Genomic DNA, 144,179 nt, shown 5'->3' with positions numbered 1-144,179 from the left:
GTCAGTGTCAGGTCATTCTCATATCCTAGATTTTCTTCCCCTTTCTAAGGCTACAAGTAAGCCCGCGATTCGCTAGCGAATCGGAAATCCAAGAATGGCAATCAGTTTCTGTTCCGTCCGATATCTGAATGGATGACATATCATGGAGGGTGGGTGCGTCTGGGGAAATGTCATTTAATTACATACGCATATCTGTAGTAAAGCGGTCTCGTTTTGTGGAGACGTGATTCCGTTGCCTTTGCTGACACCGACTGCTGGCAGAGTGGAGCACAGCAAGTTCATCCCTGCGCCCTGCGTCCATATCTGGTTTACGCCATGTAGTTTGGACGTCTGGGGATTCTGTACTGTAATACTGTAATGTGATTCACATATGCGCTGAATCCTCTCGTTTTTGTTTTCTCTGTGGCGGGCTCGTTGCAGTGCGGCAGTGTGCGTGCGCCTCGATGCACCCTGCGCCCAGCACCCATATCCGGTTTACAACCTTCGGTTAGTAATATGGATCATCCAAATGATTTGAAGGCTAAAATGGATGAGTGATTCTCAGTCCTTCACTTTTTTCTCTTCGCTTTCCTTCCAAGTATTTAATTGAACCCAATTGTGTATGATAAAACACACACAGGTGTAAATGGTACGAAGCTAAATGGAGAAATGCTGGTCTGTTTTGTCATTTGCATGTTATTGCAAATTAGGAGCCATAAAAAAACAAGAATACAGCTGTTTAAGACTAAAATAAAGCAATAAAGGTTCAAAATCTTAATGAACGAGACAACTAAAGTAAAGCACAAGTGTTACTTGAGCAATAAGGGCTTCTTATTAGCGCAGTTGGGTTGGAGCAAAAACCGGTGGCCACTGCGGCCCTCCAGGACTGTGATTGAGGACTCCTGGTCTAAAGGCACGCAGGTTTGGTGAACCGGTGATGCTAAAAATTGGCCCTAATGTGTGTTTGGTGTGTGTGTGTTCACCCTGCACTGGACTGGTCTGGGTTAAGCAGGTTAGAAAATGACCTGACATGACCTTTTGAGATGCTGTCGTAACTGATGATTAGACCTTTTAAGAGAAAACACAGCTACTGTAAAATCACCTTACTTAGTTGGTCATGTTAATTGAACTATTTATTATTTGTATATTAAATGCATTTATTTAGACAAATTACTAAATCAAATTATGTTATTACAGACCTGTGGCAGGATTTATTAAATATAAAATGTAATTTCTTGGAGTAGTCTGCATAAACAGTATATTAACATATATTTCCTTAAATATATTATTGATCTTGTAATAGTTTGACACATTATTTACATACATTTACCTTAACACTTGATGTTTTGCTTTAAACTGAACGCCTCCTGGTCCAGCTGGCTTGGATATTTTAGTTTTGTTGTAATTGTCAGAAGTTTCTCACACCACACAAGGCCACAACTGGCTTATTTGTTAAGGCGCTTGACAAACATTTTCTGCGTTCAAAATGTTGTAGATGCTCATTATTGTCCACTATTTCTATAATTTTATTGAATGCTACTTAACATTTTACCTACAGTATGCACATTTTAAAATTGAGTACTACTGTCTAAGCTATAAACAGAAAGGGAGCTACAATAAGTACTACAAGTTAGAAAATGCATGCATGACATAACACTCAGGTGTTAGAGAACTGAAGTCGAAAGTTGGTGCATTTTCCATTTTTTAGTTACTTAAAATGTATTATTATTATTAAGTTATAAATTTATATTTTAAGTTACATTTTTGTTTATTAAAATTTGGTAACAATAAATCATATTCCTATAATATATGCAATTACATGAAGTAACAGACTACATTAAATACATTCTTTTTAAGATATATTTAAAAATGTAGCCCAAACAGGCTTGTGGTGGCTCAATAGTTTTCATAGACAGCAGAGTCCAATTCAAGTGATTTGAAAATGACATCAATTGATGTGATATTATTAGTTGAGGAGGGTCTGCAACTAATTGCTATCCAAATTTCCTAAACATAAAATATTTAAAAGACGTGCCCAATAGAAAGGTAAAATCTCTGTTGAAGTCTCAAAATTGTCAGCTGCTTCAAAACCAGGGTGGAGAAGTAAGCAGGGTAGGAGCTTTGCTGATAAATTATTGTGTCAGAGAAACACATAATTACTACGTAATGTAAGATTTTTTATTTAAAAATATTGAAGTTTTTTTCAAGTAATGAATGAGATCTCAAAAAATAAAAGCCCCAATAATCACCTTGACAATATTTTGCGCAGTAAATACAATCCCCTCTTTCTCAAGTACAGTAACAACATTACACAACTCAGTTACCCATTAAAACACCAATGCATGTAGCAAAATAAAAGGAAATTACCAAAAGAAATAAAATTATAAGTGCTAATTGACCAATACTAGCATAAAATCACAATCAATATTATTCCATGAAAAGAGAAAAGCAACTGCACTAAGTTACCTGTCTAGCTATTAGTATTAGTTAAAACCAAAATAATGCTTTAAACTTATACTAATAACTAACTTAGTGTGGAACTGATGTACTGTATATCTAGAAGTGTTGCCTAGGTTGAAATATAAGCAATTAATGTAGACCGCAGCTTTAATGCTTGCAATGCACACTGTTAAAGTTTGTGATGTGTCAACTGTTGGAATGACAAATGCAATGCATATGCCTTTGTTATATACCATTTGGTATGAGATTTGTAAAAGCAATGTTGATGTTTGTGATGTGGCATTTGTTGGAATCACAAATTCAATGCACATGTCTCTTGTTATATGCCATTTAGTATAGGACTAGCAAAATACCCGCGCTTCGCAGCGGAAAAGTAGTGTGTTAAAGAAGTTATGAAAAATAAAAATAATGTAACATGATTGTCAATGTAATTATCGTAGGCTTATTTTAGTATTGAGAGTGAATTTGATGATTGTAAAGAGTTTAATTTATGATAGTAAATGCACATTTTTAGGATGTAAGGATCTCTTTGTAAACGACGTTTGCAGTTCTGCCCTTGGGCTGTAAAATGACCAAGCTGTCTGCTGAGCTTACAATGTACAGTTGGCCATGTGAGAAGCAATCTTGTGTCAAGTCAATGCCGACCTTTTTTTAGAGTCTGGCCCTGTGACTTATTTACGGCTTAATGGTGAGAACTGCCAAAAAGAAGACGTTATTTTCGAAAGTTCGTTACGGGGCATGGCGTGAAATGAAACATACATAACGTTGGTAAGTACAGTGTAAAAGATGAGCATGGGAAATTTGGGCTTCCTACGTATATTGGAAGTTACAGAAATAGTGAGGAGGGGTTTGTTTCCCCTATCAATATATACAGTTTGGAAGGTACACCCGTTTTCCCCCGTTGGGTGTTGCAATAGGACATGAAACATACCTAACATTTGTAAGTACACTGCAAGGAATGAGCACGCGAAATTTCAGCTTCCCACCTATATGGAAAGTGGGAGAATTAGTGAGGAGTCAGTGAGGGCTTTGCCTTTTATATGTAGAGATTCAGAAAAGCAGTGTTAATGTTAGTGATGCACCATCTGTTGGAATGACAAATGCAATTAATTTTATTACTAAAAATGTTTCTAATGTGCAATCCTTTGGAATGATAGAGACATAGCCACTGGACAAACATACAGACAGACACACAGACACTTATTCTTTTGTTAAGGTAGATGGGAATACCAAAAGTGTCACTAACCTTAAAGATTTAAATTTCTGTCTTAAAATAAACAGAAGCAAAAGTATCTCTTCAGGCACAGATAAACCGTTACCATAACTCAGTCTTTGTCACGTACTGTAATACTCTTTCGGCATAACAAAATCTTTAGTTCTGCTTGGTCCCTGCTATTTGTAGCATAATCAGCCTCTCTATGATTCTTAGAAACTGAACACCACAGCACAGTCCTTATTTCATGTCCTGCAGCTCTGATCTTCTGCCCACAGAAAACTGCCTTTTGAACCCATCCTGTGTTTGTATTAATTAGGGTGGCACAGTAGTGCACTTCCCGGGTTTGCTTCGTGGAGTTTGCATGTTCTCCCAGGGTCTCCATGGGTTTCCTCCAGGTGCTCCGGTTTCCTCCCACAGTCCAAAGACATGCAGGTTAGGTGCATTGGCGATCCTAAATTGTCCCTAGTGTGTGCTTGGTGTGTGTGTGTCTGTGGTGCGCTGGCACCCTGCCTAGGGTTTGTTTCCTGCCTTGTGCCCTGTGCTGGCTGGGATTGGATCCAGCAGACCCCCGTGACCCTGCATTTAGGATATAGTGGGTTGGATAATGGATGGATGGATGTAGTTAATTAGTTCAGACACCTTTTATCTGCAGGTTTATAGCGTTCGTTCTTTACAAGGATAATGTCCAGTTAATGCTTAAGTGTAATGTAAATACTGAATACAAATTTGTTCACTCGGTGCTTACTGAGTAACTCCTACATAATTCCTTTCCTGTTCCATTCACTTCCGGGCATCATTTAACTTACCTCAAGCAGCAGGAGATGTGAGCGGGTATATGAGGGGCTTTCTCATTTGTACCGAGGATCTGAGCAGCTTTCAAATGAGTAAAAGAAGAAAATATACAAGAAGAAGGTCCTGCTCTCAAGGTAAAATTCAGTAAATGAATCCATAATTGAAGTTGCACAGAATGTTTCTCTGTTTTAAGGCTGATGAGTCTGCAAATTCACCAATGGTTTTCATTGGGGGAATTTCAAAATTTCAAAACCTTTACACTGTGCAATCTAAAGATATCTCAATGAAAACTGAACTGTCCCAACTGTCCTGACAAATATCAACAAAACTGGTTCACTGAGAGACAAGTTGTTTCACGTAGACAGATAGAAACACATAGCCAGCCATGGCTATCGAAGCAAGTGATTTTTGCATCATTTGTAGAGAAAAGCCAAGCAAAATGACACCTTTTATTGGCTAACTAAAAAGATTACAATATGCAAGCTTTCGAGGCAACTCAGGCCCCTTCTTCAGGCAAGATGTAAAATTCAGGCTTACACAGCTTTCCAAAATGTCACTGCTGTTTTCCTCCTGACCTAAGGATGTTTCACAATAACACCAATGCTGTTCTTAAAATCTGCACTTCTTTCCCTCTATCTAGAGTGTGTATATAAACATAGGAAACTTCAGTTTCTGTATTACATCTTGCCTGAAGAAGGGGCCTGAGTTGCCTCGAAAGCTTGCATATTGTAATCTTTTTAGTTAGCCAATAAAAGGTGTCATTTTGCTTGGCTTTTCTCTACATTCATAATGGCTAACATGGTACAACACCCTTGCATTATTTGCAAACACATCTAACAAAGCAATTGATTTGAAAATAACTTGTTGCTTTAGGTTGTCTTTTTCCAGGAAGAGCATCTTAGACAGTTTGCAGTTAATTTCATAAAGCTGTATGTCTATTCTAACAATAATATACTGTAACCTCAAATGACCTGTGAGGTATTAAGGCTACTGGTGTAAATCCAAAAATATCTTACAGCGAAAGATGCCAAATGAATTATGATGCCAAAAAAAGGCTTGGTCATGTTAGGTTCATATAACCACATAAAAAGTCCCTTTCATCACACACAAACACAAACGGATTGTTGTACATACAATCATACAAATAAGCAGCAAAGAATGTGTGAATTGATCTTTTCAGAACCTAATAAAAGCAAGACTTCATTGCTGTGAGAATGTCTGTGGCTTTAAACACTAAGTTGTTAAATGCATTCATTTTGCCAGCTCAGTAATTCGATCCATTTTACACAGAAAGTTCATCCAGAGGATTTTCTGTAGAGGAAGTAAAGTACATCTTGAATAAAGGACACAAAACAATGCACATTTTATTAAAACTAACAATGTAAGCATTCATAGTGTAATATTTTTACAGTTTTTATTACAATTTTACTGTATACATTACCTGAAGGCTCTTAGTCAAAATATAGCAAACCAATATGAAATATACAGTATATCTAGTGTTCAAGTATAAATATTAAAATAAATATAATGCAACCTTTTTCTAAAGTTGTATCCTGGACAAGACCTTGCAGGGGTAGACATTGCCATGTACTAGGCACTAGTAAGGGAGCCGCTGAAAACGGGGTGCCTAAAACATACCATAAATCCACATCCATATTACTAACCGAGAATGGTAAACTGGATGGCATGGACGCAGGTACACGGCGATGGGACCATGAGACGTACTGCGCAGGCGTGTACAGCGCGCGTCTCATAAACCGCACGCGAAGTCATATCCACCGCGCACGAAGGAGTCACGGCCCAAAAACGAAAGAGCTCAACTGACGTGAATGAGAAATGAAGCAACAACGCGGCCATGGCTAACGACTACCGACACCGCCACACAGAAAAGAGAACTCTGTGCTGCAGCCCAGATTCAAACGGAAGAGGCTACGGAGACCCCACGGGTCCATAAAGTACGGAACGCGCAGGCGTCACCGCCATATTGTGAGTGGCACTACTGCGGAGTGAAGGCACAGGCGTCACCGCCATATTGTGAATGGCACTACTGCGGAGTGAAGTTAGGAATAATGTGCTGCTTGGGATTGTACAAACCGCTGAACGCTTTACACCGAATTCAAATACAATACAGCTCAACGATACAAACACGAGCCCACCTGGATAAGATCAATGAACGCAGGCGCCTACAACGCGCGTCTGAAGCTACGGAAGCACAGCAAGCACGGGTTCAAAACGAACGAGCTCAACTGACGGATATACAAATACGAGCCCGCCTGGATAAAATCAATGAACGCAGGCGCCTACAACGCGCGTCTGAAATGCCGCGGGCAAAGCGGGCACAGCTCCAAAACGAACAAGCTCGACTAATGTATTTCAGGATACCCAACGCCGGGGGTAGGCGAGCAAAGCGAGCAGAGGACGGAGCCCCCTTGTCAACATATAAAGGGAAGTGCTTTACACCTCAGTATTGCGTCAGACATTATCGTCATCCACAACATCTACCTCCATCTTTTAAAAGCAACGCCCCAAAAAAGAGACCGAAATCATATCATGTGTTGTGAGGCATCCTAACGTACCTGACATTTGCATGAAATCATACAATAGAGGTTTCGAGATAAGGCAGATTCACTTGCTAAGACTGGTGACATGTTGCATGATGATTAGCATGTGCAAGTAAGAACTTCATTTCACTCTATGGACTCTATAGTCCTATAATGCCTCTCTATTATATTAAAAAAATCTTGGGAAGAGAGACGAGATGTGACTTTCTCAGAGAGACACTTTCACGTCCTGCGGGACAAGATTTTGTGCCAAGAGATTTAACTACACCTGGGGCTGAAAATAAAGACAAAGAGTAGATGACAAAGTAGAACGTCACAAAGAATTCAAAAACGTTGGCGTGATACACATGCAGAGCAGGTTAGAGATAATGGAAGTACAAAAATTTGAAAGTTTCCAAAAAAATGATAGTAAAGATCACATTAGCGCAAAGAAAACGGAAATTATTACTTAGTGAAATAACGGAACAGCGCAAAGAGATCGTGTATATTGTTTGGATTTAAACTTTAAGTCGGAGACTTGTAGATCGCCTAATTTGTGTTGCCATCAGGGAAAAGTTGTGTTTCTTCACAATGAAAAGATGTATGTGCAAGAATTTAAAGATTTGTTGTTTGGTGAAAGTGAAATCCCACGAGAGAAAATTTGAAGCCCACGAGACAAGACTTTATGCAAAGAGATTTGGAAAAGTCCCACCCACAGCTAAAACATTTACAACTGCACCCACGGTTCAATCATTTCTCATTTGTGTGATTGCTATTGTCAGACAGAGTTTGTAATAGACAGAAAGAAACGATATTCACTCACGGGCAGTTATACGTTGCTTTTATTTATAGGGGCACTTTACATTAGCAGTAAATCTAAATACTTTTGTCACGATGTAATTGCAAATGGAATCAAAATTCAATGCGATATTTTGACGAAAAGGTAAAAGCGAAAAGAGATTGAATAAATGGACATAGGTGATATGACAAAAGTTTGTAGATATTGTTTGGCTTTAAACTTTAAGTCAGAGACTTGTAGATCGTCTAATTCATGTTGCCTTCAAGGAAAAGTAGTGTTTCTTCCCAATGAACAGGCATATCCGGGAGAATGAAAAGTTTTGTTATTTGGTGAAAGTGAAATCCACATAAGCGAGTGGCAGAGATGCGAAGTTGCTGGCATGTAGCGCAGGCAGGGGGTGTTGGCGAGCGAAGGGAACAGGGGTCAAAACCCCCTAGTCATCCAAAAATTAAAGATGACAGGACTTCCAGGCCCTCTTCCTACTTTAAGTCTGTTCAGTGGTCTCAACTAGAACACAAATCAATTGGGCAAATTTGGAGCTCTGCACTTGACTTGACTTTTGATCCCAACATTTGTTTCTTTAATCAAAAGAAGGATTCAAAAAATCAGAATACATCCCTTGCTTACTAGAAACATTGAGGTACTTTTGCCCCCACACCAATCAGTTTGCTATGTGTATACGTGTGTATGCATATGTAATGTAAATAGAAACAGAATTAAGACGTCAACCTATCATAATGCTTTAAATAAGCACCTTTCACATTTTAGTGTCCTGTCTGAATGTCTGTAAAAGTGGGACCTGCAATGGACCCTCACTCTATCTGGCGGGATTTCTTGCCTTTTGTGGGAGAGGCTCTGGCCCCCTGTGAAACTAAACAGGTTTGAAAAGGAGATGAGATTTTATTATGTCAGATTTTGAAGAGACTAAATTAGGACTACAAAGGTATTGAGGACCAGACTAATAGAAATCAGTGGGTAGCGCTGCTGCCTCGCAGTTGGAAGACCTGGGGACCTGGGTTCGCATCCCGGGTCCTCCCTGCATGGAGTTTGCATGTTCTCCCCGTGTCTGCGTGGGTTTCCTCCCACAGTCCAAAAACATGTAGGTTAGGTGGATTGGCGATTCTAAATTGGCTCTGGTGTGTGTTTGTGTGTGTCCTGCGGTGGGTTGACACCCTGCCCGGGATTGGTTCCTGCCTTGTGCCCTGTGTTGGCTGGGATTGGCTCCAGCAGACCCCCGTGACCCTGTGTTCGGATTCAGCGGGTTGGAAAATGGATGGATGGATGGATGGACTAATAGAAATGATCAAAAACCTTAAACAATTTACACAAAATGAAAAAGAAAACATCATCTGATTTAAAAAGTAATCTTTCCCTTTGTGATTGCAGACGTAATTTGCTGCCACAGAATATACTAGCTCAACCAATTACACAATTTGTTGATAAACTATTCCAGTGTGGGAAATTAGTTAAACTGTGAATATAAATCAAATGTAATGCCTCACAGAATGTAGCGTCAAATATGATTGCACAGAGAGCACCTTCAAGGCTCTAACAAAGTTAAGAACGACTCCTACCCAAGATGAGGTGACAAGGTCATTAACTCCTTCTCTACTTTGATCCATGGAACTGAGGAGGAGACACAAGAAAACATCTGACAACACTTCTGGGAGCAGCCCCTTCCTCCCCGACGGATCTGAACATTAAAATGAGAAGTTGGTTGTCACTTTTGCCAGATGCACCTTGAGCATGAATACATTCACCAGACACATAGCGTCCTTTCTTTGTTTAATTATTTTTTGGATGTTTTTTCCTTTTTTGCCTTGGTTATTAAACAGTGTACCAGGGTGGTTCCCAAATACTTTGTCTTGCCTCATACTTCTTTCTTAATGTAGATACATTGCTTTCACTTTACTTTTAGTCTTGAATAGAGAAGACTGCATTGCGACCTAATTCAGGTCATCAAAATCCTCAAAGGGATTGATGAAGTAGAATCCTGCTGAACTCGATCTCCATAGATCCATCTTTCTTCTTAAGGGTGAATCACATATGTGAGGATATTAAGGGAAATTAAGAGCAAGGGCATTTAGGACCGAAGCCAGGAAGCACGTCTTTATGCAAAGAGTTGTGGGAAATCTGAAACAAAGTTCCAAGACATGAAGTTGAAGCAGAAACCTTGACAACCTTTAAGAAGTACCTGGATGAGATATGGAGGTCACCTCGCTATCAGCTAAACAAAAGAGCATGATGGACTAAATAGCCTTCTCTTGTTTGTCGTGTTCTTAGGTTCTATGTACTTTCAAAGGAAAGTTTCAAGCTTAAGGCATGCATTCCACACAAATAAGGAATCTGATTGAAGACAATAACAGGTTTGATGAAAACTACAAAAACAGGTGAAAGGTGTTGAATATCCTTCTGAGCTTAGTGTAATGGATTGTGCAGAAGGAGAAAAATATGGAACTACCATTACATTGCTTAGGTCTGCCATGTCGCCCAACTTAGTTGCTAGCCAACAAGTCAGCTTCTTAGTTAAGCTTCTGCAAGACTAAGTTTGTGATCCTGAATGAAATACAGAAGTTGCAAATTTCCAAGGAATTCCACAAGGAGGCCTAACCGATTGGCTATTGTGGCAGAAAGTCACATGTTGTTGAAGGTGTTGGCCTGGACATTAAATGATTCATGTTGTACAAATCAAACATTGGAAAGCTGCCAGGTCAAACCATCCCAGTGTAAACTTTGATGGTAGTCACATCCTGTTATCAGAATATATTTTAGCAAGAGATAGATAGATATGAAAGGCACTATATGATAGATAGATAGATATGAAAGGCACTATATGATAGATAGATAGATAGATAGATAGATATGAAAGGCACTATATGATAGATAGATAGATAGATAGATAGATAGATAGATAGATAGATAGATAGATAGATAGATAGATAGATAGATACTTTATTAATCCCAAGGGGAAATTCACATACTCCAGCAGCAGCATACTGATAAAGACAATATTAAATTAAAAAGTGATAATAGAGAAAAAGGTAGACAAATAAAGTCATACACGGAGCTGCTGGAATGGCTGCCACTCACGATGGGCGCCTGAGTCATCTAGCACTTATGCCAGGATTTATCCAAAGAAAAATGGAGTACAAAACAAAGACTGTGTACAAATCTGCGTTGTTGTAACAGGTGTCACACACGTGCGATTAGGAGACAACTAAAGGGCCTGAATAATAGTAATTCCATGCCTGACCAGGGGGCGGCAAGGTGCAGTAATTGTCTCTCTAAATCCCTTATAGACCATTCTTGGGAAATCCCGACCGGTTCCGGTGCCACCAATGACATCACTTCCGGTTCTGTCGGTACCGATGACATCACTTCCTCCACTTGTCTTTAAAAGCTGCCATCTTAAGGCCGTTCTGTTTTGGACTTGCATGAGTAAAGAACTCTTAAAATGTACCTCTTTGCAGTCAGGATATAATATGCGGGTGGCTGCCCCAAACCCTTTCATGTCTCATCGTGCTTTTGTGACACAGGACATGAATTCAAAACCTTTCTCAGGGGAGGTAGAGCTTTAAGCATCTGGTGATACTGGGCACATTTTTGTAACTGAGGTCACTGAGGTGGTTTTAAAGCTAACAGAGGTGCACAAGGTCAATAGATTTATTGATGTGTGGAAAGTGGGCAGCAGGGCCTTAGGCTGATAGAGAGGCTTTGTAATGAAAACTGTGAATCATAACTTCTACATAAAGGCATCAAAATGCTAGGATTTGTGACTTTAAGATTAATGTCTTTTCAAAGCACTGTATCTGTGTGGTGCCACCTCTATACTGAAGAAGAATGTCATAGCTTCCCAGGCTAAAAGATATTCGTTTAGCTCAGCTGGCCAAGTCAATCATTTTTCTGTTCCTTTCAAGGGCTGGGAAGTGTGAGGTTCTAAGTTTGAGTCAGATGGGAGATCAAACAGCAGTGGGTGCAGTGCTAACCTATTATGGTGGTGTCAGAAGTAGACAGGCAGAGTGCAACAGAGCTATGGAGTGAAACTATTGCAGAGAGGGTGAAGTGACATCTCTAGGTATCCATTGAGGAAGAGTGAGAGTAGCTTACAAGGAAAAGACAATGCAGCTGTATTACTTGTTTATTAACAAATCTCTAAGTTTAACTCCGGATGAAGATCAGCTTATGGCAGTTGCGTCACAGATGTTCAAAAATACCTCACGTGCATATACATGCTTGTGGAGTGAAAACTGGCTGCAAGTTTAAATCACATTTTACATGGACACTCCAGCCCTTAGGAGCAACATATGATGACTGCTGCTCAGGTATTGCCTCCTGTGATTATAAATATTAACTCTGAGGGCTGAATATTTTTCCAAAAAACTCAGTTTTCTGAAAAGCACACAAAACAATGGTTTCACACATAAATCACCATAAAACGTCCGTTGCTACGTGCTGTGGCTGCTGTTGGCACATTTTCGGCAACTCTGGCGTCAGTGGCTGCGCAGAGGTACCTTGATGGCTAGCAGGAATGCATGGTGGGCTCGGCCTGCCTGGCTGTCTTCGCACAGCCGGTGGGCGGCAGTAGCAGTCGCAGTGTGACACAATATGGTTTGCACCTCTTGTCATCATAAGTGGTGGTCCTTCCAGGCGAACGCTGCTGTAGGTGTATCAGCTACACAAACATGTTCAATACCACGATCAACTGGGGACTAATCAGCTGATGCTGGTACCTCATTTTCATTTTCGATGATCTCCTGATCACTTGCATCAATTTCCAAGTCCGACAAGTCAGAGTCTGAATCAGCAATAATGTGTAAAATGTCCATGGAGTATTTATTTTTTCGCCAGATGTCGATGCCACTTTAGAGGTTCTTTGCTCTTCATAACACACGCAGGGAATCAAGGTTAAATCAACAAAGCTACTTAACTTTCTTTCTAGCAAAGAGAGTCAAACTTAAACATAAGGGAGAGTTTTGTCGCAGTTTACAGCTGATTACCGTCCTCTACCCCTGAATTTTGACAAAAGTCAACATCAGCCCTGAAAGAGTTAAATCTGCAGGTCAGAGAAGGTTTATGATGAGCAACTCCAGGGGCCTCTGTTGTGCACCATTCACTCCCAGTACTCCCATAGCATTTTTGGTGTTACGTCTAATGTATTTAAGACAGTTATAGGACTTCACAAAAGGTGTCCTTCCTGTTTCCAGTTTTACTGAAATGTGAAGGGGCAGCCAAATGCTGTAAGTAATTCTCTTTGAAATTCTGTGGTTGAATCACTAGAATCTGCAGGTGACTTTCTTTGGGCCTCATCTGAGATCCACAGCATAAGAATGAATGTACTTTGAATGTACGTGTGTAAGGGTAGAGCCATTAATTTATTTTTTTTTTTTGTCCATTCATGGACAAAAATGCAAGTGTGACATGTGTGAACAGCCTAATCATTGTAGTTCAGGACCAGGCACTCAGCACCAGCTACCACCAAGGGGACATCTTGAAGCAGCAGGTTGAAAGCAAATCAAAAATGTGCTGCAAGCCTAAGTAGACGATCAGCCATAACATTGCTGGGTGTACAATACTTTAACTTCTATCAAATACATTAATCAGCACAACAAGTTTGCTCGCTATCTGTACTGGTTCATCTGTGGTGGACAAATTCCTGAGAAGTGGTACCAGCTCATGCCAGAGACTGTCGTCAGCATTGGGCAAATTTCTAGCATGTGGGATATGGTAGTGCAAGTTGATCATCACATTTTATCTAACTGTCCTGATATGGTGGTCCAACACAAGAAGGAGAAGCAATGCTTACTGATTGGTATAGTATTTCTAGGTGACAACAACAATGAAAAGCAGATATTTAAAGATATGGAGATCAAGTTCAGCAGGATGTGGGGCACCAAGACAAGATTTGTGTCTGTGGTGGTCAGGGCTCTTGGTACAATCAAGAAAGGATTCAGCAAGAATCTACAGGAGCTGCCAAGACACCACACAACCCAAGAACTGATGAGGATTGCAATGATGGGAACTGCAAACAGTCCCTGGTTGCAACACAGACATCTCAGTAGCCACCGGCAAACTGCAGTGGCAAACAAATAATAAAAAAATAATAATAAAGGCACTGACAAGGTACATCAGTCAGAGATGAGTCACCTAAAGCACAGGCTCTTAAATCATGGGTCACAACCCTTTTTGGGGCATTTTAATGATTTTGGCTTATAATTGTAATCAATAGGAAAGGATTTCTCATGGTTTGAGGAGTGTCTTCTGATGGGTTGTCCCGGATTGTTTAAGAAAACATCATTGCATTGCTATAATATGTGTCAACGGTTCTGCAGTGGGGACTGCTGAAATTTGACTTTCCAAATTTTTCAACTCGAAAAAAACTAACCGTATTTGAGGCCTGAGCATTTTTGATCTGGATGCCCCCTTGAGCTTATATAGAAAACCATAGTAACTCTATTCTTTAGGTACTGGAGAAATGCATCTGTTACTCATTTAATTTACTATTAGGCAACAAGACCCTAAAAAACACTTGTTTGGGTCTTCATAACACTTATAAAGCATCAGTGAAGTGTTCATTCAACTCTGCAATGCGACCGACTAACAAAACGTCACTTTGGAGTGGTCTGAGATGACATAACGGACATGTTTCTCTTCATATTAGACATTTAGTATAAGACTTGTGAGTCCTTCATATTAACAAGTAAGTCATTTTACCATCATGTCAGTCAGCATGCAGCATAGCACAGAGATGAATAATCAAATACTTAGAAGCCTTTATTGAGGTCTTGTTACATAAGAGTAAATGAGAAATAGATGCATTTTTGCAGTAACTAAAGTGTCACCAAATAATTTATATTGATATTATTTTTCCTTTCTTTACGGTAACCTTTTTTAACTAGAAGGATAGTACAGTGTTATCAATGCAGCCACACTACACTATCTCATAAAATGCTGTTCTTTTATATCACTGACCATGATTTAGTTACCTTATTGTTAATGAGTGAGCTTTAAACTGAACTGTTCTTATTCATGTCATTAAAAACAAACCAAAAAAAAACTCTTGTACATACACATAATTATTTATTTTCAAATCTGACCTGAGAAATCTCCTAATAAGAGAACTGTTTAGTCAGTCAGTCGTTTGCTAACCTGCTTTGTCCTGAACAGGGTCACTGGGGGTCTGCTGGAGCCTATCCCAGCTAGTATAGGGAGCAAGGTAGGAACAAACCCTGGACAGGGGTGCCAGTCCATTGCACGTGGGATATGGTAGTGCAAGTTGATCATCACATTTTATCTAACTGTCCTGATATGGTGGTCCAACACAAGAAGGAGAAGCAATGCTTACTGATTGGTATAGTATTTCTAGGTGACAACAACAATGAAAAGCAGAGAAGATATTTAAAGATATGGAGATCAAGTTCAGCAGGATTTGGGGCACCAAGACAAGATTTGTGTCTGTGGTGGTCAGGGCTCTTGGTACAATCAAGAAAGGATTCAGCAAGAATCTACAGGAGCTGCCAAGACACCACACAACCCAAGAACTGATGAGGATTGCAATAATGGGAACTGCAAACAGTCTCTGGTTGCAACACAGACATCTCAGTAGCCACCGGCAAACTGCAGTGGCAAACAAATAATAAAAAAATAATAATAAAGGCACTGACAAGGTACATCAGTCAGAGATGAGTCACCTAAAGCACAGGCTCTTAAATCATGGGTCACAACCCTTTTTGGGGCATTTTAATGATTTTGGCTTATAATTGTAATCAATGGGAAAGGATTTCTCATGGTTTGAGGAGTGTCTTCTGATGGGTTGTCCCGGATTGTTTAAGAAAACATCATTGCATTGCTATAATATGTGTCAACAGTTCTGCAGTGGGGACTGCTGAAATTTGACTTTCCAAATTTTTCAACTCGAAAAAAACTAACCGTATTTGAGGCCTGAGCATTTTTGATCTGGATGCCCCCTTGAGCTTATATAGAAAAGCATAGTAACTCTATTCTTTAGGTACTGGAAAAATGCATCTGTTACTCATTTAATTTACGATTAGGCAACAAGACCCTAAATAACACTTGTTTGGGTCTTCATAACACTTATAAAGCATCAGTGAAGTGTTTATTCAACTCTGCAATGCGACCGACTAACAAAACGTCACTTTGGAGTGGTCTGAGGTGACATAACGGACACGTTTCTCTTCATATTAGATATTTAGTATAAGACTTGTGAGTCCTTCATATTAACAAGTAAGTCATTTTACCATCATGTCAGTCAGCATGCAGCATAGCACAGAGATGAATAATCGATTACTTAGAAGCCTTTATTGAGGTCTTTTTAAATAAGAGTAAATGAGAAATAGATGCATTTTTGCAGTAACTAAAGTGTCACCAAATAATTTATACTGATATTATTTTTCTTTTCCTTTCTTTACGGTAACTTTCTTTAACTATAAGGATAGTACAGTGTTATCAATGCAGCCACACTACACTATTTCATAAAATGCTTTTCTTTTATATCACTGACCATGATTTAGTTACCTTATTGTTAATGAGTGAGCTTTAAACTGAACTGTTCTTATTCATGTCATTAAAAACAAACCAAAAAAAAAAACTCTTGTACATACACATAATCATTTATTTTCAAATCTGACCTGAGAAATCTCCTAATAAGAGAAGTGTTTAGTCAGTCAGTCGTTTGCTAACCTGCTTTGTCCTGAACAGGGTCACTGGGGGTCTGCTGGAGCCTATCCCAGCTAGTATAGGGAGCAAGGTAGGAACAAACCCTGGACAGGGTGCCAGTCCATTGCACGTGGGATATGGTAGTGCAAGCTGATCCATCACATTTTATCTAACTGTCCTGATATGGTGGTCCAGCACAAGAAGGAGAAGCAAAGTTAACTGATTGGTATAGTGTTTCTAGGTGACAACAACAATGAAATGCAGAGAAGATATTTAAAGATATGGAGATCAAGTTCAGCAGGATTTGGGGCACCAAGACAAGATTTGCATCTGTGGTGGTCAGGGCTCTTGGTACAATCAAGAAAGGATTCAGCAAGAATCTACAGGAGCTGCCAAGACACCACACAAGCCAAGAACTGAGGAAGACTGCAATGATGGGAACTGCAAACAGTCCCTGGTTGCAACACAGACACCTCAGTAGCCACCGGCAAACAAATAATAAAAAAATAATAATAATAAAGGCACTGACAAGGTACATCAGTCAGAGATGAGTCACCTAAAGCACAGGCTCTTAAATCATGGGTCACAACCCTTTTTGGGGCATTTTAATGATTTTGGCTTATAATTGTAATCAATAGGAAAGGATTTCTCATTTATTTTCAAATCTGACCTGAGAAATCTCCTCATAAGAGAACTGTTTAGTCAGTCAGTCATTTGCTAACCTGCTTAGTCCTGAACAGGGTCACTGGGGGTCTGCTGGAGCCTATCCCAGCTAGTATAGGGAGCAAGGTGGGAACAAACCCTGGACAGGGCGCCAGTCCATCGCACACACACCAGGGCCAGTTTAGTACCACCAATCCACCTACCCTCCATGTCTTTGGACTGTGGAAGGAAACCGGAGCACCCGGAGAAAATCCATACAGATACGGAGAAAACATGCACAGTCCACGCTGGGAGGACTCAGGAGAACTGTTTAGCATAAGTTAAATAAATTCTTATTTATCTAATTCTTACTTACTTTTATTTTGATTTATCTATTTATTTTATGTACAGTATCATAACAACCTGGGGCCTTACGCTTTTGACATCCTTAATGCAAACAATGCTTTTAGATTGCCTTATTATTTCTTGTCAGTATGTGAATTTTCCATGACCACTTTTTCCTCTTCAGGGTTGAGATAAGCCAACTAGAATGGCTGGAGGGAAGCGTGTCCATGCAATCATTTATAGTAATGTTACAAATCAACCCAATGTATATCTTTAGACAGAAAAAGGAAGCTGAATGTCCCAGTGGAAACTCATATGAGTATGGAAAAACATGCAAATTCAACATCACATCTCCATGAGCTGGGTTCAAGCTCTGTGAGGCAGCAGGTTAACCTAACATACAACCTTATCCATATACATAAGGCCTACTGATTTTTTATTTTAAAAAGTCATTCAAATTCTAAGAGTGTGTGCCAAATACAGTGTTAAACTGATGTCACCCTAGTTACAGTAAACCTAATAAAAGCCATGCATATATTTCCTCAGGGCATTTCTTTGAAGGAACAAGTTTTCTACGTAATTGGCATAAATAATTGACAAATGTTCTGTAGTACACATTGTACGCATGCATATATAATGCATGCAAAAATCAAGCCATTCTCGTTTCCCAGTTTCAAACAATAATAACCATACTGATATCAAGATATGTTACTAAACTACAGGGTGAGTCAAAATTATGTTAACACTAATGGTACTTACTTCTATACAATTTTTGTGGACAATTTATGTGCTACTTGTGTTGAACATGATGGTGAACAGGTCGAGACATTCCTGTAAATCATCTTGCACATATGAAGTATGTTTTGTGAATAAATTATTTCTGCCATTCAAATGTTAACATAATTTTAACTCACCCTGTATTTATTTTATCCATCCATCCATTTTCCAACCTGCTGAATCTGAACACAGGGTCACGGGGGTCTGCTGGAGCCAATCCCAGCCAACACAATGCGCAAGTCAGGAACCAATCCCAGGCAGGGTGCCAACCCACTGCAAGACACACACACGGGCCAATTTAGAATCACCAATCCACCTAACCTAACTTAACCAGTCTTTGCATGGTGGGAGGAAACCGGAGTACCCGGAAGAAACCCACACAGACACGGGGAGAACATGCAAACTTCATGCAGGGAGGACCCGGGAAGCAAACCCAGGTCTCCTAACTGCGAGGCAGCAGCGCTACCACTGCGCCACCGTATTTATTTTATACACATTCTAATTTATATTTAAGTACTGCTGCAACAGCAACACTAACATTGACCATCATTCAGTTCAGGCCAGAAAAACACAGTATTTTCCAGGAGTCAGGCCAGAAAAATACAGACCATTAAAAATTGATTTATTACAAACAAATTAAGGACTCATAAACTTGAAGGTTCACAGAAAAGTCAGATTCCTCAATGACTCCTTTTCCACCTTGTCACACAGAACTTTGCCCATGGAGTGATTACAAGAATAATATGCCTCTTGTCCTACATGTTATTATGTATCTCAAAGCCAGTGCCTGGGGTAGCCTATGGTTGCAGATGTACAGGTCAGTTAGGGAATGGCAGAAACTCTAAATTAGCCATATCTATACAAAATAAGCCAATATCTGTCTGCCGAGCATTTACAATTAAAGGAAGCTTACTGCGGGCGGCACGGTGGCGCAGTGGGTAGCGCTGTTGCCTCGCAGTTGGGAGACCTGGGGACCTGGGTTCACTTCCCGGGTCCTCCCTGCGTGGAGTTTGCATGTTCTCCCCGTATCTGCGTGGGTTTCCTCCGGGCGCTCCGGTTTCCTCCCACAGTCCAAAGACATGCAGGTTAGGTGGATTGGCGATTCTAAATTGGCCCTAGTGTGTGCTTGGTGTGTTTGTGTGTGTCCTGCGGTGGGTTGGCACCCTGCCCAGGATTGTTTCCTGCCTTGTGCCCTGTGTTGGCTGAGATTGGCTCCAGCAGACCCCCGTGACCCTGTGTTCGGATTCAGCGGGTTGGAAAATGGATGGATGGATGGATGGAAGCTTACTGCAGGTAAAAAGAGTTTTCTTGAAATTCAAGCAAATTATCTTTCATATCACTGGTCTACAAAAAAATATTCTTTGTTTGCTTCTGAGAACTTCAGAGCAGCTCTTTATTAAGTTTTTTACACTGATTTCATATGTGAAATCGGAATTAAGCTAGCACGTCAGGTCTTTGAAATGCACATCATTGACGTTTGAATATCAATATAATATATCAACACGATATCTGGAGTTTGGACTCTGTCCCACCACAATTGTTCTGATGTGTTTATTCTGAAAACAAACCAGAAGACGATACCAGAGACACGTTAAAGTATATTTATGTCAATTTACTTCAATATAAAAGTGAGGTCAGCGTGGCCAAAAAAATGTTGGAGGCAGTCGCTTTTGCACTTGTACTGCACATCCATCTCCCTTTGCAAGAACCAGCAGTAGTCACCCATCATGCTCGGAGTGAATTTTTCCCTGATATCAGTTTTCCATCACCTTAATATCTTGATTCTCATCCCTGACATCGCTTAGATTTGGTAGAAATAAGTCGAGATGAGAATGTAAAAAATGCGTCTTCAGTGACATTCTGGCTCCCGTAAGCTGATATACTTTCAGCATATTCTCCACAAGCTCAGTATAATTCTCTTCTTTGTGACTGTCAAGAAAATTCTGGACAACCTGCACGAATGAGGGTGCTGATTCAGTTGGCTTCAGTTTCCTTTTGAGCTCATTGTCAGGCATCAGTTCACGGATTTCAGGGCCAACAGAAACACCTTCCTTAATTTTGGCTTCACTTTTCTCAAGACCAAATTTATTTCTTAAATGCTGAAATACATCGCCTTTACTGTCCAGTCACCCTAGTTGTCCAAGATCTGGAACATCATAACTAAAACATGGGATGTGCTGGACGAAAACGGTTTTCAGATTTGGAGTCAGCAAGTGAAATTTGTTAAAGTACAGATGAAAGAATCCAACCACACATCCATTTTCCAACCCGCTGAATCCAAACACAGGGTCACGGGGGTCTGCTGGAGCCAATCCCAGCCAACACAGGGCGCAAGGCAGGAACCAATTCTGGGTAGGGCACAAACGTACAGCAAGATGAAAGAATCAAAGTAGAAAAATGCTTGTTGACCAGTGTATTTGCACTTCATCAAATCATTGAGCATATTTAAGCAACCCAGGGCCGGTGGGTTAAGTAATGCCACCTGAAGCAAGGCATATTTTAACCGGAAACCCGCCATATTCTTACAAAGCATGAGGCACTTAATCCACATATAAAACATATTGCAATATGTCACAATAACAATACTTCTATGATACAGTGCATCCTCAGAACAATAGACAAATTAAACTTAGAATTCAACCCATCTTAGATTGGTAGCAGACCTAGTCGTTAAATACTCTTGACATTTTCCAGACTCTGTCCTGCAAGTGCAAAGACACCCACTCTTTTTAACTAAACACGAGTGGTGCAAACATTAAAGAATTTTCATAGATATTGCACATGGGACTGACACCTTAAGAACATTCTGGAAATTAACTCAATTTTACAAAATTATGTAATGAATATATACACCATGCATTATAAGAAAATCCGGAAAATGAACACCACTATCATGCACCATTTTGATTCTCAGAAGCTCTCTGATCAAACTGCTTACTGCAAAAACTTGAAACATTTAAAATAGACTTTTTTTACACAAATTTTAAGGTATCCGTCAATAAGGGCGCGCACATAAAGGCGACCTTCAAAAGGGCGACCTCAATTGGGCGCGGCGAATAAAAGCGCACATAAATAAAAGCGATCTTCAAAAGGGCGACCTCAATTGAGCGCCGAATAAAGGCGCGCACAAATAAAGGCGAGCTTCAAAAGGACGACCTCAATTGAGCGCCGAATAAATGCGCGCGCAAATAAAGGAGCGTTTCAAAAGGATGACCTCAATTGAACGCCGAATAACTGCGCGCATAAATAAAGGAGTGCTTCAAAAGGGTGACGTCAATTGGGCGCAGCGAATAAAGGCAAACGCAACAAAATTACAGAAAATTTATTAGATAAAGGCAATGATTGAACGTATGAAAAGGTGAAAGCAAGAATATTAAAACATCCAATTAATTAATGCATGAACTTCTAACGAACTACTTCTAATGAACTATTTCTAAAGCTCTCTATATTTCGTTGTTTTCAAAATTACAGAAAATTAGATTAAGGCAATGACTGAATGTATAAAAAGGTGAAAGCAAGTTACACTTGAAGCTGTAGATTACGTGCAATGCTACGTAGATATTCGAGATGCGGTCTATTAGCATAATCAAGGACAATTAATTTAATTCGCTCCGAAGGTCATCCTTTTATTCGGCGCTCAATTGAGGTCGCCCTTTTGAAGATCGCTTTTATTTATGTGCGCTTTTATTCTCCGCACCCAATTGAGGTCGCCTTTTTGTGCGCGCCCTTATTGAATAGAGCCAAATTTTAAAGGAAGTAAATAAATAAGGAAACGGATATCTAATTATTAAGGTTCATGCTTAAGTCTCGTTGTCTTTGTAAAAAAACAATATTGAATGAAAATGTCACCCTTAACAAAGTGCCGCCTTGTTGCCTCACCCCTTGCACTGACATTGAATCAACCAATTGTCACAAAGATGAGTCACAGACATTGTAAAGGTTTGGGGCGGCCACCAGTATATTGTTTCCCAGCTGCAAAATTGAAGTAAATTGAACAGAGATGTTCACAGGTTTGAGTGCAAAATAGTACTGAAATTATGGAGGTAAGATGGCGGCTTTAAAGGACAGTAAAGGAAATGACGTCATCAGGGCTTGAAACGGATGTGACGTTGTCAGGCCCGGACATGACATCATTATTAGCGCACAGCCTGGAAGTGACGTTTGTCGGGACTGGAAGAGATGTCATTGTTGGTGCCAGGACCGGGAAGTGATGTTTGTCGGGACCGGAAGTGATGTCATCATTGGCGCCGGAACCCTGCAGGATTTCCCATGAATGGTCTGCAAGAGACTGAGAGACACAGTAAGTGCACCTCGCCGTCCCCCTGGTCTGCCATGGAATTACTATCAGTTCGGCCCTTCATCTGTCTCCCAATCGTACGTGTGTGACACAATGATGTCATTTATCAATAAAGATGGGTGAAAAAGCACACCAGAAAGGTGTGTGTCGAAATTAACAAAATGAATCTCCTCGACAAGAAAAGGCAAGATTCTAAAGGAAACTGTAGCAAAACATACAAGGAGTACAAAGATAACCGATGAAGAAGCCTGCAATAGACCCAATAGACACAAAATCTAATCAAAAGCAGACATGATCTCCGAGCATTGCTGTGGTGGAGCTATGGGTCTCCATTGCGAATACTGCATTCCTATAAAGTTTGCAGATGAGAAGCTTACTGGTGGAAAGTATACTCAGAGTTGTCAGAAGGGGGAAGTTTCACTGAAGAAATTGAAAAGACTACTCAGAAAATTTGATCAAAGTACAGTTTTTCTTACAAATCGCTAAACATCCTTTTATCCAATCTCTAATCAAATTTTCAAAACTCTAAACACAATTAGCATAACATCCACCTGTTTTGGACCACACCATTACCACAATTCATGTTGTTGTCACACAAGTTGCAGTCAATGAATGTGTTGGTAAAATGCTTACGTTTCCTTTACATCTCTCTATTATAAAAAAAAAAATATCTTGGGACGAGATGTGATCTTCTGAAGAGAGACAGAGAGACACTTTCACGTTCTGCGAGACGGTCAAGTCACGTCATACTTACAACCATTTTCATAACAAGACCACAGTCATCTAACCTCTCAGTTGTTGGAGTGCTTTTGGCAGACACACTTCCTGTGCTCTCATCTCCTAAAAATTCGGGGCCGGAAAAAGACAAAGCAGAACATCGTAAAGAATTCTAAAATGTTGGTGCGATACAAGCTTTCCTGTCTTATTTATAGTACTAGGGTGTTGTACCGTGTTAGCCATTATGAATGTAGAGAAAAGCCAAGCAAAATGACACCTTTTATTGGCTAACTAGAAAGATTACAATATGCAAGCTTTCGAGGCAACTCAGGCCTGAGTTGCCTCGAAAGCTTGCATATTGTAATCTTTCTAGTTAGCCAATAAAAGGTGTCATTTTGCTTGGCTTTTCTCTACTGTCTTATTTACAAATGCTTGCACGCAGCATGCCAGAAATGAAAACCTAACATTAAAAACCTTGAGTTGTAGCTGTGTGGCTAAGGATCTGTGCTGGTATCTGGAAGGTTGCTGGTTCAAATTCCATTACTGCCAGAAGGGATCCTACTCCTCTGGGCCCTTAAGTAAGACCCTTAACCTGAAAATTGCTCCAAAGGGTGCTGCGATCTGACCTACCCAAAGGTTATACAAATCAGCAGTTTCCCTTCAGGGATTAGCAAAGTACACCAAATTACAAATCAATCAACGATAATAAAATATTAAGGTCTGTGTGTGTTCTTCAGAGCAATCTGATTGGTCAGTTTGGCTTTGTTGTGATTGGTCAGTTTGGCTTTTGCGATGGGATTGAAAAAGGAACGTCTAATGTGAGACACACAAGGAGGGGGAAAGGCATAGGAGGCACGCTGAGAGAGTCGCCTTCTAAGATGGGAAGTATAAATGCAGACAGGAGTCAGTATGGTGCTTCGAAATGACAAAGACTGAGGAGCAGGCTTTACTGAAAGGTGCTCTCAAGAAGGAGTGCTGGTCAAGAGAGGTTCAGACACACGAGGATACTGAGCAAAGGTGCTGAAGGTACATTTAGAGTGAGACAGCAAATATTTTTTAATTATTCTACAGACGGGTAGCATAGCTAATATAGTATTAACCTTCTACTTCTTCTGCAACAACAGTAGCTCAAAAACTATACTGATACCACTGATAAGCATTTTTGAATGAACAGATCATTGAAACATTGAGAAATAGCTCACTTACTATAATGAAAAATGCGGACATGGGGAGTAAAAACATTTTTAGATAACAAAGATCAATCAACAGTTCTTTTGCTTTTAGCTGCAAACTGATTGTACAGCTTTAGAATTCATAGTCAGATATGCCATAGAACATCACGAAGAGCGAAATTGATGTCCCCTGTCCTGGATAATTCATTTGAAACAGCCGATGCGTCTGTAATTAGATTTAAATGCTAGACCAACAGTCCACATGGACTGGGCCAGCTAGTACTTAATACAGACAGAATATATATATATATATATATATATATATATATATATATATACACTGTATATTGTCACACACGTATGTTTAGGAGACAGCTAAAGGGCTTAAATACATGTGATTCCATGCCAGACCAGGGGGTGGTGAAGTGCACTAATTTTCCCTCTCGATCTTTTGCAGACCATTCTAAGGAAATCCCGCCCGGCTCTGGGGCAGCCAATGACGTCACTTCTGGTTTCGGTATTGATGACATCACTTCCGCTACTGGCCTATAAAGCTGCCATCTTGTCTCCCGAAAGTCAGTTCTGTTTTGGACTCAGTTGAATGAACATGTCTTTGATATTTAATCAGTTTTGCAGCCGGGAACAATTATATGGGTGGCTGCCCCAAACCTTCTCGATGTGTTATGGTCCTTTTTCTGACAATATATATATATATATATATATATACATACAGTTAGGTCCATAAATATTTGGACAGAGACAACTTTTTTCTAATTTTGGTTCTGTACATTACCACAATGAATTTTAAATGAAACAACTCAGATTCAGTTGAAGTGCAGACGTTCAGCTTTTCTTCTGTCCAAAAAATGTTCTTCCAGAACTGTGCTAGCTTTTTTTAGATGTTCTTTAGCAAAGTCCGATCTCGCCTTTCTATTCTTGAGACTTATGAGTGGCTTGCACCTTGCAGTGCACCCTCTATATTTACTTTCATGCAGTCTTCTCTTTATGGTAGACTTGGATATCGATATGCCTACCCCCTGGAGAGTGTTGGCTGTTGTGAAGGGGTTTCTCTTCACCATGGAAATGATTCTGCGATCATCCACCACTGTTGTCTTTCGTGGACGTCCAGGTCTTTTTACATTGCTGAGTTCACCAGTGCTCGCTTTCTTTCTCAGGACGTACCAAACTGTAGATTTTGCCACTCGTAATATTGTAGCAATTTCTCGGATGGGTTTTTTCTGTTTTCGCAGCTTAAGGATGGCTTCTTTCACCTGCATGGAGAGCTCCTTTGACCGCATGTTGTCTGTTCACAGCAAAATCTTCCACATGCAAGCACCACACCTCAAATCAACTCCAGGCCTTTTATCTGCTTAATTGATAATGACGTAACGACGGACTTGCCCACACCTGCCCATGAAATAGCCTTTGAGTCAATTGTCCAATTACTTTTGAGCCCCTGAAATGAAGGGATTGTGTTAATAAAATGCTTTAGTTGCCTCCCATTTTTATGCAATCGTTTTGTTCACCCCACTGAATTAAATCTGAAAGTCTGCACTTCAACTGCATCTGAGTTGTTTCATTTCAAATTCATTGTGGTAATGTACAGAACCAAAATTAGAAAAAAGTTGTCTCTGTCCAAATATCTATGGACCTAACTGTATAAAGTCAAATACTGTACCATTGACTGACTCATCACAAAATCTTCCAAACCATGAGGACTTGAAATTTGGAATGTAGGTTACCCTTGGCCCATAGGTGCTTGCTAAAAGAAACGATTTTAAAAATTTTGTGGTCCAAGTGTGAAATTTCTTCTAGTTTTTTAGACCCGTTTCTATGTCTGTCTGCTTTTCACGAGAGAACTACTTAATGAATTTAGATCGGGTTTTTTTCTATAATTTGCTTGAACATTGCGTTGATTTTGCGACTTCTCTCATCATGCTAAGTATCATAGTTCGCTTGTGGTACTGATTTATTAGAGCGAATCCGAGAGAGACTCATCGGGCTGCGGGTAGAGGGGCAGGCCCTCCTCACTCACATGTCTGTCTTGGGGTGTAAATGTAACTTCACTTAGTTAGCGAACGAGAGAACTACTTAACGGATTTAGATCTTTTTTTTTTCTTTCTATAATTTGCTTGAACATTCCAGTTGATTTTGCGACTTCTCTCATTGTGCTAAGAATCATAGTTCGCTTGCAGAAGCGATATATTTGCGCTAATCCGAGACAGAGGCTTCGGGCCAAGGGGAGTGGGAAGCATGACGTCAGGAGTAGAGAGCTGGGCCGGGCCCTCCTCACTGTCCTGTTTCACTAATACGCGGGCGAAGTCGAGGGGGATGGCTAGTTACAAATAAAAGCTAAAACTGTCTGAAGACAGAGTTTCAGAACCATTGCTATAGGCCAGGGGTGCCCAACTCCAGTCCTGGAGGGCCGCAGTGGCTGCAGGTTTTCATTCTAGCCCTTTTCTTAATTAGTGACCTGTTTTTGCTGCTAATTAACTTCTTTTGAATTAAGTTTAATTAACTTGGTTTTTAAGAAATGTTTCCCTGAATTTCTTCATCGTTCCTCTGAATTGCTTCATTTCTTTCCTTAAATGGCACCAACACAGAAGTAATATGTGAAGTGAGTGAGCCAACAGAAGGCCAGTTAAGTCAGGGCCTCAAACTCCAACCAATTTCACTCCAACCAGCTGCTTAATGAGGTGCTGAGTCTTGTCGTTAATTAAGCCCTTTCTTTAATTCCATGGCTTGTTGCCGTATTCATTGTGCAATAGTAGATATTTCCAAAATTAAGGATTTTCTCTTTTCTAAGAGCAGATCAGCATTCCTGAGACCTTCACCTTTCTTTATTTTCAGATATTGTATGATGGTCACTGTTTGCTGGGCCTGTTTGGGATCATTTTGTGTCTCGTTATTGTTTGGCTGCTAATTAAGGAAAAAGAAACAATTAAGGGGTGTGAGTTTCAAAGAGCAAGTCAAAGAAAATGAATTCAAAAGAAGTTAATTAGCAGCAAAAACCAGTCACTCATTAAGAAAAGGGTTAGAATGAAAACCTGTGGCCACTGCGGCCCTCCAGGACTGGAGTTGGGCACCCCTGCTGTAGGCCATTCTTTCTCCTTCCAGTCATGTCTGCTTTACAAACGAACACAGAACAAGCTAACTTCCACTGCTGTCACATTCTCAATTTTTTTCTTTTTAATAAATTTGCAAAAATCTCAAGTAAACTTTTTTTCACGTTGTCATTATGGGGTGTTGTGTGTAGAATTCTGAGGAAAAAAATGAATTTAATCCATTTTGGAATAAGGCTGTAACATAACAAAATGTGGAAAAAGTGATGCGCTGTGAATACTTTCTGGATGCACTGTACTGTATGTGACCACATGGCAGTTGCTGATTGATTTGAGATAGGGTTTGCAATGAAAGGCACTACTGTACTCCAATTTAGCTAACAGCACCGTCCTACTGTGTGATTCTGAGTCAGTTACTTAGGCTGCCTGTGCTCCACTTATAGAAAGAAGCAAATAAGAGTTCTAAAACTCCTAATCTCCTTTAAGATTAAAAGTTCTTTATAGAGGTGACAAGTTCAGCCTTCATCAGACTCTCTGTGTGATGCTTAGCCGTTTACTTACTACGTCGGTTACAAAAGCAGAGTAATAGTTGCTCTATATCTTTAAATAGCAATGGGATTGTGTTCAGTATGAAGTGGGCTGTATAGGTATTCAGTAGGTATAGATTAAGTGCTGATTACCCGTATGGAATGATAAGACATTTTACGTAACCGGGCAGTGCTGAAATTGTAGAAATAGAGTTGCAGATGCTATACTAGAAAATCACATTAGGATAATATTCAGTGTGAAAGGTGCTATATAAATGTTAACAATTCAGCCTATGTGGCTATCTTCATATGGTCAATTGAGACCAAGTTGCTTAACCTGCCACTGCGTCAGTTAGAGAAATATGGAAACAGTTGTATTGGTCTTGCTAGGATACCTTGGAAAAGGAAATTACATAAAAATTACAAGTGCTGTCTCTGCCACTGTCTCACTGTGTGATGCAAGGCGAGTGACTTAACCTGGCAGTGATGGAAAATATTGTATTACTCCTTTGTGGTGGGTAAATTAAATTGTGTGATTGTCCAACCATCCATCCATTTTCCAACCTGCTGAATCCGAACACAGGGTCACGGGGGTCTGCTGGAGCCAATCCCAGCCAACACAGGGCACAAGGCAGGAACCAATCCCGGGCAGGGTGCCAACCCACAGCAGTTGTGCGATTGTGCTAACCTATAATCTCTGGTCCCTCTTAACAGAGTGTGGGCCTGTTTACATACTCTGGGTCCTTGGTATACGTCATGGAGCCCACTTGGGAATTCCCTGTTCAAGGGTTAAAAGGGACTGTCCAGATTTAACATTCTGAGCTCGCCTAGGGGACCGTGCCTTCCCTAACAAATTTCTTAGCCCCACTATTAATGATTTTTTAATGAGAAAAAACGAGTCTTTTGTATTTAACAATAATGTGAACAACTAGAGGGCTTTGCCCCCTGCTCGCTTTGCTCTCCAACCCCCGGGCCTGCGGTTCACGCTCACCTCTTTGTGGTTCTGCTGCTCACATATGAGGAAGCAAATGTACAATTTAAACGTATTTTTATTTTTATGGGAATTGTTACATATGCATAATAGAACTAACTATTTTACATTACAGCGAGTAATTAACCATATTAAAAAACAGTAAAACGAAATAATTTGAAAGTAAATTGTGTTTCATGCTGCATTAGAGGTATTAGTTGAGTAATATGATTTCGGTCTGTTTGGCTTTGAAATTAACATGCAAATACTTTTTAAACTTACACTTCAGTAAAAACAATTTTTGAATTAAATTTTCATCAATAGCGCATTGAATTTTGATTCTGCATTGGACTTTCATCATGACAACGCAATGTGTAACTGCCCGTGATTGAATTTCGTTTCTTTCTTTCTATTAAATAAAACGACTTTTTCAAATGTTTGGCTCTGAGATTTGTTAATTGTCCTTGCAAAAGCTATTCTGATGGGAAACTGTTAACGTTTTAATACGAATGGCATATCAAGATCTCCTTTGGTGTCTAATGTGATCTATGGAAGATGTACTACATTACCTTTCTTGGATACATCCTTCTTTCTTTCTACAGTAATTTGTGCGGTGGAAGACTAGACGGTGTTAATGGTTGTAGATATTCTTCGGGATATTGTAAGTTGATGTTTTCATCTTCTGCACCAACTGTTTCAGCACAGTCTATTGATACGTATTTAACCAATTTGCCGCATAACTGATCGTCATTTTTGGCGTTAATTCGTTTGACTTCATCGTTTCTCCGTGCTAGGATTGCCCGTGTACTCATTTTTTCTTTTGATAACCCTTCATGATAAAGATTTGGACATAATACGTCTTCTTTAATTGGGAACTTAAAGTGAGGAAAATGTTAAAATTTATAAGAGCTGAGAGAGCAGGAAGGGTGTCTGACAAAAGCATTCACACGAATGAGAGGTGAGAGGGCCGTGTGTGTAGCAGAGTATGGTTGAGAACTTGAAAACATCTCATGGCCAAAGGATTTTTTTATATAATAGAGAGATATACATTAGGAGAGATTATGTGTGAGTAGGGGGCAATAACAGCAACAATCTAGACAAGAACAGCCCAACAAAGCTCTCCAGTCCTGTCCACTTAATTATTCCAAAATAACATCAAGTCGAGTTTTAAAGGCCCATAAAGTCCTCCCGTCTACCACACTACGTTGCCACTTGTGTCTGTGGTTCTCTGTGTGAAGAAAAACTTCCTCATGTTTGTGCAAAATTTATCCTCAACAAGTTTCCAACTGTGTCCCCCTGTTCTTGTTGTCACTCATTTTAAAGACACAATCTTGACCCACTGGTCTAATCCCCTTCATAATTTTAAACACTTCAGTCAGGTCTCCTCCTAATCTGCATCTGCTTAAACTGAAAAGGCTCAGCTTTTTTAATCTTTTCTCATAATTCATCCCCTGCAGTCCTGGAATCGGCCTAGCCGCTCTTCTCTGGACTTCTAGCACTAAATTTCTTTGTAGTCTTTTGACCAAAACTGCACACGATATTCCAGAAGTATGGAAGATTACTCAGGCCAAAATGAAATGCATCAAACATGTTAACTACACTGTAGGTGTAGGTGGGACGTTTGATTTTGGCTCGGGTTTATTGTGTATTAATCAAAAACAGGTGGCGCAGTGGTAGTGCTGCTGCTTTGCAGTAAGGAGACTGTGGAAGATTGTGGGTTCGCTTCCCGGTTCCTCCCTGTGTGGATAGCACTTTGAGTACTGAGAAAAGCGCTATATAAATGTAATGAATTATTATTATTATTAAAAAACATACCAACCAAACGATTAATTGCTTTTCGCTACGGTGCACGATTTTCTTGTCAGTTTAAAATGCAATAGAAAAGTGCATTACATTTTAATTCATGTCCATAGATCTCATATCATGACTAAAAGAAAAACAGATGTATTGCATTTTGCTTAGCGGTAGCTCCTTTTACATTGAATTTCAATTCAAGACCATGCTTTACTTGTGCCAAAACTAAAAGTTACCAAACGACTAATCACTGTCAAAAGGAGGGGAATCAGCAAGACCCAAAATATCCAAAAACCAGAGGTGTCCAAATTTGAATCTGTAAAATAAACAATTCAGCATTAGCATTTGTGAATTTCCCCTTGGGATTAATAAAGTATCTATCTATCTATCTAGCAGAACCCCATAAGCATTGCACCACATCCAAAATGGAGCCACCTGCATAATCTTAAACAGAATGCAGAAGGCACACACTGTGAATTGCATGACTTTATATAGATAATAGTGAAGCTCATGGACCCACGGTTCTACAATTAAAAGCAAATAAAAACTAAGTTTAAGATAAGGAGCTATTAATACTTCTTTTGTAAATACATATTTCTTTCAGCTCCTCTGCAAGTTATAGTGTATTTTACGACTACTGGTCACTCATCCAGAGTTAGTGGAACTTGTCCGTTTTGGCAACACACTCTTCTTTTCAACACGTAAAGCTTGACATTGATCACATTGCTGATTTAACTTTGGTAAGTAGTGGTCTTCAAAGAAATATTGATGTAAGGATGTAAAAGCAATGCATTCATATATTCAGAAGTTTTGACTATTTGAAAATCTACTCGATTGTTGTTATTCATTTCTGACTTTTCTGACTTTCTGTTTCATGGACTTTGTCTTGCATGCCTGTTAGCCATCATTTCTGCCTGCTGCTCAATTGCTCCAAATTCAGGATTATGTCTTGCTTGTCAATGTGTTTCATTGTCTTGTCTTCTTATTCTTTGTCACTTTGCCTTCTACAATTTGCTTGACGCTCAGCACATGGCACTCACTGCATTTCTTTTTCTTTCTGCCATTATGAAGTTTATCACTTCCTTTCGTCATCAGTTTGCCATAAACTTACAACCACAGGTTGCTTTGTCGTCCTTTATTAATGTTTAATAAAGTGTGATATTCGATGATTAATAAACACAATACTTATACTTGATTATTAATTCTGAACATATATGTACCATGTCCTGGAGGATGAGATCCCAGTTTGGCTAGCATAAAACTTTACGCATGCTGATAAAAGTGTCCTGCAAAGTGCTTGACGCTCAGCAGATGTTGCTACCCTTCTTATTCTTTCTTTTATTATGGTGGATATCACTTGGTTATGCAATCACTTTGTTTTAGCATCTTGTCTTCTTATTCTCTCTCATTTTTCATCACTAAATCGACTTATGAAATATGCTTGGCACTCAGAAGATATTGCTGCTTTTCTCTTTCATTTGTTCCATTATGGTAGTCAACATTTTGTTTTGTGATCACTTTGTCTTAAACACATGACCGCAGGTTACACTGCTGTCCTTTATTTGTGTTTAATAAAGTATGATGTTTGATGATCAATAAAAACGACACTTACTCTTGATTATGAATTATGAACACCAGTGTACCATGTCCTAGTGGATGAGATCACAGTTTGGCTAGTATAAAACTTAATACATACTGATAAAGGTGTCCCGTGTTGTGCCTGGTGGTCAGCAGAAGTTGCTTCCCTTCTTTTTCTTTCTGCTATTACAATTTACCATACAGATGTCATAAAAATGCAACCACAGTGTGATGTTTGATGATCAATAAGCACAATATTTACACTTGATTATGAATTTGTGACCTGGTGAATGAGATTCCAGTTTGGCTAGTACAAAGTTTTGTGCATGCTGATAAAGATATACTGCACTATGCTTGACACTCAGCAGCTGTTGCAGTCCTTCTGTTTCTTTTTTCTCTTATGGTGGCGGTCACTTAGTTATGTGATTACTTTGCTGTGAACACACGACTACAGGTTACTGTGTTATCCTTTTTGGCCCCCAAGCTGGCACTACCTACATTTTTATGTTTAGGAATACTTTTTGCTTATTTGTGTGTTTCAGTGTCTTGTCTTCTTATTTCCTCTCATTCTTCATCGACTTCTGCGGTGTGCTTCACGCTCAGTAGATGTTGCTGCTGTTCTCCCATTATGGTGGCTATCACTTGGTTGTGTGATCACTTTGTTTCAGCATCTTGTCTTCTTTTTCTTTTTGATACTTCTTCACTTAATTGACGTCTGTGATGTACCTGATGCTCAGTAGATGTTGCTGCTGTTCTTTCTCTTTCTGCCATTACGGAGGTTAGCACTTGGTTGTGTGCTCACTTTATTTCAATGTCTTGTCTTCTTATTTTCTCTCATTTTTCATCACTTACTTGACTTCTGTGATGAGCTTGACCCTCAGTAGCCGTCACCGCTGTTCTGCCATTATGGGGGTTTCTCAACTTTGCTTAAACAAAGTGTCATTATTTTTGAAGCACCTTTACCATCTCCTGTCCAGTTTTATACTGTACTTGTCATCTTTGAAAGTGACTCTCTCAACGTCCATCCTATGCCTTTACCATTTTTCGTGTTTCTCACACTTGCACTTCCTCGTGCGATCGTGTCACCAAAGCCAAACAGGTCATGACCGCCAGGTCTCCATTACCTAAAATGTTTTCAATTTCCAGAATGCATGAGGTCATAAGATGTCAATTAAGGCAACAATCAAGGGTCTCGCCACAGTAGTTTATGACTAATCACATGACAGAAACAGACAGATTGCAGCAATTTCTACAGATGGATGCTATACCATACTGTACATGCTGTTCAGTTCATTTTATTTTACTTATATATTTGTATATCTTTCTCTTTTGGATATTTTGATGATGTAAAGGTAATAAAAGAGAAGGCTATTTAATTACCCTATTATGGTGGAAATAGCCTTCAGAGGAATCAATGAAGAATTCCAGCTCACTAGTGGGTGACTTGTGACATCGGCAGCTTTCTTTTTTTTCTTCACTGCAGAAATGCAGTCTACTCGATTACTAGTGGGAGGCAAATAAATGAGGCAATTGTGTGTTCAGATTGATTAGATGACTACATGCTACATCCTGTTCTATTTGACTGGTCCCAAATTAAAATGGAACAAATATAATTTTTAGGGAATGTGTCATCTCTTATTTTTATAAAATCAGATGTACATTATGAATGCTTGCAGTTAGATATTATGAGTCACTGACAGCTGCTGGATCATTACAAACCTCTCTCAGTACAGGAAGACAATGGTGTCCTTCGCAGGCAACATCAAATATGAGGCCGATGGACTGACGTAATAATTGATAAAGCCCAGATCAATATCAGGATAGCAATTAGCGTGTCGCTGCCACATTGGGCTTTGGGAGAATTTGGGCTGTTGAAATCGTGCATAGAGAGGTAGGAACTGTGAAGTCTCAGTGTAGTTGCTGATTTATTTAGGAATAAGTGAAAAGCATCTGCCATCTAGGCTTCTGTTTCATAAATAAATGTATGTTTTGAACGTTTGAGGAAACATTAGCAGATGGCAGTGTTTGTGTTTGTTTTTTGTGCATTTTATTAAACATGTACAACTGATCTCTGCAGAAACTTTGAGGAAGCATTAAAAATAAAGCAAAATTTTCAAGCAATTCTTTCATATAAATTTAACACTCTTACTGCCTGTTATCTGTGTATGTTTGCTACTACCTCTGTACCTTATTGCTTTTTGATTTATCATTCTTTGTTTTTATTTTACTAATGTTTAATTTCATTGTAAGGTGACCTTGAGTGTTAAGAAAGGCGCCTATGTTTTCCTCTAGGGGGCGCTAGCTCCTTGGTTGGAATAAGTTCTTTTATAATTGCGGCATCTTAGGCCAGATATACACTCCACGCGAACGTGACGCGACGCATGCTCCAGCGGACGCTCCTGCTACGCAAGTGTTTTACCGTTTATACTTGTGTGCGTACTTAACGTAAATCTGGAAGAATCCACCAGGTGGCAGTGCGAGATATTATCACGGTGAGAGCAGGTTCGGCTTCGCTGTGTTGTGAATTGCCTGGAACACCCATAAAATTCCGTGAACACCTTGCCACAATATCTCTGAAAAGGATGAATGTTTAATGATTAACTCTTTTAGGGCGGATGTCGACTTTTGTCGACAGGAGGGGTTGAAGGCGAATGTCGACAAAAGTCGACATCCAGGGATAGGGGGCGACAATCAGCTGTTAATGGCGACAAATCTCACTGTCACGTCACAGGCATTCCCTCTGTGCTTGGAGGAATGCTAGACTCGTTGACTCGGCAACTAAACATTGCGTGTGCGTGAGTTGCGAAATGTAAACAAAGGCAAGATGGCATCGACATGTGAAAAGGCAGCGAAGCAAGTGCAGAAAAGAAAACACTCGGCCGACGATGTTTTGCGCATTATCGCGGAGTCGGACTCTTGATTTTTCAGAATCAGATTTTATTGGCAGTGATCAGGAGATCGAGCAAGAGAGTGAGAAGCAGGCATCAGCTGATCAGACACCAGCCGATGCCGCGCCAGCGGATCTGCTGCCAGTTGAGTGCCTTCGCGCAGCCGATGCATCTACGGCAAGGTTCGCATGGGATAAATACACAGACATTGATAAGTTGAGAGCCGATCTGGCTAGCAGAGTTTACAAGACGGCATGGCTTGCTGTTGGACACGACAGATCACCAGCTGCTGTACTTCAGGCTGCTCTCTCCTGATGCTGCTTTTCAGCTACTGTCAGACGAGACAAACAGGTCGGCAGAGATTTTTTTTGAATCGCGGGCTGCGTTTGCATTGCATTCTCGTTTTTCAAAGTGGAAACCCACAACGAAAGACGAGATGAAGCGCGCTGTGGCATTACAAATAGAGATGGGACAGAACTGGTGATATAACTTCAGGGAGCATTGGTCCAACGTGTTTTGTCCCCTGGTGGCTTAGGTACGTGCTGCTGCAAAGTTTTATTCACTTCTGTAATAAACAGAAGCAAATCCCATGGGGTGAGCCAGGCTATAATGCCATACATAAAGTTCATAAAGTTTCAGAAGATGAAAAGAGATGACAATACGGTTTTCATGCAGGCAGAAAACTTGGTGGCAGTGGCATGGCACGATGGCAAATGGGTGACTTGTCTCTCTACAGTACACACTAACAATATATGTGAGAAAGTGCAGCAACAGACAATTGAAAAATAGGCACCAAAGCAACACGTATTGTAAGGAGTGCAATGTGGCAATGACTGAAATTGGCTGCTTTGAGCGAGATCAGACTTTGCTGTGTAAAATGTATGTGATATGTATGTGAAATCATAGAGTATGCAGGCTCATACAACATGCAAGACAGTAACATTTGTCAAAAGTAAATATTTTTTGTTGATTTGATATGTTAAACAATTGCTTTGTGTTCTTTTTTAAAAAATGTTAGTTTTTGGAAAAATATTCAGGCCTGGGAGAAAAACAAAAAAAAAATTAGCCCTAAAAGAGTTAAAGGGATGTGTCCATTCCAGCAAGCATCAGGCATGAGGCAGAAACAATCTCTAGATGGGGCAGCAGCTCACAGCAAGGTGAATACAAGCACACACTCACATACACTGACGTCATTTTAGTGTCACCACTACCACTCCGCCACTGTGTCACCCCACATGTGTGTAATTATTAACAGTATTCATTATTTAAACGAAATTAACGATAAATAGACTTGGATATCTATACGCTGACCCCCTGGAGAGTGTTGTTCACTTGTTTGGCTGTTGTGAAGGGGTTTCTCTTCACCATGGAAATGATTCTGCGATCATCCACCACTGTTGTCTCCCGTGGATGTCCAGGTCTTTTTGCGTTGCTGAGTTCACCGGTGCTCACTTTCTTTCTCAGGATGTACCAAACTGTAGATTTTGCCACTCGTAATATTGTAGCAATTTCTCGGATGATTTTTTCTGTTTTCACAGCTTAAGGATGGCTTCTTTCACCTGCATGGAGAGCTCCTTTGACCGCATGTTGTCTGTTCACAGCAAAATCTTTCACATGCAAGCACCACACCTCAAATCAACTCCAGGCCTTTTATCTGCTTAATTGATAATGACATAATGACGGACTTGTCCACACCTGCCCATGAAATAGCCTTTGAGTCAATTGTCCAATTACTTTTGAGCCCCTGAAATGAAGAAGGGATTGTGTTAATAAAATGCTTCAGTTGCCTCACATTTTTATGCAATCGTTTTGTTCACCCCACTGAATTAAAGCTGAAAGTCTGCACTTCAACTGCATCGGAGTTGTTTCATTTAAAATTCATTGTGGTAATGTACAGAACCAAAATTAGAAAAAAGTTGTCTCTGTCCAAATATTTATGGACCTAACTGTATATATTGCATATGTTGTAAGGGACAGTTTATCCAGGCTGGGATGCCCCAGTAATGGAAGGATGGGGGAAGGCAGCTTATCAGGGACACTGCCTCCCCCAGGACGATCGATGGCAGCATCCATGGACTGCAGCGGTGCCCCGGATACCCACAGAGTACTATGAGACTTTGAGTTTGGCAACACATCCCTGCCGAGTACTATGGGTGCCGCAAGGAGACACTGCAGGGGGACTGGGGAGTCCCTAATGTTTACATAGGCCAGAAGTACTCCAAAGTCACAGGGACAGAAGCACAGAAGTACTTCTGGGCTGAAGAAAAATACAATTTAAATATTATTGTGATTATTTGTTTATTGTGGTGGAGGTGCTTTGGGCACTATTTACTTGAAGATGAGAAATTAAACAGCTTCTAAGTGTTTATATATATATATATATATATATAATAAAAAAAAATATATAAATAAATATATATATTATATATGTTGTGACCACCAGGGGGCACCCAGAGCCCTAAACACCAGACACAATCTCAGGTACAATAAAATGTAGTTTCATATTTAGTAATAGTTCCACAGGTTTCAATCGGTCCAGTCCCCATCTTAATCCGCTGCTCCTCCATGAGTGTTGTCCGCTGCCTCCAGACTCTGACTCTCAGTGTAAATGAGGTGACGTCTTTAACGGTGCATCCGGAGTACTTGCAGGGTCAAAGCATTGCACCTCAGAAGCACTTCAGCTTCCCAAAGTAGTCTCAGCGTTCCCCTTCAGCTCCCTCTAGGAGCACCCAATTACCCTAACAGGGCTGCCTTTCAAGAATACAGCTCCTATGCCCTGCAGCTGTGGGCCACCCTGTTTACAGGGAGAAAATGTGGCCCCAGGATGCAGCCTCCCTCTGTACTTCAATTATGACCTTGAAACCGGGAAAGGTACCACCAACCATCCTGGCCGGGACACCCGTCCATCCACTCTGACACTTAGAATACATATTGAGATGTGTGGGTCATAGACTTGCACCAGAGAGAAGACGACGAGTCCAGGTTTCTGAAAAAAAATCAACTTTAGTGTTGTGTAGACAGGAACAGTCTCGAGCATTTTTGTTCAAACAGAGCTGTCACTTTCATCACTCAAGCACACGTTAAACAAGCAGTGACGCCAACAGTCTTCCTGCTTTAGCTCCCTTCTTCAGATTAAAACAACAGATAGCCTCCTTCATCAAGCAGGGTCGGCGGCCGCTAGTCAAGGGCTGGAGCAAGCACATTCTGGAGGAGAGATGACAGAAAGTGAGCACACTGCCAGGTCAGTGGACGGTTTTAAATGTTGCCCGCATCAGCCATCGGGAGACGGACACGTTATGCGGTGAGCCTGCAAATGGACAACCACTTCCTGCCTGTTTAAACAGAGCGTCAGCGCACAGTGCAGTTTGTGGGTGTCAAGTGAAACAAAGTCCAGCACAGTAACTGAATCAATTGACAAACTGACCAACCAGATTGTTCTGAGGGACTGGACACACACACACACACAGACAGACATCCATCCATCCATTTTCCAACACGCTGAATCCGAACACAGGGTCATGTGGGTCTGCTGGAGCCAATCCCAGCCAATACAGGGCACAAGGCAGGAACCAATCCCGGGCAGGGTGCCAACCCACCGCAGGACACACACACAAACACACCCACACACCAAGCACACACACACACACAATTTAGAATTGCCAATCCACCTAACCTGCATGTCTTTGGACTGTGGGAGGAAACCCACGCAGACACGGGGAGAACATGCAAACTCCACGTAGGGAGGACCCGGGAAGCGAACCCAGTTCTCCTAACTGATGTAAAAAAAATATGTCTTGAAAATTTCTACTTTTTTTAACGGTGTTTCCTATCTGTTTCACGTCTCTGGCTGGCTTTACTTCTGGACACACAATTAAGACAATTGTTTGAATTTGGTTTGAACAACTTAAAATTGTTCAGATTAATTCACAAGAGAATACAGTTCATGGGCCATGTTTTGATCTGTTGTCCTCAGAGCTCTCTGATTTCACAAACTCTGAAATGTATACCAAAAGCAAAAGCTGTCTACTTTAAAGATTTGGCCTAAGGTTACCTTTTGGTGTATTTATAGAGAGGTCTGGATTATGGCTCTCTAGTCCACCTCTTTCTCCCCTTATGGCTTCACCTTACATACGAGTTCACACAGAATCATATGATCAGACACTAAAAGCTGGACTGATTGTCTGTTGATTCATTTCAGGACACTATGCATTTATCGATGTATGCCTGGTCATCAACGGCTTCCACAGAAAAACAACAAAATCCAGGTGTTCATGCCCTGCCAACTTCAGGTCAAGTTATCCTCAGTTATGGTGACTTTTTACGTGTGTGCACATGTAGGATTTTACCCGCAGATCTCTAATCAGTCATGGAAACGAAAAAAAAAAAATACTACTGCATAGCTAGTCTTGTCAAAGTCAGGCGTATGATATACACGTGTGGAGACAACCATTAGTGAATTTGCTTAAATGTGGGCAGGAACACATTTAAAATATTAAATATTCAAATATTTAGTTATTTTTTTTCATTCTGATCCATATTACTAACCAAGAATAAACCGGATATGGACGCAGGTACACGGCGATGGGACCAGGAGACATACTGCGCAGGCACCTACAGCGCGCGTCTCATAAACCGCAACCAAAGTCTTATCCACCGCAGACGAAGGAGTCACGGCCCAAAAACGAAAGAGCTCAACTAACGTGAATGAGAGATGAAGCAACAACGCGCCCCATAGCTAACGACACAGCCACACAGAAAAGAGGATTCTGCGCTGCACCCCAGAGTCAAACGGAAGAGGCTACGGAGGCCCCAGAGGTCCACAAAGATAGTACGGAAGGCACGGGAAAGTACGAAAGGCGCAGGCGCCTACAACGCGCTTCTGAATAGGACATGAAGCAACAACGCGCCCATAGCTAACGACTAACGACACAGCCACACAGAAAAGAGGATTCTGCACTGCACCCCAGAGTCACACGTAAGACACTACGGCGTCCGCAAAGGTCCACAAAGATAGTACGACAGGCCCAGGCGCCTACAACGCGCTTCTGAACTAAAACGTCCACACTACACAGCATGGTCCGGGTAATGAGAATAAACGAACTCTCCGTATTAAACGTACGGCATCCTCACACGTCCAAACCATATAGCATATGTGAATCACATTACAGTGATGCATTATTAACGGTACAACCACAGACAACGCTCCATATTAACAGTAAGTGCAATTATCCATATTACTAACAGTAGACAACGGATAACTAATGGAGTCACGGTCACAGCTCCAAAACGATCCAGCTCAACTAACGGAGCTACAAAAGCGAGCCCGCATGGATAGAAACAATAGACGTAGGCGTCTGAAACCGCGGAAGCAAAACTGTCTCGGCTCCAAAACCAAACAGCTCCGCATGAACAAATGCAATGTACATAGACGCCTACAACGCGCGTCAGAAACTGCGGAAGCAAAGCAGGCACGGGTTCAAAACGAAAGACCACAACTGACGGAGATACACACACGAGCCCGCCTGGATATAATCAATGAACGCAGGCGCCTACAGCACCCGTCTGAAATGCCGCAAGCAAAGCAGGCACATATCTCATACATACATCAATGTATTTCGGGGGGTTGGCGAGCGAAGCGAGCAGGGAGCGGAGCCCCCTAGTGCTTTAAGAAATTTTAATAGAGACCCTTCAACAAAAGCATAACAAGAAAAACAAAAGAATATTTTAAAAACAAAATTTAGTTTTTAAATATTGGATTGTTTTTTTCTTCGTCTGGTCCCATTTTTTTTTTTATAAAATTGAAAACCATTCATAGTCTTACCTTTATTTGTAAATGAAGTCCATGAGCCTATCCTCCATCCATCCATTAACTAACCCGCTGAATCCGAACACAGGGTCACGGGGGTCTGCTGGAGCCAATCCCTGCCAACACAGGGCACAAGGCAGGAACCAATCCCGGGCAGGGTGCCAACCCACCGCAGATGAGCCTATCCTCCTCCACGAAAATCTCCGTCACTTTCTTCTAAAAGTCCCTCCTTATTTTCCTTTAGTTTTAAAAATCTTAATATTCCGTTTTGGCTGTCAGATGGAACAAAAAAATTAAAATAAAACGGACCGCTGCAGTGCACTTGACTTTCTGATGTCGCTGACTTATCGGCGCCTCTTTGTAGAAGAACAGCAGCGATGAGCACCTGTTGGGCTCACATGCGCCCCCTTTCAGGATGTCACGGTACTGCCTGCCTCACCTTGTGCAGTTTTATGTCTGATCAGCAAGACTAAATATTCCACACACCTTCATTAAAGATATTAGAAAGTCAGGGTGTATAATAAACGCGTCTGCAGACCTCATATTGGCGACATACAGAGAGACCGCGATTGCACGCATCAGCCCAGTGTGTGAGGAAGAGCGCAGTCCGAGATGAGGTGAGGCTCGCCTCGCCTTTCTATCCACGCGGGCTCGCTTTTGTAGCTCCATTAGTTGAGCTGGATCGTTTTGGAGCTGTGACCGTGACTCCATTAGATATCCGTTGTCTACTGTTAGTAATATGGACCACACCTCACATTTCTCCTCTGTATTTGAACAGGAAATGCACCAATTCAGCAATTTTGACTATAAAAATTATTGGAATCAAACAGAAAACACATTTATAGCACAGACCAGTGGACAAATTTATTTTATGTTATTATTAGTTTTTACTTTTCGTGATGACAGGTGAGGTTTGTATTTGGATTTATCATCCAGTGCAAAGGTTTCAAAGCAATTGCTCAGTATAAATATGAATTGCCTCAGCCACCTATTAAAACAGCAAGCTTGTCCATCTTATTCACAGAGATCATCACAAAACAACAACATGTTGCGATGTGAAGCTCCCTGAAGTCCAACACTCCACCACACTACTTTGTAATGAATTCCATGTGGATATGGTTCTTTGCATGAAGAAAAACATTTGTGTGAAATCTGCTTTCAAGTTTCCAGTCATGTCCCCATGTCCTTGCTGCAGATTTTAAAGCAACTGCTGGGAATGATCCACTGGACAAATGCCCTTCATAATTTTAAACACTTCAATCATGTCACCTCTTAATTTCTGTTTTGTCTTAACTAGAAAAGTTCAACTCCTTCAACATCTCCTCATGACTCACACCACTCAGTCCTGGAATCAGTCTGGTCGCTCTTCTCTGGAGTTCCTCTAGTCCTTTTCAGGTATGTTTGCATATACAGTAATCCCTCACTTATCGCGGGAGATAGGTTCCAAGGCTGACCGCGATAACTGAATTTCCGCAAAGTAGGGACACCATATTTAATTATTTAACGTGTTTGTATTAATAAAATTTGCTCAGACTACTTTAAACTAGAACGTGGTACCAGACAAGGATGTCCCTTGTCGCCACTGTTGTTTGCAATCGCTATTGAACCACTGGCGGTTCGCTGCCGAAATTCTTATCAGATAAAGGGGATTGTCAGAGAAGGACTGGAACAGAAAATTTCTCTATATGCAGATGATATGGTCTTATATATATCGGACCCAGAAAACACTGTCCCTGCTGTTTTAACAGCACTGCCAGAATTTCAAAAGATATCTGGTCTTAGAATTAATCTGAATAAAAGTGTACTCTTTCCAGTGAACTCACAAGCATATAATATTAGATTAGACACCCTACCTTTTACCATAGCAGATCAGTTTAAACACCTAGGGGTAAATATCACAAGTAAACATAAAGCTCTTTATCAACAAAATTTTGGCGTCTGTATGGAAAAAATTAAGACAGACTTGCATAGATGGTCAACCCTTCATCTCACTCTAGCCGGAAGAATTAACATTGTTAAGATGAATATCCTTCCTAAATTTCTTTTTTATTTCAAAACATTTCAATATATATCAATAAATCGTTTTTTAAACAGTTAGATTCAATAATAACCTCATTCATTTGGAACTCAAAACACCCACGTATCCGAAGAGCGACCCTACAAAGACCTCAGGCAGAAGGTGGCATGGCTTTACCTAATTTTCAGTTTTATTACTGGGCAGCAAACATACAAGCCATAAAAACCTGGACACAAATAAATGAGAATACACAGGCTTGGTCTGCAATAGAAGTAAAATCCTGTAGTACTTCTTTATATTCCCTGCTCTGCTCTCCAATAAATGAAAGTTATCGCAAATATACTAATAACCCAATTGTGCTTTACTCACTCAGAATATGGAACCAAATTAGGAAGCATTTTAAGATGGAAAATCTTTTATCAGTGGCACCTCTGCAAGGGAACCACCTCTTTCAACCTTCGCAAGTATATCCAGTTTTTAATACCTGGAAAAGTTTTGCGATTAAAATGCTCAGAGATCTTTATATAGACAACATATTTACATCTTTTGAACAATTACGTTCAAAATTTAACCTCCCAGCTACACATTTCTTTTACTATCTTCAAATTAGAAATTTTGTTAAACAGAAATTGCCCGACTTCCCCCACCTTGCACCCTCCACAATGCTGGAAAAAATACTGCTCAATTCCGAGGAAACAAACACTATTTCCGCAATATATAAAATCTTATTAGAGTCCCTACCTTTCAAAGACCCAAGAGGACATTGGGAAGAAGATCTCTTAATCAATATATCAGAAAAGGAGTGGAAGGTAGCAAAGCAGAGAATTCACTCGAGTTCTATATGCGCAAAGCATAGAATTATTCAACTAAAAATTATACATCGAGCTCATCTGTCTCGCTTAAAACTGTCCAAAATGTTTCCAGGCCAGGATCCAACCTGCGAGCGCTGCAACCAAGCTCCTGCCTCACTGGGTCACATGTTCTGGGCCTGCACCAAACTAACATCATTTTGGACAAAAATTTTTAAGTGCCTCTCAGACAGCCTTAGTATCACAATCCCTCCTAACCCACTAACAGCTGTGTTCGGTGTCCTTCCAGATGGACTGGAATTGGAGAAGGACAAGCAAACGGTGATTGCATTCACTACACTCTTGGCACGCAGACTTATTTGGTTAAATTGGAAGAATCCTAACTCTCCTCTTATAAGTCAGTGGGAAACCGATGTTTTATATTATTTGAAATTGGAAAAAATCAAATTTTCAGTTAGAGGATCTGTACAAAATTTTTTCAAAACATGGCAGGATTTAATCAATAATATTTTAGAATAAGAGAAATAACTATTATTGCATTTAACTCCCTTCTCCATCTCTTATTTACATATATATTTACTTCTCCCCTTCTTTTGTCTAATGTTGCCTTATTAAAAAGCTTAAAGAAATTTTCCTTTAGCTAAGCTCTCCTTCTCAGGGGTGGGGTTTGATTTGTCTTCAAATTTGTTGGGTTACAAATTGATCTGTTTGTATGGAATGATTACAATGAAAATTAATAAAATAAAAATTTAATTATTTAACGTGTATTTGGACGTTTTTAAACCCTCCCTGTATTGTTTACAACCCACCCTTTACTCTATTAATAACAGGGACAACTGCTAAGCAATATGAAATCGGTAGATAAGTTTACACTTACTGTATAGCGAAGTACACGTAGCTATATATGACGTGATGATGGTGATGAATATGCTGCGCAGTAAAAATGATGACGATGAAGGTGATGATCCCCTGAAGCAGTAGCAGGAGCACGTTGATGCTGAATGAGTGAGATGAGACTTCCTGGTTAATGCAGCACTCCGTCGCTGAGCCAATCAGCAGCACACAGGAACTTACTGTAACTGCGTGCTCTGATTGGGTAGCTTCTCAGCCATCCGCCAATAGCATCTCTTGTATGAAATCAACTGGGCAAACCAACTGAGGAAGCAAGTACCAGAAGTAAAAAGACCCATTGTCCGCAGAAACCCGCAAAAAAGCCGCGTTATATATTTAGATATGCTTACATATAAAATCCGCGAAGTCGTGAATCCGCGAAAAGTGAACCGCGAAGTAGCAAGGGATTACTGTAATGCAGGAATTTCTTCTATACTAGAGAAGATGGGTGATGCCACTCTATCCCATTTCTCTTTCTTTCCAGCTCAAAGTGATGGACCCAGATCTCATCTCCAGTGACAATCTTCTCCAAAAACACTTGTATCTTCTTCATAATATTTCAGGAATTTTGTTGCCACCTCCATTGTGCTGTTGCTTGTGCCGATTGGTAAGCTGTTTGGGTATCTATCTTACCCAAACTTTACAGTACCCCAAGTCATCATGCACTATGGCACGTGCAGATCCATAACTGATATCCAATGTGCAATCCATTGGTTTTCCCCCGATGAAGGCATTCATCATGCCGACATGGGCTTGTGTGCACAATGTTGATGGTCGACCAGATCGAGCTTTGTCGGTTACACTTGTTCTTCTCACTTTAAACCTTTCTATCTATTCATAAACATTTCATTAACTTGTGCCGTTTTTACTTCCATACTGTGCCAACAGACCCTTGGAGAATTTCAGTAGGGTTCACTCTTTTTGCCCAAAGAAATCTCAATACAGCACGTTGTTCAACAGAAGTGTAACCCCACCATGGAGTGTCCATGTTCATTTGGAGTTAACTTCAACTTGATCCCCGATTCTTAAATGACGAGTCGCAACCCAAAATTAAACGCAGGTCGCCTCTGACCGTTGTATTTAATGGGAATGCATCACGTATGGCTTGAAGCGTCTCGTGATGGGTGGCTGGGGATTGTTCAGGGAATTAACATTGCTCATGTATGATGTCGCTGGTCATTCTCCATGATGGAAACCTGCTATGAATGTTGGTGGCAATTCTCCAAGGGGGTGATCTGACAGTTGTCACAGATTGGGTCTTGAAGACGCTATGAAGGGCAAGATTGAGTCATGAGAGAAAAAACGTTTAAGAAACCCTGAGATGGACTAAGAGCAGAGCGATGTGCTGCTGTGTGTTCTGCATACCCATAAGCCATTGTGAACGTGTTGTACTGTGTCAGCTTCTATCCGTTGAGATTACCATGTAATTTTTCAAATTGCTTTTACTTTTTGATTTACCCTCATAATATGGAGGCCAAAAGTTATATAAACTGTTCAAAAAATTAAAGGAAGACTTTGAAAACACATCCGATCTCAATGGGGGGGAAAAAATCCTGCTGGATATCTCTACTGGTACGGACTGGGTAAAGGATGGCACATTGAAGGAAATGAAAATGATCAACCTACAGAGGGCTGAACTCAAAGACACCCTGAAAATCAAAAGGAAAAAAATGATGCGTCAGGCAGGGGAGTCCATTTAGCCGAAATTTCACTGCAGCAACACCAAATTGTACTCGGTAGTTTGTATGGCCACCACGTCAACGACAACGTTCGGGGGCCATGTTCCTAATGAGACAACAGATGGTGTCCTTTGGGATCTCCTCCCAGATCTGGACCAGGGCACCACTGAGCTCCTGGACAGTCTGAGGTGCAACCTGGCAGCATCGGATGGACTGAAACATAATGTCACACCCAGAGGTGTTCTACTGGATTGAGGTCAGGCGAGTGAGCATAGGGGCCGCTTAATGGTATTAATTCCTTCATCCTCCAGGAACTGCCTGTATACTCTCGCCACATGAGGCCGGGCATTGTTGTGCACCAGGAGGAACCCAGGAGCCAGAGCACCAGCATAGGGTCTGACAATGGGTCCAAGGATTTCATCCCGATACCTAATGGCAGTCAAAGTGCTGTTGTCTAGCCTGTAGAGGTCTGTGTGTCCCTCCATGGCTATGCCTCTCCAGATATACCATCACTGACCCACCACCACACTGGTCATGCTGAACGATGTTACAGGCAGCAGAATGTTCTCCACGGCTTCTCCAGACCCTTTCACGTCTGTCACATGTGCTCAGAGTGAATCTGCTCTCATCTGTGAAAAGCACAGGGCACCAGTGATGGACCTGGAAATTCTGGTATTCTATGCCAAATACTAATTGAGCTCCACGGTGCCGGGTGGGCAGTGAGCACAGGTCCCACTAGAAGACATCGGGCCCTCAGGCCACCCTCATGAAGTCTGTTTCTGATTGTTTGGTCGGAGACATTCACACCAGTGGCCTGCCTGCCTGCTGGAGGTCATTTTGTAGGCTCTGGCAGTGCTCATCCTCTTCCTCCTCGCCCAAAGGAGCAGATACCGGTGGGTCATGGTGATGGGTTAAGGACCTTCTACGAGGGGCCCTGTCCAGCTCTCCTGGAATAACTGCCTGTCTCCTGGAATCTCCTCCATGCTCTTGAGACTGTGCTGGGAGACACAGCAAACCTTCTGGCAATGGCACGTATTGATGTGCCGTCCTGGAGAAATTGGACTACCTGTGCCACCTCTGTAGGGTCCAGGTATGGCCTCATGCTACCAGTAGTGACACTGACCGTAGCCAAAAGCAAAACGAGTGAAAAAACACATGAGGGAAAAATGTCAGTGGCCTCCCTCCACCTGTTAAACCATTCCTGTCTGTTTTGGGGGTCGTCTCAATGTTGCCCCTCTAGTGCACCAAAGCAGCTGAAACTGATTAACAAGCCCCTCCGCTACTTAACTGAGCAGATCAATAGCCCACAAGTTTCATTGACTCAATGCTATACTCTGATTCAAAAGTGGTCCTTTCATTTTTTTGGAGCAGTATATTTTAAGCAACCCTCTCTTGGTTTTGTACTCCACACATCCTGACATGGGATAAACTGCCCAAATCCAAATGTGCAAAGCTTGTACAGACTTACCCAAAAGCTGGAAATCCTGCCAGAGTGGCTTCTACAAAAAATACGGAATATAAAGGGTCTGAACAATCATTAATATGAGCTTTGGATTTTTAATACATTTTCAAACCTTTCTGCAAACAGGTTTTCACTTTCTCATTATGAGCTATGGGAGTGTAGACCGATGGGTTAAAATGGCACATCTCGTCATTTAAAATTAAATCTACAACACAATAAAAAAGTGTGCAGAAAGTGAAGACGCTCTGAGCCCACCATAAATCATTTGAAGTAATTCTTGCGATCACCGACCACAGGAGCAGACGAGCTTTTAAAAGTGACAGCACAGGACACTGGAGTAACTGGCACAAAGACAGACGAGAACATCTAAAGGCCAGTTTCTGATTTATTTTAAATAACAGGGGAAACAATAATACAGAAAAGTACCAATATTTAAATGCAAAACAAAGTCTCCAGAATTCTTCTACATGCTACACTTTAGCCTATTCCTTAATCATGCTTTTTTGTTTTCTTTTAAAGGAAAATATATATATATATGTAAGTATGTTTTAATTTATATATATATATATATATATATATATATATATATATATATATATAATAAAAACATACAATTAAAATGAAAATTTGACTTTACACTGTACTTCACCTTGAACTTCTAGCTGTATGGTACCTTCCAATTTTTCACTTCCATGCACACAATTCTAATATTACATACAAGTTTTTATCTTTTTTTTTTTTTTTTTTTTTTGGTGGTTTAAAAAAAATTAAGACTTCTAGGCGCATTTTCAAATTTGTAAAGCTTTTTTGTCCTTTTTTTTTTTTTTTTTTTTTAAATCAAACAACAAGCACCTATAAAAAAATAAAAACTATACACAGCGGGAACTTTCATTAAAAATAGGAAAAGAAAAATAACAAAAACATGAACAGAAAATGGACAGCTTGGTATCTGAAGCCGATGCTTTTTGTATTTTGTCAGACAGTTCACTGACCACAGTGAGAAACACACATACGGAATAAAAATACCAGGACTCAGAGCAGCCAAACTGAATCTACAAAACTTAAATACAAACAACGCTTCACCTCGGCTAAAATAAATAATGATGTTCATTAACACTTCACTATGGCAAATGCATACGTTAAACGTCAAAAGCCCCGCTGAACTTCAACCAGGCCTATGACTCTTGACAAATAATGAATATGCATGCAGTAAAGCACTATGGTGGCCACTATTCTGCCACTCACTGCTGTTACCTTGAGGTAGATAACACATGTGTACCAATTTCTACGTTCACTTTAATGGTTGCTGCTGGCATCATGTGTTTAAGAAAGATTACAGTATGAAATGATATTTGGATGCCTATAAATAAAAACGTCTTTAAGCTGGACATTTTTAGGGAAAAAGAACAAAAAAAAAATAAAATAAAATGCAGTTTTTTTGTTTTTTTTTCACTGTGTACAATTCAATGTAAGAACCATTCCAGGTGAAACAAATTCTTCTGTGCTTGTTCAAATGTTTCACATAGAGAATGTTTCTCACGTTGTTTAGTGCATTTCACTATTTCAGCTCACCTGCATTGCATTATTTTGTTGTCACACTGGTTCATCTACACTGTGCAAAGGATATGCCAGTTTTAGCATTTCAAAAAAACAAAAAAACAAAAAGGCTCTACTACAATGGCAACCGTAAAAACTAAAAGCACACAGTTAAATAAAATGATTCAATTAAAAAAATAATAATAATAAAAATGACACACGTGCACAATGGAAACATAAAGACCCTTACACTGTGCGTGTTTGTGTTCTAATTCAAATGTTTAAGAATGCTGCTGTAAGTTTTATGGGCAATCTGAGGAGAACATTTCACCGTTGAAGGTGCTAACGTGGCCTGTATGGACTTGAGTGGGGAATCAGTAGGGCTATCAAACTGCGGAAGGGCCAACGACTCAAACTGCCGGCTAAACATGAGCTCTCCGTTTCTCACTATAAAGCACTCTTCGTTTTCCTTCTCTACGGATGTTTTATCTTCTACCAAGTCTGGCTCTGCCACTTCTGTCTCATCTCTCCTGCTGAAAAGCCTGTCAAGGTAACTCGTGTAATTGTTTTCTTTTCCTAGCTGTTCATCTTTCCTTACGTCCCAGCAAACGTCATCTATTAGGCAAATATCTCCCCCACCTCCCACATTTCCAAACTGGCTATCCCAAGGATTAGGCATACGACCCTCCAACTGAGCCAAATTGACCATCCCCTTCTCCTCCTTCTCCTGACTGACAGACTTGGACATGGAGCTTTTTGTTTCAAGTAAAGAAACAGAATTATTCAAGTCGTTTAGCAGAGTGATATCAGGAAGCTCCGGCTGTAAACTGAGTTTGATAGTACTAGCGATGAATGAATCAAAGTCAAAGCTACGAAACTTCTCTTTGTCCTTCTCCACAAGCTGCTGTGATGCTTCCTGTAGTGCTATCTGAGCCTTTACCAAACCATTTTTTTCACATTTGGACTTGCCCTTCTTGTCGGTTTTCTCTTTGCTTTGCTCTTTCCAGTTGGACAAGTCTATAATAAGTTTTGGCTCATAATAATGGTTTACCTCACTATCCCGCCACACTAAATTATCAAGGTAAGAAGGTGACACTGCTTTATAATTACAAGTGTGGCTGCATTCCAGATCGCAATATTTGTTCTCATGATGATCTTCGTGTTGCCAGGAGGGCTCATTAGGAAAGAGTGAATCAAAAGCAGGGTCGTCCAAGTATTTTTCGCGATCTCCATCCAGATACTTTCGAGGGTCAACCTGTACTTCCTCTTCATCTGTGACTTCAGAAGCTGCTCTTGGGTCAAGTTGCACTTCATCAGAATCATAGTTGTTGGGGAGCTGCCAGTCCTGGTCAGAATACTGACTGTCATGGTATCTGCAGAGATTAAACAAACAGTGTTTTAAAGAAGAGAAGAGATTGAGACTAAAGCTGCCGTACACAAATAATAGTTCTGATAAATTACAACACATACAAGTTTTGGACAGAACATCCAAGTCGCTTTATCCCTTCACCATGTGTAGTCTCGATTTGTTGTGTACAGTTTTAACACTTAAATTACTGTGTGCCTTGCTTAATGATGGCATGAGGTTCTGGCCAGTGAGTTGACGTATATTAAGGGGATGGAGTTGTGCCTCCGTGTCAATGCCGTTTTTGCTTTGATGACTTTGCAGTGATGCAGACAAAACACCTCATTGTTCATTGTGTGTGCAGCACATGGCAAAATCCCAGCAAAAACTCGTAGCATATGGGGTGTGTCCCTGTGTCTGGCATCATTTTCACCGCGCCATCTTTGAATACAAGGCACCACACGTCTGCATCTCTGCATTCGCTGGGACGTGCCTTTGTGTCATTTTCACCGAGTATACGTGACCTGAAATAACCTACCCTAAGCTAACCTAACCTCAAGTAACCTAACATTATAATATATAGTACATTACAAATTCATAATTACTGAGATACCGTAATAACACATTATTAAAAACTAACGTGAGTGCTTACAACAGCATTTCAGTGCAATTCAATTTATTGTATTTCTATGGAAGCTTTGTCGTTAAAAGAGCAACGTTGTTAGTTGGGGCATTATTAACGGAGTCATGATTTTTTAGCCAACGTATGAACTATCTATCTATCTATCTATACCTGCAGCTGGAGATCCACAAAGGGAGAAAAATGAATCACGTATCATAAAGTAGTTGTTTTTATTCCAGAACTTTCAACCCCTGCCAGGGGTCTTCAGAGGATAATGCTTAGACTTACTAGAATCCAAGGCGATATATAGCAAAAAATTACGTGGGCTGGGAGGTGCCTAAGTCAGTGTGGTCAGGAGTCCTGTTTATTATGAACATGTTCTTCTTAAGTTTGCATATGCTGGATTTATGTCCAAGTGTCTGTTGATGCCGTTCTCATTTGATAACCAGGATTCGGCCAGCTCTCTGGCAGTTTTAGTACTGGCCTTGAATTGTACTTGTACATTGTCCCAGTTAAATGTATGTCCCATTGATTTTGTATGCGTATAGATCAATGATGGAGAGTCCTTTCTTCTGACGGCATTGCAATGTTCCTCTATACGTGTTGTGATTCTTTTTGAAGTTTGTTCTATGTATACCGCTGGGCAAGAACTGCATGGAATGATATAAACTGCATTTCGTGTTTCTGCTGTCAATTTCTTGTTTTTAGTTTAGATACTCAAACATTCATGGAGGTTGAAAGCTCAGGAATAAAAACTACTTTATGATACGTGATTCATTTTCTCCCTTTGTGGATCTCCAGCTGCAAATATGCAAACCGTATCACAGACCTTCTCTTCCATATCTATACAGATTATATTATATCATATATATATATCTGATAGATAGATATATATATGATAGATTATAGATAGATGATAGATGGATAGGAGTATCGAGTCATTGGGCAGCTTCAGTGGTTGCTGTGAGGCCTGCTGGGTGAAAGATGAGGGCGCTAGTTTTAAAAGCGAGTTATTACAAGCCAGCAGGATTGCAGTCAGCGCGGTTTTTGTTTCAGTTCTTCATTGCTCAACTAGACTACAATGAAACCCAATCAGATTACAGTTTTCTCTGGATTTCTGTTCTTGTCCTTATGCCTGCTTGTTCATGGGGTTAGAAAATGTCTTCGGCGGAGGAGCACTGTCCCAACTTCTGCAAATCTTCACTTATATCTGCAAATCATGGTAGGACAAAACTTGACATAACTTTTAGGAGGCTGTTTGCCGGGGATTTAATTTCATAACTACACCACCATCATCTACGAAACTAGAATGCGCTGTGAGTGTTTAGCATTTTGTTAGATTTCTTTTGTATCTGTAATAAATTTTCTTGTTGACAACCATAAATATACAAACAAAATAATAAATTCTGTAAAAAGTTACAACCCATTAAAGAACCGCTGAACTACACACTTTGTCTGGGGGACGCCCCACATCTTGGCAGCCAGTCTTACACACGTGATTTCCTTCTGCTGTGATTGTTCCCTCACAAGTTTCTCAGTACTTTTTGCATCCTATTTAGTGCTATAAATTTAGAATATACAGTAACTGTGGGCCCAGATTTTCACATTCGCAGGCGTTCTGTGGCCCTAACCCTGCAATTCACAAGGGATAACTGTATATGTCTCTGCACTTTTACAATACAAATTATGATTGCCTATTTTTAAATTTCTGCACAAACAGCATTCCATAACTGCAAGAGCTCACACTTCTTAAAGATATAAGACATCAGGTAAATCAATTAGCCATAAGAAGCTGGCAGGATTGCAATCGGTGGTCTCTTTCTTTCACATAAGAATTAAAATGAGACTCATCGGATAACAGTTTTCTCTGGATTTATGTTCTGTGCCCACTCTGTGTAAAGTAATTAAAGCAATTCTCTCCAACACCTACCACATTTTCTAAGTCAAGGAACCTACACAAATATAGCAAAGAACAAAATAGGATCCAAGCCTGGGAATCATAGTGCTCAAATTGATGATCTGCACAGCACAAGAATGCCAAATGGATGCTATTTCAATGTCATAAAATGTTCTTCCAAAGTGATAGATGCATGGAATATTCACATACACTTTGGGATAGAACCATATCATTTTTATGGCAGACAAAGAGAACATCATCCTAAAGTTTGCAGATGACACCACAGTGATTAGACGCATAACTGGCGGGGATGAGGCGGCCTACAGGAGGGAGGTGGACAGTCTGGCGTCATGGTGTGAGGACAACAACCTCACCCTCAACACAGACAAGACGAAGGAGATGATAGTGGACATGAGGAAGGAGAGGAGACCTCACCGGCCATGGTTCATTCGAGGGCTTGAAGTGGAGAGGGTGAGCAGGATTAAATACCTGGGCGTCTACATCAGTGAGGACCTCACTTGGACACTTAGCACCACATAGCTGGTCAAGAGGGCTCAGCAGTGGCTGTACTTTGAGGAAGCTGAGGAAGTTTGGTATGTCGACTAAGATCCTCAGCAACTTTTACAGCTGCATTGTTGAGAGCATCTTGACCAGCTGCATCACCGTGTGGTACATCAATACTACTGCTATGGACCGCAAAAGCCTTCAGAGAGTGGTAAAGACTTTCTGAGAAGATCACCAGGACACCACTGCCCTCTCTGCAGAACATCTACAACTGCAGAGTCCGCAGGAGAACTGCCTCGATCCTCAGGAACCCCACCCACCCCCAACACGAACCGTTCACACTTCTACCCTCAGACAGGAGGTATAGAGTATAAAATGCAGGACCTCCAGGCTAAAGAACTCTTTCTTTCCCAAAGCCATTAGACTCCTAAATAACTGACTGGAGTTTATAACCATGGTCCACCTCATTCTACCTACCTCACACAACTGTATTTGACTTGTCCATCACACACCTACCTACCTGCGCAATTACACTTTATATTTCTATTCTGTTTTTATACTTTATGCTGCCTCTGTTACTTATTATCAATCTGCTACTTATTATTTATGTTAATCTTTATACGTTGGTTTTGTCATTTGGTGTGAACAGCAAAGAAAGAATTTCACTGTACAGGGAAACGTGTTTCCTGACTTTGCACATGACAAACTTTGAACTTGACATGTATTGTGATGCTTACAGCACCCATTAAATCAGTCAAAACCTTAACAAAGGACACAAGAACCTCTGGATATTTTTACCTTTCCCAGTTGTAAACGTGGCTATGACTTTCATCCATCAACAAAATATCATCAACCTCATCCTCAATGTGAAAGGGGTGACTCGAAATAGGCTCATCAAGGGGGAATGAATAAATACTCATATATGGATGGGCTAAGGCTTCTTCTGCTGTCAGTCGATCCATTGGATTAAAAGTTAGGATTTGCTCCAGAAAGTCCAGTGCTATATATATATAAAAAAAAAAATTATAAAAATAAATAAATAATGATGTGTACATTTTGACTGGAATAAAGCGAGAGATTAAATATAATTATGTATGCATTTATGTATGTATGTACAAAAAAAGAGTTCAATACTAATTACCTTCTGCACTGATGCCTTGAAGCAGCTTTGCTAATGGAGTATGAGGCTCAGACATGTCTTTTTTGATGAACACTGGGATAACATTAAGCAGTTCTTGACGATCTTCCTCATGAATCACTGGGATGGACTCTAGAATTAGCTGCATTTGTTCTAGTTCATGGGCACCTAGGAAGGTACACAGCACAGCAGAAGCATTAGATGACATCATAAGTAAAAAAAAAAAAACAATTTCTTGTATTCTTCGGAACCTTGTACAACATTATATACGTTACTAGGGCATACTTTACGTTCCTTCTACATTGACCTCAATTTAAAAAACACACACTACAGTGATGTGCATCAATAAAAAAAAAGGGGGCATTTTGTGGGTGCAGTAAATAATCACAACTGCCTCCATGATCGTTTTAAAAGAATACAAACAATTAAAGTGACCAAGGGAAATAAAGTTAATTGACTGGCTCATAGCCTAAAATGAAAGACTCTTTGGGTGGGCAGGAGGAGAAAAAGAGGACTAACAAAAACATTTTAAATTAATACATTTCCAAAAGCCTAGCTATCATAATAGGTTATTACGCATGGACCACACACAACAAATGCATTAATAAGAATTTCTGACTTACAATATCAATGCATGGCAACAAGGCGCATGGTGTCACTTTCATTCATGGTGTCCCAGAAATACAAACAGGGACAATCAAACAAGGTAGAAAGAGTGGCAGTTGGGAGTCAAGAGAGTGCTTGAAAGAGATGGCCAAGAGGCCAGTACCCTACTGCTTAACTGTGACAGTCCTCGAGTAAGACAAGAGGGCGAAAGATAGAGCTGACAAGCTACTCGAGACTCCTGACCTTTGAACCGCTATGCTTAGGGGGACAGTTCTAGCCTGCTGTCTATGTACAAAAGGGAGCCATCTTTAGATTTAAATTTTAATCATTTACATAGAATTGAGTGGAACAGAAAGTTCGAAGCAGTCTCCGAGGCAAGATTTAGTCTGAACTTGGAGTCAAGAGATTAGTGGGGACAAGGACAGCTTCAAGCCAGCTGTTGAAAGCTCAAAGGACTTCTGCTTCGTTGGTAGATTTGTTAGACTTATTGATATTCTGGGACACAATCTGGTCATTGAGAAACTTCCCCCCAGTTTAACAAAAGGACAAATAAGAGCAATTTAGGTTATATATGGCTGTAGAGAAAAGCCAAGCAAAATGACACCTTTTATTGGCTAACTAAAAAGATTAATATGTAATCATCCATCCATCCATCCATTTTCCAACCCGCTGAATCCGAACACAGGGTCACGGGGGTCTGCTGGAGCCAATCCCAGCCAACACAGGGCACAAGGCAGGAAACCAATCCCGGGCAGGGTGCCAACCCACCGCAGGACACACACAAACACACCCACACACCAAGCACACACTAGGGCCAATTTAGAATCACCAATCCACCTAACCTGCATGTCTTTGGACTGTGGGAGGAAACCGGAGCGCCCGGAGGAAACCCACGCAGACACGGGGAGAACATGCAAACTCCACGCAGGGTGGACCCGGGAAGCGAAACCGGGTCTCCTAACTGCGAGGCATAGTACTACGGTTATATATGGCACAATTTTAACAGGATTATTATAATTAAGCAAAACACATTTTATCGGGAAAGAAAGAAATCCACTTCATTCATCCAGGCTTCTAACAGGGTACTTACCAGCAAATAATGTCTTCCCAGAAAGCATTTCAGCAAAGATGCACCCAGCAGCCCACATGTCAATGGCTTTGGTGTAATTATTAGGAGATAATAAAAGGCGTGGAGATCTATACCATTTGGTGACCAATCCTTCCGACAGATGACCCTACCAAAAATAAACATGCATAGATGTTAATTCACCCGTGTTTCTCCTTCATTGCCAAGATTATCCAATTAAAAGTTCATCATTTTCTATCAAGCATACCAATCAAAGATGACTTCACATCCAAACACAGAAGAAACATACCAGAACTCTTCATGTTATCTTCTGATGGAGAACACATCCATTTGTAAAAATCTTAATCTGCCTTTTATGTTTTTAGATGCCTTGAAACAATTGGTCATTCTTTGAGATCAACCTTGAATAGAATTTAATCCTGGCAAACCTATACATATAAAACTGTGCTTCAGACAAACAAAATGAATGCTTTTTTTCGAGTGGTAAACCATCCACACCATAAACACAACACAAAATGTACATTACAAATTCTAATACTAAAGAAACCAAACAAGTAGCAACTCCAGGCATTTCCTTTATAAAACACGCCATCTTGGGCCACCACCCACAGGATCAGTCTAGTTCCCATATTAACCAACCATGCAAAATATTTTCTGTCTTTGCTTTCACGTTACCTTGTACTTAATTTGTTGTCTGCTTCCTATAAAAAGGAGTTCCGCAGTCAATTTATTTATACATTAACTTAGTCTGTAAAAGAGATACATAAAGTGACACATTAATATATTTCTCAGGAATTAAGTAATGTAGAAACGGCTAACAAACAAAAAGGCTATTACTATAAAAACTTAAAAGGCTGCATCAGAATCGTCGACAATCTAATTTAAAAATTTTCTAGCTACTACTATATGAAGAGTTGAGCAAAAGCTTTGGTAAATCCTCCTTTTAACATGTAACACCTTAAGTTCAGACTTAACTAGGGCCTTGACTATTTATCACTACTTAAACATCACTGTACACTTTACAATCTCACCATGTCGGCCCGTTTATGATTCAAAGCAATAGTAAAACAACAGTGGGAAGTCAAGCTTTTAGTTATATTGCCCCGAAGCTGCAGAACAATCCGCCTGCCAGTATAAGCGATGGCTCTTCAGTCTCGGCTTTTAAATTCAAGCTGAAGACTCTGGACTTTAGTACAGAACACCCTGACTAGAGCTGCTGATTAACTGCATCTCTGTTATTCATTTGTACAGAAAGTATCACAGTATTTTTTAATGCATTACTAACTCTCCTCTATTCTGTTTCTCCTCTTGGTATCCTGATGTGGCACTTGGTGCCAATGCTCTACTGCCAAGTTGTTCTCCAGTATATGCTCTGATAAAGCATAAAAGTATATATACTCTGATAAAGTAGTCATCAGATAGAAGGATCTTTTCATCAGACTGGATGGCACAGCACTGATGCTGCTGTAGAATGCCCAGCAAGTTGGCCGAGATGTCCAGGACTCTGACCATATTTGACTTTGTCTTTGACTCTCTGTCTTACAATTTCATCTCCACTGTTGTCAACCACCCATAGTTTTACATTTAACTAATAGACGCTGTTGGTTTCCATTTAAGTGACTCAGTTTCTACTTTGTTTTCAATGTATTTTAACAAATTTGTATCTTGCTAGTTCTGTATTTAGTGAGTGGTATAATCTATTCTTGTATTTTGCCTTAAGAGTTGCCACAGCACTTTGTACCTGCACTTGGTGGGGAGCGCTGTGCAAGAACAGATTATATTGTATTATTGCATCGTACTTCTGAGGCAGCAATAAGAGACTGGCCATCCATCTTCGAGAAGAGGACTACTGTAGTTGTGTGTTGCTGTATTTACTCTATTTTTCACACCCACTGCATGCCTACCCTACCTGGAAGGGGTCTGTCTTTGTGTTGCCCTCTCCCCCCCCAGAAATGTCCTCTTAGTGATTCAGGACAGTGGTCTGTCAATTAAACGAGATCTGTTAAAGCCCACCGAGGCATTTTTTGTGTGATTTTGGGGTATAAAAATTCAAACAAAAATTAAACAATTGATATTTCCCAAAAAGTGGCATTTCCTGTAAGAAGAGATTTTATTAATGGAATGTCAAGTAACTGTACTCTGGGAGAAGATAAATGAAGATTAGTTTTAAAAGAAACTATATAAATACTAACAAAAAGGAAATTTAAAAATTACACAGTAGCCTACAATGTAGGGGAAAGAAAAAGTAGGCCAACGGAGTGTCTCCACTGCTGGATCAAAATACACACTAATTCTATTTCCTATAAGTGAATCCTTCTTTACTCTTTTGAATGTTACATAACAGAATTAAGAGCTGCTAATTTAAACACAAATTAGGACAGGGCTGGAAAAGCAACTAAAAGAATATTACAAAAGAGAACTAATCCTGAGCACTAATCAATAATGGAACTTCCCCACCTCAAAACGCAGAATTGGATTAAGCAAATCTAAGAATGTTTTTTTCCCCCCCTTTACAGTAAATAAGATTTCATTTCAAATATATAAACCAAATACCTCTTTAAATTTGTGATAATTTACTGCACGGTTTTAAAACACATTTTAAACACCGTAAGTGGTAATTTACAAATGTTACTTTTAAATATTAGCGCTACATTATATTGCCGGTGATACAGTGGCCCCGTTTCAAAGAAGCGTAGCGTCCTGGTTGGAAAGAAAAGGAAATGTGAAAAATCATTCTTTCAATTGTTTGTTGGCCTTGAGCTGTCAAGCAGGTAACTGACCACATGGTGGACTACCTCAGAGTCTTACATTCACGTCATGCAGAGTGTGTAATCTTTCAGAGTTATTGTGACTGACTGTTTTTCACACCAAAGCTGTTTTGATTCTAAATCTGTGGTGTTGCTGTTTCAATTTAGACCATTCGTAACACATTTTGTCCTCACAGGTGGCGCAGTGGTAGTGCTGCTGCTTTGCAGTAAGGAGACTGTGGAAGATTGTAGGTTCGCTTCCCGGTTCCTCCCTATGTGGATAGCACTTTGAGTACTGAGAAAAGCGCTATATAAATGTAACGAATTATTATTATTATTTTCCTGGGTAATGGGTGGTTGCAGGGCTGTGGAGTCGGTACACAAAACCTTCCACTCCGACTCCGCAATTTATGGTGCCACCGAAGCCGGACTCCTCTATTTGTAATCAGACTCATATACAGTACATACTATTTTATTTAAAAGAACAGAACAAACAAGATACGAGGCACCTCATCACCAACACTTTTGGATGAAAATGTTGCAAGTGGGGCGGCACGGTGGCGCAGTGGGTAGCGCTGCTGCCTCGCAGTTGGGAGATCTGGGGACCTGGGTTCACTTCCCGGGTCCTCCCTGCGTGGAGTTTGCATGTTCTCCCCGTGTCTGCGTGGGTTTCCTCCGGGCGCTCCGGTTTCCTCCCACAGTCCAAAGACATGCTGGTTAGGTGGATTGGTGATTCTAAATTGGCCCTAGTGTGTGCTTGGTGTGTGGGTGTGTTTGTGTGTGTCCTGCGGTGGGTTGGCAACCTGCCCGGGATTGGTTCCTACCTTGTGCCCTGTGTTGGCTGGGATTGGCTCCAGCAGACCCCCGTGACCCTGTGTTCGGATTCAGCGGGTTGGAAAATGGATGGATGGATGGATGGATGTTGCAAGTGCCCTTTTTTAAAATTTGATGCTCTTGTAGATCCAATCTTTACAGAACATATAAAACTACTCATTTTTGCATAGCATACTTTTAACATCACCTTCTACAACACTGACACAGATAATATTTCTGATCTTTTGTGATTGTAAAGGGTTTAAAAACTGCTGACAATGTTGAAACGCTTTTTGCCATTGTGAACCTGCGTATGGGCTTTTAACTACCATAAATACATGACAATTTGAAATTTACAAAACATTAGAACTCAATTTTCAATGTAAGTTAAAATGTATCCTCAAAAGAAAAACAATACTAATCAAACTAGTATGTGTAAAATTGTAAATTTTAACGCATTACAATTTACACTTAGAGTCTGTATGTTTTTACTGACTTCAACTCCAGTAACCTAATAATTATTTCCGACTCCACTAGTTCTACTTTACCAGTCTGTGGTCATTGCAAAGCACTCAATTTACTTAACACTTAAAACTGATACTGTTGTATTTTGTCACATGATCTGATGCCAATTAAGAATTTTTATAATATTAACATTGTGTGAACTTGCAAGTCCCGCTAGTTATTACCAAAAGGAGGACAGACATTATTAGTTAGGCAAGTTCATGTAAACGCAAGGTAAGTATGCACACACCATAATTTTCATGTCAAAAACACAGCAGTTTTCAGTCCTTTGTATAGATAACAATACATTTAAACTAGAATTTCTTAAAACTATGGGTCACGACCCAACATGACCGATTTAGAGATGTGCAGGGTTCTAACTAACCATTGGATTCAATGTGAAAGGGTTGTGTAAGGTTTGCGAAGTCTCTCGCGATGGGTTGTTTTAGCAATTGAAAAGGCTCTGCTAGGACCATTGGCATCCATCTTCCAAAGGATGATCCCCACCACCTCCCCAGGGACTGATGGCGACAATTGTCCAAGAGGACCAAGATAGTACTTTCGGAATCAATCCCACCCCCCCCCAATCCTCCCCCCATCCCCTCCCCCCCACTGATCTGACAGTCATGGACTCGGTCTCAACGACAACATGAAAAGCGAGACTGGGTCACAAGTTTAAAAAAAGTTTAAGAAACCCTGTTCTACAGTTCAAAAGTTAACTTCTTGAAAGTCCTGCAGTGTTACACTATAGACAATTAAAGGCTGACAGAATACACTTACTTTTAATTATACAAATTCAACTTCCCCGTCAACATTGCTATTACATAATTTAAATTAACTTGCAAACTGTAAGAATGTGTTATTTCTCAGCTCTGAAGAGTCTTGAAATACCTATTATGGTTTAAAAAATGTACAGCTGTTTTACATAAGTGTAAATGTACTGAATATATATTCTTTAGTTCTCTTTGGAGAGTGTGGGAGGTAAGAAGATGCATTTCAAAAGGGCCCAAGAGCCATTTACGCTCCACAACTATAGATGTAGCAGGGGGACATCTGTGCCATGCTTGTGTACCTTGTGTCAAAATGAAGTTATCACTTACAGTTGTGGAAAAAAGTCGGATTAAAATAGCATACAATAAACCGTACATTGTCATCTTTACTGAATATACACTACTGGACAAAAGTTTTAGAACACCTCAGTGTTTATGGAAGTGTACACAGTTTAATGTCTAGTTCTGATATAGCCTGGGGGTACGTTTGGGATCAAAGTCTTGCTGTAGGATGAACCCCTGACCTACTAGATGCAGACCACAAGGTACTGTGCGGTGTTGCAAAATGCTGCAGTAACTCTTCTGATTCAGAATGCCCATCACTCTGTGCCAGTCACCAACTCGGCCTCCAGCAAACACTTCCTCCTCCATGTTTGACAGTTGGGTGCTTCACACTGAGAAACTATCCTTTCACCAACTTGATGGCATACATACACCCTGCATGATGAACCGAAGATTTCAAATTTGGATTCATTGGACTGCAAGACTTTCTACTAGTCTACAGTAGTCCAGTAGTCGGGGAAGGTTGTAGTCCTGACAGGTTTTCTCCCCCGGTCCTTCCATCAGGCTGGCCTCCTGGCTGTATATTGTTGCTTGTTCCAATCCTGCCAGGATGCCAGCCTACCCACTTCCACACTGGCATCTCATGCATGTCTCCTGGATGAGGCAGGACAATCCTTGACTTCCTTCTTGTGCTTTTGAAGGGCTGTCATCCCATCCAGATAAGGAACCTTGCCCCATCCCAGCCAGGTCGCCTGCTCATGTGCACTGTCCATCACAGGGTCCACGTCTAATCCCAGCACCAACCAACCGTGGCCTTACTTACACTGTATGTTCAACATTTTTTATACATTTGATGAATAGCAGACTGTGTTTTAGTAGTCACTTATATAGGAAGTCATAAAACATCAAATTACTTAATGCATTAATAAATTCTTCACATTTATATAGCACTTTCCTGACTACTTCCTCACTATATGAAGAGTCGAGCAAAAGCTTTGGTAAATCCTCCTTTGAACATATAAAGCCTTAAATTCAGATAAGTAACTAGGGCCTTGGCTATTTATCTACTTAAACATCACTGTACACTTTACAATCTCACCATGTCGGCCTGCTTATGATTCAAAGCAATAATAAAACAACAGTGGAAAGTCAAGCTTTTAGTTATATGGCCCCGAAGCTGCAGAACGGTCCGTCTGCCACTATAAGCGATGGCTCTTCAGTCTCAGCTTTTAAATTCAGGCTGAAGACTCAGGACTTTAGTACAGAACACCCTGACTAGAGCTGCTGATCAGCTGTGCTTACTGCACCTCTGTCATTCATTTGTACAGAAAGTATCACAATATTTTTTTAATGCATTACTAACTCTCCTCTATTCAGTTTCTCCTCTTGGTATCCTGATGTGGCACTTGGTGCCAATGCTCTACTGCCAAGTTGTTCACCAGTATAGAAAAACTTCTCTCAGATAAAAAGTAGTTATCAGACAGAAGGATCTTTTCATCAGACTGGATGGCCCAGCTAGTTGGCAGAGATGTCCAGGACTCTGATGACCATATTTGACTTTGACTCTCTGTCTTACAATTTCTCTCCACTGTTGTCGACTACCCATAGTTTTACATTTAACTAATAGACGCTGTTGGTTTCCATTTAAGTGACTCAGTTTTTACTTGGTTTTCTATGTACTTTAACAAATCTGTACCTTGCTAGTTCTGTATTTAACGAGTGGTATAATTTATTCTTGCATTTTGCCTTAAGATATGCCCGTCACTTTGCACCTGCACATGGTGTGGAGCGCTGTGCAAGAACAGATTACATTGTATTATTGCATCGTACTTCTGAGGCAGCAATAATAGATTGGCCATCCAGCTCTGAGAAGAGGATTACTTTAGTGTTCTGCTTTGTGTGTTGTATTCATTCTATTTTTGACACCCACTGCATGCCCTCCCTACCCAGAAGGGGTCCGTCTTTGAATGCTAGATGTGTATTTAGTGGTATAAACTTTCTTCCACACTTTCCTCACTCTTTAAAGCACTTTACATAGCGGGAGGGGGACCTACTTGTGTGGTGTTAGGAGCACAAGCTGATACAGCGCATTGCCGCACATACCACATGACAAATCAACTCGGGACCCCAGTGCAGCCATGCAACGGGTGACACCTCAGCACCACACTAGTTCAGATGGAATTGAACCAGTGTGACCTACTTCAACTACCATTAATGTGCAGAACGGCACTCTTTGTACAGCACTGGGCCCCCATCACTGCACTGGGACATTGGGGTCCACATTCAGACCACGGGGTAAACGCAGATCAATTCGCCAACACCACCCCTTCCAGCAGCAACCCTGGCTTTTCCTAGTTGTACTAGCCGGGCCTGAACTTGCACTTTAGAAGAGGCCATACACTTGAAGTTAAGCATGTGGCATGGCTGCTGGAATAAACTTGTATGACTCTGCAGTGAGTCCAATGGCTTACAAAAAGAAACTGATAGCCAATAATTTGAATTTTACATTCTCACTACATTTATTCATTTAAAATCTATGCATTTGTAAGCATCATTACCCTGTGACTAAATTGTTGGGATTTTAAAGCAAAGGATTACTGGCTCAATATCTACTACCAATTCAAAGTAACAACCTCCAACAGCAGAAATACTCTATGATTGACCTCGGTGCTGCTTTGGACAAATGCAAAAGTAAATGTAGACAATGAAAGTAGATTTCCTATCGGAAAATGACGTGGTTTTATTTTTATTTGGTAGTGAATAAGGTCAGTTTGCACTCCAACACAACCAACAGAACAGCTTTAGCTTTGGAGCAACACAGTTTTAGATTGCATTCATAAGAAGGGAGTACAGGTGCTTAACTATTTAGATAAATATGCAGTATTTCCATTCTGCAGCTGTACTCTTGGCCATCTGTCACTGATCAGTCTCTGATGTTCAAAATGAAACTGAAAAATATGAAAGGCATGGAGGGGCCTTCTGTGACCAAAAGAGGAAAAAAAATAAAAAATAAAAAGCGCAAGCTCTTGGCAAACAAAAGCATTGCTGGCCTCATTAACTATTCAGGCCAGACTGGGATCACAACTCCTTTGAACACATTAACACCCAAATAATTAACGCTGGCAGCAATTCTAAAGCTACTGCAATACCAGAACTTGCACAAATGCAGGCAGGCAATCAGTAGTTCACTCAATGGCACCGTTTTTCACTTTGAGCGAATCGCCAGTGGTTATACTGTTAATGGATGAAAACTATTATGCTGTGTCCATGAAATTTAGCAAGATTATGAATAAAGCAATAGGTGTTTCTCTAAAACCCAGTTGTGTTGTTCTACACTTGCAATGTCTTTTCTTCCCCCTTCTTCTGAACTGAAACTGTGCAAACAAGTGATGCAAAAAAACGACTGCAAGCTCAACATTTTTTTTTTCTGCAAATTTAAGACTTCTGTAATTTGAGTACAATGCCACTCTGCTGTATTATCAGGTTTCCTGGCTTGTCTAAAATTACTTTCTAGCTTTTACATAAAGAGATTAAAACATCAGAAGTATAGGATAAATGTCAGTTGTTGGGTATTAGCTACAGCTTAGTCATAAATCATTCCCACCTGCGTAATGGCAAAACAGAAATAAGTTGTGCGTGTTTTGTTTTTCTTTTTAAAGAAATAGTTTTGGCCAGCAATACAAGTTTTACCTCAAATCAACTCCAGTATTTCATATGTAGAGCTAAATATTTCATATTCAACTTCAATGTTTCCTATGTGAGAATGTTTGACGTTTTAGTCAGTGATATAAGGTTTACCTCAAAACAGCTCCTTTCCCATTACTAGATCAATATTTTTACAGAACTCTAAAAGCTATGGATCAAGCAGGGTTCTTTTCTAGTATTTTACTTCTGGTTAAAAAGAGAAGCTGCCAAACACACACGTTCATCATGAGAACAACCTATAGCCCCAATTAAAAAGCAGTGAAATTTGCTGTCATTAAAATCACAACTTCAGTCTCAAAAGCCAGCACACTTACATAACACAAGTTACAACTTTCATTAAGAGATCCTCATTTAGGATCATGTGTCACCTCAAATTCGGATTTGCTGAGAGAGCTCATTATATGAGAAGAGCAGGACTTTCACCCACCTACTAATTTGCGCTCAAGGAAAAGATTTTTGAGCAATGTTACTAATGAGCCAATTCTCTTTTTACAATAGGAGGCTGGGAAGGGCATGGAATGGACTGAGTAATTGGAGCAGGCAAGAATGGGTAGGATGATCACATACTCCTAGAAGGAAAAATATGGGATACGGCTTGAGGGTGGGCATAACTGGGAGTGTATTATATATATATATATATATATATATATATATATATATATACACACATATACACACACAGATCTGAGCACTGACAGGCTGACCCCCCCACCACCACTTCAATCTCTGCAGCAATGCTGGCAGCACTCATACGTCTATTTTCAAAAGACAGCCTCTGGATAGGACGCTGAGCGCGGGCACTCAACTTCTCTGGTCGACCATGGCGAGGCCTGTCACGAGTGGAACCTGTCCTGTTAAACCGCTGTATGGTCTTGGCCACCGTGCTGCAGCTCAGTTTCAGGGTGTTGGCAATCTTCTTACAGCCGAGGCCATCTTTAGGTAGAGTGACAATTCTTGTTTTCAGATCCTTGGAGAGTTTTTCGCCATGAGGTGCCATGCAGAACTTCCAGTGACCAGTATGAGAGCGTGTGAGAGTGATAACACCAAATTTAACACACCTGAGGCCTTGTAACATGAACGAGTCACATGACACCGGGGAGGGAAAATGTCTAATTGGGCACAATTTGGACATTCTTCACTTAGGGGTGTACTCACTTTTGTTGCCAGCGGTTTAGACGTTAATGGCTGTGTGTTGAGTTATTTTGAGGGGACAGCAAATTTACACTGTGATACAAGCTGTACACGGACTACTTTACATGGGATCAAAGTGTCATATCTTCAGTGTTGTCCCATGAAAAGATAGAATAAAATACTTACAAAAATGTGAGGGTTGGCTGTACTCACTTTTGTGGGATACTGTATATTGTTAAATATTAGATATATGTGTGTGTATATATATTATATACACACACACACACACACAGAGGGATAAGTAAAAAGTAGGTTTACAGTTCGTATGAAAAATGCAGGTTATGATTACTACAATAGCTTTAACTCAAAAGAATTCCATAATGGCATAGTGCATTTAGGGACAATCTCGTAAGCACTCACATTGCTGGCCTCTCTCATACTCACAACTGTAAACCTACTGTACTTTTGCCCATTCCTGTGTGTGTATATTTCATACACATACACACACACACACACACACATACCTACATACATATTTATATAAAATCATTTTTGGGTAGAGTATACCTTTAAAAGGTATTTTGCTTAGAATGTCTAGTATTCTTTTGCCGATTTCTGGTTTTCTTCATTAGAATAACGTTTGTCTGATCAATAAACCACGGCCTGTGTGATAACTACTTTCACGTTTGCCGTCCTTATCTCTGCCATCTAGAAAATAAAAACAGAACTAGTGACTCACACTTTTCCTGCACCGAGGTTCTTATCGATCATATCTTTTAATTAATTATTTCCGAAACACTATATACTAATTTAAGTTTGTGTATATATAAATGCTTCAGTGGTATATTGATATAAAACAGAATTAAATGTGTGGGCATTACTCTTCCCAGAATAGCATACCGAAGCTTTTGAACCACACTAAGCTGAATATTCTTTTGCAAAAATCAACAACATTGAATGCTTCATACGTCTACAGCCTGACCAGAACAACAAGGTCTCTGCAGTTACTTTGTTTAAATAACTAAACAAGAAAATAAGTTTAAAAAAAAAAAAAAAAAAAAAAAAAAAAGGCCTGAAAACCACAGAAAACGGCATACTCTCTACACAACATTAACATTTTACAACATGTATTCAGTATGCCAAGAAACTCTCTAAGGTCCAACATGTTTTATTATCCGAATTTAAAAAAAAAAAAAAAAAAAATCATGAAATACTTTCCAGTTTGATTGCAACAAAGATTTCACTTATCAGATGAATATGACAAAAAAGCAGTAAGTGTTGTTTTTTTTTTTTTTTTTTTTTTTTTTTTTTTTTTTTTAACACGAAAAATCTTTCAGTTAAAAGGTTTCATTTCAGGTTGATAAACTCTGAAGCATTGGCTTGTAAAATCCACACATCATCACTACAAATCAAAGTGAAAATAATGTAAGCAGACACCTAATCTGTACAAAGTCCTATCAACAGGCAACAACCAAGCTGTAGCATATTAGAAAACTTAAAACTTGTGACATCTTTGACCCATTTTAAATAAATATTTTTCCTTTTTTCTTCTCCCTAATTATATATTATATATATATAATTTATTTATTGTGTGTGTGCTAACACTCTCCAGTGTAATTTTCATCATTTTAGTAGTTGTCTTTAAGGCTACATTTATAACATATATTGTTAATAAGCTCATAAAATGCAGCAATATAACTACTTGCTACAAAGCTCCTTCAGAAAACGCTGGTCTCGTAGGCAGCAGCTCCCACCATCAACGCTGTAATTCCTGCCCAAGTACGCGGTCAGGCAAGTTATGCTTCGACAGTACAGTTTCAACAATGGGGTAATTTCAATGTAGATTGTTAGTTATGTTCATTGTCTGCAAAAAGAAAACACATCGTTTCCCAGTAACAGACTTTGTGGAACTCTAATCTTCACATTGCTGCACTCAGCTAAAAACACACATGAAATCCTCATCCAGTTCATCACAATCCGCTCGAGTTACTGGACCCATTTAGCCAAGTAGGTCAAAACCCAAAATGGCTTTTCAGGAACAGTTTGTTCCTTTCCATTCATTCAGTAAGGGACAAACTTCAAAACTGCAGGGGTCACCCAGTTATATAGAGCGCTTGTTCACGTTTTATGGGCCTCCTTTGAACTGGAGAAAACAAACTCATCCAGAAGTGCTGTCCATGGGGAGGCTGGCCTCCTTTCAAGTTTTTACAACCCATAGACTCTCTTCTCAGGGTCAACTTACCTTTCAATATTTCGTCACGATAAAGACCGATATTTTAATAAATACATTTGTAGACAATTTCTCACTTATTTCCTCTAATCTAAAGAGACCACCATGAGACTGCCTCAGCTTTCCATCATTCTGCTCACCTCTGAACTTTCATAGCTTGTTGCAAGGCATCCGTTCCCCGGTTTACATACAAGGAAGAATTCACTGCACTCTGCACACATGACAATAAACTTACACCTGAATAAATGACAGTCTCTCCAGCCGGAGCACAAGATTTCAGGGAACTGCATTTCTGGAAATAGCAGCTGAGAATGAAGTGAGCTCATTTAGCAAACACTAGCTTTGGATTAGTTCTTGGTAGCACTTTGCTAAGTCATTTTAATATCGAGTGGAAAGCTGCTATAGAATACATACATACATATAGACATACATACTCCATTTTTTTTTTTTTTACATAATATGAAAAGTAAAGCATGCAAGATAATCGAGAGGAGGGCAAGTGGAATGTTACTAACTGGTTAAATGGCAAACTTAAATTTAGGAACTAGGGCATTCAAAAAGCATGCTGCTCAGCCAGAGTCAGTTACATGTCAGTTTCAATGTACCCTTATTATATGATGCAACTACCCAAGTAACATGATAAAACCTGAAAGATGACACTATAAAGTGTTTTGGAAACGCTGCAGAAAAGCAGTTGTGTGGTGAGGATGGAACCTGTTTCATGCAAGTTAAATAAAAATAAAGCACAGGTTTATTGCCGCATTCCATTTGAACTGGGAAGTCTGAATTTCTGAGTTCCTAGTAGGATGTTTCAACTGGAATGCCCCCTCAAGTCAGATTTCGTACTTGAATTGTCAGAAGAGTCTCACCAATCCAGACCCCGAAATCCAAGATGGCTGCACTGCACATCAACAAAAGTGAAAGCTGTAGTATTATACGGTTTATTAGCACTTCTGTCAAGTATGTCGCTTTAAATCTGTTGTACACACAGTACTGTCCAACTTCTATCTGCAGACATGTTGCTACGGTGTACGAATGCACAAAATACCACATAACACGGTGTTCGGTAGCGGCATGTATTTCAAAAGAGCAAGCACAAAAAAAAGGTTCTCCTGGATCGTTTTTCCAAATGTTTTACTGGAACACAGTCAACTCGGGTGTGACATCATTCCCAGCTCTGACATCCGAGGTAAATGGAACACAGCATTTGACAGCAGTGCATCATATATCTTCACTGCCACATGAAGCCCATACAGCATTGGAGAATTAGCACTGGTGTTTTATTGGGTTGGATTAAAGTCTGTTAAAACAGGGAAGTTGAATCTCTGTAGAATTAAAGGGCAGCGCAGTGGTAAAGAGGCTGAAACTGCTCCCTCATAGCCGCTGCACTACCTGCCTAGTGTCACCTAAGATGACTTCTATTTGAAGTCCACAAGTCTCCCCCATTTTTTTATGTGATTTTGGGTCAGGGCCTTTGGGTGACAACTTAGCATGTTATTTGAAACTGGCCTGGTATGACTGGGTAAATTGTAACAGCGGAACCCTTTCCCAGACCAGCAACTGCACAACCAAGACCTGTGGCCTGGCTAAACTGAGGAATCTAAAGACAACACCAAGCTGTACCCCTTACCAGCAGTCCTTTCCCCCAGTTGACGATTAAACAGGCAATGCAAGTCAAGAGTGTAAAATTAAGTGCAGATATATTGAAAAGTGGTAACATATATACAAGGACAGACGGGCAATCGATAATATCTATCGATATATAGAGGCGGACGGCCGGGGCCCTTGACCGGGGGAAAAAGGAATGTCGGGACAGTTTCTTCCCCAGGCCGATAAGAGGACAGCCTCCTTGGTTTCCAGTGGGGTCACGGGTTATGAGCATGTTGGAACCCGTGGCCACCGCCAGGGGGCACATGGACCTTTCCAAGGCCTTATTTGGTCACGCTTCCGCCACACCCAGAAGTGTGGCCAGAAGAAGCTCGTTAGGCACCTGGAGTCCATCCAGGTGCCTTATAAAAAGGAGCCGCTTCAATCCATAAGTGGCCAGAGTCGGGAGGAGAGGACAAAGCCTGAAGAGGAGTGGAGGGAGAAGGACTGGCAGAAGGGGGGACTGAATGGCGTTGGTGTGTTGCATTGTGTTGGTAAAACTGTAAATAAACGTGTGGGGTGTGGAAAATCCTGTCTCCTGCCTGTCTGTGTCTGGGTTATGGTGGTGCTACGCCCCCTAGTGGCTCACAATTATATAATTGTGAGCCACTAGGGGGCGTAGCACCACCATATAACCCAGATAGATTATATATACATACACACTCACGCACGCACGCACACAATTCCCCCCACACACAATATTATATATATTTATAACAAGCACACGAATATGAAGTAATCAAAAATGCAAAGTCCTCCCTTTTCCCTAAACAATATGGAGTAAGTGAATTTCCCCTTGGGATTAATAAAGTATCCATCTATCCATCTATCTATTTATCTAAACAATAAATGAATAAACACAGAACCCAGATTAAAAACAAACTGTCATGAATGGGTGAAATAGAAGGAGTCCAAAGTTATTAATGTCCTGAATTAAATGAAATACCGTTCGATATGCTAGGTTTGCTCCTTCCCAAAATAATTCAAAATGATTTCACCGTGCAAGTCCTTGGCAGCAGTTGAAATAAATCCAAACCCCGGGGTTTCTCCGCACTGGCTGACGTACCAATGATCCAGACAATGAAAAAAGCAGATGGTAAGGTTGCGCAATGAAAAGTAAACGATTTGGTGAAATGAATGCGAAATGGCTCCGCTCTATCTCCTTTTTTGACATTCCCTCCTCTGGTTTAAATAAAAATATCCTGGATGAAACTGGCGAGACAACAGGAAATACCAGTATTGGGGTTGCTGCCTCCCTGCATCATCCTTCCCCATTTGTTTCTCGGGGACAATATTTACATGAACGCACAACAGATTTAAACGGGATGATGCAAAAAAGAGGAGACTCGGCACAAAACACATTTAATATCTACAAACATGTAGCCCCGCTACAAAATACACAACCAAATCTAGTGATGGACCAAGCGTGTGGACGCGGTCTTGCATATTACTGCCTTGTGAAAGCTGGCTCAATAAATTGACTGACTTATGAAAAAAGGAAAAACAATGAAATTCTAAAAACAACATAAGAAGCTACAACACTGTACATAAAAGTGAACATAACTAAATTCGTCCTCATCTACAGTAACACATTGCATGGTGGAAGAGCCTGTGGGCCTCAGAGAGTTGTGTTGTCTGCATTAAGATTGTCACGAGAAAAGGTTTTTTGGTACAAAGTAGATACCAAATTTCAAAAATGTAACTAATAGCCTCTTTTACAAGATTGGTAGTACCAAGAAAGGTGGCACTGCACTCAAGCATGATTCTGAGACTACAAGTAGACCAAGTATTTCAGAAGGCTCAATATCAAATGAGAAAAAGGCGAGTAAAATCCGGGGTTATGCATATATAAAAGTGTGGAATGTGGGAGGACTGGCAGTGCGAACAGTTGCAGTAAGAAAACATTGAGGCAACATTCAAACAAAGTGGCTATTTGACATTTCTACACTGGTGGTGATGTGAGAAGCTCAGTTAGTTAATACCAAAATAACATTTATTTAGGGACGGCATAGTGGCGCAGTTGTAGTGCTGCTGCCTCATGGTAAGTAGACCCGGGTTCACATCCAGAGGTCCTCCCTGCATGGAGCTGGCATGTCCTCCCCATGTCTGTGTGGGTTTCCTCCAGATTCTCCGGTTTCCTCCCACATGCAGGTTAAGGTATTTTGTGATGCGAACTTAGCCCGTGTGTGTGTGTGTGCCCTGTGATGGAGCGGTGCCCTGTCCAGGGTTGGTTCCTGCCTTGCACCCTATGCTAGATTAAAAGAGATTGGCTTCGGCACCCTTTGCAACCCATGTCTGGATTAAGCAGGTTAGAAAATGACATGTCAATTATTTAGCGTTTCAATGCTTCGAAGGACAAAGGACATCTCGCTTATTAATACAACATGTACCGTGTTAACAAATGCATAATCACACACATGCAGGACAAACTACATAACTCAGTGCTAAATACGAACCTGCAAACATTGAATTTGTGCCATTTGTTTTGGTTTTGAAGGCAAACTGCCTTCACTTATGGGTTATACTAATAAACATTAATCATGCCACATATTTGAATGGTACGTTGAAGTAAGTAACGCTGTCTCTCCGTTAGAAATTAAGCACAGTTTATTGTACTTATAACCATGTTAAGTTCTAACGGTTCGGTTGGAAGTCAAGCTGGACGTAAGACGGACTGGCATGTGTATTCAAACCCGACAGTATGTATAGTATTATATAGTAAGTCCCTTAAGTCATATTGTTTGCTTTATATCCTTTATCATCATTCTTAACACATTGTGTAGATTTTCATTTTTTTGCAAATTTTTATATTTTGTTTCGTTATTACTGTTGCTCACATGGGTGTCAAACCTTTAACAGCTTCACGAATCTTCTCTTTGTCTGTGTTACGTTACGTCATCAGTGTGAGCCTCTCCCAGGGTTCATTGTGTTAACTGTGACAGAAGGAACTGTACTGGGAGAGTTAAACACTGTGGAGTTGAGGGTGATATCATTAACCCTTCATGGCAGTTCACACGAAGCGGCACATCGTGAGTCACAATGCAGATGCTTCAGAGGTTAACCGGATACAAAGCCATGGTGTAGCAGTACAGCGCATGTGGTAAGCACCGAGTACAACACGGGTTGAATGGTTTTAAGGTGCATAGGTTGTAAGTCGGCGGCTACCTGTACAGGTAATGACAGCCCAAGTAATTTTCAAATTCAGTATTTGTACACAGGTGTAAGCAATAAAGCCGGACTACTAATGTAACAAACCTTGAATCAGCAAAACAAAGACTGTTTTAGAGGAGATCTCATATAAAGGGTTATAGAGGATGTCACACAGGAAGCTTTAAAGTTTGGACAAATTTTTTTTTTTTTTTTTAAAACAAAGACAGATTTGGAAAATTTAAGCACTAGGAGTGTGTGACATTTAAAATTTGAATTTGACTCATCTGCTAAATATTACCCCTTAGTAAGGTTTAAAAAAACAAGCTGATGATGCAAATACAACTGTTACAAACCTAAGAGTGATTCTCTGACAAACCAGGCTAACAGCATGTGGTTACAAAAACAGCTTCAAAGACTTTGTTTAAATGGAAATACCCTGGGTTAACTTGGAATTTACAAATTTAAGAATACAGATAACATTTTGAATTTTTATTTTTAGGATTGATTTTAAGCAATATTGTTTTCAGTTAATACAGAGAAAATGTCAGAATAAATGTAAAATGTGCAGTGGGAAAGAGCGCAAGAGGGTCTGTCATCAATAACTCAATGGAAATTATATCTATATTGCAGAAAACCACATGCAATGCTGTAGCTTAAATGGACTACAAATCCCAGCAATCCAGGGAGTACTGCGTCATTGGGCAGCTACAGCGGTTGCCACAAGGGCTGCTGGGTGAAGGACGAGGGCAAAAGTATAAAAAGTGAGCCAAAACAAGCCAGCAGGCCCACAATTGGCCATATCTTTTTGTTTCACTGTACAATTGGATTACAAAGACACCTATCAGTTTTCTCTGTACAACACGGTACAAAACCTTACTACTACAATCCCAAAGAGGAAATTGACCTGTGCCTGCTTGTTTGTGATGTTTGTCTGCAACTGGGAGCGCTCCCAACTTCTATGAATCTTCAATTACATCGACATCACAGTAGGACAAATCTTCATTTATTCATTTATTAACTAATAATAATAAATTCATTACATTTATATAGCGTTTTTCTCAGTACTCCAAGTGCTATCCACACAGAGCGGAACCGGGAAGCAAACCCACAATCTTCCACAGTCTCCTTACTAAAAAGCAGCAGCGCTACCTCTGCGCCACCTGTGAGGATGTAACCTATAACTACATCACCATCAAATGCAAAACTGGACTGTGTCATGAGCATTTCTATTTATGTTCAGTGTTTTCTTGCATTTATTTTCTATCTGTAATATTAATCAGTAAACATCGTTGTTTACTATCATATATTATATATACACATATATATACATACACACACACAATTTATATATTATATATATATATATATATACACACACACACACATGAAATAAGTTACAGTTTGCAAACAGTTACAGCTCACTAAAGAACTGCTGAACTACGTACAGTGTCTGGGTTACACCACACATCTTTGTTTCAGTAGCCATTCTTACAAACGTGATTTGCTTGCACAGTGATCATTCAGTCTCAAAATTTTCACAAACTTTTGTCATCTTATTTAGAGCAATATATAGTAATCATGGGCCTAGAACGTATTTGTGGGTGTCCTGTTCCCCTTAACCACCATTAATGACACAAAGGATTGTTGTGAATGCAAATACTCGTTTACTTAAATGATAGTTGGGTAACTACTTGATGGATATACCACTATTTTACTAACTAAGTGCAGCATTTATAAAATTTATATTGAATTACAAAAAAAAGTGCACAATATAGTTCACTTAAATAACTGAAGTACTTTAACAAAAGGCCATTTTCTGCAATGTATCGAAAGGTATAGAGTATCATAAAAGTTCACTGGTATTGGAACTGAATACAAAAATTCTGGTATTGTGACACTGCTAGCCTGCATCATTAGGCTCCTAATATTGTTAGCCATGACTAACTGGTCTAAGACAAAAAAGGACTGAAAACTTAATGGTTCACACAAAAACCCTACACAGGAGTATTAAACCCCTTCCCTTATTAGGTCTTCACTGGAAAGTCCCTGGTGGCCTGGTACCCCCAAAGGTCCTTCAGTTTCTCTACCCACAGGCTGAAACCAGGAGTCAAGTGTAATGACTACTGGGGTGATGTCCATATATATAAGACATGTTCGAGTAGACCTAAGTAAGCTAGTGTTACCAGAATGTTGGGATATGAAACGTCACTTCACTGGTGAGGAAGGAATATATAAAGGATGGTTTACTGCAAAACCCTGCGGAAGGAATATTTAAAGGATGGTTTACTGCAAAACCCTGCCAGAACAGTCGTGTTACATAAAATTATTTGGAGTAATTAAGAGTGCCTTTTTAGCATTGTACTTTAGAAGACAAGCCAACATTCTGTAATAAATCATGACATTACAGTCTGGCTAAGGCGCACTTTATCTTTAAAACAAACGGCTGTTGGTTCATTTCCCACTTGTGACTCACTGTGTGAAGATGAGCAAACAACACAACCTGTCTGTGCTCAATCCTGGAAACGTGTGTGAACAATAGCAGTGTATAGCAACTACCCAGATAAAGGCATTAGCAAAACATTCTACTGCATTATTGTCAGGCAACATGGTGTAATGGTTAAGATATACCAGGCGTTAAACTCTGCCCCGTGGTGTGAGATTAAGCAAGTCACTTAACCTGCCTGTACTGGAACTGCATCTATAGGGGACCTTAGATAAAGGCATTAGCCAAACCTTCCCCAAACCTAATGATTTGTTAGAGTATCGCAGAGTCTGGCGTGTTGCAAATATGAAATTCATCATTTGAAGAATAGCAGCGAAAGCAGCACAGCCACAAAATTGGCACTGCAATGCACACTGCTGTTTATAGATTTGAAATAATATTACCGGGCACAAGGCCACACCACAAAATAAGGAGTAAGCAGGACTTCAAACATAAAAGAGAAAATTGTTTTTATCAGGCCATTTGTACGTCAAATATTCTTTTTCTCTCCTAATCTCTAATCCCTAACAGCACAAAAATGTGAAAAACGAGAAACACACATACAGTCTATTGTTCTAATTAGCTTTAAAGAAAAGAAAGAAAAAAAATCACACACACAGTTTTAACACTCCAATGAAATCTCCCCCTTATCTGTCAAAAGTGAAATGCAATACGTTATGGAACATTTTAACCTCCTAACAAGAGTGCCCCTACCCGAATGTGAATCAGCCTTGGAAAATACTGCAGTTTTCTTAGTTAAACATTTTACCTATGTTATTTACAGATGACAGAAAAGCAGAAAGGCAAACACTGAAATTTTACATTCATTTCCCTTTAACATATGACCATTCTTTGCTGAATCCAAAAAAAGTCAGCCTACTTTTAAATTTAAATCAACTGTACAGTGAAACTAAACTTAATGCAATGTTGCCTAAAGATGAAAGCATTGGGCAATAAATCATGAGGGTGACTGTTCAGTTCCTTTTTAAAGGTTATTGATTTTAAGGCACTTCATTACAATGAATAAATTATAAATCAGTTAGACTTAAGAGTACTACATCTTATTCAGTTACCTCCTCCTTTACTCATCTTGCAATCAATTTCAACATGAAGTAATTACTTTGATTTGAAATACTATTTTAATCCCAAATGGATTAAATCTTGCCTGAAGAACGGACCTGAACTGCTTTGAAGACTTGCATATTGTAATCTTTTTAGTTAGCCAATAAAAGGGGTCATTTTGCTTGACTTATTATTGCATTCGTAAAGGCCAACACGGTACAACACGAAGGGGAAATCGGTTTCTCACATGACCTTTGGGGGTGGGGGGTTTAAGAGTACAGGATCAGCCATTGCGCTTCCCCGGGTCCTCCCTGCGTGAAGTTTGCAGGTTCTCCCCGTGTCTGCGTGGGTTTCCTCCAGGCGCTCCGGTTTCCTCCCACAGTCCAAAGACATGCAGGTTAGGTGGATTGGCGATTCTAAATTGGCCCTAGTGTGTGCTTGGTGTGTGGGTGTGTTTGTGTGTGTGTCCTGCGGTGGGTTGGCACCCTGCCCAGGATTGGTTCCTGCCTTGTGCCCTGTGTTGGCTGGGATTGGTTCCAGCAGACCCCCGTGACCCTGTGTTTGGATTCAGCGGGTTGGAAAATGGATGGATGGATGGGTCAGCCATTGTAGAACACCCCTGGAGCAATTTTCATGTCAAGGGCCTTGCTCAATGGCCCAATGGAGTAGGATCCCCTTCAGAGAATAATATGATTTGAGCCAATAACTTTTCAGATACCAGTGCAGATCCTTAGCTACTGAGCCACCACTCCACCCTAGTCAAACATACTAAAATATACAAAGAATTAGCAATAGTTCTGCATGTTCATTTAACTTTTTAATATCCACAACTGCCTTTCCGATTATTAAAACAAAATTCCAAGTCCATAACATATTTCTAATTTGTTGTAATAAAGAAGATCCCTTCCCCATTGTTTTATGGTAGCTTGGTTAGGATTTTACTGTCTGGGCAAGATAACATTTTAACAGTGTAGTGTAATTTATCAAAACAGATTGTTCATCAAGCAGAAATATTAGAGATTTATTAGAACACTCCAGACGAGAACAGGCCATTCAGCCCAACAAAGCTCGCCAGTCCTATCCACTTATTTCTTCTAAAAAAACATCAAGTCGAGTTTTTAAAGTCCCTAACATCTTACTGTCTACCCCACTACTTGGTCGCTTATTCCAAGTGTCTATCATTCTTTGTGTAAAGAAAAACTTCCTAAATGTTTGTGCAAAATTTACCCTTAACAAGTTTCCAACTTTGTCTCCGTGTTCTTGATTAACTAAATTTAAAATAACAGTCTTGATCCACTGGACCGATTGCCTTCATAATTTTAAACACTTCAGTCAGGTCTCCTCTTAATCTCCTTTTGCTTAAACTGTAAAGGCTCAGCTCTTTTAATCTTTCCTCCTAACTCATCCCCTGCAACCCTGGAATCAGCCCAGTCACTCTTCTCTGGACCTTTTCTAGTGCTGCGGTGTCCTTTTTGTAGCCTGGAGACCAAAACTGCACCCAAGACTCCAGATGAGGCCTCACCAGTGTGTTATAAAAGTTGAATAGACCCTCCTGTGACTTGTACTCCACACATCAAGGTGCTATATAACCTGACATTCTGTTAGCCTTCTTAATGGCTTCTGAATACTGTTGGGAAGTCGATAGCTCAGAGTCCATTATGACTCCTAAACCCTTCTCATAAGGTGTACTCTCGATTTTCAGACCTCCCGTTGTGTATTCAAACCTCACATATTTCCTTCCTACATGTCATACTTTACATTTACTGACATTAAATTTCATCTGCCACAAATCTGCCCAGGCCTATCTGCTATCCAAGTTCTTCTGTAATGATATAATGGATACCAAGATAGGTGGATTAGCAGATACTGTAATTTGGAATCATCTTCAAACTTAACCAGCTTGTTACTTATATTCCTATCTAAATCATTTATCTATCTATTATTATATATTAAAAAAATTCTTTTCGCGTTTGAAACGGGAATTATATATGACCATGTGATATGGAAATTACGTATGAAACTGAAATTACGTAGGACCACACGATATGGAAATTACGTATGACCACATAACATATTATAATACAGGAACTAATCACTTCGTTTGTGAACGCCATTTTTATATCGTCTTTACGAATTATTATTTGTGTAAGAGTTATTTTACTGATATTGAAAAGAAGTAAACACAAACACGCTGATCTATCCCATAGAAGTGCAACCTGCATCGTCCTCTCCCAGCCCTCCTCTCTGGACTACAGTGCTGAGCCATCCGCCGCCAGGCGTGTTCTGACAGACAAGTTTTATTTACTCGTCCACGTAACTGTCACGGAAACTGCCACATTGTAACTTTTTTTTAGTTGGCAGTACTTGATAGTAGAAGAGATGAGGAAAACAGTTTTGCGTCTTTCTACTTTTTAACTGCGGCAAGCTGTAAACAATGTGCGTGAGAACAAAGTGGACGCTGGGAGGTGCGGAATATCGGGCTGCTCCGCGGGGTCGAGAGCTTCGCAGTTTCGGGCAGCGTCCTCTCTTCTCGCACGGTTTATGACACTTCAAGTGCCCCGTCGGCTCCTGGGAGAGTGGAAATCTTTGTGAATGAGTGTAATCTGCGCCATCGAAGCAGGACTCTGTTTGTAAATTACCCTGCACTACTACTTACTGTCCCCTTAAGGTGAATTCGGGTCACTAAAACCCCGCAACATTCAAGGCTGCTTTTGTGATGAATTATTTTAAGATGTAAATCACAGGCACATAGTGGAAGGTTGTCAGGCAGAAATTTCGACGATCACATAGAAAATGTAATTTCTATACCACAGCAGTCGTGTAGCGCCTTTCACAAGGGATCTACTACTGAGAGATAGTCCAAATAGATTTTAGTTGCTGTTAGTACTACTTACCTGTTGTGTTATAGCGCCTTTAAAATGTAGTTTACCCCAAACCACTCCAGTAGTGCTCAATATATCTTTACTTCTTAAATGTTAATGTTTTACCGTTTAATAACTTATAGACTACATTTTATTTTTTTCCCTTGCACTCAGTGAGAAAAGCCACTGGGTAATCAACTACTATATATTAAAAATAGCAGCAGCCCTAGCACTGCCCCCTGCTGGACACCACTCTTAACATCGCCCAGTTCTGATGAGGTTCCTCGCATCATCACCCTCTGCTTCCTGTGTCTGAGCCAATTCTGCACCCATCTAAAAACATCACCCTGAACTCCCACTTCTTTTAATTTGATGACCAACCTGTCATGTGGCACCTCATCAAATGCTTTCTTATGAATTACTCTGAGCCCAAGTTTATTCGATAAAGATTTTATTCCAGTAAGATCTGAGCAGGACATTCCCAAAACATATGACTCATTGAATCAAGTGTCTGAAATTTGGGGTTTGACCTGTAAATATAATTGATATTCTGACTCGAGAAATATATGCAGTGTACATTTTAAGTTACGTGGCACCATGTATTGCACAGGATGATGAGGTATTTTATTGAGCATGAAATTCTATTCATTATCTAAAAATTGAGCGAAAAGGTAAATTCTTGACACTGTATCAAATCGACTTTAGAAAACACTGGTATTGTCAGGAGATATACCTATAGCAATATCACAACTAGAATGTATACATTTCTACAAAAGACAGCAAAGAAAAAGTCAGGAATGCTGTCCATATTCCTTTTAATAAAGTTTCAAATTTGCATTTAGCAAACCAAATGTTAAAAAAATAAATAAATTTGAGGTTTCAGTTGTTCAGAACGTATGAATAGATTGTCAACATGCAAATTTCTACATCAGAGATTATGGGAGTGTTACTGTCTCACGAGAGTGCAATTAAAAGTAGCCCCTCGTGTCTCTGAGCTGGTACTGGTAAACCAGATTTCTACTTTAATGCCTGCAAGGGTAACTGGCACACAAAGCAGAATGCACAGGATGGAGTTAGCGTAGGATTTCCTCTGCAGTGGGTACAGGTTCATTTCTTTCCGATTCATTTTTTTTTTTTTTTTTTTAAAACAATGTTGAAAATTTTTGAATGCACTAAGAAATAAAGTAAATATCCTCCAAAAATGTTCACATTAATTCTCCCAGCCAGTATTAGATGAAAATGTAGTCCGTTATTAAGGTAGTGCTTAACATATTACGGCAGCTTGTTGTATATTAAAGTCATGTAAATATATCTCCTAGGTATGTAAATGACTATGAGACACATAAAGAAGGACTTAAACTAAAGCAGAGTACAATCCTAGAGGAAATTTCTTCAAATTAATCTTGAACCATGAACTTGTCATGAGACAGACAGAACTTTATTTGTCCCAGAATGCATTTCTCAGTTCCAACCACAGTGGTGTGTTTGATCTTAAACCACCTCACTGGCCAATCAAAGACATGCAGCTCAGTAGCTGGAAGGACTGAAAGGCAAGTGCCCAGTTGAGAAAGGATTAGTGTAAAAGGAGGCCAGCTGCACGGTGGGGCGGATGAAGGTGAGGTAGTTTGAGGATACCTTAAATTAGATTATATTTTGTCCCCAAGGGGAAATTCAAATTTCACAGGATATGTGACAAAAGGTGAACAATTAAAGGAAACGGGGAAGCAATGAGGACAAAATAGTGCTAATGAATAACCTATAAGAATGCCTAAGACTACACAAAAAGTGAAGGAAGGTAACTGGGCTGAGGCACCCGTCTAATCCCAGATGATAACAAATCAGTTGTTGTACCAGATAATCCACATCCAAAATTTATAATTTTTGGAGTATTCTTAGAGAAAAGTCAAGCAAAATGACACCTTTTATTGGCTAACTAAAAAGATTACAATATGCAAGCTTTCGAGGCAACTCAGGCCCCTTCTTCAGGCAAGATGTAAACACCCTAGTACTATGGAGTAGTCTTATAATTTTAATCCAAAACTGATTCTATTTTTCTTCAGTTTCTTTTAAGAGGCCTGCAATGGTCTTATTTGCTTATGTTCAAAAAATATTTCCAGACTGTCAGTTTTACTTGTTATAAACATAGTGAAAAGTCAAACAAAATGGCCCCTTTTATTGGCTAACTAAAAAGATTACAATATGCAAGCTTTCGAGGCAACTCAGGCCCCTCCCTTCTTCAGGCAAGCTGGAATGGCTAACACGGTACAACACCCTAGCACTACTTGTTATAAACAGTAAGACACGTTAAACAATTGGAGTTAACAAAGCAATAAATCATGCTCCATGTGTTACAGGATTCATGAGCTCCCAAGGGAAGAGATTGCTACTGTATAAGCAATTTGACTCACAAAACAAAAAACACAACCATTTTATATATAAAACTCCAACAGGACACACAAAAAAAGGAAATCACTTTTTGACCTCCTGAATTCCCCACCTTGCTACTCATTCACTGCCTGCCAATTAAATTTTAAACTCAATCTTAATAGTACACAGAAGGTATTTCCGCTTAAAATAAAAATAAAAAAAAGCAATTAAACAAATCACTCGAGTCTTTTCATATTGCAGTCAAGGAAAGTGTTATGGAGCTTTCAGGAAATAGGACTTCCCTTCTCACACTCCCATTACAGCAATGAAGTCTTTCGACATTCCAACGACTAGGAATTTCACAAAACTACATACTTTCTGCTATCTGAACTTTTTAACTTTTCCCACCTTTGTTCATGCGTATTAAATGTTACATCTGCCCTCTTGGCAGAAGAGTAAAACAAAAAATTCTTTACAAGCACCAGCACTTTCATTCAAATAAATATGCAAGTTAAAAAAAAAAAAACTATTTGTGACATGTTCAAAACTGTGACAAGTTCAAAGAATGCAAGATGACACAATAAAATTAATATACGACGGCAAAACTCAAAACTCCAAGTCCTACCTTGTGTGAGTAATGAGGATCCATAATACGGGCCAAACCAAAATCTCCAATTTTTAGCACCAGATCCTCAGTATTAATGAAAAGGTTGGCAGGCTTGAGATCCCTGTGTAGGACATTTGCCGAGTGGATATACTTGAGTCCACGGAGTAGCTGATACATAAACAGTCTTGCGTGCCCCTCGGGCAAGGGACCCTGCTCCAAGAGCTTGCACAAGTCTGTCTCCATGTACTCTTGAACAATATACACAGAATTCAGCTCAGTTAAAGAACTGACATCTTCCGTCAACTGTCTTCCACTGGGTCCCAAGATCTCAAACACTTTCACAATGTTGTCATGGTCAAGGCGTCTGATGATTTTGATCTCCCTTAAGGCATGCTTGACACTCTGGGGATCTGTGAGGACAATTTTTTTCACTGCCACTCTTTTATCGCAATCATTGTCCACTGCAGAAAAAACTAGCCCATTGCCACCATAGCCCAGTGGTTTCAAATCCATATAGCGGGAGCCCAAATCAAAGCCATGAATGTTCATTAGACTTTCAAATTTTTCTGCCATTTCAGCAAGATTCAAATGAGTAATTTGGATGTTGTTTCTAAACACAGGGTACAAACAAAACAAAAAAAAAACTAAAAAGTAGAAAAGACAAAAAAAAAAAAGAAAATGAAAGAAAAACCCTCCAGAAAGATCCTGCACCTTAACCCATAAAGGTTCACCCTACAAAAAAGGTTTAAAAGTGGAACATAAAAAAAAAAAAAAAAAAATCAAGTAGCTGGTTTGAGAAGAATTCAAATTATTAACTGTCCTCCAATTAGCATAATGAAAAAAGTGAACTACAGTATACCAATTTCAAAAGGTATTTACCATAGTTCAAAAAGTGCAGTAACTCCTTCAGACTTTTTCAACTAGTGTTTGAAAGACTGTGATGGAATGAAAACTTAGACTGTAGCCAACGGTCAACATTTAACACAAAAATGAATAAATATAAAAAGCTTCTACTCGCATTCTCCTAGCAGTGCAGATACATTCAGTGTTAGACTGGTCCTGAGCAGCGTCATTCTACAGTGCTAGGAAGCACTATGGGCTTGAATTATTATTACTTTGTAGCAATACGGATCTGTGGCAGCTTGTCTTACAAAGAGTCTGTTTTGTTAATGATCGGGTGGCTCCAGCTCACCACAGTCACAATCGAAGCTATCATCCATTTTAAACTTGGGTTACCTACAAAAGAGAGGGGAAGAATAAAAACAGGTTAGAGGAAAAGCTTAAGAGAATCAGTAGCCATCAACACACACTTGATTTAAAATACTCCATACTAATTGACAATTTTAATAAGAACAGACACGCATTTTGTGAACATCTTTACTTCAATACAGGGTGTTGGTGGGGTTAAGGACCCACCCACCAGCATAGACAAGACAAGAAACATCTTTGAATAACAAGACACACATACAAACATCTTCTCAAAAGTTATACGTAAAAATCGTACACATCCTTTCAAAAACTTCACATTTTAGGCAAAAACGAAAGACACCATAGAATTTTTTTAGCCTATATTTACAATTACAGCACACAATCACCTAAAGAAAAAAAAAAATAAAACGGGTTCATTGTGAAAAATACATCATCTTGGGCACAAAACAAAAGTGTCAGAATTGGGTCCAAAATGACCCGAAATGCACAGCATGGAATCAGCATTTGAAGACTTTGTGAGGGTTAAGGAGAACGTTAGCCTTTCTTGCAGGAGAGCACATATCTCTACGTTATATAAAAAAAATCCGGCTACGAGACTTTTTGGAAGATTTTTTCAAGTCCTGCAAGTCAAGACTTTGGCCATGAGATGTTTGCAAGTTACGCCCTCCTCTCAACCATATTGAACCATACACACGGTAATCTCACCTCTCATTCGTGTGAATGCTTTTGACAGACACTGTTCTTGCTCTCTCAGCTGTTATAAAATTTAACGTTTTCCTCACTTTAAGTTCCCAATTAAAGAAGATGTATTATATCCAAATCTTGTTAAAGAATTTCATCACGAAGGGTTATCAACAATAAAAATGAGTACACGGGCAATCTTAGCACCAAGAAATGAAGTCAAACGAATAAACGTCAAAAATGTCAATCGGTTACACAGCAAATTGGTTAAATGCGTATGAATAGACTATGCAGAAACAGTTGGTGGTGATGGTGCGGAAGATGAAAACATCAACTTCCAATATCCCTTAGACTATCTACAACTGTTAACACTGTCATGTCTTCCACTGGCTGAACTACTCTAGAAAGAAGGATGTATCCAAGAAACGTAATGAAGTACATCTTCAGGGGATAACATTAGACATCAAAGGAGATCTTGATATGTCATTCGTATTAAAACGTTAACAGTTTCCCATTAGAATAGCTTTTGCAAAGACAATTAACAAATCTCAGGGGCAAACATTTGAAAAAGTCGTTTTATTTAACAGAGAGAAACAAAATTCAATCAGGGGCAGTTATACGTTACGTTGTCACAATGAAAGTCCAAACAGAATCACAATTCAATGCGATATTGATGAAAATTTAATTCAAAAAATTGTTTTTACTGAAGTTTTACAGTAAAAGTTTAAAAAGTTTTTGCGTGTTAATTTCAAAGCCAAACAGACCAAAAATCATATTACGGAACGAATAACTAACGCAACATGAAACAATTTACTTTCAAATTATTACGTTTTACTCTTTTTTAATATGGTTAATTACTCACTGTAATGTAAAAATAGTTAGTAAATTGTACATTCACATTCCCATACGTGAACCGCAAAGAGGCTACAGGCACGGGGGTTGGCGAGGGAAGTGAGCAGGGAGCAAAGCCCACTAGTAAAAATGAAAAGAACATCCATCTAACAAGGAGATTTCAAAAGACCTCCATGATCAACTTACGGGGATGTGGAGATTAAGATATTTCTAAGAAAAAATATTTCATATGCCTTACATAAACAAGCAAGATCAATTTAAAAACCAGTTCCCAAACTACCACAGTTTACCAATCAGAAGACTACTTAGACAGGCCCCACAAAACCAAGGGCAACCCTGAATGACCCATGGTGCTTTATGTAAAAAGATAATCAAGGTGTATTTGCATTAATATATCCTAGCACTCCCTAAAGTATCTGACAAGAAGAAAATCATTTCTCGGAAAACAAATAATTAGTCATCTGATGATGTATACAGCAGCAGAATATTTTGCTTATTCAGAAGTTAAAAAAACTGCAATATGAAACCACCCAAAGAGCTTCTGTTAAGGACTTTGAAAGAAACATTCTGCTGTGATGTCTGACTTCAGACAAATGGAAGGGAAACTGGATGAAGAAGAATATAGAATTGTTTCCTGCTGGAGGAAAAAAATAATGTTTTTCTCAAGTTTTAGATTTTATCTTTCATCATGGCAGCGGACCTCATGACACAACCAATAGGCTGGACATTCTGAAATGTAGGATTGGGCAAACATTCCTATCTATATGTGTGTAACATCAATAGACACTTGCTCAAGAAGAATTATATGGGAGAATTAAAGCACAAGTCTGTTAAACCAAGTAACAATTCAAGACTATGAACACTTGCACAACCCATCATTATTTTTAATGTTCTAAGAAGAGGATTACATTGTTTGTTCGACACCGGTCACTTTTTAAATCCATGTACTCCAGTCCAGGATTGTGATGGGCCAGTGCGCCTATGGTGGTTACATCAGGCTTAAGAATAGAAAGGACACCTATCATCACTGAAAGAATGAGCAAAGGTTTAAGTGTACATAAGACTGCTCTAGGATAGGCCAGCATCTTGTCTAGAAGCCACAGAGAAGGACTCTGGTTCTGCTATCATATACTGAAATACAATGGTTCAGAAAGTGGTTGGATAGAAGTAAATGGTTTTATCCATTCTTTCTAAATAAGCAGCATATAGGGAACTCAGCATCATCAAGATTCTATTTGTAATAAAACAAGATCCCACCTTACTACATAAAGCAAATATGTTATAGTGGAAGCAATACCAACAATAAAAAATAAGACCTTGCTAACAAGAGATTTTTCTATCCAAGTTTAAAAGCAGACAGGCTGCTCAGTAATCACCAAACTTGCGACAATTACATTTAAATTCTTTTTGATTGCATCTTGACAGGGTTTACTGTTATTCATGGTCTAATTTGTACTGGAGTACAAAATCAAAATGTTCAAAGTTCTGAGAGCAAATCAGACATACCAGTTGAGTAAATAGGCATAACAAAAATGAACATTTGTGTGTGCAGACAGATAGATGGTTACATTTACACAGCACATTCTAGACACTTGAAGCACTTCACATAGACAATGTGGAACCACCAGCACCACCGATGTGCAGCATCCACCTGGATGATATGACAACAGGCATTTTGTGCCGGTATGATCACCACACATTAGCTAATAGGTGGTGAAGAGGGAAGAGTTTTCCACTTAGAGGCCGGGTATGAGTAAATGGCAAAAAAAGGACAAGGCTGTGGTGGGCAAATAAGTGAGGTCATTGGGAAACACTCTTCGTTTCGAAAGATGCCCAGGGATCTTTTATAAACACAGAAAGCCAACACCTCGGTTTTATGTCGCATCAGAAGGACAGCACCATTTTACAGCACAGTGATCTGGTCTCTGCAATTGGACATTGGGATCCACATACAGAACAGAAGGCAAGCACCAACCAACAACTCTTCTAGCAGCAATCCAAACTTTTCCTAGTTGGTCTCCTATACAAGTTCTCGCCAGGCCTAAACATGCTCAGCTTCAGGTGGATTACCTGTTCTAAAGAGCAGGTGGTAGGGCTGCTGGCTTAAATTACCTATATTTTCCAGTCTCAGCACCAAACTTGTGTTGGACAATTTAGGCCGGTTTTAAATGTTACACCATCATGCTGAAGCTATTTGGGCTTTCTAGTAAACAGTGTTATACTATCCCAGAGACTAGAAAACTGGAAGCCTGTAGATGCTCCCAAGAGACAACCCTGACACCACCAGAGGATTTGAAAGTGAGTGGATTACCTAGCTGCTCTCTCCTTTACATAATATGTTGTAAATTTCTTGACTAATTCACATATGACACGTAACATGCAGGAAGAGAAGACTAGCTTGGACAAGAGTTCTTTTTCTACACTACACCACCACTACTACAAAAACTGGGTGAAGCTTTTTAATAACCTTCCATATGTGTCTATAGACTTTTCCTTTAGTTCTATGTAATTACTGCACAGCCATGCAAAACAGTTTATAGAGACAAAGATGATAAAGAAATAAGGCGAACGCAAAGTCTCATTACACCTCATCAGCACAGGTATCTATCTGGAAGGCTGCCTGTTCAAATCTTCTTACTTCCAAAGGGGATTGTACTCTGTTGGACCCTTGTGCAAGATCCTTAACCTGAAGATGACTAACCCAGAGCTCTCACCCCCAGAAAAAAGGTCAGGCAAAAAGACAAGTTTCCCCATGGGGATTAACAAAGTATATCAAATCATAATCTATACCAAGACAGCACTGTAGGTAAATGAAGGTGGGTGAGATGCACCTATTATTTTTTTTACCAACTGAAAAGTAGTTTTTAGGAAGATATTTGTTTAGCAGAATGTACTGTGACACATGTGGTATACATCAAACAAATGCCCAAATGTTACAAATAAAAACTGTTTAATAAATTCAATCTAAACTATCCTGATAGGCTGCAAACGATTTGAACATGCGTAGGATTAGGAAAGTGCAAGAACGCTCTTAGAATCGCACAGTTCAATAAGCCAAAAATTAAATAAAAATACCACAGTGCCAACGTGGGAACCTGTGCTGGAGAACACTCTCTTAATGGGAGAGCTCGCAGCTGTTAAGATGCTCACTTCCTAATTTATACCAGACATCGGTTAATATATGAAAAGGAACTAAGCCGCTCTGACTGTGGAGGAGGAGGAGATCGCACGCTTACAACTACCGCCACTCCAGGCACTTTTAGACTTCCGCGAGGCGGATGAAACGTTCATTTTATTTGCATCCGGCCGCCCCAAACTATGATCGTTTTTTTTTTTTTTTTTCTAAGAGCGATGACTCATTTTTTTTGTAACTTTCTCGTTTCGCGAGTGACGTGTTGCTTACGGAAGCCACCTGCGGAAATTCAGCGCGATCAACAATCAGCCCCTCATGACCAACAACTTCTCGTTCCATTATGACTAAACCTACGCAGTGACCTTAACATCACTCAAACAAGAGTGCATGTATAGCTCCCTTCAGAATGACCAAAACAAGTTACTTCTTTTGTATTGGACTGTCACGGGGAACACTTTTACAGTTGTAGTCCCAGCTGCTATTCACTAAACAGCACTACTTACAAAGATGCAGTTAAGATTTTTTTGGTTGGGGGTGACTTGCAGTTAAAACACAGCGCACCTCTAACATTCGACACTTTATTTATTTTACTAAAGATCCGTACGAAAACATGAAACACGGACAAAAACAGGCTTCACTTTTCGATACTTTCTGCCATCACCTGTCTGGCATATATGAAACACTACGGCAACGAGAATTGCCATCAACTACTGCAGAGAGAAATGACCACGCAGGCGACTGGTCGGTGATAGGCTGTGTGTAGTCGGGTGAGAAGGCAACCAGAGCTCTGATGGAGCGAGCGTTCTTACGGGACAATCTCTGCGCCTCACTGCGCAGAACTGAACACAGGTTGGTCGCTAGCAACCCCATCGACCAATGGACAGTATCGCAGTTTCAACTCGAGTTTCACCGCAGCGCCAGCGTGTACAAGGCAGCAATGGCAATTCACAAAACAAGTTACGCCGCTAACTTGCCCTCAAGCAGTAAAGCTAAAACCTAATCGGAGAGGCAAATGGTTTGATATTCCGAAAAATCCTACATGACAAACACAGTATACCTCCATCGTTAGCAAAAAATGGCACATAACAGACGAAAATTCACCATGCTCCCTCACTGCGGCTCACAGAAAAACCGTCTACGTAACCGTTTCGAATCTAGGCACAAAGCCCCGTTTGTAAACGATCGTAAGAAATGAAAGAGCTCGTGAAAGTACGCCTAAAATTGGTGATACTACATATTGTAATTAAAAGAATGATAGATTCGTTGAACAACCAACACAACCAGAAAAACGAATAAGGGAACAGCGCGCTTTAAAGCAAAGCATTCGGCCGCGACACGTTAAAAGTGCCGCACTGCAGTCTTGCCAAGGCCGTTCTCATTAACGTGCTGCCTCGAACCACAGTTTCAAATATTTGTCAATATGAATAAGACACAAAGCGCCAAGTCCTACTAATACGGCAGGAGTCGCCGCTCTCCTTCCCCACCTCCTTCGTCTTGAACACAAAGGGAGTAACTTAAACGGAGACAGACACAAAGGATCGCTCAAACCGGCAGAAATGAACACGGCATTTGCGAGATAAAAAATCTATAATCCTAAATACGATATAAGTCAAAGTGACCTAGGGCCATACTTACTATGCACATCTGTGTCATTTGAGTGTTCTTCCCTAGCTTTTACTGAGCCGTTTGGGTCCACTACTCCTCCGGCCCTCTGTCACTGCCGCAATCGCCATTCAGTCTGTTGGTAAGAGACTTAACCGTAGCCGCGGGCGGGTGCTTCCGTCACTCGGCGAAGGGGCGGGGCCAGCGCGCAGTAAGAGGCTCGTCGGAGGCGGTCTGTTTGAAAAGCCGGCTGAGCGGCATTTGTTTAAGACGCGATCCAACACCTTTGCTTCCAGTCTGGGCAGTTTCACGTTTGATTAATCTATTTTTGAGCTATTATCACGAGAAATGGGCAGTTCAGGAGAGTTGCCTGATGGTGAGCATATTTTTCTGTCTGTTTTAAGATAGAAAATACATAATTAACATATGTAATTCATTATTTAATTCTTTTCTTGCTGGTGTTCTACCTTCCAGCACGTTACTAGCACCTTGGCTTCTACGCTTACTAATATATTTTTAAACATAATCTTCTATATACATACAGCATGATTAAAATAAAACACAAATGACGTGTGACAAAAACAAAACGCGATATTAAATCGCTTAAATTGCATATAATAAATGCATGTACAGTAGCTCTCAAAAGTCTGGACCCACCCAGAAATATTTATATTTTTCATAGAAATTAATACGTTTAGTATCAATAATATCATTAACTTGATTTAAAAATACAGCCAATACATTACTAGCGTTGCTAATGGTTATTACTGCTTGATTTTACATTTATTATTCATATATGACTGCAAAGCTCCATTTTCAGCAGCCATTCATTCAAGTGTCTCAATGGTCAACTCCCTTAACGTATCCTTCATTAGTCATTTTAAATTCTAATTGGTTATTAGAGAAACTTTTGTAAATGCATTAGCACTTTTGAAACTTGGGTTGCAAGGTACTGACATTCCTAAAGTTCAGTTCTGGGTTCAAAAATGGCCAAAATGCCACAGCTTTTTGAAGAAATATGTCAGTCAGTTTTTTGTTTTTTTTTTATTTATTTTTTGCCGAATAAAGGTTATTCCATGTGACTGAGTGCAAAAAAAATGGAAGATTTTAAACAAAGTTTCTATTGCTGCCTTGGTAGTAGAAGACAAACTGGATTTAATCAGGACAGACAAAGATGAGGAACTCCTGGATGGGCAACTTCATAAAAGAATAAGTACACCAGTGTGCAGTTTGAGAAACCAACACCTTACAGGTACTATGTTGGCTTCTTCTTTAAATAAATGCCAAATACCAGTATTATTAACAGTGAAAAGATGAGTCCAGAATGCAATTACAAAGGTTTCTCTAATAACCAATTAGCTTTTAAAATGACTAATTAATGGTAAACTAAGTGAGTTGACCATTAGGACACTGAGGGAATGGCTGCTGAAAATGGGCCTTTGCAGTCATATGTGAATAATGAATTAAAATCAGTACACTTACAGAATACTGTTATACCTATAGGCAATAATATTGTACTAATAAAAAGGAAGACAACAGAGACAGGTTCAAAGTGATAAACTTTAACAGGTCCTTTTACTAAGATCATTTCTGAGTTCACGTTACATTGCCTTATTATTATTGTCTACTTCCTAACAGCTCCCCAATACCCATAATTCCTTATTACTACGGAATCCCCAAAAGTCCAGACTTACAATATACTACAAATACTTTAGAGTGAATTTCATCGCAGAGATTTATCAGGCAGTGTGTCTTCCTACCAGTTAAGGTTTTGGCCTATAAACTATAAGTTTGCCAGTGCTGTCACTAATGTCATGGAGACATTAGGGAGTGATTTTTAAAGCTGTAGTTCTGGCTTTAAAGCCACTAAACAACAGTACTTATAGAGTTTAATAAATACAGATAAAGTAATGGGGAGGCAGACTTTATCAGACACTGAAACACAGCACATCTGTAACACCCACCACTTTCGTAAAAATAAAGATCCATACAAAAGTAAGCAGAATAGACAAAGACAATATTCACTGAAACAAGCAACTGCAGCAGTCCCTTCTTGTTGCTTTCTTTAATCATCTCCCTGACGTAAATGAAACACCAAGGCAAAAAGAATTGCCGTCAACTACATATAAAGACACTATATAAGGTAGAATAATAAATCATTTTTTAAGAGGGCATAGTGGCCCTCTAATAGCTTTGGTGTTGGCCAGTAAACCACCAGGACACTGGTTCAGCCCACATTAATGGTCTCCTCTGTGACAATGAATGAGTCAAGTCAATTGAAAGCAAACACTTTAAAGGAATGTGAAATAATGTTATTGTATCTGTAAAGCTACAGTATGTGCCACGGTGTTCACTGCAAGAGGCACAGTGTTAAATCAAATTTTGTTAGAAAATGTGACCTACCTATTGATTATGATGTTGGATTGTAAACAACTAGGTTGTTATTTGAATCTTATGAGTGAGTCACTTCACTTGGCAGCGTAAACACCTCTAGATCTTGTATAAAAGTGCCAGCTAAGTAAATTACATCCATTCATTTAGTGAATCTAAAACAGAAACATCAGATGTAAGGCAGGAACCAACCATGGAAATGCTGCTAATCCATCATAGGGCACACTCACATACAGTACACTGGGCCAATTTACAATTGCCACTGTTAACCTAACTGGCATCTGCCAAATAAACTAGAACAGCTGGAGAAAAACTCCACACAAACACAAGGAGTGCATGCAAACCACACACAGACAGTACCCTAAGCTGGACTTTGAACTCAGGTTTCAGGAGCTGTAAGGCAACCTCTTCCACAAATATAGTACAGCATATACAAGTGAAATACAGAACAGCATATAAACATCAAGAGTTGCATTTCACCCACTAAGCAGAATAAAAAACATACATAAACTAGCACATTTATTAACACTAGTACATTCATTAATTCTGTGAATTTCAGCAGGTTTTACTCCTCCTGGCCAAAGAAATCTCACTATAGCACATTGTTCAACAAAGGTGCAATCCCACAGTGGAGCGTCCATGTTAATTTGACTTTGGCTTCAACTAGAATAATGGCAGAGCATTGCACTTTGAGTGTTCAGACTACCCATAAGCCATCATGAACGACATGCTTCTATCCATTGCAGTCACCTTGTAATTTTCAAATTGCCTTTACTTTTTTGATTTATCCTCATACATTTGCTTATAATGTTGTCCTTAGTGAAATACATACAATGTTCCTAACTCTGGCAAACACTTGTTCAGCTGTTTTTTTCTTAGTTCATTTGCTCCATTTTTGCATTCTGAGTAGACACGTCACTTTTATAACTGCTACAGAGGTATATTATATTCATTGCCTTCACATAACATTTTTTCCATGGATGTCAACTTCATTGACCCATTAAGGTTCTCATGAAGCTTCAGGCACTATGGCCATGTGGCAGGATTCCCCAAGGGTGATCTGGCTCACAGGACCCTCATTGTTGAGGACCCAAGCGACTGGATCAAGCTACGGGGATGCCCATGTAATACCTGGCTGCAGTAAATAGATGGTCATTTCCGGAGGGTGGTACTGGACCGCATGTCTGCCTGGGGGTTGCCAACCGGGATCCTGAGCTGTTTTGTCATCTGTTGGGTGCGACAACTTGCTGTACCAGTGCATGTTCCCCGACCTGACTTGTATTTCATAGAGAGTGGCACAGTACTATACTTGTCTTTGCTTCCTCACTGCACCAGGCCCCTAGATTCAAATCCAGGCCCACTTCTCAAAATCTACGAACAAAAAGACAACATGGAGATTCCATAGAGGAGATATCCCATTAAGAAACTGAAGTAAGATCCAAGGGATCTGAGGCCTAACTCCACATGTCAATGGGTGTTTTGTCATAAAATCAAGTTCCTTTTATTTTTAATTTTATTGATTTTATTGTAATCATTCCATACAAATAGATCAATGTTTACAAAAAATAGGATAGTAAACAAATCAACCCCCACCCACCCCTGAGAAAGAGAGCATGGCCAATGGAGTAAAACTTAAAGCTTGTAAAAATACATAAATTGATGAGTTTAATAGGCGGATAAAGATAAATAGAAAAGAAAAAGAAATGGGAAGAGAGTTACTCCTCAGTGCTTTAAGAGCTTATTCTAAAATGTTATTGATTGGATCCTGCCAGGTTTTGAAAAAGGTCTGCACAGATCCTCTGACTGAGAATTAGATTTTTTCCAATTTCAAATAATATAAAACATCAGTTACCCACTGACTTAGAATAGGAGAGTTAGGATTCTTCCAGTTTAGCAAAATAAGTCTGCATGCCAATAATGTAGTGAAGGCAATCACAGTTTGTTTGTCCTTCTCCACTTTAAGCCCATCTGGAAGTACACCAAACACGGCTGTTAATGGGTTAGGAGGGATTGTGACCCCAAGGCTGTCTGAAAGGCACTTAAAAATTTTGGTCCAAAATGATGTTAATTTGGCGCAGGTCCAAAACATGTGACCCAGTGAGGCTGGTACTTGATTGCAGCATTCACAGGTTGGATCCATCCATCCATTTTCCAACCCGCTGAATCCAAACACAGGGTCACGGGGGTGTGTTGGAGCCAATCCCAGCCAACACAGGGCAGGAACCAATCCTGGGCAGGGTGCCAACCCACCACAGGACACACACAAACACACCCAGCCCAATTTAGAATCGCCAATCCACCCAGAGGAAACCCACGCAGACACGGGGAGAACATGCAAACTCCACACAGGGAGGACCCGGGAAGCGAACCCAGGTCCCCAGGTCTCCCAACTGCAAGGCAGCAGCGCTACCCACTGCGCCACCGTGCCGCCCTCACAGGTTGGATCTCGCCCTGGAAACATTTTGGACAGTTTTAAGCGAGACAGATGTGCTCGATGTATAATTTTGAGTTGAATAATTGTATGCTTTGCGCATATGGAGCTCGAGTGAATTCTGTGCATTGCTACCTTCCACTCTTTTTCTGATATGTTGAGTGAGAGATCTTTTTCTCATTGTCCTCTTGGATCTTTGAAAGGGAGGGACTCTAAAATAATTTTATATATTGCAGAAATGCTGTCTGAGTCCTCAAAACTGATCAATATTTTTTCCAGCATAGAGGAGGGTGCGAGATGAGGAAAATCAGGCAGGTTCTGTTTAACAAAGTTAAACAGAAAAGAAATAAAAAAGAAATTTGTTGCTGGAAAATTAAATTTGGAATGTAATTGTTCATAGGATGCAAAGATGTTGTCTATATAAAGATCTCTAAGCAAATTAATCCCAAATGTTTTCCAGATATTAAAAACTGCATATGTTTGCGAGGGTTGAAAGAGGTGGTTCTCATGCAGAGGTGCCACAGATAAAAGGTTCTCCATCTTAAAATGCTTCCTACATTGGTTCCATATTCTGAGTGAGTGAAGCACAACTGGGTTGTTAGTATATTGGCGATAACTTGCATTTATTGGGGCACAAAGCAGGGAATATAAAGAAGTACTGCAGGATTTTATTTCTATTGCGGACCAAGCCTGTGTATGTTCATCTATTTGTGTCCAGGCTTTTATAGCTTGTATGTTTGCTGCCCAGTAATAAAACTGAAAATTATGTAAAGCCATGCCACCTTCTGTCTTAGGTCTTTGTAGGGTCGTTCTTTGGATACGTGGATGTTTTAGGTTCCAAATAAATGAGGTTATTGTTGAATCTAATTGCTTAAAAAATGATTTATTGATGTATATTGGAATATTTTGAAATAAAAATAGAAGCTTAGGAAGGATATTCATCATAACAATGTTAATTCTTCCAGCTAGAGTGAGATGAAGGGTTGGCCATTTTTGCAAGCCTTACTTAATTTTTTCCATACAGATGGCAAAATTTTGTTGATTAAGAGCTTTATGTTTACTTGTGATATTTACCCCTAGGTATTTAAACTGATCTGCGATGATAAAAGGGAAGGTGTCCAATCTAATATTGTATGCTTGAGAATTCACTGGAAAGAGCACACTTTTATTTAAATTAATTCTGAGACCAGAGATCTTTTAAAATTCTGTAAGTGCTGTTAAGACTGCAGGCATAGTATTTTGTGGGTCTGATGTATACAGTACTATATCATCTGCATATAGAGAAATTTTCTCTTACAGTCCTTCTCTGATAATCCCCTTTATCTGGTAAGCATTTCGACAGTGGACCGCCAGTGGTTCAATGGCGACTGCAAATAGCAGTGGTGACAAGGGGCATCCTTGTCTGGTACCGAAGTTCCATTTTTAAAAGAAAAAATATTCCTATATGAATCTGTCATTCAAGTTCCATTTTGAAAAGAAAAAAATATTCCTATATGAATCTGTAATTTCTTACAGGGAAATAATGGTGCTCTTTCTAAAAGCACCGATGCCCTTTTCAAGAAGCCATTCACATTCTAAAGGCGTGGCAGAAGTCACCTTATTTTCTATTTGCATTCATGAGTGCCCTCCTGAATTAAGCAGGATAACAATTACTAAGGCACCTTTCCACATTACCACCTTCTTTAAATATGAATAGGTCAGTAGTCACTGAAACATTTAAATGACAAACAGATCATTCATGTATGACAATCTTCAATTTATTATAGTATACATACTAAAAATTTTGTGATACTGAAAATAGTAACAAAATAAATATTTTGATCCATTCTACTGGAGCCTATCTGGGCACCAATGTGTGCTTGGAAGGAATTATCTCTCCATGGGACAATATTCCATGCCTGCATACTCACCCATGGCAGGCAAATTTAATCAAACATCCAGATCTTTGCATTCTTTAATTGTATTTTTAATCTACAGTGAAAAATAGATAGATAGACAGACAGACAGGCACACAGACAGACAGACACATAGATAGATAGATAGATAGATAGATAGATAGATAGATAGATAGATAGATAGATAGATAGATAGATAGATAGATAGATAGATAGATAGTGCCTTTTCTATCTATCTATCTGCCTATTCTATCTATCTGATAGATAGATAGATAGATAGATAGATAGATAGATAGATAGATAGATAGATAGATAGATAGATAGATAGATAGAAAAGGCACTATATGATTGATAGATAGATAGAAAGATAGAAAAGGCACTATATGATTGATAGATAGATAGATAGAAAAGGCACTGTATGATTGATAGATGGATAGATAGAAAGATAGAAAAGGCACTATCTGATTGATAGATAGACAGATATTGTATTTTTAATCTACAGTGAAAGATAGACAGATAGATAGATAGGTAGATAGGACATGTGGAGAGAGTATCCACAAGGTATTATCTTCCCCAGGACACTAGAGGGTGGCTGTGGCACCATGGATTCCTGCAGGGCACGCTGGGAGTTGAAGTTTGATGCAGCCTTGTTGGGTTCCATGGGGGCGCTGGGTTGGGGGGGGGGGGGGTATATTTGCAAAGACAGCAGAGCCCTGCTATGTGGGGCTTTCACCTCACCTGGGAGTGATTCCAGGCCTTGCTAATAAGCCACCTGGTGCACACCCAGGTGCAGCATAAAAGGAGCTGCCTGCCTTGATTTGGAGCCATAGTCAGGAGGAAGAGGACGAAGCACTCTAAGGAGGAGTAGAGGGGGAAAGAAGAAATTAAATGAAAGGCAAAGTGCTGTACTGTAAAATGTTTTCCACTCCTAATAAACATGTACTGTGTGTGGAACTCATTTCTCTGCCTATGTGTGTGGCTGGAGTGTCCCGTGATGGTCACAATAGATAGATAGATAAATAGATACTTTATTGATCCTGAGGGAAATTCAAGTACAAGTAACCAAGAATTAATTATATCAAGTTATATGCAAACATCTAAGTACACACTACACAAATCCATCCATTATCCAACCCGCTATATCCTAACTACAGGGTCACGGGGGTCTGCTGGAGCCAATCCTAGCCAACACAGGGTGCAAGACAGGGAACAAACCCCGGGCAGGGCACCAGCCCACCGCAGACTACACAAATAAATACTGTACAAATAGTGCAATCACAGTACACTGGGTTTAGAATCTTATAGTCCAATGCAGGTAATTTAGATGGTGCATAAAATAATATCGGTGCAGTGAGAATTGTGCAAATAACACTACTACCAAAGTGACAGGTGGCACATAATATTAAAGTTACAGATACTAAAGTGACTCAATATTAAAGTAAAATAAAACAGAGTGACATGGCTTATGCTTACAGGGTTTACTGTATATGGAACAAAAAAAGAAAAAGTAACACAGTATTGGCCAAATAGTGAGATATCAGATATAGTGCATAGCTAATATACCTAATATAGCTTATGAGCAGAGAAGGAGCATTAGGATCAGAACTCAGCCATTCCCCTCCCCTGTTGGGAAGAGTTAAAGAGTCTAATAGCTCTGGAGACAAAAGATCTTTTGTATCTGTCCGTATTGCATTTCTATGACAGCAGCCTACCACTAAACAGACTCCTCTGCATATTTATGGTGGTGTATAGTGGGTGATGTTCATTGTCCATAATGGATAGCAGCTTGCATAGTGTCGTTCTCTCTGCCACTGTCACCAGAGAGTCCATTTCCATTTCAATCACAGGTCCTGCTCACCTGATCAACTTAGTGCAATCAACATCTCTCTTCTTGAAGCTCCCCCTAGTACACCACAGCATACAACAGACAGCTGGCAACTGGTATGTTTTTATGTGTTGTTCTCAAAAATCAAGGCACACAACTTATCAAATGTAACATGGCATATTATAACATTCTCAAGCCTGCTTGATCCAATGTAGGGTACACTTTTACTGTAAAACTTTAGTAAAAACAATTTTTTGAATGAACTTTTCATCAATATTGCACTGAATTTTGATTCCGTGTTTGGAGCTACATCATGACAACGCAATGTATAACTGCCTGTGAATGAATATTGTTTCTTTCTCTCTAATAAATAAACTGACTTTTTCGATTGTTTGTCCCTGTGATTTCTTCATTGGGAAGAAACACTACTTTTCCCTGATGGCAACACAAATTAGATGATCTACAAGTCTCCGACTTAAAGTTTAAGGCCAACCAATATCTACATACTTCTGTCATATCACCTATGTCCATATATTCAAGCTCTTTCGCGGTTCCATTATTTCACCGAGTAATAATTTCCGTTTGTTAGCGCTAATGTGATCTTTACTATCAATCTTTTGAAACTTTCGAATTTTAGTACTTTCAAAATCTCTAACCTGCTCTGCTTGTGTATCATGCCAAAGTTTTTGAACCTCTTTACGACGTTCTACTTTGTCTTCTACTCTTTGTCTTTTATTTCTGACCCTGCTTGGAGCTGAGAGCGCAGGAACGGTGTCTGACAATAGCACTCACACGAATGAGAAGTGATTGGTCCGTGGGTGTGGTTGTAAATGTTTGAGAGGAGGGCGAGACTTGTCAAAATCTCTTGGCAACTCTCTCACGGGAGTTGAAATCATCTCCGAGAAAGTCTCGTCCCAGGATTTCCTTTTATAATAGAGAGACTTTAATAATCCCCAAGGGGAAATTGTCTTTTCGCATGACCATCGGGGTGAGAGTGCAGGGTCATCCAAATGTACAGCGCCTCTGGAGCAATTTTCAGGTTAAGGGTCTCGCTCAAGAGTCCAATAGAGAAGGATCTCTTATGGCAGTTATAGGATTTGAACCAGCAACCTTCCAGATTCGGGGCAGATTCTTAGCCTCAAGGCCACCGTTCCACCTGTAGGTGGACATCATCTTTCTTTGGCTTGAAATACAGAATATTTATATAATTATAATTCTAGGCCGGCTACCAATGGATTGCAGTTTGGCTCTTAAATCATCACTTTTACTCTGAGGAATGTGGTTCTAAACATTACTCTTGCTTTATTATATGCTGCTCATTTTTATTGTTATAAAGCATGCTGGTCAGCTTTTAGTTGCTTTAAATATGCTATATAAATAACCTTCAGTTGACAAGAAAGCTACTCTCTGGTAGGGCATCCCGTAACACCCTGTATGTTGGCTTAGCTGTACTGATATATGTACACAACATGGACATATTATAGGAAATATATGATTTTTCTTAACCTTGTATAAAATTAAAAAAAAACATTAACAATAATAATCTAATGAAATCAAATGGAATGGAGTTTAGCAAATGTTATATCATACAGTGCTTCAAACTGTCTATCTTTGTTTTCATTTACTCTAAGATTTTACTCATATTTCATGTGAGATCACTATTCAGGTCACAGAAACTCATTACCAAAGCGTGCCCACTAGCAGAATAAAAAGGTCAAGCTGAAAACCGACAAGATGACACATATTGTATTAAAAACATGGCATTTAGCGTTAATTGCACAGTCCAGCCTGCAGCTTTTAAATTGCAAATCTAAGCTTGCTATTGGATTCAACTATTATTTTATTAAAACCAGATATCAAAATGACCTCCTGTTTTTTTGCACTTGTAGAAGGAGATCATTTTTTGTATTACCCTCTGTCAGAAAAAAAAAAAAAAAAAAAAAAAAAAAAATTATATATATATATATAAACCCCATACAACAAAACTGTGTGATTTGTGGAACTGAATTAAAATGGCAGAGCAAAGCTAAGGAGGCACAGTTGCACATTGGCTAGTTAGCACTATTGCTCCAGTCATCGTTGGTGTCATGTTTCTGCCATGGTGTGTTCCCTGGCATCTGTTTATATTCTTTACAGGCGTCTCTTTAAAGTTTATTTTACAGCAATATTATTCACATGTCTATTGTAATGACGCATTTGTGTTAATATTGTCTTCTTTATTTATTATTTACTATCTGCTAAGATGGGTTGAATTCTAAATTATCTAAATTATCAACATTGACACCAACGTTACTGTCTGCAGTGCACAATGCAATGTGGATCTCTTCATTATATGCCATTTGGTACCATTTGTTATGGGATTCATAAAAGCAGTGGTAATATTTGTGATGCACCATCTGTTGGAATGACAAATACAATGCTTTTTATTACTAAAAATGTTTGTGATGAGACACCTTTTTGATTACTGAGACAGAGCAACCAAATGGACACACAGACAGACACACAGGCACTTATCCTTTTATTAAAGTGGATGATATTATTTATTTATTCAAATACCACCCCTTACTGTACCGGAATGGAGAATTAGGGTCTCATAATATGCTAACAGGTGGGCATCTGCTCCCTATCATCCTGCATCACCCGGTGAGCACCTTGTTTCTATGGTAACACTCAGACATTTGGCCCCACCTGCATCTGACTCCGCCCCATTCTGATAACATTCACTGTGCTTCTGCAATTTGAAGGTGGTAAACCTCTACCCATTTGCTTTACCTTCTCATCCCAACTTGCAAAAGGATTTCAAAATAAATTAATTTTTATATAAACCTTAATGTTTGCAGTGCACCATCTATTGGACTATATTGTCATGCATTGCATTTGTCATACCAACAGATGACACATTACAAATATTTGAAGTAATAAAATGCCTTGCATATGTCTCTGTTATGTTCCATTTGGTATGGGACTTGTAAAAGCAGTGTTAATGTGCGCTACTATTACTACAAATATTTGTGATCCGCGGTCTGTTGGAATGACAAAGACGGACACACAGATACCTAGACACACAGACACTTATCCTTTTATTGAGGTAATGAGTTGTTCCCTTATGAACCTTGTATTTTGTGCATGGAACCCCCACCAATGTCACCACAGAAGGACCGCCCACTGCCTATATAATGCCTGGCTGGAGACAGAATTCTTCAGTGGTTTATTTTCATTTCATCTGGAGCATTTCTTTGTAAGTTCTAATTTTCTGATTTCTGAATTTTTTGCTTCATTTTTGCAGATACTATCATTGGAACTTTTTTGCTTTGGGCTGACTTTTAGGCAAATCCTTTTTTCATCACTTTAAAGAAATAAATATCTTCTTTTATAAAGATTCTGCTTTGTGACCAGTCCTTCATATCCAAAGGTCTTAAGGCTTCTTTCACTAGAAGGCACATATTTTGAGAAGTTAAAGAGATTGCTATCTATCTATCTATCTATCTATCTGTCTGTCTGTCTGTCTGTCTTTATTGTCATACCATTCATACACTGTATTGCAGCATACAGTAGTATGAAATAACATTCCCAGAAAAGTGATGCAACATACAATATACATAAACACAGGACTAGTGTGAGACAGGTAAAGAATTATAGTATTCTATTACATAATAGATTAATAATTAAATAATAGTTAATTAATGTAATAAATTGAAATATATATTAATCAATACATAAATAACAGTGAAAACTAATAATAAACACAACAGTAGTAACAGATGTACTGTATATAAATAAACTGCTAGGAGCATCATTCTATCATATAGTGCCTATCTATTGTGGCTAACGACCAGGGACCTTGCCCCACCTGGACACCTGGAGAAGGGAAGGACCGGGAGAGGGGCAACATCTTCCACGGTGTGCAAGAGGGCAGCCCCCCTGGATTACATCAGGGCCATGGATTGGGAGCTTGGAAGCTCAACCCTGTTGGGGTCATGGGGCGCCTGGATGATCCCGGAGCCCTGGATGCCTGCACTTCCGCCACACCCGGAAGTGCTGCAGGAAGTTCATCAGGGCACATCTGGAGCACATCCGGGTGCAACATAAAAGGGACTGCCTCACTCCATTTTTGGAGCCGGAGTCGGGAGGCAGAGGAGGGAGCATGCGAGTGGAGGAGTGAGGGTAGTGGAGAAGAAGAGAAAAGGCAAAGGAAAGTAAAAGGACTGAGCAATTGGTGATTGGTGCACTGTACTGTGCAGAAGAGAAATAAACAGGCGTGTTTGTACATCTGACTGTCTCAGTGTCTATCTGTGTCTGGGCTTCTATCTCATCTATCTATCTATCTATATTGTCATACCATTCATACACTGTATTTCAGCATACAGTAGCATGAAATAACATTCCCAGAACAGTGATGCAACATAGAGTATACCTAAACACAGGACTAGTGTGAGACAGGTAAAGAATTATACTGTTCTATTACATAATAGATTAATAATTAAATAATAATTAATGTAATAAATTGAAATATATATTAATAAATCCATAAAAACAGCAAAAACTAATAAACACAACAGTAGTAATAGATGTACTATATATAAATAAATTGCTAGGAGTATCTATCTATTATATAGTGCCTTTCCTATCTATCTATCTATCTATCTATCTATCTATCTATCTATCTGTCTATCTATCTAAGGGTCATTACTGAACAAAAATAGATAAAACTGGGTCTCAAAATCCAAAAAGGTTGAGGACCAGTGGTCTAAGCAATGGTGCAGCCCCCCTCCTGGTCATATTTTCCTCAAAATTAAAATGATCAAACCAAACAGAAAGTCTACAAAATGTTTTATTCTTGCTTTGTAATTATTTAACAAAAAGCCCGTGTCACCAACTTAGTAGTTTCCTCATTATTATTGTTTGAATTTCAGTTCAACAATGATCAACAGAAAAAATGGTTAGATTGTGTTGAAGTGGTAGCTCCCATAAGAGTAATGACGCAGAGCCTGAGTGAACACCATCTGAATTCAAGTCAGCATCTGATGAATGAGCAGGAGAAAGCCAGCTTTGCATGAATGTGAGAGCTGAAGCTTTGCAGCGAATTGGAACAGATGGAGCCTGTGAGTTTCCCCGTGTGCTTTCGAATGCCGCATGGTGCGGCTGCACAACCACTGGAGGAGGTCCGTTTATGCGACAGAAGAGAGCATCAGCTTTTAGGCTCAGATAGTGTGATGTTGTAACCAAATGTAAATCAGCAAAGGAATACATAAATAGGAGACCAGACTGCCATTCTAGTTATTTCTGGCATAAACACTGAAATCAAATATATTTTTCCTTATTTAGCTGGCAACATTTTAATGCAGCTTCGCACAACCATTATAACTGATTTATAATTTTCCAGCTGTGACAGACTGCTTTCTCATTTGTGAATAATGCGGCTGTGAGGCTTTGTGATGTTCAAGTTGACTATCATCTACAGTACCTTAACTGCATGAGTGGCACTTATCATCAGCTGAATAAATTTGCACAGGAATGGCTATCATTTTAAAATTCATTCAAACTGACACGCTTTGAATTGAGGTTATCAGTGTTTTTTATGAGCGTCTGGATTTTTTTTTTATGGGAAGCATTAAACATTGATGCTGAGCTTAGTGTGGGCTGCATTTCTAATATGTGGCAAGCAATTTAAGAAACAAAAACAGAATGTGCCTAAGCATCATAGATTCGAAGAATATTCATTGATCAACCCTACTCTGCAAATCCAAATGCTGTGGGGGAGAATTGTGACAGCTTATACTGAGGGGAGCTCAGTCATGAGTTGCAGGACATCAGTGCTACGCTAGTGATTAATCAGGACTCTGGAAAAGTGCCCTAAAGCACAGTGACATAATCACTGAAACCATTGTTGTACTGAACCTCTCTAGACACAGATCAGACTGTCCTCTCTTGTAAACCCTACAAGAGTTTAATTTGACTCTTTCCAGAGAGACCACAAAACGTTCATTACATCCTACGTAGCCTTTGTCTCAGCTGTCAGTCAGCACTTGTTGGAATGTCACACATGTTATTTGAAAAGTGAGCGGCCTTGCTGGTGTCATTCTCAAGGTATCGTTTTCTGTCTGTCCTTTGCCAGCTGCCAGGGGTAACCAAACATGATTGCAAAGTGAAAAGGCAACAGGAGTCAGAACCACACGTTTTATTCTCCAGCAGCTTCCTTCTGTTAACAAGTAAGAAGATACTGGATTGTTGTGTACATATTTGCATAGCATGTTGCATGAGTAATTTCCTGCATTAATGCTGGGAATTGTATTTGTGTTTGTGCCTGAGAATCACTAAGAGGCTGTTATTCGGTCAACACACAGCGTTCTTTACAACTCATTAACTTTTTAAGAATCCTAAAAGGTTCCTTTATTTTAAAGCAAACAGGTAGTGCTTTGGTAGCATGCATGTTGTATTGTGCTGCTGTGAGCTCCGGTTATTTTAATTCAGGAGTTCACCTCGTCTTGTCGGTGGAAAAAGACACCTGATGAGAGTTACACAGCTGAAACACCTCTGTAAAGTTCTTTTTTTCTAACGGAAAATAATTTTACTCATTTTTACATGTGAACTGATGCAGCCTGGCACTAAATTCACCTCATTTTGTATGTGCAGAGGTTTAAATTAGGTGAGCAATTGTCATGTGAAAGATGAGAGCTGATACAGAAGACTCAGATCTATCTATCTATCTATTATATAGTACCTTTGATATCTATCTATTATATAGTGCCTTTCATATCTATCTATCTATCTATTATATAGTACCTTTGATATCTATCTATCTATTATATAGTGCCTTTCATATCTATCTATCTATTATATAGTGCCTTTCATATCTATCTATCTATCTATTATATAGTACCTTTGATATCTATCTATTATATAGTGCCTTTCATATCTATCTATTATATAGTGCCTTTCATATCTATCTATCTATTATATAGTGCCTTTCATATCTATCTATCTATTATATAGATAGATAGATAGATAGATAGATATCAAAGGTACTATATAAAGTATCTATCTATCTATTATATAGTGCCTTTCATATCTATCTATCTATCTATCTATGATAAAATGCCTTTACTATCTGTCCATCAATCTCTCTCTATCTCTCTCTTTCTTATAATTCCTTTATCATTATTATCCATTTGAGATACAGTTGTTTACATTTCTTTTTCTTTTTCCAATTGAAGCAACTTACTGAAGTTCACATAGTGTCAGTAGCGGGATTTGAACTTTCATCCTAAGGGTCTGATATTCAAAGCCTTAACCACTACATTACATTTATATAATGCTATCTATCTATCTATCTATCTATCTATCTATCTATCTATCTATCTATCTATCTATGTAATCCCATTCAAAATGTATGTATAGAAAGAATAATTTGAAGAATTACAAAAAATACAAAAATGCCTTTAGTGTCAAAATAACCACAAAGGAAAAACTCAAAATTTAAGTACAAAATTCTTAAATCCTCTTAATCTAACCACGTGTGCAGGGAGAAAGCAGAACGTTCTTTTTATATGATGCCACTCACATACGCAGACACTCACACAGAGACTATTTGGATCCCAAGACCCTGTGTCTGTGAGAAAGCAGTGCTAACTAACTTCAGCACCACTTTGCCTCCTTACAAAGTTTAAAGTTTGACAGAAATTAAGCAAAATCCCATCACCACTTGGACTTGACTACACAAGTTTTGATCTTCTGTCTACCTTTGCCCAGTTGAAAGTACCCCACAAAGCTTTCCCTTCTTTTCCTCTCATCTCTCTCCTTCTCTCTTTTGACCCTGGCTTCTCTTCCTTCCACAGAGTGATCCATTGCTGCAGCCCAGCTCCTCAATGAGGTACCTTTAAACTCTTTCATGGGGTCACTTCCTAGATCTAGAATCACTTCCAAAGACAGGGATGGCCATTATTTTGCCCCAGGGATGAGGCTAGAACCCCCTTGACAGACATGGTGACAATCATAACCTAACTTTCCTTGTTCTCCTGCTGCAGTATTAATCCATCCATCCATCCATCATCCAACCCGCTATATCCTAACACAGTGTCACAGGGGTCTGCTGGAGTCAGTCCCAGCCAGCACAGGGCGCAAGGCAGGAACAAACCCTGGGCAGGGCGCCACCCACTGCAGGGCACACACACCAGGGACAATTTAAGATTGCCAATGCACCTAAGCTGCATGTCTTTGGACTGTGGGAGGAAACCCACGCAGACACGGGGAGAGCATGCAAACACCACGCAGGGAGGACCCGGGAAGCGAACCCAGGTCTCATTACTGCGAGGCAGCAGCGCTACCACTGCACCACCGTGCCGCCCTGCAGCATCAAACTTTATATAAATCAACTGACATCTTGATGTTGCAGTGAAATGATCTATGAATCGATTGTAGTTTACCCGCAATACTAAACAAATGAAAAAACGAAGAACTAAAATGATAAATTGCACAGAAAGCAGTTCAGTAACGAACCCCACCATCTTCAGAACATGATATAACTTGTCAGTACTCACATTGTACAAAGAAGAGACCATTATAACATATAACGATGACTTCTGTGGAGCTTTTCGGATAAAAGCAGGGAATTATTTTGAGTAGAACATTTTGGTAAACAGGTCTTTTAACCTAGTGGCTACCGTAGACCACAGGAATGCTGGGTGAATTCTCCCTCCTGATTCATTGCGTGACTCTGAATGAGTCACATTACCTGCAGGTGTGACAATTTAAAAAAAAAACAACAAAACATTGGCATAGGTACAGATATCTGCTAGATCAATAGTAAAATGGGAGGTTTTTGAAAAAAGGTAGAACTTCTCGACATTATGACTGTAAGGTTTGGTATTTTATCTGCTTGCACAAAACATTAAAAGCTGCACAGAGAACAAAGCTTGACTCCATGCAGGAGATAAAGACAACAGAGATCATGGAATGAGCAGGGAATATAAGCAGCGTTCACATTCAGCCAAGGGAACTATCAGGAAGATGTTACAGGTCACTCAACAAGAAGGACTCTCCAGGTCAATAGAACTTCAAGTTCAAAGTTTATTGTCATGTGCACAGTAAGGAAACATGTTTCCCTGTACAATGAAATTCTTTCTTTGCTGTCCACACCAAATGACAAAACCAACATATAAAGATAAACATAAATAATAAGTAGCAGATAGATAATAAGTAACAGAGGCAGCATAAAGTACAAAAACGGAATAGAAATATAAAGTGTAATGTGCAGGTAGGTGTGTGATGGACAAGTCAAATACAGTTGTGTGAGGTCGATAGAATGAGGTAGACCACGGTTATAAACTCCAGTCAGTTATTTAGGAGTCTAATGGCCTTGGGAAAGAAAGAGTTCTTTAGCCTGGAGGTCCTGCATTTCATATTTCTATACCTCCTGCCTGAGGGTGGAAGTGTGAACAGTTCGTGTTGGGGGTCTCGGGTGGGTAGTTCTCCTGCGGACTCTGCAGTTGTAGATGCTCTGCAGAGAGGGCAGTGGGGTCCTGGTGATCTTCTCAGCAGTCTTTACCACTCTCTGCAGGCGTTTGTGTCAAATGATTCTGCTGTACCTCTGCGTCCCACAGAATTCCAACACTCATACCCCACCATCTCAACCTTTGTTTTATAGGAAGTATACCTTATGCGTATAAAATGTGTTTGCTGTATAATGCATGCTCTAAATAATGCTGGATTGTGATTTTATTGTTACTCTGATGGAAAATAGGGATGGATTGGAACTCCAGTTGGGATGGATGCTCCTCTCTTACCCAATTAGAGGGCCATTACAACAGACAGATATCCTGACCAAGACAGGTGGTTTTCTCTTTTCCAACCATGAGGCTGTCATAGATGTACAGTATCTTGACTGGGATGGTTGGTGCCCTCTTTCCCTGTCGGGAATCCCGAATAAGTAAGGGACAGTGAGAGACTGCCTCCCAGGGTTATGTGGTTCCGCCAGTATGCTGACAGCCAGCATCCCATTTGGGGAGCAGCATGGGCATCATAGTTCCATAAGGCTCCCCTGTTAGGTTCCTTGGGTGACCATCTGGGGGAGCTGTTGGGAGGAGGAGCCCGTGTCCCATTAAGTGTTCACCTGACCTGAAAAATAATATTTTGCTTTTAAAATGGAGTCGTCTACTTAAAACCTTGGCAAGGAGGAGAACAAAGCCCAACTGGGAGGAGTGGAAGAGAAGGTAAGAAAGAGAAAAAAGATCAAATCATTTTTATTGTGCATGAAAGAATTTTGTTTACAGTATTTCTGTTAAAATAATTGGGATTTTTGTCTCTACAGTTGTGTCTGGGATTTGGGGGTCTGAGATCCCCTCCAATGGTTACAACTAGCATAGTTGGAAGGATCTCCTGACCATCAGCTTGGCAGGGACCTGCATTTATCAATTTATTGTGACTAAAACAACCAGCTATTACCCTGGGACTTGTGTGGAGTACAGTTGTGTCTGGGATTTGGGGGTCTGCGATGCCCCCAGTGGTCACATTATATATTTTGTTTTAGTGATGTTGAATAGTGTGTATTATGCTGAATGTTACTATTTCATTACTATAACTGCTAAATAAATTTGTAGAGACTATCTTGCATGGAAATGTAATAAAGATTTGCCCTATCTCATGCAGGGTTCCTCACCTGGCTAGGGTTCAAAATGCTGCTTTTGACTCTTTGTTGTGCATTTTTTATGTATTTGTATGTGTTACTATTTCTTTCATTTATGATTTGCAGTACTCTTTATGTTTTATGTATCTGTATCTAATCCTGTATTATGTTCCATGTGTTTTGTGGGTGGTCCCCACAAGAAGAGGGGCCAGGTACCAATCACTGCCAGGAACTGCCTTCTGCCCTTTAAATCTGAACTCCCACAGTTCCTTGTGGTTCATTGTGAATGCGCTCTGGAGTTGGTAAGTTCTTGTGCCCTTTCTAGTTATTATAAACCAGTAATGGCGCACTACACAATAACATACAGTGAATACACTTGACTTATAGTTTTCATTTTCTTTCTCTGTATATTTATCATTCGTTTGCTCAGAGGTTGATGCACTTGCTTCCTCCTGAGCAGCTCTTCTTTTCTCCATTCTAGCGGCCCGCTTCTTCTCTTCTTCCGTCAACATCTTTTTGCGTTAAAACTGATTAAGTCAGTGTTTGTGTTCAAGTTCAAGTTCAAGCACTTCATTGTGTAACACAAGGAAATTACTTTTGGTGACAGCCCCAAGGTGCATTTAAAGAAAAGCCAAATAAAAGCAATTGTGCTGCTTGTGTTTTCACTTAAGCTGGCACTTTAGTCTTCAATCTGCCTCAAGAATGATTTAAGATATGAAAAGGTAGAGGAAGTGACGGCGAAGGTGGTAGGGATGAGAATGGTGCCCATACGCATGCACCGCACGGCTGCCCTGCTGCCCTCTGCCGAGAGTTGATTCTACAATAAAATAAAATAAATATAAAAAGAGGAATAAAAATCATCACCTGAAAGCGGACAGCAGGCGTCATGTAGTATATGTGTAGCAAATGTCAGGTCAATAGATCAAACAGTTTGCGAGCTACAGGTGATTTAAAATCCTGGAGAGACAAACGGACAGCCATGGTAGCGTATTATATAATTAGACTATTGGATTTTTGACCTGTTTGTTCTATTTTTATTTTTTTTCGACTTTGCCTTGGGTTTCTGTATTGGGACTTTATTTGAATTTGATGGTCTTTGCTTCAAGCAATTCCTTTTGTCTTTTGTGTCCTACAGAGCTTGCCTTTGTTATAGAACACTGTATTAAAAATAAATGTTTTAATTTTATCAAGATTCTGCATTTGCCATTTTTATTAGCCGGGGTTTGAGGGTGATATCCCCCTCTAGTGGTCATTTTTAAGAGAAGTGCTTTTGGAAATTATTGGGACTTATGTGCCTTGGGGCTCATAGTTCATGATAACGTTCAGATCAGTTTGGTTTTTATTTCAGACAGCCCCTGAGAAGTACTTGTTCAACAATTAATAAAGTTAGACTTTGATAAAAATTAATATTTATACAAAGTCACATATTTTCTGAAGTTGGTGTTTATTTTTTAATTCTTGAGAAAAGTCAGCAGAATTAAAAATTTTGCAATGGACTTGTTGTCCATCCATTTTGTTCACTACTGCTTGGGTGGAAAGCAGATCCTCATGATTTTTTTTTCCAAGAAAAAGTAGGATGTATGTGAATAGATCGATATTTTGGGTAATATTGATTTATGCACACAGGTTATGCTTTTCTTGGCTATTCTAGTTTGCAATTTAAAAAGCCAAACCCACTCCTCCATTCTTTGCAAAATTTTCCCATTAAGAGAAAAGTTAGCTTTAAAAACAAGCTATTTTTTGCAATACATTTGCTAGGTTCGCCGGCGATCTTGTTCTCTGAGGTTTCCCTAAAAAAATCACTGTGAGGTTGGCTGAGACCAAATTTTTTTTTCCCCAGCATCCCATGATGCTTTGCAAGGCCAATGTGACATCACAGGGCTTTAGCGCCATGTTGGATGGAGATGTCACTACTTGCCTGCATGTGCAGAATTTTCAGTCATGTGTACTGTAAGCATATGCCACCTCACACGTTACAGTGCTACCCGATCTGCTTCATAAATGTGTAAATAATTTACAATGCTGTTACCCGATTAGTACTTCAGCTGGATTTGCACTATTTGTGCATTTAAAAACAAAAACAGTGTTTTCATTTGAGGGGTACATTAGCTGACCACAATGGGAATCTTATGAAGATACTTTGTTGTTCTGCACAGATTCCTTGTATGTTGTGTCTCCATAGATGAATCATATTGTGCTCCTCAGCCCCCTGTTTATATAATGCTGATCACAGGATTGGAGTGCGTCAGTTAGTCATAGTGATAGGCGCTCTGAAGATTCAGAGAGATAATGGACTCCGGGTATAATTTTATCTCAGGGAGGCATGGTGACATATTGGTTAACACTGCTTTCTCATAACTCCGGACACATTTTTGGTCACAATAATCAGTCTAGCATAATTGTCAGATGCTTCCCTAGAATCCAGGGACACAAAGAAGACCACTGCCCATTATAATCCACTCAAAGCCAGCTCACTTTCTCCTTCCCCACTGTCTTCAATGCCTTTAAGAGAGTTCACCAAAATTTCCAAACGTTTCTGTGTTTTTGACATACCAGAGGAGTTTGTTCATTACTACTCATCACTCTTCATAACCGGGATAACCCAAAGCCTATTTTGTGTTTACGAAAAAGTACAAACCCTAAGAGTCTTACAGCTGACTCATGTTCTCTTTACATCCTTAAAAGGGGATCAGGAACTCTGCACAAAGAAGATCAGAACGTAACTGTTTGGCTTTATAACCTTGGATTTGTTAAATAAACAGATCCCGGGTCAGACTCTTCCTCTGTTTTGTACCTCATTTGGTGGGACGTGTTAAGGACAAATTTTGTATTTTATTTAATATCAATGCTACTCTCTGGACCATCCCACTCTGAAGAACATTATAGACATTTTGCCGTTGTGGTTAAGCAGTGGACTGTAGATGAAAAGTTTAGGGGGCCAAACCCCACCTCTGACTCGAGATATAGTCCTGAGCAAATCAGTTAACCTCCTTGTACTGCTGTCTTCTTATATCTATATATATAATTCACTAAGCCAGAAGATAAGTAGCCACCCATGGAAAGCACGCCGGAAGGGGCGTGGATTCACTAAGCCGCCGACAAGTAAGACACCCAAGACCATTGGATACGACAACAACTCGCAGAGCCACGCCCACCAACTCGGAAGCGACAAGTCTGAAAAAACGACATCATTTATGTTCGGCAGGGCTACAGTACACATGCACCTCTGAGCCACGTTGACTTTTCGTTTACGAGGCACGACCGCATGCACCATACCAAACTGTTTTACATGCTACATACAGCAATTCGCATCCGCGACAAACATGCGTCTTCTTAGATGGTCCTGCAGGAACACGGAAGACGTTTCCCCGCTCACCAACACTCCTTTTTTCCCGGCCCGCGTCTACCCTCGCTCTCTAGGCATTCACACTGCCTGCTCATGTGCCCGAACGCAAAAACTCACCGACCACCCAGTTAGTCCCTTTCGTCTGTGCTATGAGTCCATATACACCTCTGAGCCACTTTGACTTTTCATTATTATTTTCGGTTACGACACCCGACCACATCCCCCATCGAAAACCTGCCTATCAGTCAGGTTTTTTTGGAAAAATGTCATTGACGAAACTGTTGCTCTCAAACTTCGCAACATGGCTGTTGACTTTATTTGCCAGCATTGGCATAACTTTGGCGACGTGGTCACAAACTGCAACAACTCACCACACAAGGACGCCCTGTCTCTCAAGATTTAATATGCACAATCGGTAACACTGCAAAAATGTTGCTCTCTCCAGAGTTCCATCTTTTCATTCACTTTCTGTTGTATTCTCAGACCAACCCGTTTTAGACAACTGTGTCTTTCCGGAAATGTTTAGCATTCAATAAATAATTATGCATGAGATTGAGCATTAACAGGTTTTCTGATGTCCCGTACTGCACGCGCACTACACTGAATGGATCAACCGGGGCTTGCATTTGTTCCTCACGAACGAGGAATTCCCAGAAAGTCTGGCTCATACGCTCGCACTGATTGCGTCCCTGCCCTTTGTACACACCCCCCTCCCCACGCTACTACCGTTGTCAGCTAACTTGGTGGATTACATATAGAAAAGCGAGGTGCATGTCGACTCTGCCCCAGCGCCGTCCACCCCCATCCCTCGATCTGGGAGGAGAAGGCGCGATTTTCAAATGTTAATTTTCTCCCTGTTCTTAAAAATCATTAAAAAAAAAGGCCTGATTATGCTGCGTATGGTACGCCGCGGGTTGGCTAGTACAGTATAATACACTACCGTGGCTGTTCGTTTGTCTGTCCAGGATTTTAAATCACCAGTAGCTTGAAAACCGTTTGCACAATTGACCTGAAAATTGGAACACAAATACTATGTGACGTCTACTATCCGCTTTCGGGCTGATGATTGACCTCCAAGGTTATTCCTCTTTTTAATTTTATTTTATTTTATTGTAGAATCAATTCTCAGCAGGGCGGCACATGTGTTCGGGCGTCGTTCTCATCCCTACCACCTTCGCCATCACTTCCCCTACTTCTTCATATCTTAAATCATTCTTGAGGCAGATTGAAGACTTAAGTGCCAGCTTCAGTGAAAAATTATGGAAAACGTACTAAGTAATTGTAGCACAAACACTGACTTAATCAGTTTTAACACGAAAAGATGCCAACGAAAGAAGAGAAGAAGCGGGCCGCTAGGGTGGAGAAAAGAAGATCTGCTCAGGAAACAGCAAGCGCATCGACCTCTGAGCAAACGAATGATAACCGTACAGAGAAAGAGGATGAAAACTAGGAATGATGAAGTCAAGTGTATTCACTGCATGTTATCGTGCAATACGCCATTACTGGTTGTTAAAGAATACAGATGAAAATATATACAGTGGTGGGCAGCAGAGTGGTGTTACTGCCTGGCAACAAAGACACCGGGGTTCAAGCCCCAGTTACTTCCTTTGTAGAGAATGCAAACTAAAAAAAAACCAAATGCTGGACTATAAATCATCACCAAGTTGTATGTACATTTTGCCCAAAATGAATTACAATCTGCATCTCCTGCTAAATACCTGGGCAAGTATGAGAGACAACAAGAGCACCACACAGAAATGTGGAACAAGACTTTTCACTGAGCATTTTACAAGAAGAAATGTTGAAGAACAATATCTAGTTAGGCGTCTGCCATAAAACAACAATGTTCACTCCTAACCCTTGAACCTTGGCTTCTACTTATTACTCAGAAGCTCTTTTATGAGGCATTCTTCATGGGAACCTGCACTTTGTCTTGTACATTCCAACAGAACTTTATCCTACCATTTGCATTCCTCGTTCTTTGGAAGCGTTCCCATAGATTTCTTTTTTTTTTTTAACAAAGCTGCAGTTTTATAAGTGTGTGAGAGTGTATAGGTTTGTCACTTAAGTAATTATTATTTACTACATGGACACCAGCGATAAAATAATGACAGAGGATTTACATAGCTATTAAGAAGAATCCAACTCCCGGAGTTTTCAAATAACTTGTAGTCACCTGTCTCTACTCCGGCATTGTGCGTCACTCTTTAGACAAAATCTTTTTGTAGGATTCGCAGAATGCCCACAGTTCAGCTCTGCCGTTCAGGCTTTTTTTTCTATCTTTTCCAATAATACACAAATCGTTGTTTCCTGCCAACTATACAGATGAATTTTTGTTGGCAGTGGTTTGAGTCAGCCTTGACAGTAAATTAAGCTTTGCCACTCTCTCATCTTGGCTCTTGACTACATTTTCTACCTTTTCATTTGCATTTCATTATCCAAAGCAACTTAAATCTGATTTTTCTTTTTACACTTGTGACATAATATCTCTCTATTATAATAAAAAAAATCTTGGGAAGAGAGACGAGATGTGACTTTCTCAGAGAGAGACTTTCACATCCCGCGAGACGAGACTTTGTGCCAAGAGATTTAACCACACCCGGACCCGGAAATAAAAGACAAAGAGTAGATGACAAAGTAGAACACTGTAAAGAATTCAAAAATGTGGGTTGGCACCCTGCCCGGGATTGGTTCCTGCCTTGTGCCCTGTGTTGGCTGGGATTGGCTCCAGCAGACCCCCGTGACCCTGTGTTCGGATTCAGCAGGTTGGAAAATGGATGGATGGATGGTGTGATACACATGCAGAGTGGGTTAGAGATAATGGAAGTATGAAAATTCGAAAGTCTCCAAAAAAATTATAGTAAAGATTGCATTAGCACAAACAGACGGAAATTATTACTTGGTGAAATATCGGAACAACGAAAAGAGATCGAATATATTGTTCGGATTTAAAATTTAAGTTGGAGACTTGTAGATTGTTTAATTTGTGTTGCCATCAGGGAAAAATAGTGTTTCTTCCCAATGAAGAGGCGTATCCGCGACAATTAAAAGATTTGTTGTTTGGTGAAAGTGAAATCCCGAGAGAGAAAATTTCAAGCCCTGTGAGACAAGACTTTATGCAAAGAGATTTGGAAAAGTCCCACCCACATCGAAAACATTTACAACCACGTCCACGGTTCAATCATTTCTCATTTGTGTGATTGCTATTGTCAGACACAGTTTGTGTAGAGAGAAGGAAACGATATTCACTCATGGGCAGTTATACGTTGTGTTGTCACGATGTAATTCCAAACACGGAATCAAAATTCAATGAGATATTGACGAAAAGGTAAAAGCGAAATGAGATCGAATATATGGACATAGGTGATATGACAGAAGTATGTAGATATTGTTTGTCTTTAAACTTTAAGTCGGAGACTTCTAGATTGCCTAATTCGTGTTGCCATCAGGGATAAGTAGTGTTTCTTCCCAATGAAGAGGCCTATCCACGAGAATTAAAAGATTTGTTGTTTGGTGAAAGTGAAATCCACACATGCGAGCGCAAGAGAAGAAAAGACTGAAACCAAAAAACCACATGAAGAAAAGCCAAAGCCCAACAGACAAAAAGATAATCAAAATCTAACGTGTCTACAATATCGTAACCAGATGCACAAGAGTTACATTTGTAGAGAAAGACTTTTGTTTTTATTTGAATATCCGTAATCTCGGATAGAGACAGGCCATCAGAGTCAAAATTTTAACCGATCACACTATTGATGTCACACTCCACAACCTCTGAGACCATCCTCATTCACAACCAGGAATCACGTCCTGGCTGCAGTAATAATAGAATGGTTGTGCCCACAAGTGAAATTAGTGAAACAAAATTGCCTTTGAAAATGGTGCAAAATAATTTTAACCACTTCAAAACTTTTCAGAATTGAAAACTATTGGCAGATTTAAATTTGCCATGCTGAAAACCCCCTACTAAATGACAAAAATCATAACCAGAATCTAGTAAAAAAATGTAAATGAAACTGAATCATAACATCATTCACCAGTATGCCACCATGCCACCTGTGTGGCACATAAACAATTTTTTTGTGTATATTTTATACACTCATTGTCACATTTAGTGGCTCAACTCATACAGGAAATCAAAAGTAAAGATTAAACTGAAAAACGTTTGTTCAACAATTCATTGTCATGGTTATGTTGTGCCTAAACAAATGCCAAAAAGGGTAAGGATGCCTTCAGAACAAATTTGGATCACACCAAAGGAACTTTTCATTTTAATTAGTAAAGTTGCAAAACAAGAATTTTAAAAACGGACGACAAAAATCTAAGATGTAAAGATCAAAATTCCGAAACAGGAATCATAGCTGCTTTCGTTTGCTAGTCTTTGAACCGTCATTTGGGGAGGAGGGAAAATATTATTTGACAGAGGTACGGCGTGGAATAGGTAGGTTTTCTCAGTAATTCATCCAGGCTACAGGTCCTGGTAGTATGGCTGCCAGCTGGGTCGGCTGTTACGACCTATTATTCAAGTTTGCATTTTTTCCAGCCAAACTTTCAAGTATACTGGGTGGCTGCCCCAAATCTTTTTGTTGTGTCAAGGCATGTCATTTCACAAATGAAAAAGTGAACTAAAATGAAGGTGACAAAGCCTTCCAAGATACTGCAAAAAATACAGTGTGGTACACGGCTGGGGGTGGTACCCAGCCGGGATGCCCAAGAGGACCGGAGGAGGGCTCATGCCCTGGTTGCTGTGGGGACCACGGGTACAGAGCTTTGAAGCTCAACCCTGCAGGGGCCCGTGGTCACTGCCAGGGGGGCGCCCCAATGCCTGGAGAGCCCTGGACCTCAGCACTTCCACCACACCAGGAAGTGCTGGGGGGGAAGAGGAGCAGGGACACCCAGAGTGCTTCTGGGGATGCAGCCGGCACTTCCGCCACACTGGGGCGTGTCGGTGGAAGAGTGGTGGAACACACCTGGACAATAAAGGAGCCGCCTCCCTTCATTCAGGGCTGGAGTCGGGTGGAAGAGGACGAGGTCTGGGAGAGGAAAGAGGCGGCCTGAAGAGAGGAAAGGCAGTGTGTGTTGGCCTGGACTTGTGGGGTGATTGGTGCTGCGGCACTGGGTTGTGTACTTCATATTCTGTGTAAATAGTGTAAATAAACGTGTGCTGGGTGACATAACGATGTCCGTCTGTCTGTGTCCGGGCCAGTTCCCACAACAGATATTTCTTAAATCTCATACTGCTGCACTTTTTGAACACAAAATAAGGAAAAATTAACAACGAGGTCAATTAAAGGCGAAATGTTGTCCCTGTTTGTGAAACGGGTCGGAACAAAAGCCTTCAGCCACAGGGAGACCCCAGGAAAGGACTTTTTGTTCTTTATTTCACCTTATTCAATTTCTTTTATTAGGAATTTTGTTGGTTTTCGTATACCCCTTGGGGCCAGAGAGCAGGGTCAACCATTATACAGCACCCCTGGAGCAATTGCAGGTTAAGGGCCTTGCTCAAGGGCCCAGCAGAGTAGGACCTCTTTTGACAGGAACAGGGATCTGAACCGGTAACCTTCCAGATGCCAGAGCAGATCCTTAGCCTTTGAGAACCCCATGAACCAGGAAAATTAAATATACTGTATATTCAACACCTATTAGAATTTACTAAGAAAGTACAAAGTTAGCCAATGACAAATAAAATAAATTATAGCTCAAGAAGCTGCACATGCCAGTCAGTCCTAAGAGGAGTTGAGTAATTCAGTGTACTGACAGCTGATTAGGTCAGAACAACCTGTAGCTACCCAGCTAGGCCGCAACACCTACCTTTTCTAAGTAAAGATTCCATCATTAGGGAGCGCTTCGTGATTGCTTCTCAGATTAATTACCATCGTTCCTTCCTCACTAGTAAGGCTATCCCATCACCTGCCTGTCTGCACGGTTTTCAGATGTGGGCGACTTCTTAGAGCTTTAGAATTAATGATATGCTACAACCTCTGCTCTCCACCACTGGCACCGGTTCCTGAATATGTCAATGCACAGCCTTCTTCAACCTCCTCCAAGAAAATAAAAGAAGGGGCGCTCAGGGTAAAAACTCTGATTTGCCCACCACATGAATCATTTTAAATGCAGGACATTTTAGTATTATAAGTCATGTTGTAGTCATGCCACACCAACCCAGATTTGATATTAACAAGAGAGGAGGAATTGCTGAGCTTTGTAAAATAAACTGCATATGCTACAAGGTCAGAGTACAAACACATTACAAGTTAAAATATAAGTTTAAGACAGCCTTGTGTAATTCAACTTTAATCCTAGAGTGCCTCTCTAGTCAAGTATTAATTAGCATCTGCACCACAAAAATGGAGACACTGAGGCCAAAGGCTGCATTTGAGCTAAAGAGCTTAGCCTTTGACGTCTTTTTATGTGGTTAAGTTGTGTTTTAACTTTTTTTTACAGGACAATGTTGTTGTTTAGTACTCACCAAAGTGGCATTCAAAGATCACGAGGTCAATGACTCTGAAACTGTTGTTTAGCCTCAAGTCTGTCTTGCTAGATGTTTGTATATACAGTACATCCATAACGGCACTTAAAACTCACAATTACTGTGATAAAATGACTGCCCACGTCTCTGCAGGTTTACCCCTATGCATTGTCACAGTGAAAGTTTAAAAGCTCTCTAAGAAGTTAGTGGGCACATTAAATGAACGCCTGAACAACTTTACTGTTAATGGAGATACATACACTATTTTAATAAAAATATATAGTCATATGAAAAAGTTTGGGAACCCCTCTTAATTCTTTGGATTTTTGTTTCTCATTGGCTGAACTTCCTTTTAATATCTGACATGCCTTATGGAAACAGTAGGATTTCAGCAGTGACTTTAAGTTTATCGGATTAACAGAAAATATGCAATATGCATCATAACAAAATTAGACAGGTGCATAAATGTGGGCACCCCAACAGAGATATGACATCAATAATTAGTTGAGCCTCCTTTTCTAAATCTAACAGCCTCTAGACGCTGTCCTCCTATAGCCTCTGATGAGTGTCTGATTCTGGATGGAGGTATTTCTGACCATTCTTCATACCAAATCTCTCCAGTTCAGTTCAATTTGATGGACAGTCTGCTTCAAATCATCCCATAGATTTTCAGTGATATTCAAGTCAGGGGACTGTGACGGCCATTCCAGAACACTGAACTTCTCTCTCTGCATGAATGCCTTTGTAGATTTCCAACTGTGTTTTGAGTCATTGTCTTGTTGGAATATCCAACCCCTGCGTAACTTCAACTTTGTGACTGATGCTTGAACATTATCCTGAAGAATTTGTTGATATTGGGTTGAATTCATCTGACCCTCGACTTTAACAAGGGCCCCAGTCCCTGAATGAGCCACACAGCCCCACAGCATGATGGAACCTCCACCAAATTTGACAGGAGGTAGCAGGTGTTTTTCTTGGAATGCGGTGTTCTTCCAAAGCACTTTTTGTTCTGACCAAATAACTCAATTTTTGTCTCATCAGTCCAAAGCACTTTGTTCCAAAATGACTCTGGCTTGTCTAAAGGAGCATTGGCATACAACAAGCAACTCTTGTTTGTGGCGTGAGTGCAGAAAGGGCTTCTTTCTCATCACCCTGCCATACAGATGTTCTTTGTGCAAATTGCGCTGAATTGTAGAACGATGTTCAGATACACCATCTGCAGCAAGATGTTCTTGCAGGTCTTTGGAGGTGATCTGTGTGTTGTCTGTCACCATTCTCACAATCCTGCACATATGCCGCTCCTGGATTTTTCTTGGCCTGCCAGACCTGCTGGGTTTAACAGCAACTGTGCCTGTGGCCTTCCATTTCCTGATTCCATTCCTTAGAGTTGAAACTGACAGTTTAAACCTCTGAGATGGCTTTTTGTAGCCTTCCCCTAAACCAGGAGACTCATCAATCTTTGTTTTCAGATCTTCTGAGAGTTGCTTTGAGGATCCCATGCTGTCGCTCTTCAGAGGAGAGTCAAAGGGAAGGAAGCACAACTTGTAATTGACCACCTTAAATACCTTTATATCTCATGATGGACACACCTGTCTATGAAGTTCAAGGCTTAATGAGTTCATCACACCAATTTGGTATTGCAAATAATCAGCATTGAGCAGTGACAGGCATTCAAATCAGCACAATGACAAGGGGACACACATTTGTGCACAGCCAGTTTTTCACATTTGATTTAATTTCATACAACTAAATACTGTGTCTCTAAAAATCTTTGTTCGGAAAACACCGCAGTACTCAGATGTTCCTAGGAAATGAAAGACATACCACTGTTCATCTTTATTGTTGAAAGGAGAGTAAATTATTATGCAGGCTGAGAGGGGTTCCCAAACTTTTTTATATGACTGTATTTCTAGACTTATAAGATTTTATCCAGTTCATACTTACAAAAAATACAGTACTACACAGTAGGAGGAGGAAAACGGGCATACTGGCCAGATCAAAGGTGGTGCCATTACCCAGAGGGGAGGCCAACGTGACAACATAAGCAAACTGGACAGCTAATTGGAGAAATAAGTTTGTGTCCAACTAGCATGAAATAACGGATGGACTACCGGAAGCTGAGATTCGAGAGCTGTTCCATTCCCCCCTACACCAGGTGCCAGTGGTCCTCATATGGCAACCCAGTTGGGAACTGAGGTCCCTGGGTCTCGTTAGAAGGTCTCTACTTTCTTTATGGAACTAGAAGTGCTTCCCAAAAAGACGTGGAGTGGCACTTGAAGCATTCCTAAGTCCGACATTATAGGAGTCCGCTGCCTCACATTGGGGATTCAGAGTCGGGAGGCAGCAGCCAACCCTCAGCAGAGATAGAAAGGAGGAAAAATTGTATGATTTGAGTTTGAGTGATTGTGATTTTGTGTCTGATTATTGGAGAGAAGAAGTACCTTGTGAATAAATATTTATTATATTTTATCCATACATTTATTAATCAGAAAACAAAACCATGTTGTGCAAAATATTAAGCCAAACATAGTTTCAATGAACACCACTTTAGCTTCCTTGGGTGTTTCATTTGACGTTTCAGGACATCAATTAGAACATTAGAACAATCTAGACAGCAAGAGGTTATTCAAACCAACAGCGTTTGCTGGACTTATCCACTTAATTCTCCTAAATAAACATCAAGTTGAGTTTTAAAGGTCCCTAAAGTCCTGCTGTCTACCACACTGCTTGGGCGCTTTATTCCAAGTGTCTGTGGTTCGCAGTGTAAAGAAAAACCACCTAACGTTTGTGCAATAATTACCCTTAGCAAGTTTCTGTGTCCCCGTGTTCTTGATGAACTAATTTTAAAGTCACCATCTCGATCCACTGGACTAATTCCCTTCATTATTTTTAACACTTCAATCATGTCACCTCTTAATCTTCTTTTGCTTAAACTATAAAGGCTCAGCTCTTTTAATCTTTCCTCATAACTCATCCCCTGTAGCCCTGAATCAGCCTCGTTTCTCTTCTCTGGACCTTTTTCTAGTGCTGCTATGTACTTTTTGTAGCCTGGAGACCAAAACTGCACACAGAACTCCAGATGAGGCCTCACCAGTGCATTATAAACAAAAAAAGAAAATTTGGTGGTGGGGTGCATCTATTCTTTGTGACACAGTATCATCTTCCATTACTAGAATGGCCCATCCGTGCATACATATATATTACATTCATAGTCTGAGTCCTGACCTGAATTGTGTGGGTGGTTACCTACCAGGTAACGCTTGTGGTTGGTCTGCCATTCGGCAAACATCCGCCACGGGGCCCTCTTCAGTTGCGAGAAGCAGATCATGGAATGTTGCATAGTTTACTGTCAAATAATGCAAAGTGTACACGACATGTGTTTCGCGGGGATCGAACCTCGGACGTCAGCGTCAGAGACGAAGTCCCTTTACAAACTCCGCCACAGCGTGTGGTTCGTTTATTTGACAGCCTGTATATCGGAGTAGATAGATAGATAGATAGATAGATAGATAGATAGATAGATAGATAGATAGATAGATAGATAGATAGATAGATAGATAGATAGATAGATAGATAGATAGATAGATAGATAGATAGATAGATAGATAGATAGATAGATAGATAGATAGATAGATAGATAGATACTTTATTAATCCCAATGGGAAATTCACATTCTCCAGCAGCAGCATAATGATACAATAAATAATATTAAATTAAAGAATGATAATAATGCAGGTGAAAAACAGACAATAACTTTGTATAATTTTAACGTTTACCCCCTGAGTGGAATTGAAGAGTCGCATAGTTTGGGGGAGGAACGATCTCCTCAGTCTGTCAGTGGAGCTGCTCCTCTGTCTGGAGATGACACTGTTTAGTGGATGCAGGGGATTCTCCATGATTGGCAGGAGTCTGCTCGTCGCTCTGCCACAGATGTCAAACTGTCCAGCTCCGTGCCTGCAATAGAGCCTGCCTTTCTAATCTTCTCTGTATCGTTCCAATTTTAGTATATGTGCTGCCGAAGCAAGAATCCTCCGCTCCCACCTTCTCCTGGTATGCAAACTGCAGAGGGTTGAGAGCGTGACAGACCTGTGGCCTCAGGTGGTGAAGCAGCAGCCTCTCCATGGTCTTCATCACATGTGACGTCAGAGCGACAGGCCGGAAGTCATTCAGCTCACTAGGACATGATACCTTTGGGACTGGGGTGATACAAGATGTTTTCCAAAGCCTCGGGACTCTCCCCTGTTCCAGGCTTAGGTTGAAGATGCGCTGTAGAGGACTCCCCAGCTCCAGCGCACAGACCTTCAGCAGTCGTGGCGATACTCCATCAAATACACAATATGAGAAAGACGAACCTTCCTTCTGTTTGTGCTCCTTGTTCTGTATCCATTGTTCTTCTGGATGAGCGTTCATTGGTTGTCAGCTCTTTAGCACACAGAGGTTTGATTTTATCAGAGTGACTTGTGGACTAGACGGAGGGAGTCACTAGGCAGGTCACACTACGTGAGTGACGACTCACTAAGATTATTTAAGTGAAGGGTCAGTCAGTCATTGTCCAACCCCCTATATCCTAACACAGGGTCACAGGGGTCTGCTGGAGGCAATCCCAGCCAACACAGGGCGCAAGGCAGGAAACAAACCCCAGGCAGGGCGCCAGCCCACCACGAAACGCACACACACACCAAGCACACATCCATCCATCCATCCATCCATTTTCCAACCCGCTGAATCCGAACACAGGGTCACGGGGGTCAGCTGGAGCCAATCCCAGCCAACACAGGGCACAAGGCAGGAATCAATATCCCGGGCAGGGTGCCAACCCACCACAGGACACACACAAACACACACACACACCAAGCACACACTAGGGACGATTTAGGATCGGCAATGCACCTAACCTGCATGTCTTTGGACTGTGGGAGGAAACCCACGCAGACACGGGGAGAACATGCAAACTCCACGCAGGGAGGACCCGAGAAGCGAACCCTGGTCTCCTTACTGCGAGGCTGCCACTGCGCCACCGTGCCGCCCAAAGTGAAGGGTATCACTGACAATCGCTGGAAAAGTCACATAATGTGACATGGCCTTTAGGTGCATATATCCGGAGAATGGGTGGAAAGCAGAGTGCTTGGAGAAGCCTGCAATGACCACACCTAAGACAGGAATGGAAGCCAAGGCCTTAGAGTGGCGAGGCAGTAGTTCAGCCATTGAAGAAAATGCTTCAACAAATGGCGGTCACAGGAGCACAATGTGACCACCTCTGACTCTCTAAGATTATATAAACTGAAAAGTCGTGTAATGTGACAAGGCGCTAATTCTGGTTTTCCTCCAGTATCCCAAAATGAACTAGTGGTGCTAAAATTAAATGGAAGTATGTGACCTGCAAAATACTGGCACCCCATTTTGCCAGATAGACAGCTGAATCTTTAATGAAATGTCTTAGACAGGCTGTCATGGCATCATGCTGTGCATTAAGTTAGCTTGTATTGCTATTGATTTCTGATGTTCTGTCGGCCCACAGGCCACAGGCGTGCTAGCATACGCTACTTAAAAAATGGCCATAATTAGGTCTTGATGGCTAGAAATTCTCTGAATGAATCTAAATGACTATTTAATAAATGTCAGGGGCCTGTAAAACTGGCTTTTGTTATGAAAGCGATGCATCTGGAATCATTCAGAGCTAAGAATGAAGCTGTAATGTCTGTAAGAGAGCTGCTGTTTTCAGATTTGTGTTAGGAAAAAATATTAAAGAACTTATTTAATAAAGTTTCACAACAATCACAGACCAGGCTATTGAAAAATAATGAATGAAGAAACAAAATAAGAAGAAGAACAACAGATATGAAATGTGTTGAAGTCAGATGTGGCATAAGAGTATCACCTGGTAGATCTGAATGAACCTCTGTCACCCGGAGTACTCCAGAATGGAACCGGAGGAGCGCTATATTTAGCCAATTTCTTTTCTGATACGACTGCGTCATTTTCACTGGCTGCTTGACCACATGTTCAGAGCAACCTCTCCGTCAGATTAGCATTCATCAAATGGGGGAGGATGAGGGGTGGATTGGCTGATCGCGTTGTATAACTTGGTTTCAGAACATTCCTGAATGTTAGAGAAGCTTTGCAGGCACACTTCGCATGAGGCTGTGGACATCGTGTTATTTACTACTTCGCTACTTCAGACTCGAGGACCTGTTTAATCTCTGGGGACAAGTGACCTGTTTAACAAGGCCAGTGAGTAGAATTTAAATCTGTTTGGAATGTCCTAAGCACAGAATTAAAGGTAGAATGCCAAAAGCTTCAACTCCATTTTGAGAGTTTGAGGTTTTTGTTTTCTTGCCCTCCCCTTAGCACTTATGCCCTTTGAACTCAGAAGCAGTTACGTGAAGCAGCGCGCCTTCAAGAAAACCTTGCATGGCCTTTTCATCCTCTGTTGCCTGGAGATTCTGATTTAATATCTGCTTTATTAGCATTACAACAATTATTTTTTATATAAAGTCCTTCTTAATGAGCATTGTCACATACTGTGTTAAAAACAGGAATAAAAACCATCAGTGAGAAAACATGGATAAGCTGACAACAATACTGGGAACCTATTATGAATGAATCTGCACTTTGTATAGCATCTTTCAGAGGGAGCGTCATCATCGGGTACTTTACAAGGCAGTCATTTACAGGCAAGCAGAACACATCTCATCAAGACAGCACTAGGCATGGTGACATTTCAACATACAGTTTATATTTACAGGTAAAATATTAAGAAAATATATACACAATTTCACTTATTTCTTACTAGCTGTGCTACCTGTCTAAGACCAACGTAGAACTCAGCATTAACATTTGCAGTTCACAACCTATTATAATGTATTTTGGAATGTTTGTAGTAATAAAATTCATTGCATTTTTCATTCCAACAGATGGCGCATCACAAACATTAACACTTTTTTTTACAAATACCATCCCAAATGACATATGACAGAGATATATGCACTGTCATTCTAACAGATGGGGCATCACAAACATTTTATTAATAAAATCATTGAATTTGTCATTCCAACAGATAGCTCACCGCAGATATTAACACCGCTTTCACAAATTCCATGCCAAATGTCATATAACAAAGACACAGGCAATGCATTTGTCATTCCGACAGATGGCGCATCACAAACATTAACATTTTTTTTTTACAAATACCATCCCAAATGACATATGACAGAGATATATGCACTGTCATTCCAACAGATGGCGCATCACAACCATTAACACTTTTTTTTACAAATACCATCCCAAATGACATATGACAGAGATATATGCACTGTCATTCTAACAGATGGGGCATCACAAACATTTTATTAATAAAATCATTGAATTTGTCATTCCAACAGATAGCTCACCGCAGATATTAACACCGCTTTCACGAATTCCATGCCAAATGTCATATAACAAAGACACAGGCAATGCATTTGTCATTCCGACAGATGGCACATCACAAACATTAACACTTTTTTTTTACAAATACCATCCCAAATGACATATGACAGAGATATATGCACTGTCATTCCAACAGATGGCGCATCACAAACATTAACACTTTTTTTTACAAATACCATCCCAAATGACATATGACAGAGATATATGCACTGTCATTCTAACAGATGGGGCATCACAAACATTTTATTAATAAAATCATTGAATTTGTCATTCCAACAGACAGCTCACCGCAGATATTAACACCGCTTTCACGAATTCCATGCCAAATGTCATATAACAAAGACACAGGCAATGCATTTGTCATTCCGACAGATGGCGCATCACAAACATTAACACTTTTTTTTTACAAATACCATCCCAAATGACATATGACAGAGATATATGCACTGTCATTCCAACAGATGGCGCATCACAAACATTAACACTTTTTTTTACAAATACCATCCCAAATGGCATATGACAGAGATATATGCACTACTAACAGTTGGCGCATCACAAACATTAACACTTTTTTTTTTTACAAATACCATCCCAAATGACATATGACAGAGATATATGCACTGTCATTCTAACAGATGGGGCATCACAAACATCTTATATATAATTCGCCAGCCTACTCACTCACTCAGTCACGTCCGTCCAAAGCCGAATGCGCAGTTGCCTTCTGCGCAGCTGCCCGAAAAACCTTACGAGACCGACATTGCGGCAGGTGGCGGATTTATGGCCGCGAAAATTCAAAGAGAAAGGCGACTTCGACCGACATCCAACCCCAACATCACGGCATGCGGCGGATTTATGGCCGCAAAAATTCAAACAGAAAGGCGACTTCGATTAAAGCTCTAGAGAACTGAAAGGCGATTTCGACTACAGCTCGAGGCCTAATTACGCATTCATTCAATACACCTATATCAGGTTTGTGGTGCTTATACTTATTACTATTGCACTCGTGCCCGTTTTATCTTACGTTGTCGAAACGGGCTCTTTGTCTAGTTTTATTAATAAAATCATTGAATTTGTCATTCCAACAGACAGCTCACCGCAGATATTAACACAGCTTTCACGAATTCCACGCCAAATGTCATATAACAGAGACATAGGCAATGCATTTGTCATTCCGACAGATGGCGCATCACAAAATCTTTATATAAATATGCTACCTTTGCCATTTGTTTGTCTGTCCAGGATTTTAAATCACCTGTAGCTCGCAAACCATTTGAACTATTGACCTGAAATTTGGTACACATATACTACATGACGTCTACTATCTGCTTTCAGGGTGATGATTGACCTCCAAGGTTATTCCTCTTTTTATTTTTATTATATTTTATTGCTTCCAACTACAGAGGGATCACACTCCTCGGCCTCCCTGGAAAAGTCTATTCGGGGGTTCTGGAGAGGAGGGTCCGTTAGATAGTCGAGCCTCGGATTCAGGAGGAACAGTGTGGTTTTCGTCCTGGTCGCAGAACAGTGGACCAGCTCTACACCCTTAGCAGGGTCCTGGAGGGTGCATGGAAGTTTGCCCAACCAGTCTACATGTGTTTTGTGGACTTGGAAAAGGCATTCGACCGTGTCGCTCGGAGAATCCTGTGGGGGGTGCTACGGGAGTATGGGGTACCGGACCCCCTGATAAGGGCTGTTCAGTCCCTGTACGATCGGTGCCAGAGCTTGGTCCGCATTGCCGGCAGTAAGTCGAACCCGTTTCCAGTGAGAGTTGGACTCCGCCAGGGCTGCCCTTTGTCACTGATTCCGTTCATAACTTTCATGGACAGAATTTCTAGGCGCAGCCAGGGTGTTGAGGGGGTCCGGTTTGGTGGGCTCAGGATTGGGTCACTGCTTTTTGCAGATGATGTTATCCTGTTTGCTTCATCAGGCCGTGATCTTCAGCTCTCTCTGGATCAGTTCACAGCTGAGTGTGAAGCGGCTGGGATGGGAATCAGCACCTCCAAATCTGAGACCATGGTCCTCACCCGGAAAAGGGTGGAGTGCCCTCTCAGGGTTGGTAGCGAGATCCTGCCTCAAGTGGAGGAGTTCAAGTATCTCGGGGTCTTGTTCACGAGTGAGGGAAGAATGGAGCGTGAGATCGACAGGCGGATCGGTGCGGCGTACGCAGTAATGTGGGCTCTGCATCGGTCTGTCGTGGTGAAAAAGGAGCTGAGCTGCAAGGCAAAGCTCTCAGTTTACCAGTCGATCTATGTTCCTACCCTCACCTATGGTCATGAGCTATGGGTAGTCACGAAAGAACGAGATCGCGAATACAAGCGGCTGAAATGAGTTTCCTCCGCAGGGTGTCTGGGCTCTCCCTTAAAGATAGGGTGAGAAGCTCAGTCATCCGGGAGGGGCTCAGAGTAGAGCCGCTGCTCCTCCGCATCGAGAGGAGTCAGATGAGGTGGCTCGGGCATCTGATCAGGATGCCTCCTGGACGCCTCCCTGGTGAGGTGTTCCGGGCACGTCTAACCGGGAGGAGGCCCCGGGGAAGACCCAGGACACGCTGGAGGGACTATGTCTCCCGGCTGGCCTGGGAACGCCTCGGGATTCTTCCAGATGAGCTAGAAGAAGTGGCCGGGGAGAGGGAAGTCTGGGCATCTCTGCTCAAGCTGCTGCCCCCGCGACCCGACCTCGGATAAGCGGAAGAGGATGGATGGATGGATATTTTATTGCAGGGCGGCGCATGGGTACGGGTGCCATTCTCATTCCCTACCACCTTCGCCGTCACTTCCCCTAACTCTTCATATCTTAAATCATTTTTGAGGCAGGTTGAAGGCTTAGGTGCCATCTTAAGTGAAAAATTAAAAGAAGCGTACTAAGTAATTGCAACACAAACACTGCTTTAATCAGTTTTAACATGAAGAGATGCTGACAAAAGAAAAGAAGTTCACCATTGGAGTGGAGAAAACAAGTGCAGCTCAGGAAACAGCAAGTGCATCGACCTCTGAGCAAACAAATGCTAAACATACAGAGAAAGAGGATGAAAACTAGGAATGGTCAAGTCAAGTGTATTCACTGCACGTTATCGTCCAGTGAGCCGTTACTGGTTTATAATAATAAAATGCATCGTATTTGTCATTCCAGCAGATGGTGCATCACAAACATTTTAAGAAATAAAATGAATTGCATTTGTCATTCCAAAAGATAGCAGATCACAAATATTTAACATTGCTTTTACAGATATCATCCCAAATGGCATATAACAGAGACTTATGCCTTGCATTTGTAATTCCAACAGATGGTGTATCACAAACTTTAACAATGTTTTCATGAATCCCATATCAAATGGCATATAACAGAGACATATGCATTGCATTTGTCATTCCAACAGATGGCATATCACAAGCATTATTAAATAGAACAATGAGGATAACCACTAGCACAGTAAAATCCACCTCTACACTGGCTGCCTACATTAAGCATCATCACTCCAACCTATTTCAGAGGACAAAATACATTGGTATGAGTATACAATAAAATAGTACAGTAGATAATGAACATCTACCAAGTCACACAGTTATCAAGAATTTCAATACCCAGAACCCAAGACTACTCTCAAGACACCCACAAACATCTATAAATTTGAAAGAGGTGGCAACCAACCTTGATCTTAATCTAAGAAGGAAGGATGAATGGTTAGCAAAATGGCACTTAATTAAAATAAGACAAAAATGCAGACGGCTTTGATCAGCCTTGACATCTTTGGTGTAATTTAAATCACATTAAAACAAACCACAGGTGATGTGCAGATTCTGGGGTGAAATCAAGTATCGGGGTATCAAGTGAATGTGACTGTGGAACAGAATGGCAAACCATTGACCACATAGCCTTCAAATATCTGAAAAGATCTTATCATGGAGAAAACTGAAAATTGCTTATGCTAAATTAATTTAGTTTAACACACCAGAACACCAGGCACTAGTCTATCACACACCTAAACTAATAATAATAATAATCCATCTATCCATAATCCAACCCGCTATATCCTAACTACAGGGTCACGGGGGTCTGCTGGAGCCAATCCCAGATAGCACAGGGCGCAAGGCAGGAAACAAACCCGGGCAGGGTGCCAGCCCACCGCAGAATAATAATAATAATAATAATAACTAACTACTCAAAGCGTTTTACATAGTGGGGAGGGGGGGCATTTCAACCATGCTAATGTGGAACATCCACCTGGATGATGCAATGGCAGCCATTTTTGAACCAGTACACTCACTACACATGAGCTATTAGGTGGGGTCAGAATGACCAGGCTGTGGTGGGCAATTTAACCAGGACATCGGGAGACCCCCCCCTACTCTTTATGAAGGATGCCCAGGGATCTTTAATGACCACACAGAGTCAGGACCCTCGGTTTTATGTTTCACGGTGTCCCTGTCACTGCACTGGGGCGTTGGTATCCACACACAGACCACAGGGCGAGCGCCCCCTGCTGGCCTCACCTGCACCTCTCCCAAGCTTTTCCTGGCTGATCTCCCATCCAAGTACTGGCTGCGGCCTGAATACGCTTCCCTTCAGGTGGATGACCTCTTCTGAAATGTAAGCGAAGTGTGGTATGGCTGTCAACTAGTCACCAATCCTTATAACAAGCACATCGTCATGACTGGAAAGGAAACCACAGTACCCGGAGCAAAACCAGCATGAACAGAAGCTCCATACTTGGCAGTGATGGGGCTGAAATTTGTGGAGTGCTGTGGAGCACATGACCGTTGTGCCTGCTGCCGGTGCTCTAGTTGCTGGAATACAAGCAATCAGTTCATTTTATTCCTATTAAACACACTTCTGCTCGACAGCACTGCACTCTCTGTAATAATCACAAATATAGTATAGCTAAGAAATGCAAAACCTACTGCGCTGCACCCAGTGCCAATACTAGGCTATTTTGCACCCTAGGCCAAGCTGATTAGAGCACCAACCAACTGTTTGGTAGCTAACCCGCATGGCTGTGCTTTTCCCCCTTTATGATCTGCGCCATAGGTGAATGCCTAATTCGCCTTAATGGTGGCTCCAGCCCTGACTGCACTTGGTGCGGGGCATTCTTAACGCATGGGCATGCTGGGCAGTTGCCCGGGGGTCCCATGCTAATCTACGTATGCTGTGACTTGCTGAGTGGTTGTGTAGGTAGGGGCCTCAGTGCACTGAGGGTCTTTATAATGCTGTTAAGACGGCCCTGATTTGGTGTGGCCCATTTGACCGTGCTGCTGCAGGATGGCCTTATGTGCCCCCTAACAGTTACGGGTGGACTGCTCCTCAACGCTTCTGTTTTACCGTGGTGGCCTTTAGAGGGTCACCTAAGGGGCCGGTGCTCATGAGTGGAATTGTACGGACCGCGTAAATCAGCTCAGAATATGTCTGCTACCATTATGTTACCCTGAGCAAGTCCCATCTGAAAACTTATCAAAAACATTTTAATGACTACTTTTGATTTGTGAGTCACTTTAAACAAAAGCTTTGATTGAGTGAATACATAAATAACGTTTGGTGTATATAATTATGTCATTAGCTGCCAAGATATACTTCACCTCCTTTCATTTCCAAACATGAGGCTTCCGAAATGACTTACCATGCAAAGTAAGTACTAGGGATCTGGATGAATAAAAATATATAAAGAAGTAAAATAACATCAAATTAATATATAATGGATAATTACACTTATACATTAGGTCTATAAAGTTAGTTACTTTATTGGCTATTTTTAATAGGTGTTTGGCAGTAAAAGTTCTTCTGAAAACAATGATATCAAATATCCTTCCAGGGTCCTGTGATAGACTGGCACCCTGTCCAGGGCAATGTCCTGCCTCACTGTCAGTGCAGCCATAATAGGCTCCAGCACCCCGCGGCCCTAACTTGCATTAAGCAGGCTTTGGAAATGTTATGCTGTTTAATTTAATGGGAGGCCAATTGTATTCTGGCAGGCAACGCTGGGCAGGAACTAACTCTGGACAGGGTGCCCGACCTTTGGCGGGCACACCTGCGCACACTGGGCCGGTCTGAAGTTGGACTAAGGTCCATGTCTTTAAGTTGTGGGACATAAAAAAAAACAGAATATCTTAGAAAGACCAGCACAGAAACAAGAAGAAATGTGTTCATTTCACAGACATGTTAGGGAGACCAGGACTTGGACCGAGTCTCGGGGAACTAAAAAGGCAATGATACCAATCTCTGTGCCGCCGCATTACAATATATGAAACATGCTGCAAATATTTAATACGCCGTTTCAAATTTTGTTGCAACAGGTTTCACATCTCATTGACCTATGGAGCCAGAATCCATGAGAATAGCGTTGTGTGAGAACTCACAAATAGTATGTGATCACACTGAAATTCTTTACAATTATTTTTGTTTTGGGTTTAAGTATATACTTGTATCTAGGATTCATTCCATAATTATAGAAAATGTTTGCCCTGAAAAGTAAATGTAGATGAGTAGACATTACATTAAATGATGGGTTACCAAATAGACCTTGACTCGCTCGCTCTCCAGAAGTCACTCAGCAAGGTTCAGCTGAACGTTTGCCAGTTTTGTGACCCACATTTGATTTCCTTGGCAATTGTTTCTTTGACCATTGCCAAGACTTTTTTTTTATGAACCTGCGCTTAGATAGCTTTTAACTGGAACATTTAAATATTTGGAGACAATTTTAAGAATGGCGATCAAGGCAGAATCAACAAGTGGGCTGCAAGAGAAAATATTTTAGACAATATTTTATATAGAAGGTGCATTTAAAGACAGATTAGCATTCATCCACTACCACTGTACTATAAGACAGGTGACTGGAGGATATCAGGTACACAAATTAACAACACAACTTCATACAACAATAGAAAAACGTATGTTAGACTGCGTACCAATCTAAATATCGATACATACATGAATGATCTTATAGATAGATAGATAGATAGATAGATAGATAGATAGATAGATAGATAGATAGATAGATAGATAGATAGATAGATAGATAGATATGAAAAGCGCTATATAATAGACTGATAAGAAAGTCATTATCCATCCATCCATCCATCCATTTTCCAACCCGCTGAATCCGAACACAGGGTCACAGGGGTCTGCTGGAGCCAATCCCAGCCAACACAGGGCACAAGGCAGGAAACAATCCCGGGCAGGGTGCCAACCCACCGCAGGAAAGTCATTATATACAGTATATATCTGTCTATTATACATTGCCTGTTATACCAGCTATCCAATTTCCATCTTAAGTTGGGATTTGCAGGACCCTTTCAACCTTTTCTATTTATTATACATTATGTTTTCTATCTATCTATCTATCTATCTATAGTGCCTTTCACTTCTATCCATCCATCTATAATATATTGCCTTTTATATCTGTCTATCATATAGTGCCTTTCACATCTATCTATCTATCTTTTAGTGCCTTTCACTTCTATTTATTCATCTATAACATAGTGCTTTTCATATCTATCTGTCTATAATGCCTAATATGACAATTGACTGTCTATATATATGAAAGGCACCATATGATATGAAAGTGGCTGTATTATACTTTAGCCATTACAGTATATAGAACCTAATACATACATTTAACTATTGTATAATACATTTCATATATGAGATGAAAGTGACTATATTATACTGAATATATTTTCTATTATATTGTATAGTACCTATATTATACAGTAGTGTACATATTTAGCTATTAGATAGTACCTTTCCTTTCAATCTTCACTATAGTGCCTTTCATATGTCTGTCTGTCTATTGATCTATCTACAGTATCTACCTGTAAATAAATACATCTGATAATTTTAAAGTCATAATTTATTCTACCACTCACGTCTTCATGAAACCAGAACACCTGAATAAAACCTATGCTGGCATAAATGCACACACAAATGTATCACCATCATCATCATCTTCATCATCATTTTCACTCTGCCTGTTCAAATGAGGGTTGCAGTGGCTACATGCTGAGTTGGGCAGATCATCTTATTTTATGCAACTTCTTGCAGATATACTGTACTGTATATATACAGTTGTGGCTGTTGCCTCTAAGACAGATAGTTATGAAAGTTGTCACTATATGATAGATAGATAGATAGATAGATAGATAGATAGATAGATAGATAGATAGATAGATAGATAGGAAAGGTACCTTAAATGGAACTTTGCTTCCCTCCAAGTAAGTCAGTTTTATATGCTAAAAGTACCTTGCTAGCCTTTCATCATGTATTAAGCAGTCAGAGTTCATTCTTTCGTTCCTGTTCCCTGCTAATAAATAAAACTTGCTCTCTTTTAACACATGCTCATCAAATCAAATTTTATTGTCACATTCAATTATACACATAGTGCAAATTATAGTGAGAAGCTTATGATTATATTGCTTATGTTGCTTTCAGGCAAACAGATAAGGAAACTTTTGAATATATTATTATTGTTTGGATATGTTATTCACGGTCATTTAGTTAAGCTTAGTTTTATATAGCGCTTTTCCTTCAGTGCAAGATGTAACAATGCACGCGTTGTGCAGAACAGCACCCAACATCAAAGAGGGGGCGAGAGGTCACACCATTCCCAGTATAAAGTATCGTTACGGAATGCATGGATGCTTACCTTTGTGTAAACTTTTGTACAGCTTTTCGAAAATCATGGTGTATGAAAATCCTTATGAGTTACTAATGTTGAGAAATGTTCCAGAATACAAATCTGCAATGTGAAAAGAACAGACATCCACAGAAGATGCTGGCCAGTCCGCGGGCAAGGCTGCCTTATCCGTTGACCAAGGGATGTGTAGAGTTTGCGATGCTTCTTTCCGACTCCCCTCTACAGCTGTTGGTGTACTCGACTCGCTCCTCGGGGAATTGATATGGAATAGGAGAAGGGGAGGAGAGCGAAACTGCGCCGCGTCAGTGGTTGAGGCTGTGGCTCCACCCCCGAATGCGGACGAATGCCAACCCCGCCCCTCTCTAGCTCGTCTCCTCCCCGTTTCCCCCGCCCGGCTTACCCTTACACACTCGTGCTGCAATTCAGATGTTAGGCGCATGATCTGGTCTTCAAGCGAAAGAGGGTTTAAGAGTTTTAAAAAAGAAAGAACAATGCAAAATGTGAACTAGCCGATTTTACTTGCTTATTATTTCACATTGGCGAGAGAGAGCAGGGAAGGTATTGCACCGCTACAACTTTAAATTCACTCCTACAAGTAAAAGAGATGTATTCGTATTAAGGGCTATTTGTACGCTACAGCACGCCGCAGCAATTTGTGGCACAAATAAATCCGCATCATGAAGCAAAAAGTAAAAATAGTTACTTAATGGATACATTTAGCTTCCAATCCTGCATTTTATTTGGTCAGTCTTTTTTAATTATAACCTCAAAAGTAGCCTTTTGATATACAGGTAGAGCAAATGAAGTCGAATCCTCACCCTCGCCACATAATAATAATGATCGCCTTGCTTAGACTCCCAGTCTTTACTCAGTCATTCACCAAGCCACACAAGGCGATGGCCATGCAGGTACAGCTTCCTTATGTGCTACTGGCCCGTGACGCTAGGCTGACCGGTGCAGGCCCAAACTCCGAGTATTATTATCTTTACCCTGGCAGATGACTTAATGCATTTTAACGTATTTAGTTAAAGCAAAACTGGAACACAAAAAATATTTTTATTTCTGTGGCGCATGTAAAATTTTTGTATTCATTTGCATAGAAGTTTGAAACTGATATTGAGCCAAACTGGAAATGTGCATGGCTACAATTTTATGCAGGCACACTTGCCCTTCTTTGTAAATGTAGCACGAACCATAATAATAATAATAATAAATTTTATTTATATTGCACTTTATATTTTAGCAATCCCAAAGTGCTACAGAGTAAAAATAGAATAATAAAATAAAAAAAGAACAGAAGAGTCTATAAAATACTTTAACAAAATGACTTTCTAAAAAGATGAGTTTTTAGGTTTCGCTTAAAGGCCTCAGTCGACTGTGGGGCTCTCAGGTAATCAGGGAGGGCATTCCACAGCCTCGGCGCCACCGATGAAAACCATCATGTAAGACACTGAAGCCGCTTGGTTTTTTATTTTAATTTTTCCTCTTTTTAAACTGCAGGGCCTCTCTCAATACAATATAAACTTCCATTTACGTTTATTTGCTTAGCAGACACTTTGATCCAAAGCCACTTACGAAAAAGAGCAGCATCGTAAGGATGGGTGGAGCTGCCTGGGCCCAGGCCCATCTTGATTGGTCAAAGGCCCATCCAATCAGTTCACTGTATATGACATCTTCCATTACATTTTGTAATTGATTGGGTATTTGTTACTTTATCGTTCCTTCTGTTTCTAGCGTAATGTCAAATCCCATTGGTTGACTGATTCTTAAATAAATAAATAACAGGTGCAGCATTACGGTGTATGTGTAACCTGATTGGCTGTAGTCATTAGACAGTTAACAGAACCTTAAGTTGTTTCATTGAGTAATTGTGACGAACACCATGAGTTAGTTCCTTTTTTTTTGAGGGATTATTTCTGACATAGCAAAACAAATGGAGATATCAAAATTTTTCAAATAGCTTCGTTTTCCGATATGGAATAAATCAGGGCCGCTGCTGGCCAAATGGGTGCCCTAAGCAGATATTTACTTTTGTGCCCCCTCCCCCAAATATTAGTTAGGGAGCTGTAACAGAGGTGAGGGCGCGCGCGTCATCACGTGTGCTTAGCCTACTCTGCGTTCACCGTCAAATGCAATATACAGTAATCCCTCCTCCATCGCGGGGGTTGCGTTCCAGAGCCACCCGCGAAGTAGGAAAATCCGCGAAGTAGAAACCATACGTTTATATGGTTATTTTTAGAATGTCATGCTTGGGTCACAGATTTGCGCAGAAACACAGGAGGTTGTAGAGAGACAGGAACGTTATTCAAACACTGCAAACAAACATTTGTCTCTTTTTCAAAAGTTTAAACTGTGCTCCATGACAAGACAGAGATGACAGTTCTGTCTCACAATTAAAAGAATGCAAACATATCTTCCTTTTCAAAGGAGTGCAAAGCAAGCAGTCAAAAAAAAAAATCAATACGGCTTTTAAGTATGCGAAGCACCGCCGGTACAAAGCTGTTGAAGGCGGCAGCTCACACCCCCTCTGTCAGGAGCAGGAAGAGAGAGAGAGAGAGAGAGAGAGAGAGATAGCGAGAGACAGATAAAAAAAATCAATACGTGCCCTTTGAGCTTTTAAATATGCGAAGCTCCGTGCAGCCTGTCCTTCAGGAAGCAGCTGCACACAGCCCCCCTGCTCACACCCCCCTACGTCAGCGCAAGAGAGAGAGAGAGAGAGAGAGAGAGAGAGAAAGTTAGCTGGATAGCTTTTCAGCCATCTGCCAATAGCGTCCCTTGTATGAAATCAACTGGGCAAACCAACTGAGGAAGCATGTACCAGAAATTAAAAGACCTATTGTCCGCAGAAACCCGCGAAGCAGCGAAAAATCCGCGATATATATTTAAATATGCTTACATATAAAATCCGCGATGGAGTGAAGCCGCGAAAGGCGAAGCGCGATATAGCGAGGGATCACTGTATACGTTTATATTTTTGTTTATTTGTATATGTATATTATTAATATTAATTTATTATTATAATATATAAAAGCGATTTTTTTGAGCAGCTGGGATGGTGCCCCCCTGGGAGTTGGTGCCCTACGCAGACTGCGTACTCTGCGTATATCTGGAATCAATATCCAAGATGCAGAATACAGTACACAGCATTTCTCCAAGAAATTAACAGAAAAGTGCAAACAAGACAGCAAAAATTGTAATCTTTTTTTTTTTTTTTTTTTTTTTTTTTTGGAGGTGCTTGACAACTGCCTTGGGGACATTTTCCCTAATGTTAATACTTTGCTGCGAGTAATGGTCACAAGATGACAGACATCCATTACATGTAGAACTAAACTATAGTAAATCAGGAAGGATAGCCGCTTTGAAAACCCACACAAATCGCTTCAGAAATTCCTTTCTTCCTTGTGCCAATCGACTTTTCAATAAGAAATATCGGAGATAATGATGATAATGATTAAGGTTTTGATAAATATCCTGTAACCTTTTTTTCTTTTTGGTGTAAATATGCATTATCTAACTGCCTTACCTTAACCAGTCTCGTCTCTATTTGTTTGTTTTACATATTTCATTCTGTCTGTTATTAGATGCAACTGAGAAGGCAAATTTCATGTTTTCTTGTGTAAACAGGACTAAATAAAGAAACCTTAAACTTCCAAGTACAACTTGCAGTGCTGAGAGAGATTTTTCATCTGTAAATCAGATCAAGATGCGTTTAAGATCATCAGTTCGTCTCAGTAACTTGACTGTCTTATCAGCTGAACATGATCTTGCTGAAAATCTAGACCAGCATTTCTTAACCTTTAAGTATTTGTGACCCGAGTTTTCATAACAGTTTTAATCGCCCCCCTCCCAACATTTTTTTTAAACCCTAATAAAATGTATTCCTATATTTTTTGCTGCCGATACACTGCTACAAGTTTTATTATACCTACTTAACTTTTATCGACATTGATCTAACTCTATATTTATTTTTCTAGTATCAGAATGTGTTTTGGATTCGATAGATGTATTTTTCATATTTTCGATTCTTGTTTTCTTTTTTTCATATCTTCGCGCCCCCTTTTTTGTTACTTTGCACCCCCGCCCCACAGGTTGAGAACCGCCGATCTAGACTGTGACGAAATCATCGACCAGTTTGGCGTAAAACTGTACAGGACAGGTAGATACTGATCTTGACTTTGCTGACGATGCTGTGATCTTGGCGGAGTCGATGGAGGTTCTGATCGGGGCTCTCGAGAGACTGAGTGAGGACTCTGAGTGTCTGGGCCTGTGAGTGTCCTGATAAAAACCAACATCAGGCCTTTAATGACCTCTTGGGCAGGGAGGTCTTAACGCATGTTGGCTGGGGGCTGCATGAACATTGGGGCTCCATGCTAATCTATGTATGTCGTGACTTGCTGAGTGGTTGTGTAGGTAGGGGCCCCAGTGCACTGCTTTGCCTGGGGGGCTATAATGCTGTTAGGACGACCCTGATCTTTAGCACGGCCATCAGCAGAGTGTCTGTCTGATGAGAGAGTGTCGACCTTGTCGAGAGGTTTACTTACCTCAGGAGTGACATTCATGACTCTGGTGACTCTTCCTGTGTAGTCAGTAGACGGATTGGGAGCAATGTTCCCTCTAAGCTAAGCGCATGAGCGATCGCTCACACAAATTCAGAGCGTCGCTCATACTTCCCGCACGATCGCTCATTCCGACGGCGTCGCTCGTACTTATCGCACGATCGCTCACTCTGACCGTCGGAGTTGGTGCTTATAAATGTTTGGCTTAAACAAAATGTCGCTCATAAACAATGTTTTTTGCTCACTATATGCTACTCCTTAGAGGGAACATTGATTGGGAGACCATGGGGGTCATGAGGTTGCTGGAAAATGGTGTGTGGCTCTCCTGATAGCTGAGCTAAAGGACGAAGGTCCAAGTCTTTAGAGTCCTGGTGCTCCCTGTTTGTCAGACATGGATGCTATCCAGTGACCTGTAGCTTTGACTCGACTCCTTCAGTGCTGTGTCTCTTCAGAGAATCCTTGGGTCCTGCTGGTTTGACTTTGTGTTGCTCATGGAGTCCCGAATGGGGCACATGACCTGCATTGTGAGGGAGCGTCAGTTACGGCATTACTTCCATGTGGTGTGATTTCCCGAGGGTGACCCGGCTCACCGGACCCTCATTGTTGAGGATCTGAGTGGCTGGACCAGGCCAAGAGGTCAGCCACGTAACACCTGGCTGCAGCAGATAGAAGGTCATTTCCAGAAGGTGGGACTGGACCACTTGTCTGCCCCTTTGCCAACCAGGGTCCTGAGCTGTTTTGTCATGTGGTGGGTGCAGCAACACACTGTACCAGTGCCTGCTCCCCAACCTGACATGACCTCTAGGGACTGATTTTGTGTGTGTGTCTGCCGTGGCACAACCACATTTGATTGCCTTGATAATTTTTGTTCAACTTTTGTGTGGTCCTAATAACTCAGTTACGTGAGTGTAACAGACTATGAATAGATGTATTTTCTGGAAAAGCGCCCTTATATATTCTCCTAAAAACTAGAACACCCATTTTTACACAGGCCCACCCTAAAGTCTATTCCTGGCCTGCAAAAAGCTACGAACTAAACATCAGTCTCTGGGACTGTTTGGGAACAAGCGTTACAGGACAAGGTGACAGAATTGACCACCAGAAGTGAAGAGCACAGAACAAAAATGCCAGCGAGTTACACTTCCCAGGTTACAAAAGTAATTAAACAGAAATTCACCAAACAAGAGAGTCTTCTGATGCTTCTTAAACACAAAGAGGGAATCAACAATTCGAATGGAGGTGGGCAGCTCGTTCCACCTGCTAGGAGCTACGGAAGAAGAATCTGGATTGAGATTTCATGCCACACAGAGGTGGCATCACCAGACCTGCATGGGCAAGAAGAAACACAGTACCTCTCAAGTGTCTCCATATACATAGGCACTGACCCGTTGACTGCTCTGTAGGCAAGCATCAAAGAATTGATCGTAATGTGTGCTGCTACAGGGAGCCAATGGAGTCATCTGTAAAGAGGAGTGACATGTGGCAGCTGTGGCTGGTTGCCCACTAGACGTGCCGCTGCATTTTGTATCACCTGTAGCAGTTTGGTGACACGTGCCGGTGCTCCTGACAGCAGTAGGTTACAGTAGTCCAGACGTGACAAGACCAAAGCCTGGACCATCTGTCAGATGTGGTCTGATCTATAAGGATGTGGTATAGAGTAAATCTGAGAGACCAGAGCTGGTTATCATTTACCACCCCAAGGTGTTGAATAGATGGACAAGGTGGGATAACAAGAAGGTCTGCCTTTGCCAGGTTGAACAGGAGATGGAAGACCATCATTCAGGCTGCCATATCAGTGAGACATGCTGAGATTCTAAGTGATGCCATGTGGTCCACTGGAGGGGATGACGGGTACAGCTGAATATCAACAGCTTAGTAAACATCATAGGGTATATAGAAAGAAGAGGCGAGTGCTCAGCACCATCTTTGGGGCACCCCCATGCTTCCCTGATGGACCCTTGACATATCTTCTCACCAGAACACATGCTAGGATCTGCCCAAGAGATTAGACCCATGCCACAGTCCCGGTGATGCCAAGGTCAGAAGAGATGGTGGGTGGCAAGGAAGATCTGATGGTTGATCATGTCTAGGGCAGAGGAGAATGAGAACATAATGACATGCATGAATGGTGCCATTTTGGCACAGAAATTAACCGTTACAAACCCTGTCAGTGTGGAGACTGCATGTTCTCCCTGTGTTCACCATAATTTTCTCAGGAATTTTCCCAGTGTCCTTCCATGCCCTCACAAGGGTTGAGTGTTAAATTGACTGGTGGCTCTAAATGCACCTGATTTGGAGTGTATATGGCCTGTGTAGGGCTGATGGACATCTTCTTCTTCTTCTTCTAGAATTGGTTCTTGCCTCACATCCAATACTACCCATTAATCTTCAAAACCCTCAAACTGGACCTGAGTATTGAAAAGTTTTGTCAAGAACAGACTATTCAGAGCAATTCATCAATACCTACTCATCTAGCATTGGCCAAAAGTCAACCCATCAAGATATGAAGGCCCCCATATCATATTTTCACTATTTGATAACTTATTCCATGTTTATACAGTTGCCAGTGTGAATAAATACTTCATTGTTTTGGTGGAAAGCGTAAAGATACCCAGCTTCCAACTGTGCCCCTGTGTTCTTGCTGAAGAATTGAGTTTCAAAGCAACATTTGGCATCTCCCTCATCGTTCCCCCTCATTTTTTAGAGACTTCTGTATTGTCAGCTAGAAGTTAATGTTTGTCTAAGATGATACGATTCAAATGCTTTTTCTGGGATCAGTCTAATGAATCCACCCTGGTCTTCTATTAGCACCACTACGTCCTTTTTGTAAGGTGGATGCTAAAACTGCTCACCTTAGATGAGGCTTCATGAGTGCACTAAAGATCTCACAGATATGTTCACCTGACCGGTCCTCCACCCTAAATGAGACTGCGGGGAAGGGGTTGTAGATTATTATTATTATTACTACTACTTATTATTTGGCAGATGCTTTCATCCAAGGCAACTTACAACATTTGAGATACAACTGTTTGCATTTCTTTTGTTCTTCCAGTTGCAGCACAGGCAGGTGAGGTGACTTGGTCATGGTGTCAGTAGTGGGATTTGCACTCACAACCTGCACTTCAGAACAATTAATCCACCTGAAGCTGAATGTATTTGAACCCAGCAAGTACTTGGATGGGACACCATCTAGAAAAAGCTGATGTTGCCGCATGGGAGAGATGTGGGTGAGGTCATCAGGGGGCACTTACCCTGTGGTCCATGTGTGACTGTGGAAATCAGCCCTGGCACAGACAGACACCGAGACACACAAGTCTTTGCTCACTTTTATTTTGCCTTTTGAGCACAGAAATCACCAACAGATGTGCTCAGATCCCACTCTCTCTTTTCTTCTCTTTCTCTCTCTCTGTCTTTGCCAACTCCTCTCCTCTCCTCCTGACCCACCGAGTAGTGTCTGCTGGCCCCTTATATACGACACTCGGAAATGCTCCAGATGTCTGATGACCTACTTCCGGCCCCACTTCCTGGTGTGGTGGAAGGACTGCCCATGAGGGCTCAGCAATTGCTGCAGCACCCCCTGGTGGTGCCCACGGACCCCAGCAGATCTGTACCAAACTCCAACTCCCATGGAGCCCTGCAGGAGTCCAGGGCGGGCTGCCACCTAGCGCTCCGGGTGAGGTAACGCTCTGGCCACTCTTGATCTCCCGGTCCTCCCAGCATGGAGGTGTCCCGGCCGTCCACCACAAGACGTAAAACCGGGGTCCTGACTCTCTGTGGTCATAAAAAGGATCCCTGGGCATCTTTTGAAAAGAGCAGCGTGCTTCTCGATGTCCTGGCTAAATTGCCAACACGGTTGAAAATTTAATGTGTCAAAAAGCAACAGCAGGGATTTGAAGAAACAGGAAGGACTAAATTATGATTTTTTTTTTAACACAACGTTTATTCTTTAAGGTCAGATGCTCCAGAAACACTCAGGGCGACCTTTATAAAGCGCACCCCAGGGAATCCTGATGAAGGATCTCCATGGAGAAGGCAGAAACTGTTACCTGACATGGCAGTGCCCAAACGGAAAACAGAAATGCAACTGTAATAAAGCATGATTGAGTAATAAACATTTTCAAAATGGGTTCTT

General features: G+C 40.4%; 1 protein-coding gene across 2 annotated transcripts; it reads right to left on the bottom strand.

Annotated features, from left to right (window-relative positions):
• Positions 1 to 48,264: 48,264 nt before the first annotated feature.
• Positions 48,265 to 135,922, bottom strand: mapk6 (mitogen-activated protein kinase 6). Of its 2 annotated transcripts, none has more exons than XM_028823870.2 (6): positions 135,501 to 135,922; positions 83,004 to 84,221; positions 56,631 to 56,775; positions 54,938 to 55,102; positions 54,595 to 54,796; positions 48,265 to 50,801 (listed from the first exon to the last, which is right to left on the bottom strand). In XM_028823870.2, exons 2-6 carry the CDS (start codon positions 83,556 to 83,558, stop codon positions 49,697 to 49,699), a joined length of 2,172 nt encoding a protein of 723 aa, XP_028679703.1. In that variant the 5' UTR covers positions 83,559 to 84,221; positions 135,501 to 135,922; the 3' UTR covers positions 48,265 to 49,696. The 2 variants fall into 2 exon arrangements, with proteins under 2 accessions (XP_028679703.1, XP_028679702.1); XM_028823869.2 differs by lacking the exon at positions 135,501 to 135,922 and adding an exon at positions 90,496 to 90,643.
• Between the last annotated feature and the right edge of the window lie 8,257 nt (positions 135,923 to 144,179).

Source organism: Erpetoichthys calabaricus, chromosome 17 (genome assembly GCF_900747795.2).
Source record: "Erpetoichthys calabaricus chromosome 17, fErpCal1.3, whole genome shotgun sequence".
In the NCBI taxonomy this organism is placed as follows: Eukaryota; Metazoa; Chordata; class Cladistia; order Polypteriformes; family Polypteridae; genus Erpetoichthys; species Erpetoichthys calabaricus.
The sequence above is the reverse complement of the archived record's forward strand: the minus strand, read 5'-3'. Positions and strand labels throughout refer to the sequence as shown.

Bases quoted from the DNA above. Each gene is read 5' to 3' on its own strand.
- mapk6 (XM_028823870.2), bottom strand. From the start codon at position 83,558: ATGGCAGAAAAATTTGAAAGTCTAATGAACATTCATGGCTTTGATTTG. The intron at 55,103-56,630 runs GTAAGTACCCTG...GTACCTTCCTAG, and splicing joins TGGGAAGACATTATTTGCTG to GTGCCCATGAACTAGAACAA. The intron at 54,797-54,937 runs GTAATTAGTATT...ATATATATATAG, and splicing joins TCAAGGCATCAGTGCAGAAG to CACTGGACTTTCTGGAGCAA.